Source organism: Lissotriton helveticus, chromosome 1_1 (genome assembly GCF_964261635.1).
Source record: "Lissotriton helveticus chromosome 1_1, aLisHel1.1, whole genome shotgun sequence".
NCBI lineage: Eukaryota > Metazoa > Chordata > Amphibia > Caudata > Salamandridae > Lissotriton > Lissotriton helveticus.
This window is the reverse complement of record NC_136057.1, coordinates 1,705,708,175-1,705,852,353: the sequence shown is the minus strand read 5'-3', so window position 1 is coordinate 1,705,852,353 and position 144,179 is coordinate 1,705,708,175. Positions and strand designations below refer to the sequence as shown.

Sequence of the window (144,179 nt, the reverse complement as noted above, 5' to 3'; positions counted from 1 at the left end):
CAGATGAGAATGGCTGGCTGTTATCAGAATATACGACTCTAGGGAGTCCATAACGGGGGAAGAACTCACGAACCAACTGCTTGGCAGTGGTCGCGGCTGTGTAATCTGGGACTGGATATGCTTCTGTCCACCTGGACAAAGCGCATACAACTACAAGGACATACTTGAAACCTCGACATCGCTCCATCTGAATATAATCCATCTGGAGGACTTCAAAAGGGTGGTCAGGGGGCTGGAAACCACCTTGTTCCACCGGGACACTTTTACCTGGATTAAACTGACAACATATCATACAGGTACGGACTTTCTGCTTAGCTCGTAAATGCTTGTTGAACCAAATGTTCTGGATACTGTCTAACATGGCTTTTTCCCCTAAATGTGCTGGACTATGTGCGGTATTAATAATGACTTGAACCATAGAGTCGGGGAGAAACCATGTGGCTTTACCCTTCGTTACCCATCCCTGATCTGTCTGGACCCCTCCTTGTTCGGACCATTTCTTGATTTCTTCGGGAGTAGCATGTAACTGGATATCTATGACATCTTGAGTAGGGTCCTTAACTGTCATGCATGTAGTCGGATCTGGAGTATGTGTCTGATTAACTTGAATGTCTGGAGTCTGTGCTGTAAGCTTGGCTGTGCGATCTGCTAGATCGTTACCCTGGGAAATAATGTCAGTGACCTTCGTATGTGCTTTGCACTTCATGATAGCGATAGATGTCGGTAAGTGTATGGCATCTAACAGAGCTTGAATAAGGAGACCATGCTGAATCTTGGTTCCATGAGAAGTCATGAAACCTCTCTCCTGCCAGAGCACTCCGAAGTCGTGTACAACTCCAAATGCGTAGCGTGAATCTGTGTAAACATTAACTTTCAGGTTCTTGGCGTGTATGCAGGCTTGTGTCAGAGCAACTAGCTCTGCTGCTTGAGCGGACAGAGTATCAATACGGTGTGTCTCAATAACTTTAGTGTCAGTAGTCACTGCATACGCGGCTACTAGTTCTCCTGTACTAGTTCTCATACATGAACCATCCACATAAAGTGTCAGGTCGGGGTCTGGTAACGGAGTATCTGTCAGATCTTGTCTTGGCTTTGTCGTAATGTTAACTACTTCCACACAGTCATGTGGGTCAGGATTCGAAGTAACTGATGGTAACAGTGTAGCAGGATTTAAAATGTTGCAGCGTCTGATTTCTATGTGTGGCTGGAACAGTGTCAATTCATAACCTGTTAAACGTGCAATTGTCAAGTGCTGAGTTTGTGTTCGGTTCAGAAGAACTTCCACAGAATGTGGAACTTGTACTGTCAGAGAGTGTCCTAAAACTATGGAATCACTTTGTCTGATAGCTAGTGCTGTGGCTGCAACTGACTTGAGGCACGCAGGCAAAGCCTGGGCGACTGGATCTAGTGTGCTAGAAAAATAAGCACAGGGCTTGTATTGTCCTGCTTGATCTTGTGTGAGAACAGATAATGCTGTACCTTCACGTTCAGTAACGAAAAGTGTAAAAGGCTTACTGTAGTTCGGTGTCGCTAGAACTGGAGCTTGGCATAAAGCTTTCTTTAACTCGTTGAAACTAAGTGTATGTTCAGATGTCCAAGGGAGAACAGTCGATACGGCTGCCTCCTGTGTCGTTAACTGTATCAGTGGTTTGGCTAGAAATGCATACTGGGGAATCCATTGTCTACAATAAGAAGTAAGGCAGATAAAGGCACGTACCTCCTTCTGGGTCTTGGGCTGAGGAAGACTCGCTATTAACTGGATACGGTCTGGTGTCAACTGCCTACCCCTCTTGGACAGTAAGTGTCCTAAGTAGACCACTTGCTGGACACAGAATTGAAGTTTAGAAGGGGACACCTTGTGCCCCATCTCGGCTAGGAAATACAAGACTGTAAGGGATGCTTGCTCGCAAGCACGTTCAGAACGGGCTGTGATCAGTAGATCATCGACATACTGGAGCAGGGCAGTGTCAGTTGGCATGTGAATGTTGTCTAGTTGTCTCTTAAGTGCTTGACTGTAAATACTAGGACTTTCTGTGAAACCTTGAGGAGCGCGTGTGAACATATAGCTCCTTCCATTTAAACAGAATCCGAAAAGGAACTGGCTGTCTGGATGAATAGGAACAATGAAAAATGCGTTCTTGAGGTCTATGACAGTGAAGAACGTGGCTTCGGAATCAATGGCTGTCAATAGGGAAGAGATGTCTGGGACAACTGGGTACTGCGGAATAATACATTTATTAAGCTCTCGTAGGTCGATCACTAATCGATATACTGGGGGTGCATTTGGATCAGTACGTTTCATAACTGGAATGATCGGAGAATTGCATACGTTGGAGTCAGTTTCTACAACCACTCCTTGAGCGATGAGCTCGTCAATAATTTTGGATAAGGCTGCTACAGCCTCGGGTGGCAATCTGTACTGTCTGATTCGTGGTAACACTACACCTGGTTTGAGAGTCACACGATAAGGTGTGATTTGCATATAACCTACATCAGTTGGACCTTGCGCCCATAAATGCTGTGGAACATTAGACAGTCTTGAATCAAAATCTCGTAATACATAGTGACCCTTAAAGTCACGTAGGAACAATCGTATTCCCTCTGGGGAACAGCATATAACTGCACCTAACTCTTTCAGTGTTTTAATGCCCAATAGGTTTTCTGGACATGACTTAGTAAGTAACAGATCAGTAGTACGGGACAATGGACCTACTTCTAGAGTAACTGGCTTTGAAATCTCATTTACGATAGGTTTTCCTGAAAATCCAAGGGAAACATTTCTTGAGCCTGAGAGCGGAGCCCCTGGAACTTCGGCATGACTAATTGTGGTCCTACTTGCCCCTGTATCAATCAAAAACTTTCTGTCTTTCCCTAATACTTGACTGTGAACATAGGGACCTTCTTGATCTACAGGTATCTCGATGAGAGGCAAGCCTACCTCCCTCTCTAGGCTGTTTCATGAATACTGCTGGTACTCTGGATACTCAGACTGTGCATACTGGTACATCTGTGATGTAACATGCTGTGTTGCAGCGATAGGCTGCGGTACTGTAACTATCTGTTGTGCATTCTGTGGCTGAGGAGTCTGTGAGACTTGCTCTTGTCTAGGCGGACGTGGTCTTTCCTTAGTCTTACCAGTAGCTATGTTGTGTTTCAGAACTGCACACTCATTTATAAAATGACCTGGCTGTTTACAATAATTGCAGTTCCCTTTAACGGGAGCTGCAGGATGACTGGCTTGATTCGGACCCCTCTTCTGACTGTCTTGAGGAACAGATTGTGCAACTAGTACTTTCATTTTCGTGTCTTTCATACGTTTTCTCTCGTGTTCTTGCTCTTCCCTGATTCTATTCTGGTGGTACTGGAGCATCTGGAGCATCTGGGACGGAGTATTAGCTTGCCAGGTGCTTTCGACTTTCAAAACTCGATTTTTAACTTGTGGGCTTGAATTCTCGACTAATTTAGTAACAAAAAGGTGAGGGTATGACTCACTACTTGTCTTGAGGCCACTATTGATGCTAAAACATTTTTCAAACCTAGAATAGAAATCACTAATATCTTCCTCTTGTTTCTGTTTACAGGCTGAGATTGCATCCCAGTCTTCTTTTCTAGTTGTCAATAATCTGGGTAAAACTTGAATCAATAATTCTGGTAATTCTTTACATTTCTCTCCTAGACCAGTACCTGGTACTCGTGCCTTGTCTTCAGCTTCTAGAACTGCCCAATCGATCTTTTTCTCTCCCACCTCCCATTCTTTTTCCTTTACCTTTTCATACACCCCTGCGGGCAACAGGACCTTTAACATTTTAATGATATCTGGGTAAGTGTATTCTCCCATACGGAGCATGTCTTTTAATTCTCTATGGAACCCTGCTGGATCTTTGTCATGACAGGGAATTAATTTCTTCATTTCGAGGAGTTCCATCTTTGTAATCGGGGTGTAAACAAACACTCGTTGCATTTCACCGTCCTCTGTCTTAACTGGATGCACTTCTCGTAACGGGTTCTGTCTTTCCATGTAAAATGGTTTACTTTCTGGGGGTGAGACATGAACAAAATGCGGGTTCAGAAACGTTCTATATTTGTGGCGCTGCTCTAGAATGACACTAATTAAGTCGGTACCTAGACCTTTCCATCTATACTGGAGTAACTCGTTCAGGATATCGTGTAACGGACCTGGATCAGAGTGCTGACCCTCATACAGAGTAATGAGGTGCTGGATCATATACATACCCACCAGTCGCTGCTCGGCTGGGGGCAATTTCAGAAACATTTGTGCCACTATTTCGTCTGGAAAAGTGGTAGAATCAGTAATCCATCGGACTGCTGATCGGGCTAGTTCCTGTTCATGCATGGTACTTAACTCACTGTAACCGATTCGTGATTTCAGAATGTGATCGGTAGCTTGGAATACTTGTTCTAGGGAACCTTGTTCTGGTGCTGAATGATGGAAAATTGACTTGTGTTCTAGGCGTAAATGGCGATCTGGAAATCTAGATTTTCCTACATACGCTATTCTGGCGGGATTCTCGTCCTCTACCTCTTCAGTATCAGAGTTACTTTCTTTCTCGCTTACTTGTGCTGCTTTACGTTGTTCGTGTATCTTTATTATTTCTCTACGGATTTTCTTGTACATACTCTCCATGGCACTAATGGTATTGTGCTTACCCTCGGCTATATTATCACTCCACTTTGTCAGGGTTTTCATTTCGGCCGGATCTTTAGACGGGTAATCTTGTTCTCTTATTAGACAGTTAATTAAAAACTTTAATATCATACGCTGGATCTCAGCTTTCCTTTGAGACATGGCATCACTAATACTTTCTGGATCATCCCCTGTACGGATGAAACGATATATTCTGTCTAGATCTTCTTTCATATTGGGTAGGGTGACTAGATACTCGGTCACCCTCCTTACGCGTACTGAATATAAAACCATATTATTCTCGCCTGGGACTGGGTCATAGGCACATTCGCCAAGGGCTTGCCTGATTTCTGCAACAGACTTATTACTCTTGGGAGTACGCTGTGATGCTTGAGCATGTAATTCGAGTGCTGATAAACGCTTGCGTGGCGGCAGGGTTTGAGGAGGACCTCCTCCTGCGGCCCCTAGACTAGAATCGTCGACTGATATTCTTCGTGGTGGAGCGGGAAATTGAAATGCTGGCTGGACCGGGGGTACCGTAGCAGGTACTGCATGGGGTGCCCCGGTGTCTGGAGGAGCAGGATGTGCCTGATTTACAGGGACTGGCGGAGCGCGAACAGGATCTGCATATTCAGGGACTGTGTCGTCCAGATAGGACGAAATAAAAATATCAGCTGCGGTCGGTTTGTGACGTAGCTTGGTCGGAACTAGTGGTGGCGGGAAATTACTGGATGCCTCCGGGGTCGCTTTTGGCAAGCCCTCGGCAAGAAGAGGATACATACCCTTAATAAGGGCATGCCTCTGTCTGTCTGACTGTTCGGCTTTGACTTGTTCACCTATCTCGATTAATTCTTTTTCTTGGGCTCGCTCTAAGGATTCTCTACTTAATTCTGACTTTCTGATTTCTTTTTCAGTTCTTTTATGAGCTTCTTTACGCCATAACTCGATGGCATCTTTCTGTGACTGTCTGGCTTTCTTTTTCCATAATGCTTCTTCTACTCGCATGATGCATTCGGCATCCCATGTACCCGATACGGGCCATCTATACTTTTCTTCTAACTGTTTGGTATACTCCACCCATAAGTCTAGATACAATATGGCACTTATGCCATGTTTCTGATACATAAAGTGACCTGGACTGTCCCTGGGCGGGACGGGAACTGCTGCTTCCAGCAGACCCTTTCTAGTTTTTAACTGACGTAACTTGGAAAATATGGGCATGACTGAACTGTAATCTAGACACAATACAATACACAATGAACACGATACTTATTCCCCATTCATACCACGACATTAAAATACATGAAAAACATTTAAAATAATCAGTTCGAACAGAATACTACCTGGAATACTGAGAACAGAAACACAAGAATTTCTCGAGAACGGAACAGACTAGAGTTTACTGGATGCACTGCTGAAACAGTACGGAACATACCGGTCCCATAAAGGGACGCATCAAGACCCGTATCCACCTAGGTGAACACTTCGTTTGTGAGTCTGTGTACCACCAACCCACGGACCAGAGTCAATTTAGATTGACCCTGTCTAGATACTACCCCAGTAATGGTACTCACCGGGCAGCAAGAACGGAAACCTTGGACTGGACTGGACTGCTACGACGACGGACGACGAACTTCAGACTTCGGACTTCAGTTACGGGTGGACCTCCGGATACCTCGGACCTTGGACTCTTGGCTTGGGCTCTGGTCGGGACTCGCCGCGTTCCTCCACCGTCTCGTCTGGATGCTGGACCGCCTCCTCCGTCTCCTCCGTGGGCCTGAGGGATACTTGAGCAGAAATATCTGCCACTGCGCAGAAGAGTTCCGTCACGACTGCAGAGGGTCAGGGGGTCGGCGTGGCTTCACCGACGCGTGGGGAAAGGGCAAGTCCCTGTTCGGGCGCCATTATGTGGTAAATAAATAAATAATACCCTATTTTTGACTAGACATATATCATAACAGATAGCTCAATAAATAAGAGTCAAGATTCGAGGTAGTAGGAGTTTTGCAGGTTTAATACAGCATAAGGACAGGAACAGGACAACCTGCATAGGAATAGGATGACAGGGTGACAGGGCCCAGCAGCTACTGGGGCTGGATCTGGGATGAGCGCGCTGGCTTTTAATAACAATACATGAGCATATATACATAACGCAAACACATAGCATTACATTGCAGTAGGCGTAGCAGTGGGTGGAGCAATAGGTGTGACGCGTAGCAGTCGCGAAAGATAAAGGCAAAAGTAGGTGTAACTGGGCGTATACATAGACATGTGGTGCAGACGTAACAGGATATGTCATGAATGGGGCGGAAACCATGGAGGGGGCTACCTGAGGAGCCGGGACCTCTAACCTGATGGTGCGCGCAAACTAGCAATGACGTATCACTAGGAGAAGCTGGGGGCTATGAACTCTGTGCTAGGAGCAGAGACTGAAGTCTGGAGGGTCGGAGCGACATGTACCTAAACCCTATCTAGTATCTGATGTTTAGGGAACATGTTGATATGAACTAGAAGTTAGGAGGGGAAAGGTTAACTTGATTCTAAGACTGGACCATGCATTATTCTACATGTAGTGCGTGATGAAGAATATGAAGAATATGAAATGACCATTAAATGCAGTATTTCTCTAACGTGGAGACGTGAAGGCTAGACAATGACGGAAACTATTGATGCAGTTCAGTAGCTTAGGAATGCAGAGAAGGAGGACTGAACTGATAACTGGAATCATAACATATTCTTGGCAGACTCAGAGACTGAGCCAGGCTGGGCCGGGCACTGCGAGGCAGGAAGTAAGTGAAGGGTCGAGGATACAGGTGGGGGCTGTATCCCTCCTCAGCGAGGCTTCAGGAGACAGGAGCTGAATCTGGTGTCCGGGCCCTTTTGAGGCCTAGAAACGGGGACTTTATAATGGAATAACGTGCACACTGAGAAACGTGGCAACGTAGCTTTACATAGGCCTGATATTCGTATTATTCACGAGGACTGGAAACTGGCATACTAGAGGGGGACACAACTGTAATTGCGTCATTAATCAGACATGGGGAATGCATATGCATATTTAATCATGCACACATAACATATGATGGATGACACGTAGGGACACAGAACATGACAAAATTTACTTTTCCACACTTCCACGCTTAGGGTGGACAAAATTATTTACAACAAGGGGTGGTGATGGACAGAGTCTCTGAATTAAGCAGAGTACTCTCACCCAGTCAAGAGATCAGGGCTAGATCCAACACCGTTTTTTAGCTCATTGCACCATCCCAGTTTCAGAACCTGGCTGTATGCAAATTAGTCTGTCCCTGGCCCAGTGCATCATGGGAACAGGGCAGACCAGACTACAAAAGCCAATTCTTACACTGGGAAGGAAACAAGCTTCCGGGGACCGGTTTCTGCCATTTCAGGCGTCTTCGGCCCGGCTTGCTTGAATCCTGATGGTGCAATGAGCAAGGGACTCACATCTGAGTATACCCTTCCACGCTTAGGGTGGACAAAATTATTTACAACAAGGGGTGGTGATGGACAGAGTCTCTGAATTAAGCAGAGTACTCTCACCCAGTCAAGAGATCAGGGCTAGATCCAACACCGTTTTTTAGCTCATTGCACCATCCCAGTTTCAGAACCTGGCTGTATGCAAATTAGTCTGTCCCTGGCCCAGTGCATCATGGGAACAGGGCAGACCAGACTACAAAAGCCAATTCTTACACTGGGAAGGAAACAAGCTTCCGGGGACCGGTTTCTGCCATTTCAGGCGTCTTCGGCCCGGCTTGCTTGAATCCTGATGGTGCAATGAGCAAGGGACTCACATCTGAGTATACCCTTCCACGCTTAGGGTGGACAAAATTATTTACAACAAGGGGTGGTGATGGACAGAGTCTCTGAATTAAGCAGAGTACTCTCACCCAGTCAAGAGATCAGGGCTAGATCCAACACCGTTTTTTAGCTCATTGCACCATCCCAGTTTCAGAACCTGGCTGTATGCAAATTAGTCTGTCCCTGGCCCAGTGCATCATGGGAACAGGGCAGACCAGACTACAAAAGCCAATTCTTACACTGGGAAGGAAACAAGCTTCCGGGGACCGGTTTCTGCCATTTCAGGCGTCTTCGGCCCGGCTTGCTTGAATCCTGATGGTGCAATGAGCAAGGGACTCACATCTGAGTATACCCTTCCACGCTTAGGGTGGACAAAATTATTTACAACAAGGGGTGGTGATGGACAGAGTCTCTGAATTAAGCAGAGTACTCTCACCCAGTCAAGAGATCAGGGCTAGATCCAACACCGTTTTTTAGCTCATTGCACCATCCCAGTTTCAGAACCTGGCTGTATGCAAATTAGTCTGTCCCTGGCCCAGTGCATCATGGGAACAGGGCAGACCAGACTACAAAAGCCAATTCTTACACTGGGAAGGAAACAAGCTTCCGGGGACCGGTTTCTGCCATTTCAGGCGTCTTCGGCCCGGCTTGCTTGAATCCTGATGGTGCAATGAGCAAGGGACTCACATCTGAGTATACCCTTCCACGCTTAGGGTGGACAAAATTATTTACAACAAGGGGTGGTGATGGACAGAGTCTCTGAATTAAGCAGAGTACTCTCACCCAGTCAAGAGATCAGGGCTAGATCCAACACCGTTTTTTAGCTCATTGCACCATCCCAGTTTCAGAACCTGGCTGTATGCAAATTAGTCTGTCCCTGGCCCAGTGCATCATGGGAACAGGGCAGACCAGACTACAAAAGCCAATTCTTACACTGGGAAGGAAACAAGCTTCCGGGGACCGGTTTCTGCCATTTCAGGCGTCTTCGGCCCGGCTTGCTTGAATCCTGATGGTGCAATGAGCAAGGGACTCACATCTGAGTATACCCTTCCACGCTTAGGGTGGACAAAATTATTTACAACAAGGGGTGGTGATGGACAGAGTCTCTGAATTAAGCAGAGTACTCTCACCCAGTCAAGAGATCAGGGCTAGATCCAACACCGTTTTTTAGCTCATTGCACCATCCCAGTTTCAGAACCTGGCTGTATGCAAATTAGTCTGTCCCTGGCCCAGTGCATCATGGGAACAGGGCAGACCAGACTACAAAAGCCAATTCTTACACTGGGAAGGAAACAAGCTTCCGGGGACCGGTTTCTGCCATTTCAGGCGTCTTCGGCCCGGCTTGCTTGAATCCTGATGGTGCAATGAGCAAGGGACTCACATCTGAGTATACCCTTCCACGCTTAGGGTGGACAAAATTATTTACAACAAGGGGTGGTGATGGACAGAGTCTCTGAATTAAGCAGAGTACTCTCACCCAGTCAAGAGATCAGGGCTAGATCCAACACCGTTTTTTAGCTCATTGCACCATCCCAGTTTCAGAACCTGGCTGTATGCAAATTAGTCTGTCCCTGGCCCAGTGCATCATGGGAACAGGGCAGACCAGACTACAAAAGCCAATTCTTACACTGGGAAGGAAACAAGCTTCCGGGGACCGGTTTCTGCCATTTCAGGCGTCTTCGGCCCGGCTTGCTTGAATCCTGATGGTGCAATGAGCAAGGGACTCACATCTGAGTATACCCTTCCACGCTTAGGGTGGACAAAATTATTTACAACAAGGGGTGGTGATGGACAGAGTCTCTGAATTAAGCAGAGTACTCTCACCCAGTCAAGAGATCAGGGCTAGATCCAACACCGTTTTTTAGCTCATTGCACCATCCCAGTTTCAGAACCTGGCTGTATGCAAATTAGTCTGTCCCTGGCCCAGTGCATCATGTGAACAGGGCAGACCAGACTACAAAAGCCAATTCTTACACTGGGAAGGAAACAAGCTTCCGGGGACCGGTTTCTGCCATTTCAGGCGTCTTCGGCCCGGCTTGCTTGAATCCTGATGGTGCAATGAGCAAGGGACTCACATCTGAGTATACCCTTCCACGCTTAGGGTGGACAAAATTATTTACAACAAGGGGTGGTGATGGACAGAGTCTCTGAATTAAGCAGAGTACTCTCACCCAGTCAAGAGATCAGGGCTAGATCCAACACCGTTTTTTAGCTCATTGCACCATCCCAGTTTCAGAACCTGGCTGTATGCAAATTAGTCTGTCCCTGGCCCAGTGCATCATGGGAACAGGGCAGACCAGACTACAAAAACCAATTCTTACACTGGGAAGGAAACAAGCTTCCGGGGACCGGTTTCTGCCATTTCAGGCGTCTTCGGCCCGGCTTGCTTGAATCCTGATGGTGCAATGAGCAAGGGACTCACATCTGAGTATACCCTTCCACGCTTAGGGTGGACAAAATTATTTACAACAAGGGGTGGTGATGGACAGAGTCTCTGAATTAAGCAGAGTACTCTCACCCAGTCAAGAGATCAGGGCTAGATCCAACACCGTTTTTTAGCTCATTGCACCATCCCAGTTTCAGAACCTGGCTGTATGCAAATTAGTCTGTCCCTGGCCCAGTGCATCATGGGAACAGGGCAGACCAGACTACAAAAGCCAATTCTTACACTGGGAAGGAAACAAGCTTCCGGGGACCGGTTTCTGCCATTTCAGGCGTCTTCGGCCCGGCTTGCTTGAATCCTGATGGTGCAATGAGCAAGGGACTCACATCTGAGTATACCCTTCCACGCTTAGGGTGGACAAAATTATTTACAACAAGGGGTGGTGATGGACAGAGTCTCTGAATTAAGCAGAGTACTCTCACCCAGTCAAGAGATCAGGGCTAGATCCAACACCGTTTTTTAGCTCATTGCACCATCCCAGTTTCAGAACCTGGCTGTATGCAAATTAGTCTGTCCCTGGCCCAGTGCATCATGGGAACAGGGCAGACCAGACTACAAAAGCCAATTCTTACACTGGGAAGGAAACAAGCTTCCGGGGACCGGTTTCTGCCATTTCAGGCGTCTTCGGCCCGGCTTGCTTGAATCCTGATGGTGCAATGAGCAAGGGACTCACATCTGAGTATACCCTTCCACGCTTAGGGTGGACAAAATTATTTACAACAAGGGGTGGTGATGGACAGAGTCTCTGAATTAAGCAGAGTACTCTCACCCAGTCAAGAGATCAGGGCTAGATCCAACACCGTTTTTTAGCTCATTGCACCATCCCAGTTTCAGAACCTGGCTGTATGCAAATTAGTCTGTCCCTGGCCCAGTGCATCATGGGAACAGGGCAGACCAGACTACAAAAGCCAATTCTTACACTGGGAAGGAAACAAGCTTCCGGGGACCGGTTTCTGCCATTTCAGGCGTCTTCGGCCCGGCTTGCTTGAATCCTGATGGTGCAATGAGCAAGGGACTCACATCTGAGTATACCCTTCCACGCTTAGGGTGGACAAAATTATTTACAACAAGGGGTGGTGATGGACAGAGTCTCTGAATTAAGCAGAGTACTCTCACCCAGTCAAGAGATCAGGGCTAGATCCAACACCGTTTTTTAGCTCATTGCACCATCCCAGTTTCAGAACCTGGCTGTATGCAAATTAGTCTGTCCCTGGCCCAGTGCATCATGGGAACAGGGCAGACCAGACTACAAAAGCCAATTCTTACACTGGGAAGGAAACAAGCTTCCGGGGACCGGTTTCTGCCATTTCAGGCGTCTTCGGCCCGGCTTGCTTGAATCCTGATGGTGCAATGAGCAAGGGACTCACATCTGAGTATACCCTTCCACGCTTAGGGTGGACAAAATTATTTACAACAAGGGGTGGTGATGGACAGAGTCTCTGAATTAAGCAGAGTACTCTCACCCAGTCAAGAGATCAGGGCTAGATCCAACACCGTTTTTTAGCTCATTGCACCATCCCAGTTTCAGAACCTGGCTGTATGCAAATTAGTCTGTCCCTGGCCCAGTGCATCATGGGAACAGGGCAGACCAGACTACAAAAGCCAATTCTTACACTGGGAAGGAAACAAGCTTCCGGGGACCGGTTTCTGCCATTTCAGGCGTCTTCGGCCCGGCTTGCTTGAATCCTGATGGTGCAATGAGCAAGGGACTCACATCTGAGTATACCCTTCCACGCTTAGGGTGGACAAAATTATTTACAACAAGGGGTGGTGATGGACAGAGTCTCTGAATTAAGCAGAGTACTCTCACCCAGTCAAGAGATCAGGGCTAGATCCAACACCGTTTTTTAGCTCATTGCACCATCCCAGTTTCAGAACCTGGCTGTATGCAAATTAGTCTGTCCCTGGCCCAGTGCATCATGGGAACAGGGCAGACCAGACTACAAAAGCCAATTCTTACACTGGGAAGGAAACAAGCTTCCGGGGACCGGTTTCTGCCATTTCAGGCGTCTTCGGCCCGGCTTGCTTGAATCCTGATGGTGCAATGAGCAAGGGACTCACATCTGAGTATACCCTTCCACGCTTAGGGTGGACAAAATTATTTACAACAAGGGGTGGTGATGGACAGAGTCTCTGAATTAAGCAGAGTACTCTCACCCAGTCAAGAGATCAGGGCTAGATCCAACACCGTTTTTTAGCTCATTGCACCATCCCAGTTTCAGAACCTGGCTGTATGCAAATTAGTCTGTCCCTGGCCCAGTGCATCATGGGAACAGGGCAGACCAGACTACAAAAGCCAATTCTTACACTGGGAAGGAAACAAGCTTCCGGGGACCGGTTTCTGCCATTTCAGGCGTCTTCGGCCCGGCTTGCTTGAATCCTGATGGTGCAATGAGCAAGGGACTCACATCTGAGTATACCCTTCCACGCTTAGGGTGGACAAAATTATTTACAACAAGGGGTGGTGATGGACAGAGTCTCTGAATTAAGCAGAGTACTCTCACCCAGTCAAGAGATCAGGGCTAGATCCAACACCGTTTTTTAGCTCATTGCACCATCCCAGTTTCAGAACCTGGCTGTATGCAAATTAGTCTGTCCCTGGCCCAGTGCATCATGGGAACAGGGCAGACCAGACTACAAAAGCCAATTCTTACACTGGGAAGGAAACAAGCTTCCGGGGACCGGTTTCTGCCATTTCAGGCGTCTTCGGCCAGGCTTGCTTGAATCCTGATGGTGCAATGAGCAAGGGACTCACATCTGAGTATACCCTTCCACGCTTAGGGGTGGACAAAATTATTTACAACAAGGGGTGGTGATGGACAGAGTCTCTGAATTAAGCAGAGTACTCTCACCCAGTCAAGAGATCAGGGCTAGATCCAACACCGTTTTTTAGCTCATTGCACCATCCCAGTTTCAGAACCTGGCTGTATGCAAATTAGTCTGTCCCTGGCCCAGTGCATCATGGGAACAGGGCAGACCAGACTACAAAAGCCAATTCTTACACTGGGAAGGAAACAAGCTTCCGGGGACCGGTTTCTGCCATTTCAGGCGTCTTCGGCCCGGCTTGCTTGAATCCTGATGGTGCAATGAGCAAGGGACTCACATCTGAGTATACCCTTCCACGCTTAGGGTGGACAAAATTATTTACAACAAGGGGTGGTGATGGACAGAGTCTCTGAATTAAGCAGAGTACTCTCACCCAGTCAAGAGATCAGGGCTAGATCCAACACCGTTTTTTAGCTCATTGCACCATCCCAGTTTCAGAACCTGGCTGTATGCAAATTAGTCTGTCCCTGGCCCAGTGCATCATGGGAACAGGGCAGACCAGACTACAAAAGCCAATTCTTACACTGGGAAGGAAACAAGCTTCCGGGGACCGGTTTCTGCCATTTCAGGCGTCTTCGGCCCGGCTTGCTTGAATCCTGATGGTGCAATGAGCAAGGGACTCACATCTGAGTATACCCTTCCACGCTTAGGGTGGACAAAATTATTTACAACAAGGGGTGGTGATGGACAGAGTCTCTGAATTAAGCAGAGTACTCTCACCCAGTCAAGAGATCAGGGCTAGATCCAACACCGTTTTTTAGCTCATTGCACCATCCCAGTTTCAGAACCTGGCTGTATGCAAATTAGTCTGTCCCTGGCCCAGTGCATCATGGGAACAGGGCAGACCAGACTACAAAAGCCAATTCTTACACTGGGAAGGAAACAAGCTTCCGGGGACCGGTTTCTGCCATTTCAGGCGTCTTCGGCCCGGCTTGCTTGAATCCTGATGGTGCAATGAGCAAGGGACTCACATCTGAGTATACCCTTCCACGCTTAGGGTGGACAAAATTATTTACAACAAGGGGTGGTGATGGACAGAGTCTCTGAATTAAGCAGAGTACTCTCACCCAGTCAAGAGATCAGGGCTAGATCCAACACCGTTTTTTAGCTCATTGCACCATCCCAGTTTCAGAACCTGGCTGTATGCAAATTAGTCTGTCCTGGCCCAGTGCATCATGGGAACAGGGCAGACCAGACTACAAAAGCCAATTCTTACACTGGGAAGGAAACAAGCTTCCGGGGACCGGTTTCTGCCATTTCAGGCGTCTTCGGCCCGGCTTGCTTGAATCCTGATGGTGCAATGAGCAAGGGACTCACATCTGAGTATACCCTTCCACGCTTAGGGTGGACAAAATTATTTACAACAAGGGGTGGTGATGGACAGAGTCTCTGAATTAAGCAGAGTACTCTCACCCAGTCAAGAGATCAGGGCTAGATCCAACACCGTTTTTAGCTCATTGCACCATCCCAGTTTCAGAACCTGGCTGTATGCAAATTAGTCTGTCCCTGGCCCAGTGCATCATGGGAACAGGGCAGACCAGACTACAAAAGCCAATTCTTACACTGGGAAGGAAACAAGCTTCCGGGGACCGGTTTCTGCCATTTCAGGCGTCTTCGGCCCGGCTTGCTTGAATCCTGATGGTGCAATGAGCAAGGGACTCACATCTGAGTATACCCTTCCACGCTTAGGGTGGACAAAATTATTTACAACAAGGGGTGGTGATGGACAGAGTCTCTGAATTAAGCAGAGTACTCTCACCCAGTCAAGAGATCAGGGCTAGATCCAACACCGTTTTTTAGCTCATTGCACCATCCCAGTTTCAGAACCTGGCTGTATGCAAATTAGTCTGTCCCTGGCCCAGTGCATCATGGGAACAGGGCAGACCAGACTACAAAAGCCAATTCTTACACTGGGAAGGAAACAAGCTTCCGGGGACCGGTTTCTGCCATTTCAGGCGTCTTCGGCCCGGCTTGCTTGAATCCTGATGGTGCAATGAGCAAGGGACTCACATCTGAGTATACCCTTCCACGCTTAGGGTGGACAAAATTATTTACAACAAGGGTGGTGATGGACAGAGTCTCTGAATTAAGCAGAGTACTCTCACCCAGTCAAGAGATCAGGGCTAGATCCAACACCGTTTTTTAGCTCATTGCACCATCCCAGTTTCAGAACCTGGCTGTATGCAAATTAGTCTGTCCCTGGCCCAGTGCATCATGGGAACAGGGCAGACCAGACTACAAAAGCCAATTCTTACACTGGGAAGGAAACAAGCTTCCGGGGACCGGTTTCTGCCATTTCAGGCGTCTTCGGCCCGGCTTGCTTGAATCCTGATGGTGCAATGAGCAAGGGACTCACATCTGAGTATACCCTTCCACGCTTAGGGTGGACAAAATTATTTACAACAAGGGGTGGTGATGGACAGAGTCTCTGAATTAAGCAGAGTACTCTCACCCAGTCAAGAGATCAGGGCTAGATCCAACACCGTTTTTTAGCTCATTGCACCATCCCAGTTTCAGAACCTGGCTGTATGCAAATTAGTCTGTCCCTGGCCCAGTGCATCATGGGAACAGGGCAGACCAGACTACAAAAGCCAATTCTTACACTGGGAAGGAAACAAGCTTCCGGGGACCGGTTTCTGCCATTTCAGGCGTCTTCGGCCCGGCTTGCTTGAATCCTGATGGTGCAATGAGCAAGGGACTCACATCTGAGTATACCCTTCCACGCTTAGGGTGGACAAAATTATTTACAACAAGGGGGTGGTGATGGACAGAGTCTCTGAATTAAGCAGAGTACTCTCACCCAGTCAAGAGATCAGGGCTAGATCCAACACCGTTTTTTAGCTCATTGCACCATCCCAGTTTCAGAACCTGGCTGTATGCAAATTAGTCTGTCCCTGGCCCAGTGCATCATGGGAACAGGGCAGACCAGACTACAAAAGCCAATTCTTACACTGGGAAGGAAACAAGCTTCCGGGGACCGGTTTCTGCCATTTCAGGCGTCTTCGGCCCGGCTTGCTTGAATCCTGATGGTGCAATGAGCAAGGGACTCACATCTGAGTATACCCTTCCACGCTTAGGGTGGACAAAATTATTTACAACAAGGGGTGGTGATGGACAGAGTCTCTGAATTAAGCAGAGTACTCTCACCCAGTCAAGAGATCAGGGCTAGATCCAACACCGTTTTTTAGCTCATTGCACCATCCCAGTTTCAGAACCTGGCTGTATGCAAATTAGTCTGTCCCTGGCCCAGTGCATCATGGGAACAGGGCAGACCAGACTACAAAAGCCAATTCTTACACTGGGAAGGAAACAAGCTTCCGGGGACCGGTTTCTGCCATTTCAGGCGTCTTCGGCCCGGCTTGCTTGAATCCTGATGGTGCAATGAGCAAGGGACTCACATCTGAGTATAACCTTCCACGCTTAGGGTGGACAAAATTATTTACAACAAGGGTGGTGATGGACAGAGTCTCTGAATTAAGCAGAGTACTCTCACCCAGTCAAGAGATCAGGGCTAGATCCAACACCGTTTTTTAGCTCATTGCACCATCCCAGTTTCAGAACCTGGCTGTATGCAAATTAGTCTGTCCCTGGTCCAGTGCATCATGGGAACAGGGCAGACCAGACTACAAAAGCCAATTCTTACACTGGGAAGGAAACAAGCTTCCGGGGACCGGTTTCTGCCATTTCAGGCGTCTTCGGCCCGGCTTGCTTGAATCCTGATGGTGCAATGAGCAAGGGACTCACATCTGAGTATACCCTTCCACGCTTAGGGTGGACAAAATTATTTACAACAAGGGGTGGTGATGGACAGAGTCTCTGAATTAAGCAGAGTACTCTCACCCAGTCAAGAGATCAGGGCTAGATCCAACACCGTTTTTTAGCTCATTGCACCATCCCAGTTTCAGAACCTGGCTGTATGCAAATTAGTCTGTCCCTGGCCCAGTGCATCATGGGAACAGGGCAGACCAGACTACAAAAGCCAATTCTTACACTGGGAAGGAAACAAGCTTCCGGGGACCGGTTTCTGCCATTTCAGGCGTCTTCGGCCCGGCTTGCTTGAATCCTGATGGTGCAATGAGCAAGGGACTCACATCTGAGTATACCCTTCCACGCTTAGGGTGGACAAAATTATTTACAACAAGGGGTGGTGATGGACAGAGTCTCTGAATTAAGCAGAGTACTCTCACCCAGTCAAGAGATCAGGGCTAGATCCAACACCGTTTTTTAGCTCATTGCACCATCCCAGTTTCAGAACCTGGCTGTATGCAAATTAGTCTGTCCCTGGCCCAGTGCATCATGGGAACAGGGCAGACCAGACTACAAAAGCCAATTCTTACACTGGGAAGGAAACAAGCTTCCGGGGACCGGTTTCTGCCATTTCAGGCGTCTTCGGCCCGGCTTGCTTGAATCCTGATGGTGCAATGAGCAAGGGACTCACATCTGAGTATACCCTTCCACGCTTAGGGTGGACAAAATTATTTACAACAAGGGTGGTGATGGACAGAGTCTCTGAATTAAGCAGAGTACTCTCACCCAGTCAAGAGATCAGGGCTAGATCCAACACCGTTTTTAGCTCATTGCACCATCCCAGTTTCAGAACCTGGCTGTATGCAAATTAGTCTGTCCCTGGCCCAGTGCATCATGGGAACAGGGCAGACCAGACTACAAAAGCCAATTCTTACACTGGGAAGGAAACAAGCTTCCGGGGACCGGTTTCTGCCATTTCAGGCGTCTTCGGCCCGGCTTGCTTGAATCCTGATGGTGCAATGAGCAAGGGACTCACATCTGAGTATACCCTTCCACGCTTAGGGTGGACAAAATTATTTACAACAAGGGGTGGTGATGGACAGAGTCTCTGAATTAAGCAGAGTACTCTCACCCAGTCAAGAGATCAGGGCTAGATCCAACACCGTTTTTTAGCTCATTGCACCATCCCAGTTTCAGAACCTGGCTGTATGCAAATTAGTCTGTCCCTGGCCCAGTGCATCATGGGAACAGGGCAGACCAGACTACAAAAGCCAATTCTTACACTGGGAAGGAAACAAGCTTCCGGGGACCGGTTTCTGCCATTTCAGGCGTCTTCGGCCCGGCTTGCTTGAATCCTGATGGTGCAATGAGCAAGGGACTCACATCTGAGTATACCCTTCCACGCTTAGGGTGGACAAAATTATTTACAACAAGGGGTGGTGATGGACAGAGTCTCTGAATTAAGCAGAGTACTCTCACCCAGTCAAGAGATCAGGGCTAGATCCAACACCGTTTTTTAGCTCATTGCACCATCCCAGTTTCAGAACCTGGCTGTATGCAAATTAGTCTGTCCCTGGCCCAGTGCATCATGGGAACAGGGCAGACCAGACTACAAAAGCCAATTCTTACACTGGGAAGGAACAAGCTTCCGGGGACCGGTTTCTGCCATTTCAGGCGTCTTCGGCCCGGCTTGCTTGAATCCTGATGGTGCAATGAGCAAGGGACTCACATCTGAGTATACCCTTCCACGCTTAGGGGTGGACAAAATTATTTACAACAAGGGGTGGTGATGGACAGAGTCTCTGAATTAAGCAGAGTACTCTCACCCAGTCAAGAGATCAGGGCTAGATCCAACACCGTTTTTTAGCTCATTGCACCATCCCAGTTTCAGAACCTGGCTGTATGCAAATTAGTCTGTCCCTGGCCCAGTGCATCATGGGAACAGGGCAGACCAGACTACAAAAGCCAATTCTTACACTGGGAAGGAAACAAACAAGCTTCCGGGGACCGGTTTCTGCCATTTCAGGCGTCTTCGGCCCGGCTTGCTTGAATCCTGATGGTGCAATGAGCAAGGGACTCACATCTGAGTATACCCTTCCACGCTTAGGGTGGACAAAATTATTTACAACAAGGGGTGGTGATGGACAGAGTCTCTGAATTAAGCAGAGTACTCTCACCCAGTCAAGAGATCAGGGCTAGATCCAACACCGTTTTTTAGCTCATTGCACCATCCCAGTTTCAGAACCTGGCTGTATGCAAATTAGTCTGTCCCTGGCCCAGTGCATCATGGGAACAGGGCAGACCAGACTACAAAAGCCAATTCTTACACTGGGAAGGAAACAAGCTTCCGGGGACCGGTTTCTGCCATTTCAGGCGTCTTCGGCCCGGCTTGCTTGAATCCTGATGGTGCAATGAGCAAGGGACTCACATCTGAGTATAACCTTCCACGCTTAGGGTGGACAAAATTATTTACAACAAGGGGTGGTGATGGACAGAGTCTCTGAATTAAGCAGAGTACTCTCACCCAGTCAAGAGATCAGGGCTAGATCCAACACCGTTTTTTAGCTCATTGCACCATCCCAGTTTCAGAACCTGGCTGTATGCAAATTAGTCTGTCCCTGGCCCAGTGCATCATGGGAACAGGGCAGACCAGACTACAAAAGCCAATTCTTACACTGGGAAGGAAACAAGCTTCCGGGGACCGGTTTCTGCCATTTCAGGCGTCTTCGGCCCGGCTTGCTTGAATCCTGATGGTGCAATGAGCAAGGGACTCACATCTGAGTATACCCTTCCACGCTTAGGGTGGACAAAATTATTTACAACAAGGGGTGGTGATGGACAGAGTCTCTGAATTAAGCAGAGTACTCTCACCCAGTCAAGAGATCAGGGCTAGATCCAACACCGTTTTTTAGCTCATTGCACCATCCCAGTTTCAGAACCTGGCTGTATGCAAATTAGTCTGTCCCTGGCCCAGTGCATCATGGGAACAGGGCAGACCAGACTACAAAAGCCAATTCTTACACTGGGAAGGAAACAAGCTTCCGGGGACCGGTTTCTGCCATTTCAGGCGTCTTCGGCCCGGCTTGCTTGAATCCTGATGGTGCAATGAGCAAGGGACTCACATCTGAGTATACCCTTCCACGCTTAGGGTGGACAAAATTATTTACAACAAGGGGTGGTGATGGACAGAGTCTCTGAATTAAGCAGAGTACTCTCACCCAGTCAAGAGATCAGGGCTAGATCCAACACCGTTTTTTAGCTCATTGCACCATCCCAGTTTCAGAACCTGGCTGTATGCAAATTAGTCTGTCCCTGGCCCAGTGCATCATGGGAACAGGGCAGACCAGACTACAAAAGCCAATTCTTACACTGGGAAGGAAACAAGCTTCCGGGGACCGGTTTCTGCCATTTCAGGCGTCTTCGGCCCGGCTTGCTTGAATCCTGATGGTGCAATGAGCAAGGGACTCACATCTGAGTATACCCTTCCACGCTTAGGGTGGACAAAATTATTTACAACAAGGGCTGGTGAAGAATTGGCTTGGTAGTTTGGTCTGCCCTGTTCCCATGATGCACTGGGCCAGGGACAGACTAATTTGCATATAGCCAGGTTCTGAGCTGGGATGGGGCAGTGAGATAAATAACGGTGATGGATCAAGCCCTGATCTTTGGACTGGGTAAGAGTGGTCTGCTTAATTCAGACACTCTGTTCATCACCACCCCCTTTTCTGTATCGTTTTTGGCCACTATAGGTGTGGCAGGGTATACTCAGACATGAGTCCCTTTCTCACTGCTCCATCAGGATTCAAGCAAGCCGGGCCGAAGAGGCTGAAATGCCAGAAACCGGTCCCCGGTAGCTTGTCTCCTTTCTGGTGAAGAATTGGCTTGGTAGTTTGGTCTGCCCTGTTCCCATGATGCACTGGGCCAGGGACAGACTAATTTGCATATAGCCAGGTTCTGAGCTGGGATGGGGCAGTGAGATAAATAACGGTGATGGATCAAGCCCTGATCTTTGGACTGGGTAAGAGTGGTCTGCTTAATTCAGACACTCTGTTCATCACCACCCCCTTTTCTGTATCGTTTTTGGCCACTATAGGTGTGGCAGGGTATACTCAGACATGAGTCCCTTTCTCACTGCTCCATCAGGATTCAAGCAAGCCGGGCCGAAGAGGCTGAAATGCCAGAAACCGGTCCCCGGTAGCTTGTCTCCTTTCTGGTGAAGAATTGGCTTGGTAGTTTGGTCTGCCCTGTTCCCATGATGCACTGGGCCAGGGACAGACTAATTTGCATATAGCCAGGTTCTGAGCTGGGATGGGGCAGTGAGATAAATAACGGTGATGGATCAAGCCCTGATCTTTGGACTGGGTAAGAGTGGTCTGCTTAATTCAGACACTCTGTTCATCACCACCCCCTTTTCTGTATCGTTTTTGGCCACTATAGGTGTGGCAGGGTATACTCAGACATGAGTCCCTTTCTCACTGCTCCATCAGGATTCAAGCAAGCCGGGCCGAAGAGGCTGAAATGCCAGAAACCGGTCCCCGGTAGCTTGTCTCCTTTCTGGTGAAGAATTGGCTTGGTAGTTTGGTCTGCCCTGTTCCCATGATGCACTGGGCCAGGGACAGACTAATTTGCATATAGCCAGGTTCTGAGCTGGGATGGGGCAGTGAGATAAATAACGGTGATGGATCAAGCCCTGATCTTTGGACTGGGTAAGAGTGGTCTGCTTAATTCAGACACTCTGTTCATCACCACCCCCTTTTCTGTATCGTTTTTGGCCACTATAGGTGTGGCAGGGTATACTCAGACATGAGTCCCTTTCTCACTGCTCCATCAGGATTCAAGCAAGCCGGGCCGAAGAGGCTGAAATGCCAGAAACCGGTCCCCGGTAGCTTGTCTCCTTTCTGGTGAAGAATTGGCTTGGTAGTTTGGTCTGCCCTGTTCCCATGATGCACTGGGCCAGGGACAGACTAATTTGCATATAGCCAGGTTCTGAGCTGGGATGGGGCAGTGAGATAAATAACGGTGATGGATCAAGCCCTGATCTTTGGACTGGGTAAGAGTGGTCTGCTTAATTCAGACACTCTGTTCATCACCACCCCCTTTTCTGTATCGTTTTTGGCCACTATAGGTGTGGCAGGGTATACTCAGACATGAGTCCCTTTCTCACTGCTCCATCAGGATTCAAGCAAGCCGGGCCGAAGAGGCTGAAATGCCAGAAACCGGTCCCCGGTAGCTTGTCTCCTTTCTGGTGAAGAATTGGCTTGGTAGTTTGGTCTGCCCTGTTCCCATGATGCACTGGGCCAGGGACAGACTAATTTGCATATAGCCAGGTTCTGAGCTGGGATGGGGCAGTGAGATAAATAACGGTGATGGATCAAGCCCTGATCTTTGGACTGGGTAAGAGTGGTCTGCTTAATTCAGACACTCTGTTCATCACCACCCCCTTTTCTGTATCGTTTTTGGCCACTATAGGTGTGGCAGGGTATACTCAGACATGAGTCCCTTTCTCACTGCTCCATCAGGATTCAAGCAAGCCGGGCCGAAGAGGCTGAAATGCCAGAAACCGGTCCCCGGTAGCTTGTCTCCTTTCTGGTGAAAAATTGGCTTGGTAGTTTGGTCTGCCCTGTTCCCATGATGCACTGGGCCAGGGACAGACTAATTTGCATATAGCCAGGTTCTGAGCTGGGATGGGGCAGTGAGATAAATAACGGTGATGGATCAAGCCCTGATCTTTGGACTGGGTAAGAGTGGTCTGCTTAATTCAGACACTCTGTTCATCACCACCCCCTTTTCTGTATCCTCCTTCTACCTGAGACGCACACAACAGTTCCGGGTGGATGACCAGGTCTTTGTTGGCTACGCGGGCACCAAAAACGGTTGGGCCGTGCACAAGCGGACCATCTCTCGATGGGTCGTTCTATGCATCAAGGCCTGTTACTCGTTGGCTAAGAAGGAACCTCCTGTGGGGCTGCGTTCCATTCCACCAGGGCAACTGCAGCCACTACTGCCTTGGGATGCGGCGTTCCCTTGTAGGACATTTGTCAGGCAGCTACGTGGGCCTCGCTGCACACGTTTATCAAGCATTACTGCTTGAGAGTCAAGTCCAGAGAGATGGCTTCTTTGGCCATTCTGTTCTCCGTTACTTTCTGGTGTAATCTTTTTCGCAGACCCACCACCGGTGTTGGTATTGCTGGGGTATCTATTCTAAGGTAAGGAATCTATCACTAACGTGTCTCTTTCAGATGCACAAGTTACTACTTGTGTAACAATATCTGTAAGAGACATTAGTTAGTGATAGATTCCTTACCGCCCCACCCATCCTTCCCGTTTTGCGAACTGATTACTAGGGTTAAGGACATCCCTTTCAGGGCCCTAGTTTCATGGCACCAGTAGTCAGTTTCTTGCATGGCTCTGCGTTCCTGGCGCGGAAAGTCGTGTACTAAACTGACATCAGCACGCATGGGTGGCGCCTAAGTAGTCTCCGTGGCGTTCTCTCGGGGCATATGACGCCAGCGGGGGACGCGGAGCCGAACAACGCCACCTACTGACACGCAGGGGTACTGCAAGCAGAACTTTCCGGATCCAGTCTGATGTCTGGAGATATTCTAAGGTAAGTAATCTACCACTAACTAATGTCTCTTACAGATATATCGTTACACAAGTAGTAACTTGTGCATCAAGTGCCTTGGGGGCTTGTGGATGAACAGAGACAACCACGCAGGCATCGCACAGGACCCTGCCATGGGCCCAAGGCACCAGACTCATCTCTCCTGTCCCATGGTGGCGAGGAGCCTCCTATCCGGATGGCTTCTGATCTGGCATCCTCCCCAGATGGATGCGGCTGCATTGAAGCCTGCCTCCGCCAAACTGGACAAGAGATTGTGGAGAAGTGTGGCTCACTGGTTAGAGGAGGCAGACCCTGATGCAGAGGTCAACCCGGGACCAGGGTTCAATTCCCAACGCGGCAGGGTCTTGAGCCCAAAATGTCCACGGACTCGATAATTCTCGCCTCGGTGCCTAATCAAATCATGGGTTCACACTCTGCAGCTCTGGGCAATAGCTTGCTTAATCTCCACCACAGCCCCCCGCGGCGGGATGCCTGTCTTCACCTTGGGGATGCCCAGTAGGGATAATCTCACAGGGAAAGCCAGGACGGGTTCCCAAAGCAAGCGCTAAGAGACCTGTCGGTGATTTGGCGCTATATAAATCAAAATTAACATAACATAACATACTGGCTGCCATTGCTGAGTGTCTGGTTGTGTTTGAGGCCAAATTTGACTCTTTTACCAATGATCTGAAGATCATTTGCAAAAACCAACACAAGATGTCTGAAAAGATCGCCGTCAATACGCAAGCCTTGGAGGTGGCCGGATTTTGAGAAACAGACAAGGAATGTCGAGGAGAGGGCGTGTATTGTTGAAGATAAATTTGAGGATGCCGAGGGCCACTCGTGCCATAATAACATTTGTCTTATTGACCCTCCCCAAGTCTGGGGTAGGTGCAGACCTGATACTGTTTCTGGAACGTTGGATAAAGCAGGATGTTGCCACCACTACGCTTTCCCCTTATTTTGTGATCATGCATGCACACAGAATCCCCGCCTGGCGTCCCCTTCCAGGGGCACTCCCTAGGCCTACGGTGGTAAGGCTCTTGCATTATCGGGACCAGGACGCTGTGCTGCCAGCGGCTCGGGATAAAGGTACTGTGTGGTACAAGAATGTCAAAGTGATATTTTTCTCGGACTATAAACGGCGTTAGTGGGCTTCCTTCTATCAGGTCAAACAGGGGCTGCATGAGGTGGCCTCAGTTGCTCTCCTTTTCCCTGCTAAGCTGCGGGTATCAGATGCTCAACTTACCCACTTCTTTTCACAGCTGGAGGAGACCTGGGTCTGGGTGGAGTCTTTCACCAGGCACTCTCACGGCTGCTCGCCCTTCCCTCCCTCCTCAGAGCCAAGGATGATTCAAGTTACTGACACTGTTTGCCTACAGCACCAAAAGCAACCCAAGAGAGGGACACCCACTCCTGCCCAATGCCAGCAGTAGCAGCACAGTGCTTTCTTTAACATCACACCTACTCACATTTGACTCTGCAGCCTCTGGGGACAAACTATCTTGCGGCTCTGGCTCCGATGCCCCCCAACCCGGTCTTCACAGCTCTGTCTATTGAAGACCTGGTGTTGACTCATGCCCTGTGATGCCTCAGCTGTGTCAGTGCTGCAGTGGCCTTCCTTCTTCAACTTAGAGCCTGTTGTACGACTGACTTTGTATTGGTACTCAGTGTTATGCTCCTTGTTGAACTGTCGACCTGGGATCCCCGACCTTCTACAGTTTTCTGCTCTGTCTTTGTCCACATCCCTGTACTTACTGCAACAGCCTCTGCTGTTGGAGTTTTGATGGTTCTAGTGCTTTTCTCCCTCCTGTGCCCCCCCCTGTTGGGGTGCTTTTGTTTTTCTTTCCTTCGATAGGGTGTTTCTCGTTCGTGGATGGTTGCACAGTTGGCTGTCCTATGGGTGCCTTTCACGCCCATTCAGGGTTTAGTTGGTGTCCTTCTGATCATGTACATTTCCGCGAGTAAGGTTCTCCCTACCCATTGCATGTGGTGCCTGTATCCTGGCAGGTGCCACCATTTTTCTTTTTTTTTTACCACGGTATGGTGGTTAACACTTATAGCTTCCTCACTTGGAAGTCTGGGGAATGAACTCTGTGCATAAGTTCCATGCTGCCTTGGTTCCGCTTGGGGGGTCCATGTCGCACTTCTACAGGGGACATATTTATTGTATACAGTAGTGGTTAAACTGCAATCCAAATGGTGGGGTTGGGTGATCGGTACAGGTTACTCGGCCTATTCCCAGGGAGTGGCACTCTGTATCAAGGAGGGAATACCCCTCTGGGTTGACCGGACATACGTGGCCGCAGACAGCCGCTTCCTATTAGTTGGAGGGACCATTAATGGATGCCCGTTGAACATCGGGGTGGTTTACATGCCTCACTCGGTCCATTTGTCTTTTTGGTCCTTGGTTACTTCTGCTATGGCCGATTGTGCCTTGGGTCATTGCTGGAGATTCTAATACAGTCCTTTATGACTCTGGATCATTGTACACCACTGCTGCCTCAATCTCCCATGCTGTTGAATGCTGTTCCATTTCCTTAGATAGTTAACCCATTGGACCCTCGCCGACACTTGGTGCATTAAATACGCAACGTGCTGTGACTGTTCTTTCTACTCTGCAGTTCACAAATTGCATTCCCGCCTAGATTGTTTTGTTTGTCCAGCATCTATTCATACAGCGGTGCCCACCATTGGTTACCTTCCCCAGCTGTTCTCAGACCCTAATTCCAGGTCATGAAGTTGGCTTTGGGGAGGGGGGCCCTACCTCCCCGGTTCCTATTTGGTGGCTTCTGATCATGATGTTGGAGGACGCGGGTATCTGTCAGATGCTGCTCAGGCACATTAATTCCTTCTTCAAGGTTAATATGTGGTCAGCTTCCTCGCTGTTGGTGGAACAGGAAGCATTTATAGTAATTACTAGAGGGATTTGTATTAAAACAATGGTCAAAGTGTGCAGGGTTCTGGTGAGGGTGGTTTCAGAAGCAGAGACTGACCTAGGGGGGGGGGGGGGGGGGGGGTGGAGCGGGCAGTGGTGACTGACATGGGGGCATTGGACGCCCTAAAGGAGGCACGTACCGATCACTATGACAAACTTGAACTGCTCCGCTGTCATGACCATGTTGTGAGAATACATAACTAGGGCGACAAATCCGGTTGCATATTGACATGGTTGCTCTTGCCCCGTTGCTGTGACCCCAACCAGCTACTTACCGGCCTTCAATAAGGGGAGGTTGCACACACCCAATATTCTATTAATGTTGCTTTCCATGATTACTATGAATCACTTTATGTGCCACCGCCTCTGGTCCCCTGATGACTTTCAGGCCTTTTCTGAGATTACATTTATTTGTATTTTGCCAGAAGCTCGGCCAGCCTTGGATGAGCCCCTTACAAGCCAAGAGATTGGTTTTGCTTGATGGACCTGGCTGTTGCAAAGTGCTGAGCTCCGACAGCTTGCCTGCCCAATTTTATATTCATTTTGGTCCGACACTGGCGCCCAGGTTGCAATTGTTGTTTCACACATTATGATACTGTTTCTCTTCCCCCAACACTTAATGCCACACTCATTACCACCCTGTTAAAGTGTCATAAGAACTCAATGGAACTTGGCTCCTACTGGTCACTTTCCATCCTCAATACAGATTATAAGATACTTGCCAAGACTATTGCTGTTAGGTTGCTAACATTGTTATCTGATCTCGTGCACCAGAACCAGGCGGGCATTGTTCTCAGCCGTAACACCTTGCATAATCTTCGAAGTTTGTGGCATGTCAAGGGGGAGTCTGCCTCTTTGGGCATTGTTCTCAGCCGTAACACCTTGCATAATCTTCGAAGTTTGTGGCATGTCAAGGGGGAGTCTGCCTCTTTCTTCCCCTACGCGTAATGTCTTGCTTTGGACTTGGAGAAGGCTTTTGACTCTCTTCATGGACTATATGCATGATGTGTTGCAACATCGTGGGATAAGACCATAATGGCATCGGTGGATACACTGCACTGACAGCTTCAGTTAAGACAGATCTATGTATCCCTGGGGCATGGCTGTTCCACAGGTACACCAAGAAGGGCTGCCCACTGTTTCCTCTGTTATTTGCCCTGGCTATAGACCTGTTGGCAGGTTGTATGCACCAGTGCAGAAGGGTTGGGATATCTTGGTAAATGGCCGGACACACACAATCTCATTGTATGCAGATGATTTACGGTTGTATGTCCGAGATGTCACTATGGACCTGTCCTCCATAGCTCAGTCACTTTTAGATTTTGCCGGTGTTTCAGGACTTTGGGTTAACTGGGCTAAATCCTGATTTTTCTCGCTTCAGTCTTCTTGCCCTCATCCTTTGCTGCCTCCCCTTGACTCCCAATTGTCATTCAAGACTACAGCATTTTGCTATCTGGGGCTCAGATTCATTATTCACTGGTGGATCTTCTAGATGGTAGCTTGGGTAAAGCTACTCATGCTCTCCAGTCCTAGATGTCTTTCTGGGAATCTCTCCCACGGTTAGTGATTGGGAGGGTTGCTTTGGCAAAGATGGTGGTTCTCCCTTGACTCCTGTATTATTTTGTTAGCCTACCTCCTTTTATACCCAGTTCTTTTTTTCGGCAACTTGATACTTGGTGACTCTGCTCTAGGGTACTGGTTTCCACCATGTTGCGCTTGCTATGTTGAGGACGCCTGTGGAGGCTTGAGGTCTTGCTCTTCTGGATTTCGAATGCTATTACATCGCAGCTCAATTGCAATGGGTGGCCCGCTGGTTGTCAGGCTTCTCCCTTCATGAAACAGGGCCTGGCTGGGTTTGATTTCCGGAACGGGCTGCTGCATTATGCGTGCTATCCTTCCACGTGCAGTACCGTTCAAACCACAGGCCTGTTTTGGGTCGCTAAGCTGACGGTGGGACACACCCCTTTCAACCCCTTTATCCCTTTGGTGGACCTCCAAACCGCTACGGGCCGGTAATGGATAAGACAGTTCCTGGCTTGGCATACAGTGGGTGATCTCTTCCAGAATGGGGAGCTGCAGCCCTTCCCTATCTTAGCGGCTGAGTATGACCTCCCCCCATAGACGATTCTTGATGTATGAATGTATTAGACAATCCTTACGTCAGATGTTACGCATCTGGGATGTGATGGCGTCCACGCACAAATGTTTTCCACATTCTCCACATGGTGGGTTTATGGGGAAAACACATTAGATGGCTCTACAGAGCCTTTCTGCAGCAGAGTGATCAGTCAAGCACAGCACTCTGGCCAGACTCGAAGGGAGATCTCTCCTATGCCCTGCGAGACTTAGACTGCCGTAGGGTACTTGAATACCGCTGCAGTGTCCTGAGTGGCCCAGTTCCAATATATTCAGTTCTATGTCCATAACAGGGCTTATCTTAGCCAGAATCAATAGGATTTTCCTGAATGCAACCCTGGTCTGCCCTCGCTGTGCACTGCTCAGAGCTGATCTCCTTCATGTTATGGACTTGCCCCTCCCTGCAGTAGTACTAGGCTCAGATCATACACATTCTGTTGACCACTATGGGAGTTGCCCCCCTGGACTACCCAGCAGGCTTGCTTCTTGGCCTTTTCCCGTGTCCCTCCCTGGAACGGCCTGCTTCTAATTTCTTGGACGTAGCCCTTATCTTGACCAAGCGGGAGGTCACTATGTGGTGGAATCATCCGACCGCCCCCTCTTTTGCTGCTTGATCCCAGGCGTTGCTTATGCCGCGAGGAGAGTACACTGTTGCACAGGGAGGAGTGGACAGGTTTATGGAAACATCTTATCTCACCGACCCGAGACCTGCTTCTTGAGCAAATTAAAACCATTATCAAAGACGACTCCCGCTTGCCTTTACGGTTCTCCGTTGTTGTTTATACCACTTATTTATTTTTTATTTATTATTTTATTTAATGGTTTTATAAAGCGCGTAGTAACTCAATGAGCATCCCAGCGCTGAGCTGTTTCTCCTGAGGCTTCCAGCCATCTGACTGAAGTTATGTTTGCGGGAAAAGGAGGGTCTTTAAGGATTTCCTGAACCGAAGATGGTTTGATTCTGTCCTCAGACTTCGTGGTAAACAGTTCCAGTGTTTGGCCGTATGGACCGAGAAGCGGCGGCCACCGGTTTTGGCTTTTTTAACTCTGGGAACTGAAATAAGATTTTCTCCATTGGACCGGAGGTCTCTTTTCACTTTATAGGGGATTAAGATTTCTTTGAGAAGGGGGGGGCCGTTATTGTTGAGGGTCTTATGGGCCAGGCAGAGGGCCTTAAAGATGACTCTTTCTCTGATTGGCAGCCAGTGCAGAGACCTGAGAGCTGGCTTGGCGGAGGATCTTGCAGGTGTGCCCGTGAGAAGGCGGGCGGCGGCGTTTTGGACTTTCTGCAGCGCATTAAGGGTGGCTTCAGGAGCTCCCAGGTAGATGGCGTTACAGTAGTCTAATCTCGCTAGGATTAGGCCCTGTATAAGGAGCTTCCTTGCGGTGGCTGGGAGCAGAGGGAGGATCTTCCTGCAGGCCCGGAGGAGACCAAAGCATGTCCCTGCTGTTTTATTTGCCTGGGTTTTGAAGGTCGTGTCCTTGTCAATCCACACACCTAGGCTTTTAACCTCGTCCTTAGGTGCGGGGGGGTCGCCCAGGCAGCTGGGCCAGAGATGAGGTGGAAGGGCAGGGCCCGTGTGACCTAACAGTAGTATCTCGGTCTTTGATCCGTTCAGTTTTAACGATGAAAGATTCATCCATCGATGGACTTCCGAGAGACAGCTGTGAAGGTCAGAAGGGGCCTGATGGGGATGGGTGAGGGTGACAACCAACTGGGTGTCGTCGGCGTAGTTGATTAAGGACACGCCGAACGGGGTGATCCTCTTCTCCAATGGAGCCATGTATACGTTGAATAACGTAGGGCTCAAGGATGAGCCCTGCGGTACTCCACATCGGAGGGGGATGATAGGTGAGTGGCTGTCGTTCTCCCAAATCTGGAAGGATCGTCCTGCTAAGAAGGATTTTAGCCATTTCAGGGCCATACCCTTTATTCCAATTTCTCCCAGTCGTTGGACTAGGGTGGGATGGTCTACAGTGTCGAAGGCCGCACTGAGGTCCAGGAGGATCACTGCCACTGATCCTCCCGTGTCCAGAATGCTTCTGGCCTTCTCTACTGCCGCCAGGAGGGCGATGTCAGTGCCCTGACCTGGACGGAACCCTGTCTGGGAGACCCCCAATAGGTTGTTGTTTTCTAGGAAGAGTGACAGTTGTTTGTTCACCAACTTCTCTGTGATCTTGCTGTTTCCTGGGAGAAGGGAAATGGGCCTGTAGTTGGAAAGGTCCTTCGGGTCTAAGGAGGGTTTTTTTAGGAGGCCTTTAACAGCTGCCGCTTTCCAGCCGGGGGGGACTATACCTTCCGAAAAGGAGGAGTTAATTAGAGCCGTGAGGGGAGGGATGATGGTCCTGGACACTTTTTTCAGGAAGCGAAGGGGTGCGGGGTCGAGGGGAGAGCCACTTTTGATTGAGGCCATCGTTGCCTCTACCTCCTCCATTGTCACTGGGCCGAAGGCGTTTAGAGAGGGTTGAGGGTTATTGGCCGGAGGGATGGGATTGGTGATAGTGATGGTGAGATTCCGATCCGTGTGGGCCGGTTCAGGAGGGGGTATGTCCAGAAGGATTTTTTGGATCTTCTCGTCAAAGAATGTGGCTAAGTTACTGCATTTACTTTCTGCCTCCTTGCTGCATGATAGTTGGGCATGAAAGGATCTCATTGTGTTGGTGCCCCTCGGAGTGGGCATTGGCATGGTCGTAGCACAGTTTTCCCCAAGGTCTATGGGCTCTTGGGGGTGGTCCTTTTCCTCCCTGTTCATTTCCAGGATGCAGTTTTATGGCTATGGGATGAAGTTCGAGGGCACCGGGTTGGTGAAGGGATTGCGGGTAGGTAGGGGTATTCTGGTTAGTTTGTGGTTTCTCTATACCTAAAAAGTATGGGTGCATACTCATAGCCCGCACTGGCCAAGGACTGGCCCGTTACCTGCACTGTATCCTCTTTTCTTGGTTCATTCTGTAATACTTTGTAAACTGTTTTGCACATGCCACATGTACCTGTAAACTGATAAAAATGTGTTTTAATAAAAAAAAAAAAGATTATTTTGAAACAGTAAATGAGATCCATGCAGTGCCTAGAATCGGACTGATCTGGGACCAAACCATTGGTAATAAAGCACTACACAAATGCAGAGAACCGACCTTTTGAGTCTGTGCAGTGTGAAGTGCCTTATTCACAACAGGAAAACCGAGCCTGGATGCATAAACTCACATTTCACAAGGTTCTCCAAAACTGGGGTTCTTTGAAACGGGAATTTCCAAATTCTTAAACCTAGAAGTGGTCCCACATAATGTGAAAGTGTGTAATGATCATGTTCCTCGCCACAGACTCTGCGGTGTTATTTTTGGGTGTTGGAGCTGGTTCCAGAAGCCCTCCTTAGTTTGTGGAATGTACTGGGTTTACTGTGCTGCAATCTCTTTGACTGTACAAATGGCCATGCACTAAAGTTCCCTGCTGGGCCTATGTTGACACTACGTGAAATAGGGTGACCATCCTTCCGTAAATTTCACGGATCGTCCATAATTTGGATTTCACGTCAGTTGTCCGTGAGGATCCCTTTTACAGATGCCTTTTGCCTGTAATTTTGGGCATTGGGGAACATCCCTGTTCCCCTGCCAGAAGCCTCAGCTCCCTGATGAGGCCACCTTGCACTCCTCTAAACATAAGAGGAGCCCCACCCTGCCCATTGTCATACTGATTGCCGCATACAGATTGACCTGTCCTCTTACTGCATGTGGTGGGCCGCCTCCTGCCTTGGTCTAGGGCAGGACATTCAGGCAGGGGGAAGAAATGAACAAAAACGCCCAGGCTGCTAGGTGAGAATCCACTTTATGAAAAGGTGGTGAAACCAGTTTAAAAAAGGGTTTATGGGACTTTCACGGTCTCATCATTTTAAAGCTGACACATTTTCAATGTTACATTCAACAAAGCCATGGTTGCTGCTTTTTTATTTTATGCAACAGGCAAACATTGACAAAGCCAATAGTTCTGGCTTGTATGTGTAACACTACTTGTTGTGTTATATATCTGGATGCAATGACAGAAGCAGTAAATTACCAGTGGGGCAGCACACTATGCTAAGCACAGATTTTTAGCTTAGGTGTTTTAAGCCATGCCCTTAATTACATTGAACACCCCTTTTGGAGTGACCACACAGTTTTTTCATCCCACTTAAAGCCCCGGAAACAACACCATGTCACAGTGGCACTGTGCATCATGCATGACTTCTACTTTTTCGGATTGTTTATGTACTCCCCCCGCCCCACCCCTTGCTTTTGGAACTACCTCAAGGGTGAAGACATTGATGGGCCTTTTCTGTCTGCAACTCAGCAAAGGCTCAGCTCATAATTAATGTGAAATGCTGTGTAAGTGAAGGGATGGGTGGATGGCTGGATGGATGGATTAGTGAAAGGTTGGATGGATTAGTGAAAGGCTGGATGGATTAATGAAAGGGTGAATGGATGGATAATAAGAGAAAGGATGGACCCAAGCTGTAAAACACCCTAAAAGCTTTAAATTGAACAATGATATTATGCAACTAGTCATGTATAACATGAATACTGGCTGTCATGTAATGATCTTAAAATTATAATAATACTAATAAAAACAAATTGGAAAAAAATTAAAGCATGGACGGATGAGTGAGTGGAAGGATAGATGAGAGCAAAGGTAAATAGATGGATGTATGAGTGGAAGGGTAGATGGACAGGTGAAAGGATTGCTGGATGAGTGAAAGGGTGGATGGATGAGGGAAAGGGTGGATGGATGAGGGAAAGGGTGGATGACAGGTGAGTGAATGGGTGGATGGTTGAGTGAACTGATGGATGGATTGATGAATTGATACGTGAAAGGGTGAATGGATGGATGGGTGAGTGTGTGAAACGGTGGCTGTAAGGCTGGATGAGTGAAAGGGAGGGTGGATGGACAGAAGGGTGGATAGATGAGAAGAAGTGAAAGGGTGGATGGATGAGAAAAAGGATGGATGGGTGAGTGAAAGAGTGAACGGTGGATTGATGAAAGGATGGATGAATGAAGGAGTGAAAGGGTGGATGGATCAGAGAAAGGATGGATGAGTGATTGGGTCAAGTGATGGATTCATGAATGCATGAGTAGATGGAAGGATGGATGGCTAAATGAAGAGGGATGGAGAGAGAAAGGGCGGATGGATGACTGAAAGGGTGAATGGGTGGACGGATGAATGACTGGGTGGATGAATGAGTAAGTAAATGGATGGCTGGTTGAGTGAAAGGGTAGATGGCTGGATGGGTGAGTGGAAGAGTGTACGGATGGATAAGGTGAAAGGATGAATGGAGGGATGGATAAGTGAAAGGGTGTATGGAGGGATGTATGAATGGAATGATGGATGGAAGGATAGATGATGGATAGGTTTACAAATGGTTGAATATTGATATGGATGGGCACACAGATGGAAGTACAGAATGAATGGTGAACGACTTGATGATGGATGAAATAATGATTACACCTTGTAACCCCCATTATCTTAAGTACATTTCCTATAGATTGACTTTCCCATTTATATGAGTCATTGTCTCTATATAATATGTGTGTGATGTAACGCACTCCCATACCGTCCTACTTACTTGGGATGAGTAGCACTATAATAGAAATGAAATACACATGAGAGAGTCTATGTGAAGAGGAGGGCCACCATTGGAGCGTGGCACCAAGGCCGTACCGAGCATCGGGCGTTTATCTGGGAGGCTGGAAAGGTAGGTGGGGTGGGTGTGGAGGGCGTGAGAGGAGGGCGATTTTGTTACCACAAAAAGACCTGCACATTTGCTCAAAGCTTTGCGCATACTGAAAAAGCATGAAGTGCACAATTGTCTCAATCTAATATAATCTTCATTTCACTTGTACTTGAGTGGTTGTCTATATACTTACTCATATAGTACTGCGCGACCTCTTCTGATGTGTCTGTAAAACCTACCTTTTGTCCTGAATTTTGACCTCCTGTCCTGAATTTTTGTCCCGCATTTTGACCCTTTGCCCTGAATTTTTACACTCACCATCCTGAATTTGCACCCATGCCAGTTGGTCACCCTAATGTGAAACCTTTTTAAAATAACAAAACATTTTTAATTACTGTACTCTTCTAGCATGCATGATGAATTAACGTAGTCTGATAAAATGTTTTATTTTGTTAACAAACAAAACACGTGAAGGATAGCTCAGCTTCCCAGTGCAACTGGGCGGAGTCAACGTCCTTTGCTCCGATAGGAATAATAACATATAACACTGTTTAGTACCAGCTGCCGGACCTCCCCCACTCCATGCGAGAGAAGAGAGGTAATGTAATTGTGCCAGGGACACACACTGGTCATTGCTCAGCGATAGCACCAAAGGGAATGGGGTCGTGACGGCCATTCTGTAAAGCTGTCAATGCCTCATGAAAGAAAATGTCCAGACGTAGACGGATCAGTTGTGGATGGCATCACTGGCCTCGTAGGTCTCCCTAGAGTCTCGTTTATTCCCAGGTCACTAGTCTCATACACTTCACAGTACTCTCATGCATTCCCTATCGCAGCCACTTGCACTTCAATGGAGTTTCGCTCACTATCACTGGCCTCACATGCGCAAGTTGAGTCTTACTCATACCCCATGGCTAGACTCGGACACATTAATGGAGTCTCATTCCGGGATCACCAGCCTCACACAATTCAGGGGATTCTCACTCATTCTCTAAGTGGGACTTTGCTGTGCCCCCAAACACAGCAGACTCCTCCATCGCCATCAATGCCGGGGCGCCCCTCCAAATGCCTGGCATCCTTGAGGTCCATTAGCTTCTTTCTAGATGGCCTATAGGTCATCATAATTTAATTCACAGTCAGCAGTAAGGAAATAATAGTTTTCTTGAATCAAACCCCTTCCGCCATCTTGTGTTTGGGCTTGGAAAAGCATCTTGTGTTTCTTCATCAGAGTTTAGATATCAAACATAGGAAGAGTCAGTATCACCCTTGATGTTTTGGGCTGTCCATAGTGACCCAGAATGTATCCACCTTCTACAGGCTGTATCTTCCCTCACAGTTTGTTATATGCGAGTTGTACGGTTCGAGAAACCATGATAATTTGCTGTGGAGGCAGGAAGGAGGAGATCCGGTAAAATTAGAATGGTCTTGCGCTGCAAAACTACTGTTACAGGTAAGTAATTTTTAGCTTTCGTTGTATGAACCTATATTAGATTTGCATGCAGTGTATGTGTTACAAAGCAGGTTTCCCACCTTTTGCCAGTGGATGTGTAGAGCTACTAAAAGTAAACACCTTATTTAAGATTTTAGCCGTTTGGCGTGCATGAATAACTCCACAGTAGATCATGCTCAATGTGCTTACTGGCTCCTATGTTGCCACCTGATAGATGTCTGCTGAAAAAACATTACCAAGGAAAGATAAGGAGGTTGCTTTGTTCCTTTTGGAATGTGCCCTCTGCCTAATTTACAAAGCATTGTACGCTGACGAGTAACATACGTGAATGCACTGCACGAACCAACTCCAGCTGAGCCTCTTATAACAGATTTCATTGAAGTTTGTGGAGCATGTGACGGAAGTACCAAGTCAGACCTTCTTAGGAGTTTTGCCTTCATATACATAACAGCATGTATGACATCCAACCTACATAAAGCTCTTTGTATCACTAGTTCTGGGTCCGTAAACAAAAGACGGTAACTCAATGGTCTGATTAATGTGGAAAAGAGATACAACTTTAGAAATGAACTTTGGATGAGGATTCAACACTATTCGATCTATTTAATTGCAGATTCTCTACCTAACTCTACATAGTGTAGTGTCAACCACATATTCTCTGGAAAACATGAGGCTTGCAAGATAGCTAAAGCTGTCTTTAGGTCACACCTAAAAAGGAACCTTTATTTTAAGATGTTTCACCAAAAACATAGGTATTAGCTTAAATAGAGGTTTCATTAGGAGGGCCAACACTATTTTCAAGTTGTACGTTGTTGGTATATATAGACCCTTTTTAGGTCTCGCCTGTCGATGCGCATGCGCATCGAGCAAGCGAGACTATAGGGGCTCATCGACTCTTTATCTAACTTGCAAGGAATCGTGGCGATTCCTTGCAGTGCCCGTGACTTTTAAGCTCAATGCGCATGTGCATTGAGCTTAAAAGCGCGTGCACAGCCGCCCGCATTCCTCCGACACCTTTGAAGTGAAGCTTAGCTTTACTTCAAAGGCCCGGCTTCTTCACACCCACATGCCGCTCTGCCCCGCTCCGCCCCCTCCCCTGAGTCATCCTGCCTGCCCCTTCCCGCCGTGTCGCATTTCTCCTCCCCCCTCCCCTCTCTTCCCTCCGTCTTGTCTCTATTTATATAAAGAAATGGTATGTATAACGGTTTTGCCTTGACTTTTTATTAGCAGAGTCAGCTTTGTATGGCATTAACTGTATAATAAAAAAACGTTCGACTTTCACATCTGTGTGTGACTCTGTATAAACCTTCTGCCTGGAGGTTTAGGATGCTTTCATGTAAATAGCGCGAGCATGGCGCACACTTTCATTTAATTTAAGTTTAGTGGCTTTCACATCTGTGTAGGACTCTGTATAAACTGGAGCCACCCTCTGCCTGTCAGTCAGTACTGCTCTGTCCCCTGGTTCTAAGTGACAAGCAGCCCCCCACCCGCCATTGCTGCGGAGCCGTTACTTAGCCTGGCGCTAAGTGCTAACTTCTAAGCACTTCACGGCCTGCATTGCTCTGCGGAGCTGAGTTGTTTTGGGACCGGGACCCAGTGCCTGCCCGTTCACAGCCCGTGGTCAGGGGCTGGTGCACAGCATTTAGCTCTGAACTGTTCTCCACCCCGGGGTGCTCAGCAGCAAAGGTATACAGCTCTTCTCTTAAGGCTGAGAGGTGAACGTTACCCCAGTGCACTCTGAGCTCCGCAGTGCTCTGGTGGAGGGCTAGCTCCTAACTCAGCAGCAAAGTGTTACCGGCTCAGTGCTCTGAGGTGGCGAGGCCACCCCCCCCCCCCCCCTTCCCCTCCCTCCTCGTCTCACACCCCAACGCAAGTATAAACAGCCGGCTTCAACACATGCCCTCCAGTCCTTTTCGGCTGCTTCAAACACTGTTTTCTAAATCTTATCTTTTGTAACCATCTGGTAGCGCCTTGTTATCCTTTCTTCTGCCCTGCATACCCTAGAACAACCTCTTCTAAGATAACTACCCTCCATCTGTGCTACACAGTCGCTCCTTAGATGCTCTGTCCACTCTCCTCTCTCACTGCCCTCGGTCTTTTTAGATATAGCGACCCCCCCTTAGGATTTATTAAAAGGCGCTTCGAGGTGGCCGCAGAGCGCTAGGGATATTAACGGGGGTTTTACTCGAGGCATTCGAAAGCATTAATTAGCCGGATTTCCTTTATAATCGTGCCCGGCTGGTACAGAGGACGCGCTGCTTCCAGGCTAAAGAATTTATCATTTCCATTAATACCCGCAGGAGGGAGAGACAGGTAGAGAGCGAAACGTAAACCCAGATCTGCCCTTATTGTCGCTGTTAAACCCCTCTCTGCTGTCACTCGCGGGCGAGAGGCCGCCGAGGAGATATTTCATCCACGTAACTAACAATGCCCCGGTGCAGCTGCAAGTTGTCGGAGGCATCGCCCGGAGGTACATGAATTACTGGCGGGTTTTGTGTGTGTTTTTTGGACCCGTCGCCGGGCTCGGGGGAAGCAGAGAGGCTGTTTTAAAGGAACTCTTGCGCAGTTAACTTCAGTCCCCACATACATAATAAATTCCATTTTCTGAGGAGAATGGGACGCGGCACCACAAGTAAATTGTTGTTTATTCACTTGACCAAATCACGCTTTTTTCATAGACGGTTCTACATCTCATCGACTCTCTCAGAACAAACATTTTCAGGTGTTTTTATCGGCATTGTTTAAATTTTTCTATAAATGTTTCGCACCCGAGATATATTCCAATTGCAACCCGTTGTTACTCTGCTGTTTTCAGAAGTGCTGATGGAATATAAACAGCCGGTGGGCGGTAAATAAAGGCGCCCACCCTTGTATCGGTGCACCGGCCATTGTGCGCGAGTTTATTTATTTTAACCGCACGCTTCCGGGTTGCTAAATATAAACATACGACATATATGTAAAAGTGCACCCTTTCTCTGGCTTCTGATTTGTAAGGTGTACAGGAGAGGTGTTTAGACCTTGCTCCGTTGTGGCACTGAAAGATGTGCTGTCAGTCCGGCCCTGCCAGGACGCTTGTACCCTTCACCGGCCGGCCTCACTTAACGTGTCCTGAGTGAATGCCCGGCAGCGGGCCCGGCCTGTCTCGGAGATGCATGAAATGCATGGCCTTTCCAGATGCTGCCGCCCTTGGTTAACCTAGTATCCTGTTACTAATTGATTTCCGCCCGGCTTTTCTTTGAAATGCTTGTTGTAATTGAAAGCAGTCCCCAAATAACCTTTTTCGTCACTGTTTTTGGCCAAGTTTATTAAATAATAATACACAGTAGAGTCGTGTACCGCATTTTAGAACAGCAGTCATAAAAATGTTGTCCTGAGCACAAAAATGAACTCGAAGAATGCCTCAAACTTCCCTCTCAAAGTTGTTTTAACAGAAGGTGCTCGCGGTATGCTATATGGCAGTTGTGTGGTGAGAGAGTCTCTTCATTCAGGGGCTTAATTTCACCCGGTGTTTGCCGGTACGCTCATGACCAAAACATATTAAAATATAAAATAATACGGCTAATATGTATGATATGCTATAGAGCATTTATGCAGCGCGCCACTCTCTCCGTACAGGGGCTTAATAGCTGCATTCCTCCTTGTCACGTGGTTTCGCTTCGCTTTTGGTTTCTCAACTTTGGTATTGTAAATGACACATTTTGTATTTATGTGGCATTGCCTACAGGAAACAAAAATGCTAAAGATTTAAAAAAAAAAACCATAAACAATTCTAAAAGCACAAACTCTAATGCTGCGAGACCTATTGCATTTCCAATGCTTGTTTAATCCTTCCACACACAGGGCCTCATTTATGAGAAGTGATGCATCGCTGCGTGAAAACAGTGATGCATCACTTATCAGTGCGCCCTCCTTGCGGCATGATGGATGTGTCATATTTACTGTATTTACTGTGTTTTCCGATTTGGGTGGTATTTACCACGCCCAGTAATTACCTGGTGCTTTAAATACCTCCCCTTCATTAAACTGCGGCAGGTTAAACCTGCTGGAATTTAATAGGGGAAAACAGTACAGTATGTACAGTAACAAGCGGCTTTTGGTACGTTGAGCACCAAAATCTTAATTTTGTTCCCTGAAAACTCGAAATAGGTGTTATTTATCACACCCAATAAATTCCAAACCCCAAGGCACCTACTACTCCGACCAATTCACAATCAGGATCATAGAGATCGGGGGCATATTATCAACAACTAGCGATATTTATAGCTAAATAAGCTTAGCGACATTTTTTTTTATCGCTGCGCATCGCCAGATTTTATTGCAGAGATAATGTGCTATTAGCAACGTTTATCTCCAAAGTGATAAAATATCCGGCGATAGCGGCGAAATGCGTGAATATCGCTGGAAATCCAGCGATATTCAGGCATTATCGCTAATAGGGACTTAGCCTGAATATCCATCTTCCATTGGATAAACACGCTAAGAACTGATCTGAGCAGGCATTAGTTTTTAGCGATATTCGCGCTTAGCGTGAATTTTCTTGTTGCTACGCCAGCATTGATAATAGGCGATAGCGATGTTAGCGACTGCTTTCAGTCACTAACAGGTTGGGTACGCCCACTTTGCATGTCATTAGCGATAAATATCGCTGACATGCAAAGCGGGCCCCAAACCGCTCGCTATCGCCTACAAGCTGTCGCTAACTGCTGTTAGTGACAGCTTGCTAATAGGGCGATAAAATTATCGCCGCTTTGCAAAAGCGGCGATAATCTCATATCGCCTGCCTTGATAATATGCCCCCTAGCTCCTAGCGAAGGGTGTTCCTGACACCTTGATTGTGTTTCCCTGACACATACTGGGCTACGTAGTGTTCGTTCTTTAGAGACCAGTGTCAAATGGTCGCTTTGCTAGGACACGGTTATTGGCTTCGTTCTTACTTGCTTATTAAACTGTGGCTGTGGGGATATACAATTTGTACTCATTTATTTATTTATAAAGTTTTATATAGCGCGAACATGATCCCGAGGGATATCAGAATTCTGCTCCTGGTGTACCACGATAGTGCACCGAGGTACAGGATCAACTTTAATATCCTATAATTTTTGGGTGTGATGCAGTACACTTTGCGTCCAGTCTTGTGCGTGGCCACTTCTATGGTTTATGAGCTTGATGTATGTAAGTTTGTCATGGCTTGTGGTTTTGAGTTTTCAGATGAACTCAATAGAATAATCCTTTCACACCACCTTCATAAGCCTCTGGCCCGAGGTCATATTTCGCCATGAGTGACAAAATAATGCTAGACTTCACCCAATGGCAGTGGTAAAATGGAGGGAGTAAAATGATGTCACTAGCTAGAGGACCAGAGACTCCGGAACTTTGACGGGTTCTGTGGCCCTCGCCACAAAAGGACTGACGTGGTCCCATGGGTTGTTGTTGCCATCATGTGGCATGCTGTTGGTTGTATTACGACAGCAACATCCACTGATAGCATTTGTTGCCCTTTGCTGCCTTTTGGTTGTTGCTGCCCCTGCCCATCTATAAAAGGGCGAGTGTCACTGGAGTTGTCATACCTTTTGCAGTGTCTGTATCTTTTGTAATGCTTTCTAAAGTGCCATCATTAGTGACGAAGAGGCGTTTATCATCAAACAGCATAGTGATGACGTAACTCTGCACATGGGAGAAATCATGAGATGTGAAGCTAGGAATGAGACAAATCCTGTAGCAGTATGAACGAGGCTCGCCCTCCTGAGTTACTGCAGTCGCATGTTTCTTGTGCTCTTCTGGAAAATGCAACAAATATCAACGTGATGGAAGGAATACCTAAAATGAATCTCAACCATCGGAATTTATTAGGGACCGCGTTCCTGGTTGTAAATGCAACATGAACTCCTCAATTATGCCACCGCGGTAGCATCTGCAATAAAAGTTGTATGGCTGCAGTGGATTCTGCCTTTGCTACTGGTTCCAATTGTTACACTTTCTGTCTGGATGTTGTCCACCTGTGGGTGTACAAACTCTTTGCTGCAGCCATTGTATGTGAATCTGGAACCATATGTGACTGAATGTAGCTAGGGTTTTGGGTGCTGAGAAACTTGCTCTCCGTTCTTGGTGTGACCAACTGAAGGGAGCCAATGTATAAAACACTTCAACGCCCTGCAGAAGCCATTGGTGCAATACCGGCAAAAACAGCTGTTGTGTTGCAATGGAGCCAATTTTTCAGTACAAAAAATATTATCCTCATCTAACTTAACCCCATCTGTTTGTGGTGATGCAAAACTGCCTGGTATGCACCCTTCTGCATCTGGCGGGAGGTCTGTGAAGGATAGGACTCATAATCTCTGCTTGCTAATCTTAAATTCTTTCTTACTTGTCCTAGGATACCTAATTGCATTTTTATTTGACCTTCTCTGGTCTGGGGGTTATTGTGGAGTGACTATATCCTCTCCATCAGCATGAATACCTTGTTGTTCTTGGACTGGATTGGGGTGTTAGTCCTCAATGAGGTTTGACTCCTCTCTTAGGGGGGCCATCAAGAGTTTGGTGGTCCACGGACAGCCAGACTCGCGGAGGCGAGGGCGAACTCCTTACTGCCCTATTATCACAGGGTAGTCGGACTGCCATTGCCCCACCACAGCCGCCAGGGAACCGCTGCAGTGGCTGCGGTGTTACTGCAGTCCCGCCAAGCATATTACGAGTTTCCTCTCAGCCACGGTTTTCATGGCGGTTCCTCCTCAATGAAAACCATGGCGAAGAGGGAACAAACAGGCCCCCTTGTGCCTCTGTGCCCCCCTATATGCATGCTCCCCAGTTACTGCACGGCATGGACTTATTAGTCCATGCAGTGCACCAATCTTTTTGATGTTCCCATTGCGGTGCTCATTTTCAGGGCACTGCCATGGGCATGTAAAAAAAAAAAAAGAAAAACACCCACCAGATACGAGAATTACTCGTAATCTGGCGGGCGGCCTGACCATGGGTTTGGCGGTGGAGCAGCAGGGCAGACCCGGAACTGTACCACCAAACTCGTAATCAGGCCCTTAGTCTTTAATGAAGCCATTTTCATTGCATACCATAAGGAGCTAAAGTTTCCTCAAAACTTTTCTTGTATTTGGGCACCAAAGTTTTTTGACATTGAAAGATTTCAACACCTTTTCGGCATTAGTCACATTTGGTGAACACTGATGACTTATCGATGTTGAGATTAGTGGAGTTTTTGGGGGTTAAAGTTGATCACCTTTTGAAAGACGTTTTTTGGGGGATTCTCCAGGTCACCGTTTTTGACATTATGAGTCTATATATTTTTTTCTTGTGGCAGAAGCCACAGATTGCTGAGCTTGCATTGAAACTGCTTGCTACAATATGGCCGCAGTGTTGTTGCAAAACAAAAATGTGTATTATATTTTCCTCAATAGCCCTTCTTTTAGGGTTTTTGCTCCATTGATTCTTTTCCTACAGTTAGAATAATTTTAAGAACAGACATCTTTGTGCTACAACCTGGAACTCCTGGTGCTGTTTCCTCTTCTCGTTCCACTATTCATTGGCTCAGTGTTGATTCAGCTTCTTCAATGTCAAATGTTTTGTTAGCAGTGCAGAAACCCATTCCCTGCGGTGCAGGTACTGAAAGCACACTTGTCCCCTGAGCACAGGTTCTGCAGGGGACAAGTGAATACATGGTCCTTATTCATGACACAGTAAACACTTGTATAAAAATATTTTTGGGACAACATATGATTAGATGGTGTTACAGCTCGCATTTTGAACAGAATTGTCTCACTTTAATAAAAATACTTTCTGAGGTGACGGTGTGGGTCTCAATTTGTTGACCTCCCATGTAGACATCAGAAGGTGTTTGTGTGTTTAAATGGAGTTTACCAATTGACACAGAGACACTGTGGCTTCCCCTTCCATGAGGTCCTATTAGAGTCCAATCACGGTAAGATTCCCTCATGCCTTTTGCCTTCAATGGACCACCTCTTCACTTTTTTTCAAGTGTGCAGTGAAACAGCATGTTTTGAAGTGAGCATTTTCACAGGTGTTATGTAAGAGAAGTTTCTTCAAATGTTATTACTACATGTATTTCAGTCTTGTTTGAGAGGAGGCAGAAGACTAAAAATGTTATATGATAGGTCCTTCCATGTCGGACATTTTTCTACATGAGCAACCACCTTCATAGTCTGAGCCAACATTGGTTAGCGTAGTAGGAGTTTAGGTTCTGAAAAGAGATCTTCAATTCGGTCCTTATGAATTATGCTGTCGCGTTTTGGGCATGTGTTTCGAATGGAAACATTTTGACCACAACAGGACTACTGAGGAAACAGACCCATAGTGGCCAATTGTTTTTTTTTTTTTTTTCCAGTAGGAAATAGGTTTGTTGTTCACCTTCGGTAACTGTATACGGTTTTTGGCAGATCCATAGTTGAAGCATTTTTCCATATATTCTGGGAGCAATTTCAAAAATATCTCTATCAAGAATTTCCCTATATTGGAACTCGTGGAGACAAGTGGAGTTTTTTGTTCCCCCCAACAAGGTGCAAACCCTGATGATGAAGCATGCTACACAGGGTGGGTGAGGGTTTTGCGTCCTTAAAATAGTAACGCCGTAGACTTCTCAGTCTCTTTGTGGAATGTCATACATTGTAATGTTGAGTATCGTAGTGAGAGGAGTATGTATGGCAGACCATCTATTATAAAATCCCTCTCAATTCCTCCTTGTTGATTTGTACCCGGTTCCGACACTACCATATAAAAAATTTGTTTTTTGTGACATGTTATGATAAAAATCTTGAATGCGTAATCAAGAGAGAGAGAGAGAGAGGACCAGGTAGCTAGTCCTTATCCCCGGGGTTATATATGATTTAATCAAAAGGAGACTATTACCAGGTAGCTAGTTAAGTAGTAGATAAAAATCTTGGCACAAAAATACTAAGATTACAACTGGGGGGGGAAGCTTCGGAAAGGGGGTAGGGTTAGAAACGTAGGCAAATAAAGTCAGAGCTAGGCAATAGTTTTAAAAAAAGTATGGAAGTCTCTTTTGTAAAATAAGTTATGTTTTAAATATATATAATGAAAAAATGGAGAAGGATAAAAGTAGTAAATCTTAAAGGGATAAATTATGCAAGCCATATGGGCGTGTGACCCCATACAATATGTAAATATAATACTTAAGAATTAACATATTACTCACAAGCGTATTTAGTGAAAAATTTGTAGATGCAGCAACACTGTCATCTACCTTTCAAAAAAAGAGGAAAATCCGAGAGTATAAAATGGAATTTCCTAAAAGTAATGAATGCGATAGAGGAAACATTAATCGGAAACACAGGTCTGTGACATTCATCTCACCAAAATGAATATGCCTAAATTAATTTAAGAGTAATTAATGCACCCAAGTTGCCACATGAAACCATGATTTTCTCTTCCGGTTTATCAAGCTCTTGGTTGCGAAGCACACCACAAAATATGCCGAGTGCAAATCTCCCCGCAAACATAGATTCTGAAATTTCAGGACTATCTATAACCAGCCTGGAAGACCCTTAGAGAAACAAAAACAAAATGTCGTACCTATTGCCTACAACTTGTTTACACCACAAACCAATATTAGGGTTCAGAAGATTTGCACAGGTCATAGACAGTGGTTTTTGTTCCCTTTTTCTTCGGTGTTGAGCTAACCTCCAGTTCACTGGAGCGTTTTCTGTGTTTCAATCCCAGTAGTCTACAAGCTTCTGAATTTAATGGCAGAAGATACAATCTGAAGATGGCTGCCTTATTACCAGGCATTGTATGCTTCCCATCCGCGTCAGGAGTCGTATTCACTCTGACAATTGTGACAAAATAACCTTCCAAAAACTTGCATTTAGAAACAGAGGATGCTTTTCTGAGCCCAGCCACAATGTGTAAATCTAGCCTTGGTTCACGCCACAAAAGAACTCATTCAGACTCTGCATATTATAACCTTGTAAACCTGGGCTACTTCGCGATACTTCCGTTAAATCGATCGAAGGTCAGCAATGCATCACCCCTCCACCCCGGGACAAATCAATGAGTCTGCAATGCATGATTAAGGCACATGTGAAGTGCTAGTGGTAAGGCGGTTCCTCCTCGTTAGTGGTAAAGGCTGGCATGGACTCCCAAAATATTACAGCAGCCTAGAGCCGCTGGTGAGACTGCCAATGCTTACTGTGAGCTCTGTGGTTGGGTTTGTTCACTGTAGAGTGGCTGCAACTTCCTCACGTTACTGTTGTGGTGCCAGCCAGGGGCACGCATCTTTTCTATTCCGACACTTACCCCAACACCAGGAGGGCAGCGCACCAGCGGCAAGGGATACATGTGTTCTTCTCCCTCACCACAAGTGCGGCTGAGGTCAGTGCAAGTGCCTGGCCCATTCTATTACACAAGCAACAAGGATGTGACAGCAATCTGGGGTCCACAACTCTCCTGCTCCATCACACTTGCACCACAGGTGTGGTGGCAGTCAGGGGCACAGTGGATCCACACTCGTAGTCCATGTCCACCAAGGTTTGCATGTGCGTGCTCAGACTGCTCAGGGAGGTACCAGTCCCCGTCTGTCGATCTCGCAGACTCTGGAGGTAGCTCTAGAGGAAGAAGCAAAGAGTACAAGACACTTTAAAAAGAGGTGCAGTTTAACAAACTGTGACTTAAAACAAGGCTGCCCCTATGAAGCAGTCCTTTAACTCCTGCATTTCAAGTTTACTTTGGCTATCTCACTGTTCATCACTGCCCTGTGTCTCCTTTCCTCTGTCTTTTCTGAAGAGACCCCATCAGCATCCTACATGTTTTAGGTCTTGCCTACCTACAGCTTTTAGATATCTGTTTGCAAAAGACCTCTTTTAGACCATATCAAAAACTTACAGCCAGCCCCTTGCTTACCATTTTTGGAATTCTTGTCACTCATCTGCTTGCTTCTTATTTGAAGGCTTATCTTCCCCTTCTTGTGCTTGTCTCTCCCCAGGAGCGCAGCCTCTTTACCCTCCTTTTGATTGGATGAGTTGTATCCGTCCACTGCTCATGTTCAGGGAGCTACTTTTTTGTTTTTCTTTAAGCACTCAATAACAGAGCATGTGCGTCCTTGCTTTCTCCCTCGTGTGCTGCTCCCAAACTCAAATAATCTCCCCACATTCCACATATTCCTTCCACCTCCCCACAACTCCAGCTAGTCTGGTATTTCCACAGCCATTATTTTTTTTCCTCCCCTATGCCTCAAGCTCCTTCAATACTCCCCAACCCACTTTCCTTTGCTTCCAAATCCCTGTGTTAGCTTTCCCTGCCCACTCCATCCAGTAGCTCCTATGCTGCCCCCCACTCATGGATGCAACATTTCTGCAACTTTTTTATTGTGTTCATTTGTTGGGGCTCAGCAGTTGCTATTTGCTGACGGGCCATTCAGTTTTCTAAATTAAAAAGATAAAAAACGAATTACTTACCTTGGGTAATGCTCTTTCTGGTGGGCACTCTTCCTAACCGCAGATTCCTCACTTTTGAATATCTCCAGGGGCTAGACTGGATCCAGAGATTCTTCTCAGCACTTTCCCCGTGCCCAGGAGGTGGGGTCATGCAACTCAGCATCAGCTTTATCATGCCCCAGAAGTGACATCAGAGCCACGTATGAGCACCACTCCTACAAGCTGATATAAGTTTCTTTCTCGACTGCGCGGTGTCAGGCGTGAGCTTAACAAATGATCAGTTGTGGCAGTGTGCAGAGTCCTAGATTGGGATCTTTTTGAGATAGAAAATACAGCATTTCACAGATCGGAGAGATAGGAGGGGGAATATAGCACGTTAGTCCGCATGCATTTACAACGCATGCTGTTACGACGGGGTCATTACAACGACCGCGTTGTTACATTGCATACCTTTACAATTCAAGTCGGAATAACGACTTGCTGTAGGGGGGCGCTGGATGTTGGAATAGTATAATTTACTATTCCAACTACAGTCTATGCAACAGTAGGGAAGGTGTTGGATTTTAAATCCAACACCTTCTGCCCCCTAACGCAAGTCATTGTTCCGACTTGCGTTGTAAAGGTATGCGATGTAACAACGCAGTCGTTGTAATGACCGCATTGTAATGGCATGCGTTGTCTCGCATGCGTGGTAAACACGGTTTACCAGGAGGGGGTGAGGAATCTTAATTTAGACAGAGTATCCACCAGAAAGAGTGTTAAGAAAAGTAAGTAACTTGTTCTTCTGATGAAAGACAGTGTGCACCCCTTCCAGGTGAAGCTGCCAATCGTGATCTGCCGTTTTGCTGGCTGAGTTTGACCGCCCTGGTGTTCAAAACTCTGTCCACCTTCTTCACGATCAGGTGGATGCCCTGATGACTCAGTCAGTTCCAGAGGTACAGAGCCTCGTGGCACTGGGCCCAGGATCCCCTTGTGCCCTTCTTGTTGCAGTACCTCATGGCAGTGGTGTTTTCCGTGAGGAACAGAACCAGCCTCTTTTTAATCGATGGTAGAAAGGTATTCACTGTCAAGTGAAGGTCCCACTATCCCAACAGTCTGATGTGGAGGCAAAGTCCAGAGTCCTCTGATCTCCAACTGTCCCACGTAACCTCCCCAACCCAGCAATGACGTATCGGTCTCCACCGTCAGCTCTGAGAAGTGTAGGGATCGATTGCCACCACCACTGAAGATCTTATGCGGTTTCCTTCGAAACATGGATGGAATCTGACAGGTTCCCTTGGTGCTGAGCCCACAGACACTTCAAATCCCACTGCAGAGCCCTCGCGTGCCATCTGGCATAGTCCACAAGCAGGATACAAGAGGCCAAGAAGTCGCAAGAGCCACACTCACTAAGATCCAGGGCCAAGGCTAAAAATCAGGATCATAGCCCAAATGTCCTGGACTCTCTGAATGGAGCAATGGCTCGAAACTGCACCGTATCCACAACGACTCAGATGAATGGCATATGGTTTGAAGGAGTCAGATGTGACTTCAGCACGTTGGATAAGAACCCCAAACATGTTAAGAGGTCCATTTGGAGGTGGTCCACAACTGACTGCAGCAAGCCTGCCTTTAGCAGCCAATTGTCAAGGTACGGACGACTGGTATACCTGAGCTCTGACGGTGTGCTGCAACCACCGTCATCATTTTGATACACACCCAAGGGGCAATAGTGAGGCCGAAGGGGAACACAGAAAAATGAAAATGCTCTTGGCCCGCCTACAGGTAACGCCTGTGTGGCTGCAGAATGGAGATGGTCTTTTAGGTCTAGGGCCGAAAGAACTTGGGCCAACGTGAGCATCCTGAATTTGTCCTTTTTTGGGAAAAAATTGAGAGTGAAAAGTCCTCCCTCCTTCTCTGACACCAAGAAATAACAAGAGTAACAGCAAGTACCTATTTACGATGCCAGAACCCTCACTATGGGTCCTTTGTTCAAAACAACCTGGACTTTCTTTTGCAGAATGGACAAATGGAACCTTGAAAACTTGTCTGCTGTGGATGGGGTATGCAGTGGGTTATGAAAGGACCGGTAGTGAGTATATCTTTGTTAAATGAGTGGATTATCCATTTCTCTTTTAAGTGCTCCAGTGCAAACTCTGTCTTATCTTGAAATAGATACGTGCCGTCAGCTACAACACTTGGAGGTCAGCAGAGAAGCCCATGGATCTCATCCATGCATACCGCCAAAGCACCACGCTGATAACAACTGCGTAGCCTCAGTGGTGTCCAGGTCAGAACGGATCACATACTTTGCTGCATCCTGGCCCTCCTGGATAATCTGCACTAAATTGGTGCAAACCTCTTCAGGGATAGTCGGCAAAATCTGGCTGACCATATCCCACAATGCATGTTACTATCTTTCTAGGAAGCAGTTAGCATTGACAGAGCAGAGGGCTATGCTGGCAGAAGAAACACTAGTTTTCCGAATGCTTCAATACATTTAGATTTTACGTCAGAAGGTATTGTAGGAAATTCGATTGGATTGACCTCCGTGTGGAGGTTTGGACATATAGACTTTCAGGTGCAGACACTGGGTCAGGAAGTTACGGTCTTCTGGGGTCTGACTGTAGTTTCTGGCCACTTGCCTATTTACCAGTTTTGCTGAGGTGCCCATTAATATGGCAATGGACACTTAAATACACGGGGGAAGTGGCTTTGTAGATGCCATTCTGGGCTGCAGACCATCAGTTGGTGCATTGATCTTGACCTCAATGGATGGGAGCTGTAGGTCCAAAACTTCAAGCACACATCATCTCTAAGATATGTTGATTTTTGTGTCAGTCTGTGCTAAACACATTGTGGGGGGCTTGTGGGCGGTTTTGCAGTAGAGGCCGTGTTCTGTCTCAATCAGAATGAGGCTGGACTGGGAGTGGTATATGAAGCTGCTTTAGTCGAGGTCGAGTCAGGTTTGTTTAGGAGTCGTACATGATAATTCGGTCCTCCTCCGGTGTCAGGGCTAGCGTAGACACTGCAAAAACTGACCACTTTTCTTTTTCTTGGACTTACCTGAAGACTTTGAATGGTAAGAGGATCTGTTGTGAGAACAGCATCAAGAGCAGGAGCGGGTCCATGCCCTCAACTTCGAACGGGAGCCAGACTTGCGTGCCTTTTGCCGGTGTTAAGCAAAGTAGAGATTATCCTCACACTCCCAAATCACTTTGAAGGGTCATCCAAGTGCAGTCCTCACATGCCCTTGGATCTTGCAGTGACCTTAGACACCAGAGGTAGACCTCATGGGGATCCATCACAGACATCTACTTGTGACAGTCCCTATAAGGCTGTGGTTTCAGGTGGTGACATGTTCCCTTGCACACTGAAGAAGAATTTGAGAAAAAAAAGTTTGGGAGTGAGCCTCGGATCTGCATCCAAAGCCGCGGAAAGAAAATGACTTACGTCAGCACTTATGGATAGTGCTGATATGCAGCTCCAATGTCACTTCCGGGGTGAGACAAGGTTGATGCAGAGCTGCGCCAAGCCACCTGCGGGTGTGCAAGAGCAAAGCTGAGAAAAATATTCTGATCCAGTATGGCACCTGGGAGTATTCACACATGCGAGGATTTTGTGGTTAGAAGTATCCACAAGAATATTATTATTTTTATAGTACTGCTTTAAGTGGCAACCCCCATCTTGAAATGGTAAATAAAAAATATGTCAATCTGTAATGTGTGATGACCGATGCACGTGCATATGTGGTCATGCTTTCTTGGTGGGGGGGTTGCCGATGCTGTGCATCATTTTCAAAGCGCATTGACAAACCCAATAGGTCAGAAAGGTAAAACCTACGGGCTTTGCTAAGGCTTTTTTTATGTCTGTGTCTTTCATTGCACTTTTTGTTTGTCTCTCCTTAGATGCATGGCATTGATTCAGGCCTGCACGGCCTGCACTGCCTGCAGGGTCAGCGATTCCATTAGGTGAGGTAAGGCTAGGCTACTTTATTGTAATCCAATCACAAAAAGGGGTACACCAAGTCCGGAAACCTGGACTCGGTACCCAGAAAGGAAGGAAAAAGTTTCCCTGATCAGCACATGGGTGGTGGGGTGGCGGGCAGCCAATAGTACACTCTCCCTCAAAAAACTAAGACGCAAAATCAAAGAACTCCCATGCCTTGAGAAAACCAACTCCTGGTCTTCATCTTAACGCCCGGCCTAAGATGTAACTACAGAGAAAATAATTATTTTCTTTAATATGACCCTCACCCACTCTAATAGTGGCATGCTTCATCATCGGGTCCGCCCCAGCCCCTAAAACCTAGGGTGGGCTCAACCCACACTCCGGGAGCACTTGATAGATCCTACAGGGGGGGATTAAAGATTAAAAATACTTCCCTCTCACCAAGGTATCTCTTTATTAGTAGTGAAAGTGGGTATGGATTAAAAAGAAATGTATGGGGGGTACACTAGGATATCGTGGGCCTAAGACCCTCACATAAGCCTTTACAGGGGTCTCCAAACCGGTCCTGGAAGGCCGGATCCATGCCAGATTTTTGGGATATCCCCAATGAGATACATGTAGTTATTTTAAAAATCTGGCATGGATTTGGAAACCCCATGTTTCAACCTCTGCTGCCTTGCGATCTTTGCCCCCCCCCCCAGTTACCCCGGCCAGTCACTTCTTCCAGAATCCACCTTTTGTAGGACAGCACCCGGGAGGTAAGAAGTGTGGCGCCCCCGCCGCTGAATGCACTGAGAGGGAGGAGGGCCGCGTCTGTTCCCCGGTCAGACCTTGGCTGATGACGTCACAGCAGTGACTGGCTCACCTGAAGCACTCCCAGCTTAGCTCCGGCACGCTGGTGCCAAGGTGTGTGTGAAATGGAAGCACTAGGAATTAGGCTGAAGGGGTGGGGGATAAAAAAACACACACACATGCCGCATGTTAAAAAAACTGTAAAAACACTTTAAACTGGATCACTTGAGCCAAGTGATAGGCAAGCTACTGTTCGCATGCCCTTACTGCAGACAAGGGTGTGCGTCATGGGGCTGGGCCCGGCTTGCCCATGTCAAAAGCGGGCCCCAAGTCCTTCCCTGCCTCCGGTTCCCAACCTTTGTAGTGCCTCCTGCAAGTCCTCTCTCAGATCCATCCATCCTTTCCTTTCCTTTCCTTTCCTTCCCTTCCCTTCCTTCCCTTCCCTTCCCTTCCCTTCCTCCCTCCCTTGACCCCAGCCCCCACTTCTCCCAGGTCCTAGTCCCCGTTCCTGGCCGCTCCCGGGGGCCTCTCCTGCCCTCACTCACCGGCGCCAGTATATCCCCGGTGTATCTCTTCATCGGGTTCCCCTTTCGCCGGTAAGTCCCTTCCTGTGACGTGATGCTCTGCCGCTTCTTGGCCTCTTTCTGCCGGATACGCAGCAGCTGGAGCCGCTTCTGTCGTCGGCTGATGATTACTAGAAGGGGTAAAGAGCGGGAACAATTGTTAGTCATTGTAACCGGGCACAGTGAACACGTGACGTGTGAACTGTGAAAGAGCCCCACGAACGGCTGAGAGAGAAAGAGAGCGTGTGTGTGTGTGTGTGAGAGAGAGAGAGACTTGGGCACATTGAACCAATATGAACAGGCATGGATAACAGCTGTGAGTGGGTGAAACTCGTGAGTGCGGGCAGAGTGACCAGGCCTAACAGCAACTGTGAACAGGGGCGAGTGAGTACAAAGAACTTGTCTGCGTGGGCACACAGTGACAAGAAGTGAGCGGGCACAGTGACAAGAAGTGAGCGGGCACAGTGACAAGAAGTGAGCGGGCACAGGGAAAAGAAGTGAGCGGGCACAGTGACAAGAAGTGAGCGGGCACAGGGTAAAGAAGCAAGCGGGCACAGTGACAAGAAGTGAGCGAGCACAGTGACAAGAAGTGAGCGGGCACAGGGAAAAGAAGTGAGCGGGCACAGGGTAAAGAAGTGAGCGGGCACAGTGACAAGAAGTGAGCGGGCACAGTGACAAGAAGTGAGCGGGCACAGTGACAAGAAGTGAGCGGGCACAGTGACAAGAAGTGAGCGGGCACAGGGAAAAGAAGTGAGTGGGCACAGTGACAAGAAGTGAGCGGGCACAGTGACAAGAAGTGAGCGGGCACAGTGACAAGAAGTGAGCGGGCACAGGGAAAAGAAGTGAGCAGGTTGTTACAAAGAAGAGGCGTACAGGTAGATTATCAGGAGTCTTCTTTATTCAGTCTCAACACCATCACAGGTTCCAGTCAGCTGCAGCCAGCTGGGGGAGAAGGGCAGAGGGGTGGCGGGGTGTACCAAGTAGGATTACAAAACATCTCCTTACCAAGGGAAAGGGAAAATGGGAAGAGAGGAAAACAGGGGTGCAGGGCAGTACAATACTGCCTGAAGGTCATCAATGAACACAAAACCAAGGTCGGAGGAACCACAACATAACAAGGTCATAACATAAACATAGCATACCCAATGCAATCTCATTTGACACAGTAATCTTTTGTCCACCTGGGTGCAGATGTGGGCCTTAGTGACCTCCTCGGGCCACATTAGTCGTAGTGCAACCTTGCACCTCTGCTTGGGGGACAACCACTTCTCGATGGGGGACAATCCTGTCCATGCTCCATGTCTGTCCGTTGGCCAGCTGGACAACGTTTCTTCCCACCTTAGCTACCTTCTTGGGTTCAGAGAACCTTGTGGCCTCCCTCCTGCGTAGTTTGGGAAGGTCCAACCGGACCCAATCATCTTCTCTGACCATGCAAGATTTTATAGGTTTATTAGCGTCATATCTAGCTTTGTACTTGGCTTGGTGATCAGTTACTCGCCTACCGATCTCTTCACGATCTACCTTACACATGTTCTACCTTTTTACAGGAGGTGAGAGTCTGGTTTTGGGAACCCTCCCCTTTAATGAGCTAAAAGGGGATATCCCTGTGACTAGGTTGGGTGTAGTACGGTAAGCCCAGAGTGTCTCTTGCAATGTGTCCTCTGCCGAGATACCCAATATCTTTGCACGCTGTACGCATTCTTTTACCAGGCGATTCATGCGTTCCACCAAACCATTGGCACGGGCACAATAGAGGGCAGTTTCGTGGTGGGCAATGCCCATATCAGTTAGGAATTCTCTCATGTTATCTGAGGTGAACTGCACCCTGTTATCGGTGATTAGGATATCTGGGATGCCTTCCTCAAAGAACACATCTTTCAGGAATTTAATAAGTACTTTCGTGTCTATTTGGTGGACACATTTATATACCACCCACCTTGTATGGTAATCCACCATGACCAGTATGAACCGTTCCTTCAAGCTCTTGAGGTTGAGGGGACCGATTATATCAAGAGCTAGCTTAGACCATGGACTTTCAGGTAACAAGACCGGGGAAAGGGGGGATTTTCTTGTCTGCTCAGTTTTGTCGGATTTACCGCATTCGAGGCAGTCTCTCACCGTGTGTACCGCCATGGTATCCATCCCCGGCCACCAATAGTCCAGTCTTATCTTGTTCTTAGACAGGCTACGCCCCAAGTGACCAATGTGGACTAGGTCTACAATTTTCTGTATGAGAGATTCAGGTGGGACAATCTTCTCTCCTCTATTAATCATACCCTCTTGGATGTTTAGTCCCAATTTCACCTCCCAGAACCCACTTAACGGGGTGGCGACCTTACTCTTTTCGTTGGGCCACCCTTTGACAATGAAATTTTTCAGGGTTTGCATTTCCTGGTCATTGCGTAAGCACTCGTCCCATTCCTCTTTTCTTAGGCAGGACAATTTCAGGATCCTTTCCTCTTCTTCGGCTGAAGTGGCACAATCATTTGTGTCAGTGGGTGAGCGGGAAAGAAAATCTGCTACCACATTTTTAGAACCTGGCATGTATTTTACAATGAAGTTGTACCCCTCCAGCCCCAAAATCCATCTTGTAATACATTGTGTTGTTTTCTCAGACCCTTTTGTTGTGAAAGCATACATGAGGGGTTTGTGGTCGGTCCTCACAGTGAAGGGAATGCCCCACAGGAAGAAACAAAAGTGTTTGATGGCCCATGAGCATGCCAGCGCTTCCTTTTCCACCACAGAGTAGTGTACTTCTGCTCCTTTAAGGGTGCGAGAAGCAAAGGCCACCACTTGTTCCTTGTCATTAGCCACCTGGGTGAGGCTGGCCCCCAACCCCTTATTACTAGCATCAGTATACAGGACAGTAGGTTTAGTGGGCTCAAATCTGCCCAACGATGGAGTGGAGGCAATGATTTCCTTCACTGTGAAGAACGCCGCTTGACAGTTCTCATTTCACACATTCTGCACTGGGCTGTACCAAGGTGGGGAAGGGCAGAGGGGTGGCGGGGTGTACCAAGTAGGATTACAACACGGGCACAGTGAAAAGAAGTGAGTGGGCACAGTGACAAGAAGTGAGTGGGCACAGTGACAAGAAGTGAGCGCGCGCAGGGAAAAGAAGTGAGCGCGCGCAGGGAAAAGAAGTGAGCGCGCGCAGGGAAAAGAAGTGAGCGCGTGCAGGCAAAAGAAGTGAGCAGGCACGTGGACTAAGCATGAAAAAAATGGAGATGTGTGGGGGAGTAGAGAGAAAGAATTTGTGCAGGCACAGAGAACACGTGTAAAGGGCCCCAGACTATGCAGGGGTGGTCACCATAAATAGTCATGAACAACCCCAATGAACCAGTGTGCGTGGGAACAGAACAGGAGTGAGTAGGCGCACAGGCTTGTTCTGAACAGCCACAATGAGCAGGCGTGAGCGAGTACAGAGAGGACGGCTAAGTGGGCACAGTGAAAAGAAGCGAGCGAGCACAGTCAACGGGTGTGAGGGGTCACAGCGAAACAGCCTACGTGGGCACTTGTCAGGTGCTGGAGTGGTGCAGAGAGGAGGCGCGCGCAGTCACCGAGAACTGGCATGAAGGGACACAGGATAGCTGCGAGTGGGCACAGATGCCCTGCCTGGGGGGCACACAGACCAAATAGGAGCAGGCACGAGAACAAGTGTCAGTTGGCACTCAAACAGGTGTGAGCAGGCAAAGGTCATGGGTAAGACAGAACGGAAAACGAGTGACAGGGTTAAAAAGGTGCTAATAAAGAAAGAGAATGGGATCGATCCTTACAAACGTGTGTATGTGTCTTTAAGGGGGGGGGGGGGCACAATAAATGCCAGGCACTAAAAGTGTGCTAGCACGGAAGAAAAGGGACAGAGAACATGCACTGAAAATGGGCGCTGAGAGCAAGTGTGACAGCAGATAGACATGAACAGGCATAGCACACAGGAGTGAGCTGGTGCAGTCAACAGGTGCTTGGTCCAGGAAGGGAGGATGGTACAACCCTCACAAAGTGGCATCTCTCTCATTGTGACTAACATGTCTACTTCCTGCATCTGTGTCCTTCCTTTCTCTCGGACTGTTGTATCTTTCTTCTCGATATGTTGGGGGGGGGTGGGTCAAAAGTAGCCCAGGCAGGCTAAGGGAACAGTAGTGGGTACACACTTTTTCACACCAGATTCTGCACAGCAAGCCAGAGAAGTAAATGTGAGTTGCAAGTTCAAACTAAGATCAAAAGAAGTGGTAGTGAACAGGTGCTGTTTTGAATGTTTGGAACACATTAATGTATACAAAAAAGTGATGGATGGAATGCATGAATTAATGTCAGCCACCACGGCCAGACTGGAAATAGAAATCAGCCCTGGCAATTCACCTCGACCAGCCCGTCAAGCACTGCTGCCGCATTTGTTACAGGGGGCCGATGTTGTAGCATTGCTGCAAAACCAGCCCCCAGTAACAAAACCGGCTCCCACCCTTCCAACCCATGGGGAAAACACCTGGTGCCCAGTACGGCCAGTTTGGCCCTGTCAGCCAATTGTAATCGCTCTGGGTCGCATCCCAGACCACGGTTATTTTGTCCACCAGCCACCTCAGTTTGGACCCAGCCATATGCAAATCAGTCTTGACCCTGCTCCAATAGGAACAGTCCAGCCCGAACTGCCAGGCCGGGTGCTCCCTGAACTGGAAGACAAGCAACCCAGGACCGGTTTCACCTTGATGAGGGCTCATCAGCCGGGTATATCTTGGTTCCAGTGGCTGATGAGCTCTAACATTAGCAAAACCGGTCCTGGGTTGCTTGTGTTCTGGTTCAGGTATACTTTAATGAGTCACCCTAAGCGGGACGGGTATGCCCAGACATGGGTCCTGTGCACACTATGTCGCTGAGATTAATTCAAGCATTCCATCCATCACTTTTTTATACCATAAATGTTTGGAAGGCCTCGTCAGGGGTAGTAAGCGCTATATAAATGCAACTACAATATAATACAATGCAACAATCATGTTTACACCTTTACAGCTAAGTGGAAGTGAATAGGTATTTGAATTTTCTATGAAATGTAGCCGTGCTGTCAGCGGGGAACCCTTCAGTAAGTTTTCACTAGTCTATTTACATAAGAGCTTGTGCCAACTGACATTTAAGGCGGTCTTCTCTTTTAAGATAATAATATTACTAATTTAATCTAATTTGATTGTCATGCTTTGTGCGGACGAGGAAGTCCCTCTCCCTTGAGAGCTAGGCCTAGCTAACTTGGATGTACTTTCTTGGTTTGCATCTCTGAACTTTGCAGCTTGCGCGACGCATTTTAAAAGAGGAATCGCTGCCTCCGGCCAGAGATGGCCACTTTTTGAACTTTTCAATGTTCAGTGTCAGGATAGGGACAGCAGGGGGGAACACAAATATTAAAATGTTAAGCAGTTCCCAGGAATTCTTGCCCCAGAGATTAACTTTCATCTCCAGTCGAAAAATGAGGGCTTTGTGTATGGCAGAAAGAGAGCGGCGAGAGAGATTGGAGAGCTTTAAGTGAGAGGAAAAAGGGAGTGTATATAAATGGCAAAAGAAGCTTAACGAGAAATCCTTTACAAATGCCACTATGTAATGGGCGTGGCCTAAAACGGAGTTAGTGTCCCATCTGTGTTTTCTATTAGTACATGCAGACACAACAATGATCACATGCCCCTTTAACAAGGCAGACCTATTAATTGTAGCAATTCAGATATCTAAGTAATAACTCCCATTCTTCCCTTCATATTCACTTTCCTCAGCTAAATCTCTGTGTATTAGTCACTTACCCCAAACAACAACAAGAGAGAAAGGGTTCGAGTAGACACTCCTATACCCCGTAACTCATTTCATTAAACAACTAAGGAGTGGCTTTAGAGTAGATTGGTATGACCAAGCTAATTTCTAGCTACATAGAAATCATAACACCCCCATCAACCAACAGTGCCTTTTTTGTGAAAAAAGGGTATTCTTGTGTAAAAGGACCCTCACTCACCACTAGTTGGTGACATGCTTCATCATTGGGTCCCCGCTGGGGTGGCCGAATGCCTCCCCAGCGTGCTACAACGCCTGAATTACAGCGGAGCTGGATGTGTTGAGTGCAACAGTGCTCTAAGTGAGTTGTGATTTTAACTGTGAGTGCAAGTTAAAAAATACTGGCTTGGACCCAAAAAAACTTTAATGTAGGCCAACCCGTATTATTAAAAACAGTGAAAGCGGACCAACAAGGTTCTAATTTAGGAAAACCTGTGTCCTAATAGTTAATGGTCAACATGTTTCTGCTGTTCTGTATGCGTATTCGCTCAGCATTCGTCAGGACCTAAAAAGTGATTAATAAGGCCACCGGTGGTGTGTGCTCGCTAAGGCACACCCTCCCGTGAGGCTCTGTATGTGAAAAAGTTAGAACAATATTATGTTAAACTCACGGTTTTTATCCGTGGCGGCTCACTGAGTTCACAGGAGCGAAAAAAACGTAACGACCGGGAGTTAATTACCCCATGGGAAATGACGGCGCGGGAAACCTTCACGCGATGTCAGATTCAGATCACCGCGACTCCCCGCCTGGCACCTACACTCTCGGCTGCCGTCAGCCCGGCATTCGGCCACCCCAGCGGGGACCCAATGATGAAGCATGTCACCAACTAGTGGTGAGTGAGGGTCCTTTTACACAAGAATACCCTTTTTTCACAAAAAAGGCACTGTTGGTTGATGGGGGTGTTATGATTTCTATGTAGCTAGAAATTAGCCTGGTCATACCAATCTACTCTATTAGTCACTTACACCCATTCTCTCTGCACATCTGTCTGAAGCTGAAGAACATGCATGTCTCAGACGTCATCTACTTCCTCTCCATTGCTGTCTTTTCACTCTTCTTTACTTCCTTTCATCTCCTCCACCTCACTATTCCCCTCACACACACCAACACGCTGCATTTTCTTTTCCTTTGGTGCTACCAATATCTCCATAGCTATGTTCCTCCTTCATACATAATTGGTGCATACGTGACAGTCACTCTGTGTGCTGTGCAGAGAGGCCAAGAATTAAATGAGCATATAGTCCAAACTCCTTTATAACACGGTGACAGCTGCTGTTAGAAAGTCTCTCTGCCTTCTCTCCAGAGCTCTCAATCGTACCCTATCATGAACACCCAGACACATCCTGATCTCCCCCATACTGCTAAAAACTACTCAGTTTGCACAATACATGACAGACACGCATCTGGAAACAGCGAGACATGTACAATGCAGCAATAAGTAAAACAGGTGAAATGTAACAGGGACTGCATTTCTGTTGAGTTAGAAAAAATCTAAGAACATGAATAGAAGGCCTGATATGAACCCGTCTGTTTGAATACCCGCACTACTTAGCACTATGAGTGACTGCCACTAGGTGGAAACAGACCACAAGGAAAAGCTACGTCATAAATTGACACGAGCAGTGCCAAATGCCATAGCATCGCCAAACCCCTGATGCCCCTTGTAAAGGGAGCATAACGAAAGGAGGGGTCCAGCACACACACTGCGAACATTACACCCAAAGTTAGATCTACACAGCTGCCAATGTTTCAGATTGCATGTAATGTGACATTTTCATAATTCCAGTGTAAATACGAGTGACAGTTCAACGACTGTGAGTGACACTTTCTGGCGAGCCAAAGCAGGCACCATCACACCAGCCGCAGCCTGTCACTACAGGCTCTGCTGACTTAGTTCCCATGAGGCACAGGGTCAAGACTGATTTGCATATGGCCAGGTCTAAACTGGGGTGGCAGAGTGGGCTAAAGAATGATGGATTTAACCCAGATCTCTTGACTGGGGCTGAATGTTTTGATTTGTTCTGCATTCCGTCCATCACTTGTGTGTCTTCTGCTGACTTAGTGACACTTGTCACACTGAGAGGGTAATTTGGCAGGCACAAAAGTGGCTCTCACAGTTTACCGACCGAAAACGAGTTAGTGCAAGTGACTACTAACGCAGCTTAAAACTGTCAGTGAGCAGACTGACTGCTGTGTGATGCACAGTTCTCAGCTGTAACCGGGCAGGCAGGCGGCAGCTCGGAAGATGATCATGTCAGTCAACACGCGCTGCTAAAGCACATTTGTCTTAGCATCATTTAGCAATTTAGGCCAAGGAGATCACCTCAATGTCCCACTACTTGCGAGGCAAGCCCGAGCCGACAACAATTGGCAGACCCTGGCCAGAACGACTCGTGAACTCCTGCGGCAATGCCAGCCGTGGGTGCAGCCTCTCGGCTGCTGAGGAACCACTTGGGTCCGGTCATGGAATAATTTTACCGCGGTACGAGGACAGCAGCTGCGCTGCCATGATTGCCAGAAGAGCACCGCAAGTTCAAGTCAGCCGCCTGAGCCGGTGGGGTCGAATCTCATCACCATTTCCTCAGCGGCCCAAACTTCAATGAACAGATTGCAACTTCCGCTCGCTGAGCGCCTGCACCGCGAACGGCAAGATGAACCCACCTATTAAAGTCTCTCTCTCAAACTGATGTGTTGACCTCAGGGCTCGAGTCGGCGTACCACGCGTGTGGACGGCATCCCCCCACTTATTTTACCGGGTGGACGCCGTCCCCCTGCCCAAAAGCTGGATTTTCAATTATGGCGTTCCTTGCCTGCACGGCCGCTCCGTCGATCTCCCAAGCACAAATCAGTTCGATTTTACCACTAAAGATACTTGTGCGTTTGGTGTATGCGTGGGTGCGCTGAAGGCCTTTGCTGTGATACTGTGAAGCCGCCTCACCTCACCAGAGAGCTCAGGGGAGTCACTAAATGAAGAGCAGCGCTGTGTCTGATCCCTACCGATGTGTAGCGCGCCCTGTAATGAGAGGTGATTACCTTTCGTGATGTCACTTCTTGTCGTAACGTCACTTCCGGTGACACTACCTAACTTTGAGCGTCCCCCCACTTCTTTTTTTAGGACTTGTGCCCTGGTTGACCTCACCTGGCTGACACTATCTCATTGGGCAATGACTCCTGACATAATACCACGCCGACGGGTGTCATTATGTGTAACATTGTAGCAGAGCAGCAGCTAGAGCTGCAAGCAGCTGAGCCAGGCCAGAAGTGGCACACACTGCCACAGCTTTCACAGGCGGTATGGTGCATTACAGCACCCTCCAATTTGACAGCTGAGGAGGCGCTATAATGCATGACTTTGCATTTCAGTGCGGTGATGCAGTTCCCTACACAGAAATGCGTTACTCTAACACTTGATGCATGACACTTGGCAGGGCTGGATTTACTAAAGTCAAGCAAAGCAGTGCATCCTTGGTATGTGAGGAATTCCAGTTGCAAATGAAAACAGACAATGGGCGAGGAAGACACACCACAGCTTTCCTTTGGGCTCTTGTCTGCGGGTGGGGATTTGTATACTAGAGGGCATGTCTCAAGCACAAAACTTGCACAAGACAAAGCTCACTCGCCTATGAGCCATGGCCTAACAATAAATCACGTTTTTTGTACAGCACAGCAGTTTTAGCACAAGTTAACACACTTATCAGCTCCATGACTTGTCATAAATATGGCGCTGCTCAATGTTTTTCTTATTTGTGCTACCCAGTGCTGTAGCTTTTTATCCCGCGATGCGAGATATTTGGTAAATCTGGCTCTCGATGTGCTAAACGTGGACATACTGGATACAATTAGAACTCTTCTGTTTCTGTTAAAGTCAGAGGCTTAGTTCCGGGGAGTGTGTGGGGGAGATGTTTGGGGTTACATACAAGTGCTTTCAGTCTGGTAAGGCGAAGTGTCTGTCAGATTTTACCTGACATTTTTACATGCAAACACTGACAAAAAAACACACACTCTCTCGTCTATGTCTATAAGTCCTTAAATAATGTTGATTTGTTTGAAAAAGATTGCGTTTTCAGTGACCATAACAATCCGCACTGCTCTCTCCTTCCACCATCCCTTACATCCTCCTCAAGTCCTGCTTCTCATATAATGTATTTTAACAAGATGTCCCAGCATGATTATTGGGAAATCTGAAGCTCACATCCAATCCCCACCCCACCCCACCCCACCTATTCATACTGACCAAGCTACGCCCATGGTTAAAGTTGCTAAAATCACTAGTAGCCGGTTACTTCGCAGAGAAGATTTTCTCTAGCACCTCCCCTGGACGGCTTTGGTTTAGCTCCAGTCCTACATATTATCCAGCAAGACATTCCATTGTTAGATCAGGGAAGACACTCCTCAAAAATGCAAGTGCAAAACTATGGCAAAACATGCTTAAGTTTTACCGAGGTCTCACACTCCTGTGAAGTCACAAAATCACCCACGGACTTAAAAAATAAAAAAAACAATACTGATTGCTTCTCCAAATACAAATATCGGTCTATTTGTAATGGCAAGTTACATTAACCCCTTCTATGCTGATGACGGCCCCCGTCCGTCATGCATCACGGTGGGCGTGTGCTGATGACGGCTGGGGGCCGTCATGATCCAGCCCACTCTTCAAAACGGCCGCACAGGCGCAGAATCGCGGCCGCGCCCAAGGGGTTAATGGGAAAGCTGTTTTAGTGTCTTGTGGGAGATTTTATATGTAGTAAAAATCATGCAGTATTGCATTTCATAAGCAAGCAAACATAGGTATAGTCAATAGGTCTGGGTTTAATGCACTAACACACCCAGCATTAGCACATTAGAGAGAGAGAGAGAGACACATAGGAGAGTGCCACCATGATTGGACAGAGAGGGTTACTGATGTAAAGTAGCTCATCTGCGGTTTAATGCAAGCAATGCCGTGGAAGTAGGATACACTCAAACAGCCAGTACCATTAGGTGAGAGATTGACTTCTTCACTGGGCTGAGCCAAGACAAGATTGACCAAAGTCTCAAGCCAATGGTTAAAAGAGGCTGGTTGAAAAAAGCCAGTGTTTGAGGAGGGTGGATCCAAAGCCCACTCTATGTATATTGATAGGAATCATACTATTAGGTACCTCAGCTGTCAAAAACACCGAATTATAAATGAGCTGTCATCAGTGGCCTCTGCTTGTACTAAGCTGGCCAAAAAGTGATGGACTGGGATGCAGGCAGAGTAATTACCGATGGTCGAGATGAATGCAATCATCCCACGCATCACTTTCTTACATTCCTCAGTACGAAGTCGTAAGTACAGTGGGTATGCCAAGACGTGGGTCCCGTGCTCACTGTGCTACTGGATCAAAGATACATTCTGTTGGAGTGGCACAAATAGGCTAAAACCAGTCTGGGGTTGCTTGTGTTCCAGTTCAGAATGTCAGTTTGGGCTGGACTGTTCCTACTGGAGCAGAACCAAGACTGATTTTGATATGGCTGGGACCTGTCTGAAGTGGCACTGTGGGAAAAAAAACGATGGACTGGGATGACGCCAGATTACTTATCAGTCGCTGAGATTAATCCAAGCATTCCACCTACCACTTTTTTGTAATCCTCAGTGCTTTTACACAGAACAATAGAATTAGGTATTTTCATTTTTTTGGTACAAATTCTGATTTTATTTCCCACTAGCACGTGTACAGGTGATCTTGGGCTAGTTAACCATTCATCAAGTTATTGTCTTAAAAGCATAGTGAGTTTTGTTCACCTATTTTAAACTTCGAGAGTTAGCGGTGAATTATGACCGGTACGGTCCCCTCTTCAGTGCAAAGGATGTAGAATTTTTATGGAATCATTGAAAGTGATCTAAAAAGTTTGTCTATATGTTATGGCTCCTTCCTCTAAAAAGTAGAGCGTGGAAAAGACCACAGCCCCCAGAGACTGTCTGATCCCCCTGTGCCAAGCTTTGGCAGAATTGTAATAATGTACAGGGCGCAAGACCATGTTGACTCTTTCTGTATGAGTTTTCAATTTCCAATGCACTTATCAACGTTTTTATGTTTTGTTTAAACTAGTAAGCTTCGTTTTGTAGTATTTTAACAACTTAAATCAGGGCGATAGGCCACTAACACATTTGACGTTTAGTTAAGTGCATAAGAACTAACCTAACCGGTCTTAAGAATAAAAAGTCTGCTTGTAGCCTAGGGCTTTGAAATGGCTGACGTGCAGCATATCAAAAATGCAGGAAACACTACAAACACATAACAAGCATTGGCAAAGCCAATAGGCCTGGTTTACATGTTGATGATTAAAATATTTCAAATGAATTCTAATGCTCTGAGAAAGCGAAGCAAAAAAAGTATCGCTTTCTATCGATAATGCACTTGTGAGATAATGAATTGATTGTGTGATGAGTCAGTTCACTTTCGAAATGTAAAGTAGTCCCTCATACATTCCGATATAAGCACTCAATGGGCGTTGGAGTGATACACCTAACAGCCAGCGAGGTGAGGCAGTTATAATTCTCGGGGTGAAAGAAAAACCCACTCCTTGTACATTTTAAAGAATTGGTATAAAGTATAAGGATACAACCGTGCTGTCCTGCCAGGCATAAAAACACAAAGACATGGACACGTGACCTAAATCTTGAGACTACTCATGCTGATTGTTTCGGTCCCCAGGGACGTGACCTCTGTCCTTGCGTGAGGTCACGCTGCGGATTGCGTGCCCCCTGCAATGGCGGCAGTTCCCGCGCTATCCCCAGTTCTGGGTGCCCTGGGAGACTGTGCGGGGACTCCTGGGTGCAGCGATGTGCTTGGAGGTCTGCACGGCGATGAGGGGGACAACAGAGGAGGTGACCCCTGAAACGTCCCCGCCGTGGGGAGCCCTCAGACGGAGCACTTCCCAACCCGGCCTTTTCAGCCCCCGGCTCATAACTATTCCAGAGCCGTCGTCGGCTGAAAAGAGACCCGCCTCGTCCTTTCTTTCAGTGGCGAGGCCTGCCAGTGTTTTATCCGAGGTTCCTTACACTTGGCGCCCCCAAACCCCGCCCTGCTGCTGCCTGCCGGTTCATAATGCGTTCTTTATAGACAGGGCTGAGAGGGAGCAAGAGAGAGGGCAAGGAACTCAGAGGGAAAGGGGTCGAAGGAGCGGAGGTAGGGATACAGAGCGAGGGAAACCGAGTGAGGGAAGGAAAGCAAGGAGGAAGGAGGGGAACTGAGTGAGTGAGGGAAGAAAGCAAGGAGGAAGGAGGGGAACTGAGTGAGGGAAGGAAACAAGGAGGAAGAAGGGGAACTGAGTGAGGGAAGAAAACACGGAGGAAGGAGGGGAACTGAGTGAGGGAAGGAAACAAGGAGGAAGGAGGGGAATTGAGCGAGGGAAGAAAACAAGGAGGAAGGAGGGGAATTGAGCGAGGGAAGAAAACAAGGAGGAAGGAGGGGAACTGAGTGAGGGAAGGAAACAATGAGGAAGGAGGGGAACTGAGTGAGGGAAGGAAACGAGGAAGAAGGGGAACTGAGTGAGGGAAGAAAACACGGAGGAAGGAGGGGAACTGAGCGAGGGAAGAAAACAAGGAGGAAGGAGGGGAATTGAGCGAGGGAAGAAAACAAGGAGGAAGGAGGTGAACTGAGTGAGGGAAGGAAACATGAGGAAGGAGGGGAATTGAGCGAGGGAAGAAAACAAGGAGGAAGGAGGTGAACTGAGTGAGGGAAGGAAACAATGAGGAAGGAGGGGAACTGAGTGAGGGAAGGAAACGAGGAGGAAGGCAGAGGATCTGTGTGAGGGAAGAAAGCATCAGGGAAGGCAGGGGAACTGAGTGAGGGAAGGAAACAAGGAGAAAGAAGGGGAACTGAGTGAGGGAAGGAAACAAGGAGGAAGGAGTTGAACTGAGTGAGGGAAGAAAGAAAGGAGGAAGGCAGGGGAACTGAGTGGGGGAAGGAAACAAGGAGGGAGGCAGGGAACTGAGTGAGGGAAGAAAACAAGGAGGGAGGCAGGGGAACTGAGTGAGGGAAGGAAGCAAGGAGGGAGGCAGGGGAACTGAGTGAGGGAAGGAAGCAAGGAGGGAGGTGGGGAACACAAAGAAATATAGGGGAACCAACTGAGAGGCAGGGGAAACGAGAGAAGAGGACAGTGAGAGAGGCATAGGAAGATATAACAACAAAAGGACATTATAGAGGTGAGTGATATAGTAAAATGTGTCACACAAAAGTTTCTGAAATTCCACAAAAATTTCACAAAATGATGCTTTCATAGCAAAATGTGGTTCGCCATTATCTTGTGTGACTTTAAGTGAGTGCAACCCGCGTAAAAAAAGGCCTTCAACATACAGACAGGAGACTGGGTACAGCAGAAAATGTATATGTGTGCAAAATTTGAGTCTCTCACTAGTGTCTATCAAAACATTGTGAGATGCACACTCACTTAAAAAGTTAAGCAAAATTGCGTAATTTGAGATTTCGAGAAACTTCGAGTACTGACTCAGGCCTAATCATAAAGAGAAGAGGGGGCAGACAATGAGCAAACAGAAAGTAAGTGTGACAGACATGTAGGCCAAAGAAAGTGAGGGAAAGGACAAGTGTGAGTGTGGTGACAGTGTGAGAAACGTAAAGATTCAGGTAGAGGTAGATAGTGAAGAAGGACAACATTGTGAGAGGCAGTGGAACAGAGAGAGAGGCACAGTACAGATCCGGAAGGGCAAAAAGGATAGGAGGACCATAGTGAGGATTGAACCAGAGAGGGAGACAAGGATTGGCATATTTTCCAATAGAGAAGATTCTTCCAAATGAGGATTTAGGATTCCCTCCACAGTTCTGAGGATTTTATGGTACCCTAACCTCAATCAGGCTTTAGTCTCTAGTTTTGTTTCAAATCCAAAATATTAGCACCCAGAATTAAAACTGAAAGCCAATGTCAACATTATTGCCCCCTGGAAGCTGCAATCCATTAATCCAAAGCCTGTCTGCTGCCTTCCACCTTAACAAAAGCAACCTACAACAAGCTGATCATTGACAAAGCCTCCAACCGGAGCAGAGATCCCTTCAAATCCCTCAAGCACTGGATCAGCCTCTTCCATACCCTTTGATGCTTCGTTCAATTGCAAATTCTTCATTTTAAAAATAAACACCACAATGACAGCCATAACAGCCTTTGTTTGGGATCAGTCAGGTTTCATACTATTGTTGTTGTTATGACTTTAGAAATGGAATGTGTTTAGTATGTTTTTTCCCCAAAATGTTGTCATCTCGGTCTCCCTCTCTTGTGTGTAACGACCACTCTGACAGAACCAACAGTCGCAGAACTTGCTTATATCCCCACTACTCACAAGGCCACCACATATAAAAATATACTCTCATTCACGATCATACAGTTCATCTTCGGATAAACACCCACTTATGCATAGACAGTGATCCCTCGCTCAAGTCATCTTCCCTGAGGCATTCATCACAGGATAGACCATAATACTATAGAAGAAATCAATGCTGGTTCTCAACACCTCACCAGCTATTACTCATCACATCAACCTTTTCTATGGAAGACAATTGAAAGACTAAACAACCACCACCTCATACACGATTACCAATCTGGTTTCTCACCACGATGCAGCATGGAGATGGCAGGGTCAACACAATGCATCATAGATGCTGTTGACCTATGCCTCCTGTTTTGTCTTGATAGCTGAGTAGCCTTCGACTGCACCAATCATCAATAAAAGATCAATATTCATTCCACCTATATGCAGCTGAACGACACTGTATTACAGTGGGTTTTCACCCACTTTAACGAACATCAGAGGAAGTGCATAATCAACTTAAAGACTGACTGCCCTCTTTCAAGATCACCCTCTTCTAAGATTGGATGTCAAATGCCTACCTCTAGCGGAACTGGATGAACACAAAATACGGTCTTATCACCAAGAGCACCAGACAAGCTATAATCCAAGCGTCTGACGAGATGGTGAATGGAATGCCTGCATCTTTGAACAAATGCACAATCCCTCGGATTCATCAACCACAGGAATCTTTTCTTCACAATGACCTTGCCAGGAAATGTCATGCAACCTGGAACCTGTACTCCTTTTACTCAGAATCAAGCCTCACCTGTCTGACTCGAAATTCAAATTTATATCCAAATCTTCGTATTTTCAAAACTGGATGTTTGCAACACCTAACTTGCCAGAGTCCCTGACTCGACTTTAGCTTCTTTCATATGCTTACCACCGCCTGCTACTTGATTCAAAGTGATAAAGAGTAGATTCACTTTACTCCCACCTTCATGGGTTTCAGCAGATTGCCAATCCAGATCTGTCTCGCATGCAAGGCAATAATAAACAACACCCACCTTACCTGGCTGATTATTTAACCAACCCTGGATGTCCGTGCTACGCAGGAAGCCATGTCACAGCCAGACGTACATCAAAATGTGCTAAAATGAAAAGGCCAGAAGACCACCCTCCTCCTACTACACCCCGGGATCTGGAACCACATATCTCAATACGTCCGTTTCCCTCCCTGTCTCCTACACCCCCAGAAGCGACCTGAAAACACGTATTGTCAAAGAGCATCTTACCAGCTGCCAATAAAGAACACTCAACTGGTCTATCATCATGGGCCAAATTATAAAGAGTGACTCCCCCCCTACATAAGTGCACATCCTTGAACACCCCACCCAACCTGACAGCAATAAGAATCTATATTAAAGGCAATACAATGCTACATAAACCTTTGTCGTCATTACATAGAGATCTGTGAAATACATGCTCTTTCCTGTACATAAGCAAGGTGGGAAAGATTTAAAAATACGCTAAATCAACCAGAAATACACCTTAAGTACTATATATATATATATATATATATATATATATATATATCTCCCTGCATTGGCAAAATCAGTTGATTTTGACAGTGATTGTTTCAGCACAGTTTTTGTTAAACTTTATTGTTGGGAGAAGCTAATCGGCTCTGTCAATCAAAAAAATACACATTGGCTAAAGCAACAAAAAAAGTTTGTGTCTCAAAAACACACATTGCTGTAGTAGTCCTGCCACAAAAGGGAACTATTTTATGCAGATGTTCTCTTTTTGTGAAACAGCTTAATGCTGTCACTCACAATGTAGTTAGCCAATCGCTGAAGTGGGCTAACCCATTGCCGTATGCTGTCTACTACAGTAGATGGAATTCAAATGTGAATGATATGAAAGACCAATAGATGAAAAGGTCTGGTGTAAAACACTTATACAGACCTAAAATGAACCAAAATAACACACAATTCAAGACAAGAGACCTACATCTGCCTTTCTCAAGTATTTAAAATGCCACAATTCATGGGGAGTTGGGCAGAATACTTGTCGGATTGTTGTGTTAAATAAATGCATGTTTTTATGCCGTAACAGATATACAAGTCTATACAAGGATATTGTGTGTAAATATTTCTCATTTCATGTTTATATTCTTTATTTGTAACTAGAATAACATTTTACAATTGGGTGTGATTATGGTGTGAGCATTTCCAATGAAACTATATTTCATTTCGCTCACATGCATTTTATGTGTCATAAGTGTCTGGGGCAGTACGTGTCGTCATATTCAAGAAGTCATTATTCTGAACCAGTCAATCCTGAGGAAGTCAGAAGGCAGTGTACACAGAAAAGTGATCCAACCTTGAGAGGACAATTACTGTGATCAGTGGCAGGCATCCAGAGCCGAATATACACTTCAATAGGCGGTTTGGGCTGTGAGACTTTTTGTATGGAGGAGGAGGGATTTGACGGGAAAGGTAAGGGTTCATATGTGAAGGGCAGAGATAAGTGGTTGACGTCTGTGAGCCATGGAAGTGTTTGGCTGCATGGGGGGAGTAGCGGGAGGTGTAAGCAAGGAGTAAAAATCAGTTTTCAGTTCTGGGCGTGTGCACAAAGTAGCATGGTTAGATCAGGAAAAGTAACAGTTAGAGACCCCTTACCATCCGTGTGCGAGAAGCCTTCTGCTGTCAATTTCCACTGGACTACGATTCCCAGGATGCTCAGGGCCGGCCAGACTCCCAGGATCACACAAGTGTACCAGCAAAGTGGTGAGGAGCGTACAACACGAACCCGGTCGTATACATAGTACACAAGCAACAGCATCTCGATAAAGTAGTCCACGCACACCACTATAACAGCTGCCCCGAATGTGGCCGTGGACACAATGGTGAGGAGCTTCTGCCACTGCAATGTGAGCACGGCACAGAGCACTGCCATGCCCATGAGAAGGCCAACGGGTATCCAGACAGTGTGAGGGTGGTAGAAAGGTTCAAGTAAGACCAGAGTGGCAGTCGCCAGCAGTAGCCCCAACAGAAGGCCGCTCATGAAGAGCCCGACACTGTGCACTAGCATAGTAACCAGGCCACAGAGCAGACCGATGCCCAACGCAATGCCGGCGCTGACCTCCATGCTGAGCTGGGTGTCCAGTATACGCTCCTTGTAGCATAGCAGGAAAATGACTGTAGATCCGAAGAGGAGGCCCGACAGGAACATGATAGCTTTGAAGCAGCGGTATCCTAGGAGGAGAGGCAAGAGAGGAGTGTTAGGGGGCAGTACAAGGACCACAATTTCCATGCATCATGCAGAACTACCACTTTGATGGTGGCCTACCTCTGTGGAGACCACTGCCTGAAGGCCATTGCATGAAATATCTCTAAAGAGACCATCTCTGCCTGTTAGTACCACTGCCCAAGGGACATTATGCAGAATCAACACCTACCGACAACTATGGTGACTGTCTCACAACAGAACCACACCCTGAGGAGACCTCCATCTCAAGAAAGCAGCGACTGAGGACACAACTGCCCTCAGGGACCACCTAAAGAAAGGATAAACATCTAAAGGTTCCACCATCAAAGTACATCACTGTCTGACAGGTACACCTCTGCCCGTGGCGACCACCCCTTGGGAGCACTACTGTCCGAGAGAACCACTGCCTGAGGGGATCACCACCAGAGGGCACCATTCTCCGAGACAACTACCCCCTGATGGGACCCGTAACTAAGAGGGCCATGATGAGGCCACTGTCTTAGAGGAACTTGGAAGAGGAAACCACCACCTGAGAGGGGCATGATCTGAAGGGACCACTACAAGAGGGAAAGACCACCTGAGAGTCCAACTGCACAAGATGACAAAGGCATGAGGGCGGTCACTGCCTAGGAGGACCACCACCGCCCGATGGGACCACCTGAGGGGATCACATGGTGAGGGAAATGAGGCCAGTCACACAAATGTATGAACCCCTTTGAGGAGCACAAGACCAGCCATGGGAACCCATGATAGCCTAGCTTGTGTGACAGACTTGTAATGGACGCGTGAGACCACCCATAAATGCATGATGACATTCACATCAGTGTGGTATACCCCACTGAAGTGTATGAAGTGAACCAGGAAGATGACTGAGACACCCTGACAATCTCTTTGAGGAAACCAGAGGCCCAGCCCGGTCAGCTCAACACTCACCAAAGAAGCTGTAAATGATGCCGAAGAAGCAGCAGAGAGCACACACGACGGAGGGAACCACCTCATAGCTGCGCACAATCTCCAGGCTGCACGGGTTCGAGACCTCATCCTGTCCAGTGTCCACCGACTGGTGGTTAAAATGCCGGGGGTCCATGGTAAGCACCAGAGGTAGGAGTCCAGGATCCATGGTGACGGGGAGGCAGGACCTGGCTGTTCAGGATGCGTCATCCATCAGAGGGAGCTGGAGGGAAAGATGACAAACAGAGAGTCAGAGAATATGCTGGAGTACAGAAGGAAACCAGTGAGGCGCGTGAGTGCGCACTCTCAAGTAAGAAGGATCAGAGTGCTTCGACTGAACAGTGGAGGAGCTATGAGTGCTCATTCATTTTCAATAATCAATCCCCTGAATCTCAACAAAGAGAAATCACAGTCATTATGAACAATGATAAAATGCAACAGAGTGGTAACAATACTGAATAAGATGGGTTGGCTGTAGAGAGTGGACCAAGAGGAGGTGGTCACAGCTGTCTCCGTTGAGCAGGGTGGTACTCAGTACAGGTGAGAGCTTGAGTACCTTTACCCGCCAAGAAGTGTCGGTCCTTATTACTGAGGTGGCACCACCTCTCAGACTGGCACCCTACTGCCCAACATGTCAACCGTAGCCCATCTCAAGGATGTGCTTTGTCAGCTGCTTCCCCGTAGAGGATGGAATCCCTGTCTGCATGGATATTGAGAGGCAAGGACTGCAGTGCCCTGGTCTTTCAAGGGAACTTGTATGTTTAGTTCAGGAATCTCCCTGGTTGTCCCGTAAGATTTTGAACGCCGTTAGACCTCTTATTAGGCCTGGTGCCTTGAAACGAAGGTCCGCCCAGTGAAGTGTGACCCTATTAAATGGGATAAGTGGCTTGTTCCTCCCTCGCATTAAAGGTTTAAATGTCTGAACACATCATCTTACTCAATCACCTGAAATGAAAATATCTGATCAGTTAAGATCCAACATATAACACTACATTTCGAAAACATTTCCAGTACCAGGACTTTGGAGGAGAAGGAAATACAACTCATAACTATATTCCTTTTCTTTTAGGGAACTAAATCAGCATTAGACATGAGTGAAATTGCATAGTTTTTTTTCTTGCCTAGCCCACATTTATTATGAGAATCAATGGATTTATGCTTGCAATGGGAAGGTTGCCATCCACGTGAAATTTGGAACTTTTTGCAATGCTTTGCATCACAAGATCTCCAATCTCACCATCTGTTTAAGTGTGTAAATGATCTTACATATATTCCACCTCGCAACTGGTTCGTTTCTGTAAGTTGCGGCACGAACATTATCAACACAAGCAGTATACCTCTGGATTCAAGGTTCTGATACGAGGTTTCTGCACAAACCAACTCTTGTGAAATAAAACTAGGAGGGCTAGGTATAAGGAATACAGAAAATTACAAAGGCTACAGGTAGGCAGATAATTTGAATACGTAAGAGTTTATACCTGCGTAATCAAAATGTTGCACACACCTACTCAACATAACACCACCTCAGCGGCCATATGATTTACACTTTAGCACTGTGGAACATATTAACAAAAATTTTGCGTTGGGTTTGCGTGAACCTGCGTAAAATTTGTTTTTTTTGCACATTTACATTCAGTGCAAAACTTATTTTGCCCTGAGAAGTTGCCTGAAAGTAGAGCAAAGTGCTGGTTTGCATTACAGTGTGTCAAGGAGGCGTGCTACAGGTGGTTCATGGACGTTCCCCTACAACCCCTATAGTTTTAGATGCAAAACACGATTAACTAAGAATAGTAGACAGGGTTTTGCACCAAAAAATAATGTCACTTGAAAGCAGGCGTTAAAAAAGTAGATATGCTTTCTCCTAACTTTTCACACTTTCCTTGTGTGCTGCACCATATAACACATATCCAATGTGGGAAAAGTTTTAAAGTTAGTCTAGGCACATTATAGTGTACTAAAAGGGTACCCTTTTATTACAAAGCCTATGCTAGACTCACGCAGACTCCTCTTCACTATGGCGCAAAAGTGTGTGTGGGTGGCGCTCGGCAACCTGTGTGCCAGCGCAAGAGAGAGAGGAGGATAGCGCCATATCTCTGTATATATGGCTCTTTCCAACTCATGCCCTCCAACGCAACGCAGAGCAGCAACATATGGGTGCTGTAATGCATGAAAGTTTTGTTAATCTGGGCCTGTATTCCATAAATGCTAATGTTATTATGCAAATAAATTTGAAAGAATTTGTCTACACCCCTACTAAATTTATCATGCACCTTTATATTTAGATTATGATCCGTTAGGTGTGGGGGGGTTTGATCGCATTCCCTGACCAGCAGGGTTCTAGCCAGCGGATTCATCTCTCATCTGTCACACTATAGATAGGCAATACATTCCAGGAAATGGCCTCCTTTGGGATTTGCACGGTATAGGCAGAAACTGTGTTTACCAAATGCACTGTAGTGTCCTCTGGAGGGTTCAGTTTCTCAGATTTGAAACACACCAAGGGGCGCGAGTAAAGGGCGCCTCGCTCAGTATCCTTGTATATAATGTGTATTGACCCTGGCGCAGAGTCTCAGACAGGAGGCGAGGGTCCCTCCGGCTATTAATCAGCAAATGAATTTGGAGGTCAAACTTTACGCTGATTTGCTGAATTTACATTAGAACCCCGATTGATGTAGTACCTAAGCTTGCACTTTTGCATTTTTAGGGGTCTCTCTATGTACCAAGTTAACAAGCAGGCTGAAAGTCAAATGACCCGTGAGCACACTAGCACGCAGCCCACAGAGACAACCCGAAAAAGCCTTGCCCCTCACACTGGTTGGCCAGCAGGTTACAATGAAACCGCCCTCCTGCCACTCCCCCAGCCCGCCACCAATACCCCGGGATTGGAGTGCAGGAACACCACCACACTCACTCAATTGGGCACCCGACAGATGACCCTTTGTGGGAAAATCAAGAACTGCAGACACTTGTGTCTTCACAGAAAAGCACTAAAGGCCTAAAAATCAAATGAATGTCTGCTATGTAAGAAAAAAAACATCCTCTGAACAAGCAATACGTCGAGTCTCTAGGGGTCATTATAAGGAAGAGCTAACACAATTTTTCGGAAATAAATGTAGTCTTACTTGACTGAGAGGAAGAATCTGTTGAGGAAATTAGAGTGTCACCCCCTCACAGCTATCAGCAAGATAAATCAAATAAACATATCAATTTTGCTAAATGCACATTTGTTTCAGATCCGATATTGGTGCATTTCGTAAATTCTCTTATTGGTAAAGTTTCGTGAATCTTGTCTTTTTGAATTTATATAATAGTGATTTTTTAAAATCTGGACAATAAATGTTTGTCTTCTCTGCCAGCGGAATTTAGCACATTTCTTTGGGGTTTCAAAATTCCCAAGGATTTCCTTGCAAAAACATCCTGAATCTATAAGAAAGGCAATGTATGCCAGATCTAAGGTTACAATATTTAAGAGCTCAGTTAGAGAATGAGAACATTGCAGGGGGACAAATAGCCATACTGCGAGTATTAATCAGAGTGTATTATTGTGTCATAAACTGAAGGGACTGGTTTACAGATTATATGAAGAAAATAATATCAAGATGACCAGGCTAAAAGTCATAGACGGGTGGGAAAAGGGTATAGGGCTTTTCTTAGATTGGATTGGTGCGGGAGTCTCCTCCCTGTGCCCGTATTACAAATATGGTTCATTTTCTCTGTTTGCATGAGGCACACTTTTAAACAAGTGTGCCAGGTGCAAATAGGGATAGTGTGCCCTATTACAGCGAATGAACGAGCTGCCCCTAGGGCAGTCATGAACACGCGTTGCCCTGAGGGCAGCCGCGCATGCAGCGCAATCGGTGAAATATAAACTGCCTGCTTCAAAGCAACTCTGTGTTTCACAGTGCACGCTCCAAACTGCCTGCACTTGTGAAGAGGGGTTAGAGATCCCTCTGCAGACAGGTACAGTGAGTGACAACACCCACCTGCAGGGGAATGTAAAGGGAGTTCATGGGACCCCACAGAGGCTGCCTTCAGAAGTCGCACTGATAATACGCCACCATTTTGTGGGCTACTCTGAGTGCACCTCGTAATGGCCTGTTAGCGCCTGCGCCCACATCTATAATACAGTGCGGGCATGGAGACAACGAGATTTTCTCATTTGTATGATGCCGCGCTCCCATGCAAATGAGGGAACGCCCTCTCATGACTGCGCTTGCGCTACACGTGCACCAGTGCGACCCCTTCAGTAATACCATTGTGCCTCGGGTGCACAAAGCTGGCAGAAACGCTCTTTATGTTCCCAGGGCATAATGTAAAACACGCCCCTGGACTTCAGGCTCCAGCCTGCACCTGGGCAGGGTGAGGTGGTAGGAGGCCCCTCTCCCTGTTTCTGCCTATTTCAGCGTTTTGGGGATTGAGCTGTGTGGATGTGCATGGTTGAAAAAATGTAAATTGATACTTGTATAGCGCACTACTCACCCGCAAGGGTCTCAAGGCGCTTGTACGAATACCGCTGTGGAACCCATCCTGGCTTTCCCTGTGAGGTGTCCACTCCTGGGCACCCCCAAGGTGGAGGCCAGGCATCCTTAGCGTTGTGGGGGCCGTTGTGGAGATTAAGCAAGCTATTGCCCAGAGTTGCAGAGTGGGACTCCATGATTGGAATAGGCACCGAGGCTAGAATTAGCAGGTCCGTGGAATTTTTGAGCCCACGACCCGCCGAGGCGGGGAATTGAACCCTGGTCCCGGGCTAGACCTCTGCATCAGGGTCTGCCGCTCTAACCATTGAGCCACACTTCTCCGGTTGAAGACAGCGCCCATCAGAGTCTGGAGGAGGCAGAGCTGGGTCACCGCTGTTGGTTCTTTGTTCTCGTGTGTCAGCGGAGGCTGTATAGCAGTTTTATTACAGATAAAATAAATGTGTCTTTTATCCCCATGGAGAGCTCCTGTAACAAGAAACACTCAGTCCTCTCCTCCACAGATTCGTTTTTCGCTCATGCTGTGAGCACTACCAACGAAAAAGTTGCTGCAACTGAAAAATGCATTTTTCACTCATCTCATGGCCAAGTTACCACGGAAGTACTCTCTGCCGAAAGCTCCTCAGATGCCAATACTGTTCAGAAAAGTATTTTTGTGACCAATCCTTGTGCTCTTAATTCATCATCTTCAGTGGAGCTAGAGATGCACCATGCAGATAAGATTCCAACCTACCCACACCAAGATAGTAAATACAAATTATCTGATGAAAATGCCTAGTTCTTACTCTTTGCACCCCAATTCTGTTACGGGTGGTGTTTTTAACTTGTCTTTTTTGGTACACAAATCCCTGCCTAGTATTGAGTCCACTTTTCACAAGAATGTATACTAGACTTGTGACTGTTAAAGCAAGAGTAGAGGATATGTCAAAAGCTGTGGTCACTAAGGTTGTCTTTGGCTAGTTCTCGTTGCCCTGACCACCTCAAAATATCTAACATACATATTTTCCCCATCTAGCCAAGTGTTAGTCAGTACACTTTGGAAATTATGTTTTAATGTTCCAGCTACCCATTGAGTTTTTGTCCCCTTGCCTACAAACTAAACACTTGTGGATTCTGCGGTAAGCCTCCCTTATGTAGATAGTAACGTTAAATCGGATTTGGTTACTTTGAATCTTCCTCCCGCAACCATTCCCTTTTTTATGCATAAAATCTTGCACTGGCTACATAGACAGGTGAGGAGGTAGCCCTCGCTATTTGAATAAATAGTTTTTGCAAGGTGAGCGTTTTGGTTGGGGCATCCACTTATTACCGATTAGATGACTGTATCATTATTAATTCCACACATCTTATGTATGTGCTTTATTTAAGTTATAATTGACAAGGGCTCCTAGCTCATTCAAGATCAACGAAATACAATATAGAACACAATGGAATACTATATGCAAGAAATCCTTGCCCAGCCGGACAAGGGATTTATTTGTAGACAAATGTCAGATGAACATTATAATCCTACAGGAGTAGCATGACACAAGCCTGTGCCGTACTAGAGAAAAGGGAAACAAGATAGTAAAAGGTGAAAGGGTGTTTCAGGCAAGAGAGAAGAGCAAAAACAGGGCACTGTAAGTCGGTTTGCAGATAAATAACAGTGTCACCTTGAGTGAGGCATACATTCACATTTACAATAGGTTATGCGCATGTCCACTCATGGGTGTCGACGTTTCGATCCCTTAAGCTCCGTTAATTGGTAGGGATCATCATCAGGACTAAAAGTTAAATTTGCCTGAGTATAATGAAGCCTTTGTGTGTAGGCTGTGGTCACAGTATGAGGGGACCACCGTCAGAAAGGGATTCTGACTTAGGCGCACCGGGGGCGCAGGGAAATTCCACTTAGGGCGTGCTGCCGGGCCGGGGGTTGCTAGGGAATGTGCTCCTTAATTACATTCATACGATGCAGCAATGTTTCAGATGGAGGGGTCCTGGTCTATTGTGCTTCCGCCTCATACGGCGTGCTTGTTTGTAGAATCACAAACACCAAAAAGTTTGAGGATGTTGGAGTGGGGCTTGAATGCCGGACCCTCACTAACCCGTGATCGGGTAATGGACCGCAGGTCGCAGTGGGACTTGCGTGGACCAGGATACTCGGACTCGATTACTCCGGTCTCCTTGGGTAATTTTTATAGGCCCTCTTCGTTGTCCCGCTGCTTTATCATTCTGCAGCTCCTACAGCTATCTTTAATCAACATGGATAATTTTCTAATTCCTACTCAAAATCGTCACACCACTTTGGAAACTTTGACAATGACCGACTCTCTAATATGGTCGATGGTAAAGCAGTGTCCCATGGATTCATTAAACATTTTGCACACTTGGGATTTTGCACAACCACTGGCTAACTTCGCATAGGGCTATTTTGCACACCTGTGCAATTGGACAGTGTTTTGTTGACTTACCTCCTTTTATTAAAGGGGGTTTGAACATCATCTCTTAGAATATTGCAGGAATAGCTTCTAAGTTATCGAATGGTTCTTAATTTGATTTAATAAAATCTTTCATTTTATTTTATCCTAGGAGACTCGGTCTAATAAAGAACATCATCTCGATGAATATGGCAGTGCTTCCTTGTCAGCTACTCTATCACTCTCACAAAGAGCCAATGGGGGTCTTTTAATTTTGGTGGCTGCCGCTCTGAATTGCTAGGTTAATTTGCCCCCTCTAATTTTTCTAAACTTCCAGGATGTACCAGTGAAGTGGGGAAGAAGCTCTAGCATCCTAGTGATAAATATTTATGATGACAATCTTATCCAAAATAATTACTGCAACTTATTAATTTCTTTAACTATGTTGAACAATGTTGTAACTCTACTACCAACTCCTTCAGGCATTACTGTCTAATTGTTACTGCTGGTGATTTCAATGACATATTGGAGTTCACACACTTGAATGATGATTTTAGATTCCTTGTGAGCAATAAGATATGTGTACTTTATTGTGACACGACAGACTAGGTTGCGTGCTCCCAGATTTATTACAAGAAATGAACATGGTTAAAGCTCAAGATGCTCTCGGACAGACTGAAAGCTGTAATACTACTTTTAAAGGAATGGGCTGTACAAGTACCATAAATTATTATTTTTTTTATCTCCAATGTTTCGGCTAGCAATATTTTGTCAAACTTTTGTCAGACCCATGGGATATAGTTATCACAACATCTTACTGCTTTCTTTTTCTTACCCCTGGCTCCACAAGAAATCCTTTCTCTTGGTGAAACGTGATTTGGCCCTAACAGAGGGGGGACTGAGACTGAAATAGGAATGTGTTAATCCCCCTTTTCTTTTAAAACGGCTTTTGTATTTCAACTCTAGCGATGCTTTAAAAGTTTTTGAATAGGTCTTGTACTGTGGATACTATTGTTCTTGATTCTTTTAATAATATTTTTAAGTCTGATAACATATAATTAAGACCTAACTCAAACCCTGTTGTCAAAAGGCCTCACATATCGTTTGATAATTTGATCGTTCTTGCTCCCAAACTAATCAAAAACGTACAAATGGGCCCAGGGTCAATCTCCCAGATATAGGGACAAAATAGCATTAGGACACATTACACGGAAGTAATTAACAAGAGAAAGAATGAAATAAGGGACAAAGCTTAGGATGACTTATTTGTGGCCAGGTTAAACAAGGATAATGGTTGTGAGATTAGTATATTAGCTTCTGATCATCAGCCGTTGGTGTCCATTTAATCAAATCCCCATGCTATTTTAAATAGACATATTATTAAGGATTGTTAACACTGGATCATTGTTTTAATTCCAAATTGTTGGGTTATATAAAATGTTTATGTTTATAAATAGGTAGGCCAGATTTGTCTTTGCACATTCTGAGATTGCAACAAAAATGGATAACATTTGGTCCAAGTCTACATTTTGTCAGTTCAGAAGACAAAAAAGAGAAATTCAAGAACTATCTAAGCCTACTGTTAAATCTTACATTAAAAGACAGCAGAGTTTATGGAAACATAGCTTTTCCACTGTCCATAAAACCTGCAATTGTAATCAACTCACATGCTTTAGAACGGGCATAGCTCATTACTCACTGGCATTCAGTAAGGGCCGACTTGCACCAGAGAACTGAACTGTCTGTCCTTGTGAGAATGCTTCTCTTCAGACTGCGTTGCCTTTCTTTGCAGATTATATATCGCCTAAGCAATAGTGTATCATCCCTGTTGTTAAAAGTGTTAGCTTTGTTCAATGGAGACCTGCTTTTCTTTATTTGCAGATGCTTAATAGTTCTTTAGTAAGGTTCTCTGTAAGCCGCTTTTGTCAGCCGCTACCAAGATAAGGGCTAAGATGGTTTTTTAATTGTGTTTTATTATTTGTACTTATTTCATGATTATTTTTAACTGAATGAGGAACTGAAGATGATAATGTTGGTTTCCAAGGCTTTTGAGACATTTCAGCTAGTACTTAGCCAGCAGCCGTTGTGGCATAAGACATGTTGTTAAGGACCTTAATCTGGATGGCTTGGCCCCACAATCGCTGTCCCGTAAAAGAAAAATAAAGGACCTCTCAAGTTTTCCATCTGCATGTGTGAGTGCCTCGACCAATCCACGATTTTTAGTCTGGTCTAGAGACAGTTTAAACTGTCTTATCAACATCAGGGTTTAATAAAAAAATATATATCACACTACAAATACATTTATGTACCTTTCGGGACTTTTGGCCAGCCCTCTTAAGCCACTATTCTGTTCATGTGCCATTCATAATTTGCTTCCACCCACCACAATATACAGCAGGAGGCAGTGGTCAGCCCACATCAGAGCAAGGCTGTCTTCACTGCGAGTGATGGCCTTTTCCGCTTGCACATGATCATATCCACTCAAAAAGAAGCCCACCTCAGTGCCAGGGCTGGAAGGCCAATCTCTCATTTCATTGCATATTTGTATTTATTTCTTTTTTGCCATTGGTCATTTTTTATTTATTTATATTTTGCAAACATATGCACACCACTTTTTGACATTGGCATTTTTACTTTTTACACGTTTGTACTTTTAATATTTATCACATGCGTGCAAAAAAAATTCAATTATAAAAAAAAAATCACAGGCTTAGCAAGGCTAGCCTTATTGGCTTTGCCAATGCTCATTTTTCTTTCCATCTCATACTGTTTATCCTACTATAAATTCAAGACTACAAGTACAAATAAAAAGAAATAAACCCCATATTGGAATCGGGACACTTGAGATCTCTTAATCAATCAATCAATCAATCATCGGCGTTGGGAGAAAAGTCAGCAACAGATGCAAAAGCCAGTCTTCGGATAAGCCGATTGGAACAGGTTTTGAGATTGCGTCTAAAGCTAAATTCATCGTTTATTGCTCGTAAGTCCAAATGAAGGGCATTCCACGCACGGGCAGCAAGAAAACAGAAAGATGCAACACCCCATCTTTTCCTCTTATATCGAGGAACAACCGGCAGCACTGCGCCACAGGAGCTAAGGGTTCTTGCAGGATGATAAGGAGTGAGCCTATCGGCCAGGTACATAGAGCCAGACTTCTAGAATGCTCTATGAGCCAATGTGAGACATTTGATGGGGGCAAGATGTGGCTAGGCCAACAATCCCCATCCCAGGTGAGGTGTGATGAGCCAAATAACAGGATCAATGTTTTACCAGTGTTACACTGTAAATTACTGTACCACCTCCAATGGAAAACAGCTGTCAGGCAGGACTTGAACCTGCTAAAGGCATAGGGAGAGTACCTTTCGAGAGCGAGGAGGATCTGAGCGTTTTCGACATAAGATACAATCTGGACGCTGAAAGACTCCACCAAAGAGGCCATGGGAGTCATATAGATATTGAAACGAGTTGGACTCAGGGCAAAGCCCTGAGGGACTCCAAACTTTAACAGCTTAGGATCAGAGGCAAATGGTGGCATCCAAACACATTGGCTTTTATCAGCTAAACAAGAGCAGACCCAGGCCAGGGCGCATCCACAGATGCCTATATTTTCCAGATGTTGGAGGAGAATAGAGTGAGCCATCGTATCAAAGGCCACAGATAAGTCAAGTAATATCAACGCAACCTGTTTCTCTTATTCACAGCCAACGTGATGGAATCGGTGACCTCCACCAGGAACAACTCAGTGCTAAAGCGGGGACGGAAGCCTGATTGGGAAATGTGCAACAGTTGTCCTTGTTCTAGGAACTGAGTTAATCGACCATTAATAAACTTCGCTAACAACTTAGAAAGGCTGGCAACAAAGAGATAGGCCTGAAATTACTCCAAATAGATCGGTCCACTGATCTCTGCTAAAAAGGCCTAGTCTGGATTCGAAGCATTCAGCATAGCAGTCTCAGTTTCTGTCTCTGGCCATCTCTTCTCACCACTGAGATTTGGCTAGAGTCAGCTCCACAAGTCAACATTTTGAGCGTACGACAAAACGGCTGCACGTTCCTGATCATGCACACGGGTCATGTGCAGGACACGCCAGCCCCAATCCGCATTTGTCAAAACGTCTCTTACATAACTCTTACCTCACACAAATCCACTTGATGTGAAACATAGCACAGACATGACACCAATCATACACAAACCGCATCTGGTGCTCATATGCACAGAAATGCCATGTTTACAATAAAGTAAACAGGCACATGCAGTGCATGCAGAGCACATCTGCTCCTTCATTCAAGTCAACACACCCGCCCCCATAGATGTCAAATTTCCCAGATCCATGAGCAGCTCCAGTACAGGTTTTTAATTTTAATTCTTCTATTTGTAGTCATGTTTTAAAATGGAATAATTAAGACCAAAAGCCCCATAATTCAACAGGACTGGAGCAGCACATCACACATGGACCCGAGGACCTTGGAAATGCCAGAGCAGGCCCCTGATACAAAGATATTATCTTATTCTGCCTATGCTGTGAGTAACTCACCCACTACAATGATCTCCAGCTGTCTCTTGGTTGGAGTAGCTAGGGACACCGAGTGGCTCTATGTAACTAGGACGCCACTTTTCTATCCCTGGACTTGGCTTTTTACATATCAGTAGCGTTCTGGGAGGGGGGCGTGGCTAGATGCCGATGGAGTAGGAGGCTCGGAACCTCGCTCCCGGTGGCGAGCCCGAATCCGGCACCATCCTGATCATATACTAGTCACCCAAGGGCCAATATAGTAAGGACTCGCCCCCAGGAGTAAGGAGGGATCTGATTGTGGAACCGGCATGGCCCTAGCGGAGGTAGAGGAGGTGAAATTGGCGGACGGGGGCGCTGAGCCCCGAAAACAAAATGTCGACCGGGGCCGATGTCCGAGAACATCCCTGAATGGCCGCAGATGAGGAGCTCGAAGTGGGCGATAGCGAACCGAGAAATTGCCCCGGGGGACCCCTGCCACCACTGAGAAGTGAAAGGAGGCACTAGGTGGAACTACGGCCAGTGGTTGACAGAATCCAAGAGGTGTGGCGAGAGCGATCGCAGTAGAGATGTATGTGGAGTAGTGTGGCTCACTGGTTAGAGGCGGCAGACCCGGGAGCAGAAGTCGGCCCGGGACCAGGGTTCAATTCCCGACGCGGCAGGGTCGTGGACTTGGGTCAGCGGACTCGATAATTCTCGCTTCGGTGCTTACTCTAATCAGGGGTTCCACTCGGCAACTCTGGGCATTAGCTTGCTAATCTCCACAACGGCCCCATCAACTCCGGGGATGCCTGGCTCCACCTTGGGGAGTCCCAGCAGGGACCATCCCACAGGGAAAGCCAGGACGGGTTCCCCAGAGTTATACAGCGCCAGGAGACCTACGGACGGGTAGCAGTGCACTTTACAAGCTCAAATACATTTACATAGAGAGCGATCGCAGTAGACAGCGGAGGCCGTGGGAGGAGCCGCATCTGTGAGCCCCATCAAACCGGAGCCTGCGGCGAGTGCTGGCAGGCCTGGAACTTGGCCCTGAGATATCCCTACCGCCCCCAAACAGCGGCCTGAAGCAGGAGGGGGCCCGGGAAATCGGACCGGGATCGAAGGCTGGGTTCAGCCAAGGAGCTGGGGTGAGTGCTGTTGGTGAGGCTGACTGAGGCTGGGGTTTGTACCCCGACAGCGCTGAGAACGCCCTTTGAATAGCGGGCAAGGAACGAGTATTTGTTTGGCCTGACTGGTCCCCCTTTGGGGCAGAGGGAGTCCAAGCTCACCGAGGGAAGAGCGTGCATTGGCCTAAATACCGCCGCGTCCTCCATTCAAAAAGAGCCAGGAGAGGCAGGATGTGAAAGAGGGCCAGAAGTCTACAGGAACCAGACAACTCGAGGGGGCACCCCCTGGCACTGAGAACGTTTAGCAAAGTCCCCTCTGGGCACAGAAGAGCCCCCCCCCCCACCAGGGAGAACCAAAGTGGGTGAACTAAAAGTAGAGGAAATTCCTACAAAAGAAGTGGAGGGCCTGCATGGGAGAAAGGAGGCCCACACAAGAGGAGCTTGGGGTGATCGAACTGAGGACAGAGGGGCTAAAATAGGGGAGAGGAGGTCATAAAAATAAAGCAGCACCAAGAAAACACAGCCTCGCCTTGGGAAAGACCACCCGGAGGAAAGATTCGGACTCTCAAGCCAATGTTAAAAGCACAGGGCAGAGGAGGCCCGGATCAGCAGGAGCCTCCCGCCGGCCCAACGCTTCAGGACATACTCCTGGCGATTGAGACCTCCAGGATGGCTGTTGAAAACAAAATAGATACCCTGAAAGAGGACTTGGAACTCCTTAGAGAGGATTATAGACGCCTGGCAGAAAAGGTCACAACTAATGAGAGCGATATCAAAGACATTAGGCCGCTGGTCACTACAGCGTCAGATAAACTTCCAAAATGGAAAAGAGAGTGCACACCTTAGAACTAAGGGCGGAGGATGCTGAAAATAGGTCACGACGCAATAAGCTGAGGGTGGTGGGACTTTCGGAAAAAGTTGAAAGTAACAACATGGTTACATTCCTGGAAGAATGGATCCGGGACAATGTCGCAGTGGAAGGCCTTTCCCCTTACTTTGCTCTGGAACGCGCCCACAGGGTTCCAGCACGTCCACCCCGAACGGGTGGACCTCTGCGCCCAATGGTGGCACGTCTGTTGTTCTATAAGGATCGAAACTACGTGCTCCACCGGGCCAGACTGAAAGACCATATAGTGGTGGACAATAACACAGTTAGAATTTTTCCGGATTTCTCTCGAGAAGAACAAAAACAGCGGGCATCCTTCCTGGCAGCGAAACAAAAGTTACGCCAATTGGGGACTCAGTACTCAATGATATTCGCAGCGAACCTACATGTGGTGATAGCAGCAGGAGTACGGTTCTTTGCGACGCCTCTGGAAGCGTGGGATCGGATTGATCACCAGCCACCCACCAGGACAGATAGGATGCCAAGGGAGAACCGGGGGAAATCAATGGATCGCACACTGAGAAGGGGAGAGCGAACACGGAGGAACCCCACGGCGGTGGAAACTCAACAGGAAAGAGAGAGCGGTGGTGGCGGTTGCTTCAATAAGTGCATCGGAGGCTGGAGACTCACCCTCGCCGACAGATGGAGATGCACCCTCGCCGACAGGGGAGGAGTCCAGAGATTTGGACTCAGATCATAGCTCCGGCACAATAGGGGGAAGCAGCTTAGATCTCCCAGATGTGACTCCGGGGACGGCAGATGACATTATATGAACTGTATCCGGCAAGCAATTATAAGAGGAGGGTGGGCGGAGGGGAGAGAGGGTTTACTGAAGCAATGTTCATTGAATGGTGACTGGGAAGTTCACATAATATGTTTAACCGCATGCGTGCGGCATGATTTCCCCCCGTACGCTGGATTTTGCGGATTCGCACTTTACATGACGAGCTGGGCTCGTCATGAGCGTGCGAGGAGGCTACCTCATGACGAGCCCAGCTCGTCATGAGCGTCGAAGGGGTTAAGCACTATACCGGATGGGGGGATGGCCCTGGGACAGCGGGTGGCATTGGTTTTACCTTCCTCCTAAGCAGCTTCCACTACCCTTGGATCATTATTCTCTTTTGGTTTTAGACGCAAATTTGCATAGATTTGGATGGGGGAGGAACACTCACTTGTCCTGCGGTTTGGGAGTTTGGGGTTTAAGAAGTTGTTAATTGGGGTTGGTGCAGGATCCATAAGCCAATTGATATGTTGGTTTAAACTTCAGAGGCCTGCACTGACCCCCCATGGAAGGAATAGCTACAAATGGAGGGGCGGTCTGAGCTGGCTAAGAGCTATACTAATGGATAACACTACGACTTACAAGTTTTTGACCTGTAATGTCAGAGGAATACATACGATGAGGAAGCGACACAAAGTTTTCTCCTGTTTAAATAGAAGAGGGGTCCATATAGCTCTTTTGCAGGAAACGCATCTCCTAGCTCCTGAAGGGGCTGCACTGCAGCGCCGATGGCGGGGACAGGCCTACAACTCTTCATTCTCTGCATTTGCAAGGGGGGTGATGATCTGGATATGGCCAGGGGTCCCATTCCAATGTACAGGAGATTGGGTTGACCCGGAGGGTCGATATGCAGTGATCACTGGATGCTTGGACGGCCAGGACGTGATAATTATTAACCTGTATGGTCCTAACTCTGACCAAAGTGTGTTCCTGACTGCTATGTTTGGCACATTGACACCCCACCTCCTACACTTCACAATTTTGGGGGGAGACTTTAATTGTGTGGCTGACCCGATATTGAATGGCTCACACGCGCCGCTTAGAGATGCCCCAACTATTAGGGTAGCGAGAACCTTCACAGAGTGGCAAACTAGGTGGGGGTTGGTGAACACATGGAGGCACACGCTCCCGACGACTAGGGACTATTCCCATTTCTCGCATGTACATGATTTACATAGCCACCTGGACACCTTCCTGTGCTCCACTGACATCCATGCACTTGTGCAGGGGGTGGAATACCTTACATGCACTATTTCTGATCATAACCCATACACTTGTGCAGGGGGTGGAATACCTTACATGCACTATTTCTGATCATAACCCAGTCTCGATTAGATTACAATGGGGTCTGGGCCTTCAGCTCATTCCCACTTGGCGGCTCAAACCAGAAGCCCTGGAGGATCAAGTATTCCTCTCGAGGAAACAAGAGGCCATATAGCTCACTATTTCTATTTGAACACCGGCTCGTCCAGGTTGACGGAATGGGATGCCTTTAATGCGGTGATCCGGGGGAGATGTATGGCGACCTCCATAGAAGTGCATTGCACACTGGTGACAGACGTAGAAAAGACAGACCAGACACAACGGGACCTAGAAAAGTGCAGACCCGAGCACCCAAAGATTCGCTTGGATCTCCTAGATGCAAAGGAGATTGTAGCGGTGCTTGAGGAAAGTTTACGCTGCATTGATCATAAAAAATATATGGAGCAAACCCACGCAGAAAGGGACAAAACAGGTTCTCAATTGGCATGGCTGGCCAACCCGACTCGTAGGGGAACCCCCATAGTTGACATTGTTGATCAGAAGGGGCATTACCTATATAGGTAGGAGGAGATAAACACTAGGTTCATGAAATACTATAAGTCCCTTTACAAGAGCACAGGAAGATGGGAGGAGGCAACGCTGGCAGACTTCCTGGAACCACTTCCCCTTCCGAACCTGACAGAAGAAAATGCCACCGTTTTGAGGGGCAGCAATTACCGAGCCAGAGGTACGGGGGCCTATTAAAGAACCAGCTAGGGGTAAAGTCCTGGGAACAAATGGGCTACCTGCCGAATTTTACGCAGCCTATGTGGAGGAGTTGGCCCGAGACCGGTGGGGGTGTACGAAGTGGCGAGAGAGGAGGGAGTGCTTCCGAGTACAAGAGAGACACTTGTGATACCTCTGCTAAAACTGGGCACATCACCCGTAGACAGCATGGCCTATAGACCATTATCAATGCTTAATTGAGACTTTAAAATATTAAGCAAAATTCTGATAGCAAGACTTCTCCCTTTCATGACTACACTGGTCCACCCAGATCAGGCAGGGTTTATTCCGGGCAGAAACACAGCTCTTAACATCAGAAGGTTACTGTCTATTTTGGAGACAAGCAACCAGGGGGATGGAGATGGAGCGGTTTTTGCCATTGACATAGAAAAGGCTTTTGATAGCCTGGAATGGGGGTACTTATACAGGGTCTTGGAACGAATGCACCTGGGGCAAGATTTTATACGCTGGGTACAGGTGCTATATACAGAGCCAGTGGCAAGAGTACGAATGAGTCGAGTAATATCTGAGCAGTATGGGGTGAAAAGGGGGGCACGCCAGGGGTGTCCTCTCTCCCCACTGCTGTTCGCGCTAGCTATGGAGCCACTGGCTAGCCTAGCCCGGCTGGGAGAAAAATATCAAGTTCTAGAAATTGGAGGTTATGGACACAGCATTGCACTCTACGCAGATGACCTACTCCTTTTCTTGAGGGACTTGGGAGGGGAATTGCGAGGGGCTAGGGAAATGATGGCAGAGTTTGCTGGGTTGTCAGGGCTCAAAGTGAACTGGCAGAAGTCCAGACTTTTCCCACTAGCCAGGAACCAGGTACCGCTGGATGAGTTGGGAGATTTGATGTGGGAACCCCATTGTTTAAAGTATCTGGGCATCAAGATATATCACTCCCAAGGCGACCTCCAAGAAGGGAATGTAGGTGGGATGTTAAGGTCCTTAAATGAGCATGGCATTCTGGAGTGCCCTCCCTTTATTGGTAGCTGGCAGAGTGGCATTGCTAAAAGTGATAGCCTTCCCACGCCTAGTGTATCTGTTTACTGCACTACCTGTGCGGATACTGAGGGCCAGGTTCCTGGTTATCTGGGGGACAGGTCGACAAAGAGTGGCACTGGCAACCCTAAAACGACCAACGGAGGAAGGGGGACTGGTGGTCCCCGACTTTGAATCATACTATTTAGCAGGGCAACTGCAATGGTTTACCCAATGGATAACAGGGAGACTGGCACCGGAGAAAGAGTCGGAACCCTTCATACCAGAACGAAAGGTGCTCCTGCTGACACTTTTGAGGGTTGGGGGAGCACCATGAGCGGGCACCAATGAACTGCACGTGGTCTGACGTTGCTGGGGGAGATGCCTACCCTACTCACGAGACCTTCCAATGACAATGCTGCAGGCGCTGCCAAACGGGGGGACAGTGGGGAGGACTAGAGGACTGGACACTGGCGGGGGCCACTAAAATGGGAGAACTTTATAAGGAAGGAGAGCTCAGGTTGTTTGGGGACTTTACAACAGACTGGGACATTCCTCAGGGACATTTCCTGTTATATGGAGCAGTTACAACAGCAAATAGGCGACACCGGGGAATGGGCACTGCAGAACCCAAAAGCCACTCTACAAGTGGAAATATAGGAACAGCAGGGGGTAATGTCAAAGCGGTCACATGCCTATATAGAGTGATTGGCAGGGACTCTATTCAACCCCTGACGGCATTAAGTGGGAGGCGGACTTGGATAATCCGATGGAGGATGCGGACTGGATCAATACGTTAGTTAGAACATATACAGTTTCGAGAAATGCACGATTCAAACTAATTAACTACTATATAGTCCATAGGGCCTACCTCACCCCGGGACGTATTAATAGATACTTCCATAGAGACGATGCGTGCTACCCAAGCTGTGCAGAAAATGGAGCGGATATGATGCATATGTTCTGGAATTGCCCAGTGGTGCACAGATACTGGCAAGAGGTCACGGCTGCAGTATCTGCAATAATAGAGCATATAGTTCCAGGGAGGCCAGCACAATGCCTTCTCAGCTCATTCCCCCACACAGGTAAAACCAGGGTTACCGATAGGTTTCTGGACCTTGCCCTCATACTGATAAAGCGAGAAATCACAAAACACTGGAAGGCGCCAGGAGGTCCCCGTCTGGTCAGGTGGAGGCGGGAACTGAAAACATGGGCAGGATGCGAGAGCAGGGTGCTACTCAGAAATGCACGTAGAGGGATAGGAGCAATAGAACGGGCTAGAGCGTGGGAGCAGTGGAAGAGGGAATGAGAAACCCAGAGCCAGACTCGGGCCGATCCTCACCCTCAACACGCTCTCAGCAGGGGACCCCGCCACGTCATGAACAAGAAGGGAACATGGAAGGGGCCCAATGACACCTTTTGCCTTGAGCAGAAGATGGCTCCAATAGAGCTGATTGAGCATCAAAAGATGAACCACAACCAGTGGGGGAGCAGTGTTGTCCCTGGCGTGATCATCTAACATGTATACAAAAAGAGAACACAACAATAATGGTCCTGCAGTAAGGGGATGGGAGGGGGGGAGTTAGTTGGGGAATGTTTATCAAATGGATCGTAATAAGTAAGACATGAAGGTCATGACTAATGTAAACTGTATCAAATTCACAACACACTGAATGTAAGTGAGTACTTTAACCCGTTTGCTGCTTCGAGTGTTCAGCGCCAGTGCTGAACGTTCGAAGAAACGGGTGCGGCCGCGTCGGCCGTTGGACGTGCGCAGCACCAGGGAGGTAGCTCGCGCAACGGCCGACGGCAGCAGCGAACGGGTTAAATATGTCTATAGACGATGAAACTTGATGAAAAATAATATCTGTTTAAAAAAATCTGTAGCATTCTGGGGTCTGTAGTGTTACTTCATTTTAATTCAGCCAATTGGCCCAACACAACTGATGACAATAATTTTAAATCACTAAGTGCAAACATCTCAAGCAGCCCGGACAAGTTTCCTAGGTCCATAGCTGTTTCCAGTCAAGGTCTTTCTTTTAATTCTGGGACTTGTGATATGGTTACTCCATTCTAAAACCAGGACTACATGTCCCAGAATTCATAGAAAAAAGCCTGGACTGCAGCAACTTCTTACGCATGTACCTGGGTATGGCAGCTATGGACCTCAGACAATGTCGTGTCACTGACTTGAAGCATCTTCGCGCACGGCCCTTTGCATTCTAGTAATTGTAGTTTTACCTTTTGCGTCAAACTGTGAGGCAAGTACTACTTAACGATACTTATTATATCTCTGCGTGGCGTTGGCGGTACTGGGATGGTGCAGCACAGAGGAAACCGGGGGGGGGGGGGGGGCAGATTTACACGTCCCTTGCGCCACTTTTGCGTCATTTTTAGGGGAAAATTACGCAAAAGTGGCACAAGGGGCTTGTAAATGTGCCCCTGAATGTGCACGGAACACAATTGTACACGAGTTGTTGCCATTGGTTTAAAGCTTTAACCCGGAAGTGACTCCGGATAGCAGCGCCCACCTGCCTTGACCACCCACACCTGGGGCAGCAACCCAGGAAGTTCCCACACTCAGATCTGATGCAGCTGTTGCCGAGTTTGCTCTCGGAGTTTTAGAACAAGGGGACAATGTTCCCTATATCTCTGTTCCTAATCAGTATCACAAAAGGAAATGTTGTTCAGAGGCCCCGTCAAAAGCGGTATTTACCGATGTTTAATTAAAAACATGATGTGGGGAGGCGCGTCTACGGAACATGTAAATAAAAGCGTATTTATTTTTCAAACACCTCGAACAGAACCTCTACATATCTGTGTAGGCCCTGCCGGGACTCCTCCATTGTCTGTAAGTAACTTGGGACGGCAAATCCTTCTTATTCAAAACTGGAGACCCCCTTCCTCGTCCAATTAAAAGCTGGAGACCTCTTCTCTTGCAGTTGATGCTCCAACAGGTTTCATCTATGCCATATATTCACATCCTAAGGTTTGAAGGCCAAAATCACTGGTCATTTCTTAAAAACTTCACGGTAATCACCATGTCAGTGATGACGTCCATGTTTACATTTTACATATTTACTTCATATTGCATTCATTATTTCCATATGTTGTGTTTCTGTAGTTTTTTTTGTGTGCAATACTTAAGGCGCCTGTATGTGTATTGGTGATTTTCAGGAGTGAGTGGGGCTTCATGGCAGGAGTTACTGAGAGCTTCTAAGAAAGAGCTGGGGCTGAAGATAGTGAGAGGTTCTCACAGTGCCTGCCGATAGGGCTGGCTCCAAGCCCATCCGGTCACTGGCCTCTCTGCAGCGTGCACAGAGCGATGGTCACGCATGTGCTAACTATTTACTGTTTTATGTGAAAGTGTCCGAAGGCGGTTTATACAGCTGTTATGTTAAAGCTCCCTCGAGCAGTTGGCTGACGAGCCTGGGACCCCGCACCTACGCGCCTGAGTGGTACTAAACCTGGCAGATATTTGGCAGCCACCGGCAACCCCAGAACACGGCCTATCCCTGCTGACGAGGGGTGATACCCCGAAACACGTGTCATGGGATGGCGAAGACAGCGTAGATAGCAGAGAATCGAAAGAAGATGCATCGCGGAACACGTAACTACATTTACCATAGTCCTTAGGGGCGATACGGCTGGTGTGTGAGTAGTGTGCGACCCCACCCCCCAATTGTAATGTTAAAGCTCCCTCGAGCAGTTGGCTGACGAGCCTGGGACCCCGCACCTACAAGCCTGAGTGGTACTAAACCTGGCAGATATTTGGCAGCCACCGGCAACCCCAGAACACGGCCTATCCCTGCTGACGAGGGGTGATACCCCGAAACACGTGTCCAGGGATGGCGAAGACAGCGAAGATAGCATAGAATCGAAAGAAGATGCATCGCGGAACACGTAACTACATTTTCCATAGTCCTTAGGCCCGATACCGCTGGTGTGTGAGTAGTGTGCGACCTCACCCCCCAATTGTAATACATAACTAAAAAGCCATGTTATTTTAGCTGACTCCTCTTGTATTTCTTAACCTCATGGCAAGCCTCCATGGCAGGAGTTACTGAGAGATTCTAAGAGAGAGCTGGGGCTGAAGATAGTGAGAGGTTCTCACAGTGCCTGCCGGTAGGTCTGGCTACAAGCCCATCCGGTCACTGGCCTCTCTGCAGCGTGCACAGAGCGATGGTCACGCATGTGCTAACTATTTACTGTTTTATGTGAAAGTGTCCGAAGGCGGTGTATACAGCTGTTAAAATATTGACAGTGCCAAAGGAAAGAAAATGCTGTTTCCAGAGAGACAGTGACGAAGATAACGTGTTAGATGTTTAGAGGCAGGCCATGAATTGGTCCGGGTCCCTCCGGGTCTCAGACCCGGCAGTAATTAAAGACAGACGTTGACACGGGTCCATATGGAGCCCTATAATTATGTCCTTAACTTATAGGCAAAGTACCCTGATGCAGTGTCAGTTACTCTAAAAACCAATCCATGTCAGCGTTGTAGTTCCCGTTTACATTTGACATGTTTTAATCAACCTCGCCTTCCCAAAGAGTGGTTGCTGTTTCAAGAAGTTGTGTTTTTGTATATTAACGCCCTCTCTAGCTGTCTCTGTGAGTTCCGGCTGTGGGTAAGTAAGCATACATAGCAGGCCACAAATTAGAGCTCTGCATTTGAGTTTGAAGGCACCGATAGCGTCTCTCAGTGGACTACAAAGGGATTCAGAATACATGCTCATCCAATCCTTGGCCTCTCTGCAGATCTCATAGAGGAATGGTCCTGTTTGCCAATTGTGATTGGGGGTGTGAGATGCTCCTAAGACTACCACACCTTTCACGGATCTTTAAATGTTTAATTCACTCCTATTTTCAAAATTGAAACATTTTCAGTTCTAATTACCACAAAATCATTGTTGTCACTCCTGTATCTGTTACTGGTAACAAGCACTGGCTAAGGCAACAGGTTTGGCTTGGTTTAGGTGCATATCCATTACTGTGTGATCTGTATTTGAAGGAAGCTTAAAGTGAGGAACCAAAATACTGGTGGGGTGGTACTATGGAAAGCACAGGATTTTACTTTACATGTGTTAAGCCACACTGTTACACAGGCCACGCCGCTTGCAAGGGATTCCTAGTTACGCATCTTAGGCCACGCCCCTTTTGGGGACCATCTATTGTTTTCATCCTGTTCAGAGGGAGGATTTCAGAAAGATGAGGGGAGGAAAGGGGTGTACGTGTCTAACCGAGTGATAGACTTCAGAGTGCGTTGTTGTTAATGACAGCACGGGAGTGACTGACGCTCTACGAAGAAAACTATCCCTTCCACACACCTCAGTACTATTGAATTCATCGTTACTTATTGTCGGAATGTAAACCTTTTCAATTATGATTTTATGCAAGATCATCATTTTTCTAACTCATTTACCTGATACGGCCAAAAGTCATTGCCAATGCCAATGCATCTGATCTCTTTTAGGTTATGTTCTTTGTTGTGCGATTACTTTGAATTCAGTAACCGAAAGGTCGCAGGGAGCAACCTCAGTACTGAGTAGGTGCCATGCTGTGTGAAGCAAAGGACTCTAGTTCACATATTTCAAACCACACAACTAATTACAAAGACCTTGTCTCTCGGAAAGGATTCCTAGTTACACTTTTTTGGTAACGCCCCTTTTTTTAAATGTTATTTTACTCATAACACTGACCGAACCTCCACACCGCTTCCAGTCGAAGATTGGGGTGCAGCAGGAATTGACCCGGAAAGGCTTCTTTGCCAGGCTGATGACGCAGAAACACCCACTGCACAGGTGTGTGCCACCTCCGGGGGTCGCCGCCAGCAAGAGAACACACATCCCGTGCAGAAGAGCGTGAAAGTACCTCCATGTGTGCCCTCCGACCCCCACCCCTGAGTAACATGAAGGGGACAGCTGAGGGGTTTCCCTGCCCTTCCTGTACCCCCGCCCCACAACCGGACATGCAACAAACTCCGGGAGAAGCCACTCCTGGACATGGTGGCAACATCTGGGCCCCAGATGGGGACGGTGCCTGTCTGGGCCTCATCTGTTTCTTCACCCCCACCCCACGCGGTTTCCATCACAAGCCAGCTGCCCTGAAAGCTGAGAGCCAAACTTTCATGTGTAACACAATCCTAACCGGGAGGAGGGAGCGGTTATCCGGGGTGGGGAGGCGTCTTTTGTGCACTTTACTGCTTGGCGTTTGCCCCCCAAACCACAGGTAAATATGTTATATGTTACCTCCTGTAATGTATGAAAGCCTGATTTGGGGTTCTTAACTGTGATGGTCATGTTAAAAACAACACTGAGTGGACGCATTAACCCACTGAGCTACCCGTTTTTATTGTACTCTGTTACATATGTCAGTATATCAGTTATTAAATGTGCTGTTCTTCTTACAGCTACAAATTAACAAGCAATGGCAAAACCAATACATTTTGCCTAAGCAAAAGCTATTGGCGTTGCCAAAGTCTTTTAGCCATGTTGCATGAACATCAACGTAGTGGCTTGGAGTGCCATATAGTGGAGTAGCGTAGGAAAGAATGGCATAAGGAAGAATGGTTTGGAGTGGAGTGGACTGGCGTAAAGTACAGTGGCATGGGGGGGGGGAGACTAGAGTGGTGTGTAGTGGAGTGGCGTAGAGTGGGGTAGACTAGAGTGCTCTAGAGTAGAGTGGGGTAAAGTGGCACTGACAAGATTGAAGTGGTGTAGGGTTGACTGGCGTAGTGTGCAGTGGAGTAGAGTAGTGATGTATGGTGCACTGAGGTAGAGTGCAGTAGCGTGATGCAGAGTAGAGTGGCATAGAGAAGAGTGCAGTGGCAAAGAGTAGAGTAGTAGAAAGCAGATTGTGGTGGTGTAGAGTGGGGCAAAGTTGAGTGGTGAGGAGTGCAGTGGTACAGAATACAGTGGTGCACAGAGTGCAGTGGCAAAAAAGTGCAGTGGAGTAGAGTAGTGGCATAAAGTGCAGTGATGTCGTTTGCAGTGTCATAGAGTGCTGCAGAGAAGAACAGAGTGGCGCTGAGTGCAGAGGCATAGGGTGCAGTAGAGTAGAGTGCAGTGGCATAGAGTACAGGGTATGGGGTGGAAATGTAATTGCAGGAGAGTGGCACATTACCAGAAGGGCTGTGATTGTAGGAGAGGACGGGGTGAGCGCTGCAGGAGCTTCTTGTTAATGAGCACCTGGGAGTAGTGTGCTGCATAGAAGTGTGGAGCGAGTCCTGAGGCCTGGGCTAGTGACTCTTCTTCCGGTGTGGTGTATGCCTCACAAAGCAGGAGAGGTGAGATGTTGGGTTTGCACAGCCAGGGTAGGACGCACTAACTGCCAGAAATTTACAAGACTATGTGAAACATTGACCATATTGTGTTCTTGCACTGATCTTTATTTTCAAGGTCATATGACCTGCTCTGTATCCCTACCTCCAACGTATTCACAGGATATTGTGCATTTTTGATCTGATATTCATTTGGATTTATGTTCTCGTAAGCTGTTTATGTTCGTGAAATGTCTTTTACAACTAAGCCGGAATCACGCTGTGCCTTCACAGCGCCGGCAATAAAACGAATGCACCTATAGCATGCACTCGTTCAGCACGAAAGTCGTTACAATTGCTTGCTTTAGGGGGATGCATTGGTGGAATGGTATTGGATTTAAAGCCCAACACATTCCCTACTGTTGTGCAGACTGGAGTTCGAATGGTAAATTAAACTATTCCAAAATCCAGCGCCTCATGAGTCAAGTCGTTATAACGACTTGCATACTGAACGAAAGGCGCATTCAAATGACTGCGTTCAGTAGGCATGCATGCTAAACGCATGCGGAATACAGTCATACATTCTGATTTTCTCTTTGGCCTGTTTTTCCCTGCCTGTTTTGTTAATTTTTTTTGCTGCGTTGTGGGTATAGAAGGGAAGAGGATATTTTAGGCCTTTACTGCTTTAAGAATGCTATGATCCTTAAGTTTCTGGTTGTTGTCCATTGAATAGTAACATTCCGGGCCCAGGCTCTGGTTGTACTGCAACAGTGAAGTTCTTAGTCCTGCATGGACGTCTCGTGGGTTGCTTGGGCCCTTCTTGCCTCTGGTTCTTTCTCGTCGCTCCAGGTGGATTTGTGGTACATACATTCCCCGCATCCCTCTGCCTGGCTCCATGGATTGTGGTGCGGTAAGGTGTACCCTGCAGCTGCCTTTGCTGTGGTGCCTTGGCTTGTGGGCTTCATCAGGTGTGAGGGGTGTCTAGATCACCCAGGTGAGGTGGTAACTGGGGATAGTTTGTCAAGGCAGGTTTTGCGGAAGCGAGGTAGGAGGAATGTGAAGAAGTTGGGTGAAGACTTTTTGAGAGTGTTTTTGCATCTTGGGCCAGAGTTTTTGCTGATTTGTTTTGCTAGCAGCATTTTAATATAGAAGTGCGTGGGCTGCTCGGTAGCGTGGTGCTGGTTACGAGTGGGAGACAAGGGAAGGCCTTCTTGGGGTGTTTTTATGCCTGACTGGGCCTATATTTTGACGACTGTTTGGCGTGCAGCTTTGTAGTATGTTTCGCCTTATTTGGGAGAAGGTCAGACTGCACTGCGTAAATTTTAAAGTAACTCAGTGGTTTGAGCAGCATTTAAATATCAAGTGGTTTCCTTATCTGGTGTAGGTCTGACTGCTACACATTAATTCCCCAAGTAGCTTGCTGGTTCTGCGTTGTACCCAACTGTTTTTGCCACGGTTTTTGATAGGTCCAACGCAAATAATATTAATTACCTTTTCCCTAGGGCGGGTTGGCTACTGCTTCTGCTTGGATCATGGGTCAAAAGCGCCAGGATGCCCTTGGTGGTGACAGGTTGCGCTATATAAGTATACCACAATACAATAATAAGGCAGGCGGGGCAAGTTGGAAAAACTTTGATATTGCTAGGTAAATTGGGAGGTTTAATAGCACTAAGGAGTTTTTAGTCTCACTGAGGCTGCTATAAGGTACCCCAGCCCTGTCACCTCCGCCGCTATTCCCCGAGCCAGTCTGATGCTGGACTGCAGGCGAGCTTCCTTGTTGGTCTGGCGCGGCACCTGAGGCCGCCATTTTACCTGTACTGAAGTAAAGAGAAAATGAGGGAGAAAAGCATGCACACGAGCAGCCTTCTGCTATTCAAACTAATTCTTATGGGGTTCCCCTGGAAGCCACAGCTATTTCTAGCTGCTCCTCAAAGGGTCCCCCAGGACTCTGTTATTTTTACTAACGCCCCAGAGGGCGCCTTGGCACCAAGGGCTAATGACGTAGTGACGACTCTCGTTTCAGTCTATACTTCGAATCCCTCGGCCCATAATCCCGGTCAAAAAGCAACACATAGGGTAGTTTGGGGCGGGTTCTTCCTTGGTTGTCACAATTAAGCACTCCTGCGCCCACTGCCACCCATAATATCAACATACCCAATACCACTTGAGCTCCAGCCAGCCCTGGCCAATCCATCCCAGTGCGCAGTTGGAAGTGAGCCTTTAGTAGTACCAGATGCTCCTGGGAAAGAGCCCTTGTGCAGCCGTGGCCCACCCTACGACAGCAGCCCCCGGGGCGGCGGGGGAGTCGGGAAGCAGAAAGAAAGGCGAGCATACGCCCTGGGCTGTAGCAGTTCCAGTATCGGCCCTTTCACCTGGGGAAGAGATGGGGCTCCACCAGAGCAGGAATTGGTGGTATTGTGAGATGTTTCACCTAATCACGAGAAACCTATTGGAGGATAGAGGTAAAAGCCCCAAAGAATGTTCCCATGAGCAGTGTATACCCAAAGTAAAAGAAACACCAACAAACTGGGTGAAAGGCTTTACTGTTTGCGTGTTTCCTCATCTCCACTCTCTGATGGCTAAGTATCTAAATGATGCTGCCAGGGGGCAAGAGGAGTTTGGGGGCAGCTGCATGAAGGAGTATGCTTGGGCATTTCATCAGAAGAAAACCACAAATCCCAGTTTAAACTAGAATCAGACAGGTGTGAGGTCGTGACTGCAGTATATGATGCTTAGGGGGAGCCTGTCGGGGGCAGCCAGTGCTTTCAGACTGCTTATGGGACCACTGGAAAGAAGGGCACACGCTGGGCTCTCAAGAAACTTGCCGGCTGGCACATGCAAATTCAAGCTGAGCTGTTCTTTATACGGGGGAAAGGGAGGTCTAAAATGAAGGCAGGTTCTAACTAAGCAGTAAAGCTAATTCCCCATCCAGTCCGGCTTTTGTACCTCATTAGATACATTTTTCCTCAAAGGCAGCTCACCATTTCTTTCTTGGTGTTAAGTTATGTGTATTTGTAGAGCACGCTTCAGCTTTTATAGGGCTTAAAAAGTGAGGAGGCGGCTCTGATGTGTGGTGATGGGTCATTCCACGGTTTAGGAGCGATGTAGGAGAAGGCCCTACCTCGGGATCTGGCTCTGCGTGTGATGTGTGCAAGCAGGAGTGGAGCGGAGGTGTCTGAGTGGTTTGTGAAAGGAGATGCAACCACTCAGGTAGGCTTGGCCTGAGTTGTGTAGTGCTTTGAAGGTGTGAGTGGGGAGTTTGAACTCCACACGCGTGTGTACCGGGAGCCAGTAGAGCTCGTTGAGGTGCAGTGTGATGTGTGCGCTGCGTGGGAGGATGGTGTCCGTTATGACCGCCTAATTTACAACTCATGAGCACCTATGGGAACCTCAGTTGGTGATGGCATAGAGCCAAAGCTGTGCTGTGTTAAGTGCACATCCATGAACAAGGCTCTCAAGATCTTCAGGGCACTCTGGAAAGGAGCCCTCTGTGCCAAGGCAGACACTGAGGCTGTGTTTAGGCTGCTACCTGTATGTCCAGAGGATCTCCTATTATTGAGTTTCAGTTTTAGGGGATTTTCTTTTACAAGTTCATGCCCATGGGATGCTCGGAATCTTGTGCATATTTTGAACTGTTTAGTACCTTTATAGAATGGTTCTTCAAGGGGGGGGTGGGTATTAGCTGGATCATTCTTTACCTAGATGATTTCCTAGGCCTAGAAGGGTCAGTGGATGCACAGAGGCCTTCACAACTTTTACCACATGGACTAGCTGGATACGGGTCCTATTAGCCAGAGGAAAAAAAAACTACCGGCCCCACAACAAAACTGGGTTTCTTTGACACTTAGACAGACCTCATGGAGGGTGTGTGTTGATTTCCGCAGAACGAAGTGGCGGCCTTCAAAACCTCCATCAAACAGTGTTGCAGTGTGTGAAAGGTGACCCTACATCAGCTGCAAGTTCTAACTGGTTAACGCAATTTCGCTCTGTGCATCATTCCTATAGGCTGCCCTTTCTTGTAGCTCTATCTCCCAGGCAATCTCAAGTTCAAAGGTGGTTCATCATAGGACAATGCGCCCATGGAGAAGCAAAATTTGGCCCTCTGCTCTGATTTCCTGAATAAATTCAATAGTTCTATGCCTGGCCAGTTCCCAGGGTAACGAGCAAAGAAATAGGCCTCTGTATTGATGCAGTGGAGCGTGCTTGGTTCGGACTACTTCTGGGAACCTGGTAGTGATGTCAAAGTGGTCCAGACAAGTGTTTGAGTCAGATTTGATAAAAAATGTAACTGTTCTCCCAATCCTAGTGGCTTTGAAGATCAGGGTTGGTCGCTTTTGTGAATGGTCGGTGTATGTTGGTCTGATTCTAAGTCCGTGGTGGGATAAGTTAACCAACGGAGAGCCAGGTGTAAGGTGGATCTTAGGTCACTGAAGCAGCTGGTTCTCGTTTGCTTGAAAAACAACATATTGTTGAGAGCCATCCATGTGCGAGGCGCACTCAATGATGTTGTGCTTGCTTTGTCAAGTTGTAAGATAAACGATTTCAGAGGTTTCCACTGGGAAGCTGTAGCAGAAGCGTCACTATTTCTGGAAGCTTAGTGTTCAATTCTACTAGACCACCTCTCTCACAGCTCAGCCCCTAGGACCAGTAGAGCACATGAAGTGGCCTTTGGAGGGAGGGACAGGACTGGAATATTCACCTAATGGTCCTGGGTTGATTTTTTTCTTCTTCAGTGGTTAAAGGGTAACAGAAAGTCTGCAGCATATGTCTTCAAGCGTATTACAGCTATGGCTCGCTTTGCTAAGGTCTCAGTAGCCCATGATCTTTCAGGCACTTTCCATATCCTGAAGGCGTTCAAGGTTAGAGGATACTAACTCAGACAACCGTACTCCAGTTTACTTGGACAAGCTTAATAGTCCTTACTTGCCTTCCTTCTACATGCTCATCTCATTATGAGACTGTTTTATTGAAGGCAAAATTCAGTTTGGTCTTTAATGGGAACTTTAGACTGGGGGAAATCGGTCACAAAGTCCAAGACCAACTTTAGCGAAGGTATCCGCCTTACGATCGTTTGCAAGTCTATGATGTTTGCTATTGTTACTCCCTCTTTCTCGAAGACGATCAGATGGGGAAAAGACAACGCATAGGGCTAAAAATTGTGCAGGATCACGGGTGCTGCCAGGCCTTTGTTCTGAAAGACTTCACTTGGGCCCGCCCGGACTGACTGGTTCTTACTTTACTTGTGCACCGGGAGGATGGGCCCACTCTCACAGTTTCAATTAGTCAGGGTATTGCTGAGAGCCCCATCTTTGGCAGGTATTGATGCCACGCATTTTAGTTCGCATTAATTCCGGATAGGAGCGGCCATATGGGCAACTAGCTGGGGGTTTGGTATAAGGCCGGTCAAGGGTATTGGTAGTCGGAGATCACACTGATACAAGTGCGACATGCCCCTGGATCCAATATCAAGGAGATCTATGTCGAGGGAGTGTTGTGCCATTTTATTTCATATTCTCTTCTTTCCTTCCCTAATTTTTGTGTGTTGGTACCAGTGTGTGTCTGGGTCTTGGACACTGATTTGTGCAGTGGGCTAGTGGTTTCTCTTGTGCCGGTGATCTTCGACACAAAGCAATAAGTGGTGGCTTAAGCATGAAATAGTTTGGCGTTGGAAGTCTTAAGTGGGAAGCTGAAGCGCATCATGGAGAAGCTGGCGTATGCTGCCGGAGTTGTTAATCCTTCACACCGAGGGCAGCGGTCGAGCTGACTTTGACGGAGGATCTGTCGAACGGACAATGGGAGGCATTTCTTGGCTTGCACTAAGAATCTCAAAGGGAAGGTAGCCTCGTCCTGAATGGTCCAAGGACTATTTAGAGGTGTGGGAGATACCTGAAAGGACTGGATCATTGAGTAAAGCATCTTAATAGGTTCTTGTCTAAGGGCCAGATGTAAGAAGCCGTTTGCGATTCGCAAACGCCAGTATTCGCAGAAATCTGGCGTTTGCGAATCGCAAACTGTGTTTTGGTATGTATGAGCAAAATCGCAAAAATAAGGGGGCGTGGCTTGACGGGCGATGATGGCGGTCGCAGCTTTGTAGAGCTCCCGCCGGCCCGACCTTAATTCGTTCACTTATCCTGGTCCCCGAGCCCGATACTGCTTCCCGGCGACTGGCGCGGAGCTGGTGGAGTCCCCCGCCTGCTCCGGAGTACCGATCCTGCACTCTTCTCTCTCCTGTGCCCGTAGGGAGGCGACGGCGCCCTGCGGCCTGGTGACCGGCTGGAGACCGGGGTCCTCGAGTTTCGGGACGCCCGGCGGTGGTCGCGGGCTCGCGGGTGGTGGCGGCTTCAGCTGCGCCGCTACTGGCTCCGTCCTACTGCTGCAGCTGCCCGCGGACCGCGGCGGCGCCCCTCATCCTTGTGCCTTGGGTGGACACCTCTCTCCCCTGCAATCGGGGGGAGGCAACGACGGAGTGTGGCCTGGTGACCGGCTGGAGACCGGGGTCCTCGAGTTTCGGGTCGCCCGGCGGAGGTCGCGGGCTCACGGGTGGTGACGGCTTCAGCTGCATTGCTCCTGGCTCCATCCTATTGCTGCGGCTGCCCGTGGACCGCGGCGGCGCCCCTCATCCTTGTGCCTTGGGCGGACACCTCTCTCCCCTGCAGTCCGGGGGAGGCACCAGCGAGGAGCGGCCTGGTGACCGGCTGGAGACCGGGGCTCCCGAGTTTAGTGACGCCCGGCGGCGGCTGTGGGCCTGCGGGTGGCGGTGGGGTCCGCTGCACCGCTCCTGACTCAGTACCCCTACTGCTACGATTGCCCTCAGACCACGGCAGCGCCTCCCCTTTCCTGCACCTTGGGCGGACATTTGTGGAGATAAACGCCGGGACGGCCTGTCCCGCCTGGGTGAGACCGGTCCTCGGGTTTCGCGGCCTCGGGCCTGGGCTGGCCTCTTGGGACTCTTCCACTGCAGTTCTCTCCAGGGGCCTGGGGCCTCCAACGCTAGTGGCAGTACCTGGGGGGTCCTGAGCCTTGTTGGAAGGAGTGCCGGCCCTGCCCGGCGTGCGGTCCCGGCGAGCCCGTGTTGGGCCATGACCAGAACCGGAGGTGGCGGCCCGCCTAAACATGGCCCTATCGATAAATTCACGGGGCCTAGTGGTGGCTCCGGGGCGGCCGGTGGCAGCGGTGGCCCTGGGCCGGACAATGCGGCGATCCTGGCGGCCATCACCCAATCCCGGGATGCGCTTGATGCCAAAATCGGAGCGGTGGGAGCGGATGTCGCGCTGTTGCGCCAGGACCTCCGGAATGCGGTGGGTCGGATCACCGAGGCCGAGTCCCGGATAACGGTGACCGAAACAGACATTGGCGCCCTGAAGAAGCGGTTGGCGGAAGTGGAGGGAGTCCAGAAGACGTTGGCGGCCCGCGTGGAGGATGCCGAGGGGCGCGCACGGAGGAACAACCTCCGCTTTATTGGCTTCCCGGAGAGGTGCGAGAAGGACGACATGGAGGGGTTCTTGACCCGGTGGCTGGAGAGTTGGCTCCCCGAAGGGGGTGCTGTCCACGTGCTTCGTTATCGAGAGGGCGCATAGGGCCCTAACCCAGCGGCCACCGGAGGGTGAGCGTCCCAGGTCAGTCATAGCCCGGCTGTTGAATTATCACGACCGCGATGTCATCCTGCGGGAGGCGAGGACCAAAGGCTCGCTTACCTTTGAAAATCGTACCATCATGATCTTTCCCGACTACACGAAGTTGGTGCAGAAGCAGAGACAATCCTTTGTGGCCGCCAAGGCCAAGTTGAGGGGCTTGAAGCTCCAATACTCTCTCCTATACCCAGCCCGTCTACGAGTGGTGCACCAGTCCAGGACGCATTTCTTTGATTCGCCTGAGGAGGTTTTCCGTTGGACCGACGAGACGGTGCAGCTCCGGCCGCATCCCCAGCCAGGTCTGAATCCGGGCGGGTCCCAGAGGTCATCGCCGGAGCGGACGAACCACCAGAACCGGAAGGGTCGACACCGGAGGTCCCGGTCTCGGAGGCGGGCGGCCTCTGCTAGTGCATCGCAGACGAGTGGTGCAAGGGACTCGGAACACTCTGATGCCGGCAGTTGAACACTGGTGGGACTGGGCCTTGTTGCTGAGTGCTGAGTTGCCCTTCATAGGCTGGTGAGACTGTTCTCTTTTGACTTCCCTATGCCAGTCTGTTCCCGGTTGCTGACTCCTATCGCTTTTAGCGGGAGCACAGTAGGGCTCGGGAGGCACCTTTTGTGGGCCTCTGACCCTCACGGTTGTGAGTGTGGTGGGGGGGGTGGTGTGTGTGTGTGTTGATTGGGGTGTTGGGATCCATTGGTATGGCGGGCCCTGGGTTCTCTGTTCTGGACCCGGGTCTTTCCATGCCGCGACAGATGCTTCAATGTTCTCTGAGGTATTGGGGTGGGGGGAGTGGGGCGTGGGGGGATGTTCTTTGGTTGCTAATGGTTGGGGGGGCCTGGGTCTGGGGGGGTTGCTGAGTATTGGGGTGGGTAGGGGGGGACCACACGTGCCTATGATCGTTGATTTTGTTGTTTTGTGGGGTGCGCCGGGGTGGTGTGGAGGGCCGGGTGCTGGTCCCTGTATTGATTATGGCTGATGACGTGACTATGTCTCCTCCTAAGGCCCTGCGTGTTGTGACATGGAATGTGAGAGGAATTTTGGATAAAATCAAGCGTGGGGCTGTGCTACGATGGGGGAAGAGGGAGATGGTAGATGTGCTGCTGCTTCAGGAGACCCACATGCTGGGTTCCAAGGCCCTTAGCCTCCAGAGGTTTGGATTTCAACAAGTGTACCATGCCGGTTTTACAAGGGGCTCGCGGGGGGTGGCTATCTTGGTGCACCGCAGGGTGGCTTATGTGCATGAGAGGCAATGGATAGACCCTCAGGGCCGCTTTGTTTTCATCAAGGGCCAGCTGGGTACCGAACAGGTGGTGTTTGGTAGCGTGTATGCCCCCCCCCCCCCTCTCCAATGGGCCCTGTCTGAGCGGCTGTTCGCGCTGTGGGATGAGATTCCGGAGGTGCTGACCATGGTGGGAGGTGACTGGAATGAGGTTATGGATGTGGGCCTGGATCGTCGGAGGCGGGCGCCTGCTGTGGTGGATCCCCCCCCCGCTGCTGCTCCCACCAGATTGAGTGCGACTGCGAGTGGCCTGGGATGGGTTGATGTGTGGCGCCACTTTCATCCTGCTGCGCGTGAATTCACATTTGTGTCGGCGGTGCATGGGTCCTTTTCAAGGCTGGACTATCTGTTTGTGCCGGGTGCCTGTCTGAGTCGAGTCAGGGATGCAGTGATACTCCCCAGGGGCCTGTCTGATCACTCCCCGGTCCTGGCAACCATGACCCTCCCTTCCAAACGACAGCCGTTTAGATGGCGGATGTCGTCCTGGCAGCTGCAACAGCCCGAGTACGTGCATCACCTGCGCGAGGCGATTGATCATTATTGGCGTGAGAATCTTGTGGGTGATGTGGATGCAATGGTGGTGTGGGAGGCGCTGAAACCCACGTTGCGGGGTATTGATATTGCTTGGTGCGTGGCTGCTAGGCGGAGGCATCGGGAAGCCATTGTGACCGCTGCCGCCCGTGTAGAGGAGCTGGAACGGCGTGGTAGTCTCGGGAGCGACGAAGACATGGTGCGGCGGCTCCTACAGGCCCAACAATCGTATGCCTCCGTCTTACACGATGAAGCCCGGCAGGCGTGGCTCGACACGCGCAGCAGGGTATACCAGTGGGGCGACAAGTCCTGCACTATGCTACACAGGTTGTGTCAGGCGACTTTCCAGCCTCTTGTGTTGCCGGGTCTTACGGCTGAGGACGGCTCAGTTATGACTGACCCAGCCCTATTGGCGGCTAGCTTTGCCCGCTATTACGAGACGCAGTACGCCCCTTGTGACCACTTGGAGGAGGGTGGGATCTCCGCTTATCTTGACGACCTGCTACCGCGGGCCGTTCCTGATGAGACCAGGACTGCCCTGGACGCCCCGCTCACGGCTGAGGAACTCGGGGAGGCCCTTGGTCAACTGAATGCCGGGAAGGCGCCCGGCCCGAGCGGCTACCCGTGCGAATTCTATAAAAAGTTTCACGTCCAGCTGGGGCCCCACTATCGGCGTGCCCTGGAGGCGGCGCGGGCTCAGGGGGAGATGCCGCCGGACTGGCGCCACGCCGAGATCGTGGTCTTCTTAAAACCGGGCAGGGAGCCGGACAGATACGACTCTTACCGGCCTATTTCCTTGTTAAACGTGGAGGCTAAGATCCTGGCTAAGGCCTTAGCGAACCGCCTGCTACCCCACATCACTGACCTGGTCCACCCCGACCAGGCTGGATTCATGCCAGGGAGGGCCACCCGACATAACATCCGACGGGCGCAAGCGGCAGTGGATGCTATGGGTGCTAGCGATGAGCAGGCGGCACTCTTCTTGGCGGATATGGACAGGGCCTTTGATTCTGTGAGTTGGGATTATCTGTTTGCCCTCCTGGCCCGCCTCAACCTGGGGCCGGTTTTCCTGTCGTATGTCCGTCTCCTCTACACTAACGTGACGGCCTCGGTCCGTGTGGCCGGAGCTACCTCTGGGCGTTTCCATATAGGACGTGGCACTCGGCAGGGCTGCCCTCTGTCCCCGTATCTGTTTGCCCTTGCCATGGAGCCCCTGGCGTCGCGGGTACGAGTGGATGCCCGATTGTGTGGCTTTGTCTGGAATGGGGACCTGGCGGACAGAATTGCGCTGTATGCGGATGACGTCCTCTTCTTTCTCACCGACCTGCAACGCTCGGGCCCCCGGGTCCTAGAGATTATGCGTGCGTTCGGCGAGGCATCGGGCCTCCATCTCAACCTTAACAAATCGACCCTGTGGGTGCTGGGCGGCGGAGTGGTTGCCGACCCCTGGGCTGCGGAGTTGCGAGTGGCGACGGGAGGCCTAAAGTACTTGGGCGTTTTCCTATCGGAGTCGCGGGTTGTGGCCTGGGCGCGTGGAGTCCTGCCGGTGTGGGAACGGGTACAGGCTGATGTCAAAACTTGGTCCAGGATGCCGCTCACTATCTTTGGTAGATCGGCCATCTTCAAGATGGTGGCGCTTCCGCGTCTACTGTACCAGCTCCAGAATTTCCCATACCCCATCGGCCTGGAGTGGTTCCGTCAGGTTAACTCGGTGTTGGGTCGCTTCCTGTGGGATGGGGGTGCGGCCAGAGTAGCACTGAAGACGTGTTTTCTGTCCACATACTGTGGCGGCCTGGCCACCTCGGACCTCCTCTCCTACTACCAGGCTTCCCAGCTACTTGTTCTTAATGAGTGGTGGTATGGCGATAGAAGCGATCCGGCCTACGCCCTGGAACGGTCACTCATGGGTGATCATACGCTCCACACCATCCTGTATTCGGCTCGCCTGCGTCGTGGGTTACCCTCGGTCACAAGGGTGGTCTTTGCCGTGTGGCGACAATCCTTGCGCCGCATGGGATGGTGGGGCAAGTTGACGGCTGAGACGCCGCTTTGGCATAATGGTCTGCTCCCAGAGCTGGCGGCTCTGGCCGGCTTTGAGGGTTGGGAGGCCATAGGGGTTACACAACTGGGCCAGGTCGTGTCTGGCACCACCCTCAAATCCTTCGAGGAGCTCCGCACGGAATTCCAGATGCCTCAGTCCCAATTCTTCCGCTACCTTCAGCTGCGCCATGCCCTCGCCCCGAGCATCGCCGGTCTCGACTCCTTGCCAGAGTTTAGCCCGGTCGAGGCTAAGGTGTTTATGGGAGACTCGGGGGACAGAAAGGTCTCCAAGATATACCAGACACTTGTTGTCCACTGCTCCTCCACCCTGCACTCTCTTCGGGAGGCGTGGGAGGTGGACGTGGGTCCCCTCGATGAAGACGATTGGAGGGAGGCGCTGGAGTCCCCACGTGGAACTGCCATTGCTATCCGGCTCCGGCTCATTCAATTCAAATACCTGCATCGGGCATACTATACACGTGAACGATTGTGGAAAGCTGGTTTGATTGCATCCCCGGAATGCTTGCGCTGTGGGTCGGTGCCTGGGTCCTTAATGCATACTGTGTGGACGTGTGGCCGGCTGACTGGGTTCTGGAGGGGTGTGTGGAGTTGCCTGGCTGAGGTGCTGGGCTGGGACCTTCCTCGTACCCACCGGTTGGGCCTACTGCACATCATGGAAGGGATTGGGGGTAACATATATAAGCGCCATTTGCTGCTATTGGGGCTGGTTGTGGCCAAGCGAGACCTGGCCCGGGCATGGAAAGCGGTGAGGGCCCCCCCCCTTTCTGCTTGGAAGGCGGGGCTAGATTACTTCATGGGTCTGGAGAGGCCGGTCTTTGAAGCGCGGGGCTGTCCTCACAAGCACTTCAAAATTTGGAAGCGTTGGGCTGACTATCGTGGTCTATCCCTGGACCCCCCAGCGGAGCGAGAGGAGGACATTTGATCACAGTGACACTGTTGGCCCGAAGTAGCATTGCCCTGGTGGCGCTGCACCTACTTGCTTTTCTTTATTGTTTTCTATGCACGTGTGGTGGGGGGGGTTGGGGGGTGTCCGGGGTGGGGGGGGTGGAGTTGTGGGTTAGGGTGGGTCACTGGGGTGTTTCTATACTGAGCATATTTTATGAGTCTACTCTAGCATTTGCTGCCTATGTAATTGCTGTTTTGATACTGTCGTGGTGTTCTTCGGTTGTGGAGATGCCACATTCTCAATGCTCATTTGCTCAATAAAATTGGTTGTGAAAAAAAAAAAATCGCAAAATAAGGAATCGCAAAAATTGCGATTCCTTGTTTTGCTCAAGCATTTAAGGATCGCAATTTTGCGATTCCTTAAATGCTAAGCATCAAGCATTTTTTTTTGCGAATCCACATTAAGAAATCGCAAATTACCACCAACTTGTAGTTGGTGGTAATTTGCGATTTCTTTTACAAATGCACTTTTTTGCATTTGTAAAGGTGCCATGTGGCGTTCATACATGCCCTTAGGGCATTATGTGCGCCATATGCGCACACATGTAAATTTCAGGGGTGCAGCAGGATGTCCTTAAGACACCCTTGCACCCTTGAAATTATTCTCATTTTGCGATTAGCAAATTGTGAATCGCAAATTGAGAATAACTTTCCCTTTCCTTCCTATGGGCCTCCTGGCCCATAGAAATGAATGGGAAATTATTATTTAATTGAGATTAGCAATTTGCTAATCACAATTAAGGAATTTTAAGAAATTGCTAAAAAACAGCGAATTTCTACATACATCCCAAATTGCAATTCTCAAATAGCGATTTCTAAAAAAATCGCTATTTGGGAATCGCAAATGATCATCTGCCCCTAAGCTCCTCAACATTGTATTCCTTATGGAATTTTAAGCAGGGTTGGGTTCTTCCATAAGGATGGGGTGGATTTGTTTCCTTTATGCAACAAAGTTTTCATCACCGCCGTGGGATTGCTTGCATTGCAGTATTGTCTCCTTTTGAGGGCATCGAATGGCGGTAGGAGTTCATCGGCCAGTGGCAGAGTGGTCTCATGATTTGCACACAGGCAGGTGGGCGCCACTGTCATACCGTAAACACATTGCATACAGCATGGTTGGCTTCGTACTCTAGGTGTGGGCCTCAGAGGGTTCTTGGTGCCACGAGGCTTGGGTACTGATGCGACTGTGTAGGACATACATAATGTACTCCACTGGTGGCCCACAGGATGTAGGAAGATGGTGCATGTGCCAGGGGACAAAGATGGGGTCCAATTGTCCAAGATAATCTCTCGCAGGTTGGGGGCATTTCTAGTATGATGTAGGGGTTCGCTAATGAGCAGGACCCGCCCCTCAGTTTGGGGGCGATATTTTACATTAGGCACTGGTTTTGAGGTCTAACTACACCAAGATACCCTGGATTGGCGCCTCACAAACCTACTATCAAATGTTAAGTGGATTTTGATACGTAAATAAGTATTTGGGCAGAGTGTATAATGTTTAATAGAAATTTTAATAATTTTACTGTGGATACTGTGTATTAAATGCTAGGCAAAATGGTTTTCTCTTAACATATCTTTAGTTTTGCATCCACCGTTGGTTCTTGTTTTGGCACCATGGAAGCTCACTTGCCAAACGTCTCCACCCTCTAATTTTGCGCCTGGTGATCTTTTTCTACCCTTATTTATTCATTGCGTTTTATAAAGCCCAAACTAGACCCGAAGGTATAAGAGCGCTTTACAGATATCACAGCAGCATTTCCTGTCCTCGGACGCACTTTTGTATACTTCTTTAATGACTTCAAAGACTGACTTATTGGTACACACAGTCGTCCTCGGTGCTTGTTTTACCACAATAACAAACAACTGTGGTATTGACACTACAACAATATCTGTAAAAAAAAAATACAAGAAACACAAAGATCCCTGGAGATGTTAAATAGCTACAAAACCATATGTATGTTGCTTTGATTCTGGGCTGAAATCCTTCAATAATGGGGCTGTTTTGGAGCCCAGACTTTAGTTGAATTGTGCAGTGGATATTTTCCACATGGTTTTGTACACTGGAACTTCTTGTGCATCCAAATGTGCTGAAATAGAGGAAAATGCTGGGTATGAGTAATGCTTTCTGGACAGAGTCCATCCTATGACGGTGGACAGCACTCTTGTGTACCAGGGTCTCCCTGAATATTGCTTCTCCAGACATCTGCGAAGGGGGTGGCCATTCCTTTGCTGCCCCCCTCTCCCCGGCCATTCCTTTGCTGCCCCCCCCCCCCCCCGTCTGCTTACTGTAGGGTGTATCTCTGCTGTTCTCCCTCTGTGTCCTCTTGGGGTGTCTCGGAGCAGTGCTATGTGCTGAGTGTGTAGAAATAGCACAAAGGTAGGGGGGAGTGAATGGAAAACATTACAAGTACTTTGTCATCTTCTGCCAGAATCAGCACGGAAAGTACATGCTCCAAGGCTCTTACTCGCACCCTCCATCTCAGTACTGCTGCGTTTAGTGAGATATATCCTTGTGGCACACCATTACAAAAGTGCAATGTGCATGTATATTAAGTGTAGGTAGGCACCTCCTGTCACCATCATGCCATGTCTTATACATTAGTTTTGATCACACCTTCCTTCTGCAGTGATTCAGACATAAAGTCCATTTAACCCACCAAGTGGGACTAGTTTTTCCCCCCTTTCAGTGATTAGACTGAATAGACCAGTCACCCACAGTGTCTGGGCACTGCACCACAAACTGGAGCCGAAGCAGTTGTTGGGCTCCAGTGAGCCATTATCACTTAAGGAAGCTGTCAGTAGGCATGATCTCCACTCACATGCACTCCAGGGGCACACAATCTTTAAAATCTCTGACACCATGCCCATTAACCTTGATAAAATGCTGTCAAGTTGCGCGTTGTGCCAGGACTTTCCATCAAATGTTGCCAAAAGCCACAACACACCATTAACTTTGGTCAGTTGCTTTGGAGGTATGCAACGAGGCCATATCTTTTTATCCAATGCTGTTGAGGTGCACCATGCGCCAGTATCTTTCACTTCGAGGAGTACATATTGGGCATTACCTTCGATAGATTGCTTTAGAGGTGCATATTGTAGAGAGAAGGTCAGCGGCAGCAAAGAATCATCTAGAGAAGGCCTCAAGCCTGGACCCTAAACGTTTCGGGATTGGCTTCAATATACTCTTTATGTTGGCTTACTTTTTCTGAGCTTTGGTGCTTCGAAAAAGTTTGTGGGGACTAGCATATATATATATATATATATATATATATATATATATATATATATATATATATATATATATCAAAACAAGTACTCCGACCACTTCCACCAAAGCCTCGGCGGCGAACCTCTTATTTGCAGGCAAGATTTTCTTTATTCAACAGTGCATATCCACAACAGCAATCGACAGATGACGCGTTTCGGGCTCGAGAGCCCTTGATTGATATATATATATATATAATTTCGGAACATTAATCTGGCACCGTTTTAAGCTCCGCACTGAGGGTGTTTTCTGAAAGTGGCCCTTGCTGCGCCCAGCCATATTCCTGGCTGCCCATGTGCCCTCGCCAGCCTCTGAAAGCCGTGATGAAAGCCGCCCTTGTTTGCTTGGGGTGGGTGAGGACCCCGCTTTGCCCCCTCCTGACCCGCGTTGTGAATGCCACTCTTGTGCGTGGCGACCCCTCTGCGTGCCGTCACCCCCGCAGACAATGGCCGCCACACAGCCGGTGTCATGGCGCGCAGGAGGCGCGCGGGGAGAATGCCTAACAAGCCACAGTGCCGTCACGTGTCGGGAGGGGGCAGGGCCGGGGAATCCGTCACACGTCTGTCTGAGGTCTCTGCAGGGACGGTGGGACTAGGGGACGTGTCCTGCTTCTCTCCGTAGGGGCGGGAGGGCTGGGGCAGACGGCCACATTCCCGTAGGCCCTCTGTGCAGGCCCGGTAGCTGTGGGGAGCAGTGAGGCACGTCAGGATGTCCTCTGCGATGCCACTGCGGGTGTGGGCACTCAGTCTCCTCCACAGACTGCAGTCAGTAGAAAGCCGGACATGGGGCCTGGGCAGAGCAAGTCCCACACCAGGCCTGGACAGACATCTTGTGTCCGGCTGGCCCAGACCGTGCCAGTCATATTCGGCCTAGTGCTTCGAACCGACAGTGACTTGGATAGCGCCGTTCACAGGTCACAATATGGCGCTCGTGGAATGCCACTACAGCTTGGGTAGAGCTATCCCCCATGCCGGGCCATAGCTTCTCGAGTAGCAGGGGGGCTGGGTTAAAGCGAGTCACACCTCAGGCCTGTGCGTCTGACATGCCACTTTGACACAGCGCGTCACATGTCGAGCATACACTTCTGAAACAGGCAGTTGTCACAAGCAGGCATGAACTGCTTAAAGGCCAGCAGATGCCAGGGCACACCTTGGAAGGCCTGGATACAGCAGGCTACGTGACTCTCCGCTGCTTCTGAAGGGCACTGCGGCTTGGACATAGTAACCCGCAATCTGACTGGTGCGTTAGAAATCCGGATAGTAATGGGGCAGAGGAGCATTGAGCCCGACTCTGATCTCAATGGCCTGAAGGGATGAGACGGAGTCAGTCACATGTCAGGCAAGAACCATAGATAAACCCTAATCATTTATAGATGTCGCCCCTGAGGCTAATCCCACTTTCTTTAACAGGCCTAAAAAAAAAAAACTAAAAAAAAAAACGTGACTAGATATCTTATTTTTAAAGTGGTTAATCATTTTGTTTAAATAAACCCCAGGAAACGCAAGAATGCAGAGTCGCATTTAGCAACAAACGTTTTTTATATTAAGTTAATACAGAAGGTTTTGTTGAGCCAGGCAGCGCCGTAATCTCATTTTTACAAGCGAGTGGCAAGCAGCTAAATCTGCAGATCTGAGGTGGGAGTAATATTATACAGCGCGCAGAAGGGCTGCCCCCGTCCCACCATCTGCTCGTGGGCAAGAGTGAGCCTCTGCCGGTATCAAATGCACAAATAATACCATTTACACAGGGTGGTGCGACTGAGGTGCACTGACATCTGTGCTTGGGTCCTAGCGCCTCGATAATACGAAGCATTAAACGCACGACTGATGGGGTTTGACAGAGCTGTGTGGGTCCGATCACTTAAGTAATGTAGAGCGGTGCAGACAAGAGTGGGGTGCATTAACAGAGCTGTCTTCGGGTCCTGTCACTTACAGAAGGGCTGCTACAGGTCACGATTAAGGAGCATTGGCAAAGCAACTTGCGGATCCCAGTACTGGAATGGCAGAGGCATTGCAGGTCAGGATTGGGTGCCTCAGCAGAGCTGTGTGTCGGTCCCAGTACTGGAGCAGCAGTGGCGCTTGGGCTGGTCTGAGAGGCACTAGAGCTGTTTGGGACACATTACTTCGACAGCAAAGGGTGGTGCAGGCAGATAGAGGCGCAAAGACTCAACAGCGTGCAGGTCCTACCTTTTTGACAATCCAGGGGGTCATATGTCAGGACTGAGGTGCACTTGCAGAGCTGTGTGTGAGCCCCAGTACTGGAACATCAGGGAGCTCAGTGGGCCCGGACTCTAGTGCGTTGTCAGAGCTCCGGGCTCGCACAGTACAGGAGTGAGTGCTGTGCTGGCCAGCACGGCAGGCGCAGCGGGGGGGGCTGCATGCGAGTACCGGTACTGGGCCAGCATCCAGTGCCACAGGGAACACGGAGGTGCATCAGAAGAGCTGTATGCAGGGCCCACTGCCGGGGCAGCAGAGGGCGCTGCTGATCAGGGATGCAGTGCTTTGGCAGGGCAGTGTGTGGGTGTCAGTACTGGACAAGCGGGGTGCTGGACAACATCACCGTCCCGCAACACTACCCAACATTTCTGAAAATCCACAAAACTGGCTTACATCCAAACTACACAATTTACAGAAAGCTACCTAACCAGCATCACATTCATCAATTATAATGTGCGCGGTGTTATCGCGAGAGCTCCGAGGGACGCCCTCCAACCGCCCTAGAAGGCGGAAAAGCAAACATGCACTACATAGTGCAGCAACAGACTCTGGAGCAGGCTCTTCTGATTGGCTCTTGCCAGCTCCTCTGGGACTTCTGGAAAGATCTGGCCCGAGGCCCTGGCTATTTATGCGGCCCTGGTATTTTCCCCAGCGCTTTTAATATCTGCAGATGCCTTCGAAAGAATGAAAACATACAACGGTCGTTCCCACCCTCCCCAAGTGAGGAGGCCAAGGTAGAGGTAGGTAAACTAGGATAGGTAGTTAAGGGAACCTGCCTAATTAAGCAAGAACAAAGCACAAGTCCTGCACCTTGTGTACCACCACAGCACTCTGGAGTGTGAGCTCCCTAGGAATCTTTGTGTCTCCTCTCAGATCAACAAGGATAACTGGAGCCCTCTTACGCCTGCATAGGCATTTTCATAATGCACTACCTGTGGTGTAAAATATCCACTCACTTCATAATCCAAGGAGACTGTGGTTTATGGTACTACTTCTGAACGCCTTACTTCTTCCTTGCTTTACCAACTTTTGAACTCCTCCTTCACTGTTTTACGTCCTCTTAGCCCTTGTTTTTTGCGCTGGGGGACTCCAGAGGAAGCCCAAGGTCACAATGAAGTGGTGTCAGAAGTGGGATGCACGAGTGAGCAACACTGAACTTGAACAAGCTTCGGGCGCTACAAAGGACAACAAAGGAGGCCTAAAAAAAGGAAAATATGGGCAGATGGTACACCCCCTTAGGGAGTCGGAGGACTCAGGGAGACCGGCCCCTTCTCAGTAGCTCGGAGACAATGGCCCTCTCGGGCGCACGACCTTGGTATCTCAGCGTGCAGCTTGCACAGGCGTGATATTATGCTGTTGGGTGATGGATACAGGAGGTACCCTGAAGAGGTGGGTAAGGAAAGAAAGGATGGCGGCTGTACCACTCATCAGTGAGAAGCAGGTTTTTTTTTTTTATACCTAAGATATCCTTGACTGCCCGGGTGCAGGGGCAGCACTAGTTGTATTGCAGCAGCATTTAATATCATTTCTAAATGCCTCTTGCAAGGCCTAAAGGGAGTTGAGGGTTGCATTGTTTATGTATTGCCGCATACACCCACGAGGACGTGAAGTGCTCCACTTTGCTTCCGGTTCCTGGTCGTCCATCAAAGAGCATGGTTGAAATGGAGTTTAGTCTATATGTAACATGCTGTGGAGGTAGGCTAGAGTTACTGTTGTTTTGGAACATACCGGGTCGCACTACAGAAAGGGGTGACGCATGCCTCCCAGGAGGCACCTCATGAGGTTGTGGAGCCCCAGTGAGTGCACCAGGAGTGGCACGTCCCTAGAGTGCCAGTGGACGGAGCATCCTGTCCCTCCTCCGGCAGACCACCGACCTTCAGAGAAAGACTCTCGAGGTGTACTGGTTCTACCTCAATCGGCAGTCCAGGCAAGGTACATAGTAGCCCTCTGAGAATCACAAGGGTAGACAAGTACAGGCTCTTACAGCTGGCTTAATGGCCCAGTATTTAGATGAGTCAGAGATGCTACTGTTGAGGCAAGCTAGAGCAGAAACCGAGGTAGCCACATTTGTGGCGAGTACTACTTTTAACAAGCATTTGCAATGCAATAGGTCTCCTATTTACGAAACTCTAGCAATTGCGATACCTATTGCAAATGCTTGTTTGCAAAAGCGCCCATTCAGCGCTTTCACTTGAATGTCGGTCTGCGGCACCCCTTTCCTTAGACGAGCCATGTCTGAAAAAAGGGGCAACTGTATTAAAGTAAAAGTGCGGCATGGGGCAGTTTAAAAAAAAGAAGTTAATAAATACTCAAAAAAAATATATATGTATGCAGCTGCGTTCGCCGCCACAAATAAACCAAGGACATGGCTGCCACTGGATGAGCGTGCCTTACTATGAGAAAATAAATAAAATTAAAGCAATGGGAGAGAGCGTGTGTCAGGCAGGAAAAAAAAACATTTAAGCAAATAGAGCTCAGAGGCTGTAATTAAAGGCCACAGGGTAACGACACATGTAACAGGAGGTGTCCTGATGGGAGGTTACAAAATGAGACAAGGCGGTACTAAGGAGGAACTACTAAGCCTTTTGACCAATGAAAAGCCACAGTTTCCAAAGGACAATGACACAAACCAATGAAAAATATGGGCGGAGCTTCAAGTCCATACCTGAATACAGCATGCCGCGCAGAGCAGCGTATGCACTGCCCAGACTCGACCTAAAAAGTATGGCTGGATCTGGTTGGTACCTGCATACATCTAAGTGCCCAAGGTGGACAGTCACAGTGTATTATCTCACAAAGTGCCTAGAGGCTCCCACTGTACTTCATTACAGGCTGCAGGTTAGCCTAAGCTATGTTGGATCCGTGAACCAGGAGAAGTTTCAGGCAGATGTGGCCTCAGACAAAGGCTCTCAGTTTTAGACACCTTCTGCTCAGTTGTTTTTCGGAGCGTGGGCTAGTCGGTCTGTCCAGGTTCCAACTGTAGCGATTCAATTCTACATTGAAGAGCTATGGGGAAGCAATGGAAGCGGTATCATCCCACCTACAATTCTTCTCGTAAGAAGTGCCCCCAGAGACGTGCGTATGATTCACAGCATTCTTTCTGGGTTTGATCAGGGGGAGTATGGAGTGTGAGTACCCCAGCCAGCACATCGCCCCTTTGGTCCCTACATCTTGAGCTTTAGGTAGAGGATGGTTGTGTGTGTATGTCTGCCCATGGCTCCTCTTTGATAACGGATGACCCAGAACTCATAGGATTGGAATGCCAAGGCCTTTCACCTGCAGCAGGAGGTGCAGCTTTTCATATCAGGCTGAAGTAGCAAGATACAAACGCGAAGAAACCAACACGCCAAATAAAACATCTGCAGAAACAACGGGACAAGCCCAATCAACATTAGAAACAATAACAAACTCTTGAAACCACCCAAGTATGCTACTACATGGGTGCCGTCTTGGGTTTGGATGCAGTATCTAAACCTTGCTCTTTTAAGTCTTCGTGCTCCCCACCCACTCTGCAAACGCCCACTCTGTCTCTCATTCTCTGGACCAGGAAGTGGTGTCGGAGCCAGTGACATACACTCAACCCCCCTGTACTCTTTACTGCTACACGTTCACCCGATGCCATTTGGCTTTAAGGCGGCCCTTCCCGTGGCCTGGTGCGGATGGACGCATACCGCGTGACGCACGATGGGAACGCCGCGGTTCACCTCCCAGGCCGACCTCAATGGCAGGTGCTTGTTGCCCGGCAGCAACGCAGCCTCTCCTACAGGACAGCCTCCCCAGGACCATGGGGCGGCGGGGCTCTGCCACGGTACTCAGCATGCCCGTGCTGGGCGGTGCGAAGACCAGGCGCGAGGCGGGGCCATGCCAGCTTGATCCCACCCGTCATGTGACCCAGCCCTTCCAGCAGGTGCCCTCGCCACACCACTTCTGGCTGCCAAAGTTCATGGGAGATGGCAAGCTCTATGGGCCAATGTGCTGGGTGGTCCCTCATAGGCATGGAGGTCATTATACAAAGATCTGTTTTTTCAGTTGACCTCCTGGCAGGAGAGCGCCCCCTCCCCCCCCCCCAAATGGGAGTATATACGGCTGGCATTAGTACTCAGATTTGCACAGAACATAGAAAATACGCTGGAGTCTAAGGCAGAGGGGGTTGGCAGGCAAAAAACCCTTTCTTTTTTTACCCAAGTCAAAAATTGGTATTAATACTGTGGTCCAACAATTTATAATCCCTTAGGCCAATCACGGGGTTACAGAGCATTTGGTGGCTCAGTGAGCTGAAAACTAGAAGGTGACATTTATTGTGCTCTGAAGAGTACTAGTTCAAATTAAGGCGAGTCGACGTTCCACCCTACCGAGGTCAGTACATTGGGAGTGTTAGGTGCTTAGAAACAAAAGAAGAGTTTTTTTGAAGCGCTGTTGTGGAGATTGAAATGAGGAGAAAGAGCAACTCGCAACTCCAACAGCTGTATAAAAACGTTATTATTGGTGGTGTTATAATCTAGAATTACTCTTCGCCTGCTTCGTCCGGCGTCCGTGGTAACCAGTAGAATGCATTGTTCAAAATTAAACCACCCGCGTGGGCCATCTGGCCTCCGATTGGTCTATTTGAATCACAGCCTTCAAAGCCAAAGTCCTATTTTAAATTATGCATTCTCATTTGTTCTGCTCCAATTAACGAAGACGCTGGGATATTCTTGTGTTTACACATGAATCCAACACGAGAATCTGGATCCTGGCTAGGGATGGGAGCAAGCAAAAGGCTGTGTGGAGAGAGTCTAGGAAGGGAGAGCGCGTTACAGCAGAAGGAAGGCCCCGACCGTGGCAGTGGTACTCGGCTTCTGGTGACCGAGGACTGAAGCGGGGGCTGGGCCTCGGCAGTTGGTACCCCCAGGCGTTAGCCACACAGCAGACATTCTGAGCCCCCCTCCCTGCCATGGCAGATGCTATGGGGCCGTTGCAGCACATGGGTTATTACAGCACGCGCAGCCACCGTTCTAACATCTTTCCTACATAGAAAGGGTACATACATCACAGGCAGCGGGAGTGAGCAGCCCTCACACACACAGAGGCGCAGCACGGGCACCAGCAGTGAGCAGCCCTCACACAGAGGTGCAGCACAGGCACCGGAAGTGAGCAGCCCTCACACACAATGACACAGAGGTGAGGCACAGGCACCGGAAGTTAGCAGCCCTCACACACAGAGAGGCGCAGCACAGGCACCAGCAGTGAGCAGCCCTCACACACACAGAGGTGCAGCACAGGCACCAGCAGTGAGCAGCCCTCGCACAGCGGTGCAGCACAGGCACCGGAAGTGAGCAGCCCTCACACAGAGGTACAGCACAGGCACCGGAAGTGAGCAGCCCTCACACACACAGAGGTGCAGCACAGGCACCAGCAGTGAGCAGCCCTCGCACAGAGGCGCAGCACAGACAGCAGCAGTGTGAGCGCACATTTCTCACACTGAAGAGTCAGAGTAAAGATAGTGGCGTAGCACAGGCTTCCCTCACCCACAGAGCTGAGCAGATAACATACAAGCAAAGCCATGTAAGCTTCCCCTCCCCCACAAACAGGCGCAGCAGCATTGGTGTGAGAACCCCTCACAGCGAAAAGATGTACAGACGGCGCAGCAGCAGTGCAAACCACTCGCATATATAGTCCGCAACAATGCACGCTTCTCGTGCACGGACCAGTCCAGCACAGACAGCGGCAGAACAAGCGTCCCTCATACACAGTATTATTACATTCAGGTATGGTAACAGCCTGACATATGCTTCGTTACAAATCTTGCTTTGCACTGCTTTTGCGATGTTTCCAAACGAGACGATGAAAGGTTTATAAACCTAAAACGAGAAAAGGAATTAAAAAACCTCCATCCAATGTATTTAAAACAAGCTCTGGCAAAAACAATGGGTCTGGCATTGGCTGCTGGACATTTTGGATTTGCCAGTGCTTATTTGTGTGGATGGCTTGTTTCTGAAGGCCCGCATTGTATGAATATAAGCATTGTCTAAAAAGGCAAAGTATATTTATGTAAATGCACACATTGCTTCACTGGTACTTCACTGTAAAGGAAACTACTGCACAGACATACACAATGTGCCGGTACAGAAGGCCATCCCTCCCAGTCAGGTAAGCCATTGGCTGAAGTGGGCTGACCCCGTGCCCCATACTGCAGTGGACACAAACAAAGGGGTTAACTGAAAGCCTATACACACACATATATATCTATCTATCTATATATACATAAATATACGCATACATATACATACAAATAAGCATACATATATATATACACACACATATATCAATCAAATGATCTCTGCTCCTCACATCAGACCTAATAAAAATACGTTTTAGAATTAACCGTGCCATAACAATACAAAGCAAATTAGTAAAGGGTCAAAATAATGCCAAACTTTAAACTGCAAAGTCTACAGGCTCTTTGTAGTACAGGAAGCTGGGACAGTGCACCAGCTGCAGCAGGGGTGTCCAACACAGGGCCAGGATGGCCAGATACATGGATGATTTTCAGGAAATTCACACTGGGTAAATGTAATTATATTAACTGCAAATGGAAACCACTGAGCTAGTCAGGGATGTGGCCCATTTAGACTTACTAGGACAGCCCCCCTACTCTACAATAAATGAAGGCAGGTGATGAAATCTGAACATCCTGTACATCGCTCTCACTCCTGTCCTGGAACAGGCTGAGTGTTGTAGAGCTTACATTTAGCCTCCATCTTAGCTATTTTTTTTAACATGGCACATTTTTGTAGTGGTGGTTTGCACATGTTTTTCCCTAATAGGAAGAATGGCCATGCGCAGAGTTATTCCTGGTAGATATAGTCGCCATGTAGTCTGCACAATTAGTTCCAGGCACACATATTAGAACATGATGCCCTTGTTATATTTTTGTACTCGTAGGAGACAACTCGTTCTTTGCAGACTAACTAAAGACACCGTCTGCACCTCCGGCACAGTACGATAAGGATGGTGTTTTATTATTTAAATAGCGTCCATTGTGAATTTGGTGATATGCACTTCCCACCGAGGTTATCATGGAAACTACAGTGACTGAGATGCAGCACTGCAGGCCCCAACCATCATCCTGAGAAGGAAGATAGCCGTGCAAAAGAAGTGTGCAGGGCTGCACACTACGACAGGTGCATTAGTTAATGAAAGAGCTTTTATATAGCACAACGTTTACTCCAGGGAGTATCTTGGCGCTGTATGCGGAGGGGGAGGGCACCTACCAGGAGAAAGGAGCTGGCACAGTCTCAGATGGTAGCAATTCAGAGGAAGGAATGAATGAAAGAGCTTTTATACACTAATGCACTGAGCCAGGCTTCCTGACACATTATACCAAGGTATTGGGTTAGATCATTCCAACAGGTCTGGCAGAAGGGTACTCCCGATATGTTCTCACTAGTGTAGCGATATTCGTGTTAGAAAAGAGTAACATTAGGAACAATTAACACAATTGAATTGTTTGCGTTTTTCACCATTCTAATAATGCTTATAATAATGATTTTCTCTGCTAAATAATTCCAGCTCATGTTTTATTTACAAGAATTAAATCTTTTCAATAAATATTTGAATATGTATTCTCATATTTTTTCATTGTGGCACTTTTGGCATGCAATGCAAAAGTGACTAACAAAAGGGTTAGATCTGTTTCCACAAATTCCCTGGGAATCAGAGTGGTCATGTTCAAGGTTGCCAACAACATCTATAGCTCTGAAAGGTTAAGAGTTAGCATGCGGAGACTGCCGCTCCGCCCGCTGCCAAGCCGACTGACAGCACACATGACTGGCTCAGCTGCATCCTTCTCAACATGGGCTCCCTCCACAGACACGTCACAGAAACCTGGGAACTTCTTGACTCTGTCTCCCCTAACATCGCCTTCCTCAAGAAAACCTGGACATACCACGACTTGGGACGGGATATCGCCATTCCCAACAACTACAAGATCACCCGCAAAGATCGCACCGACCGACCCGGAGAAGTCATTGCCATCGTCCACAAGAACTCCCTCTGCCTGACCACCCACTCGGACGACCCTACAGTAACAATAAAACACCTCCACTTCCAGACCAACTGCAACTCCACCCTCTGTGGGACCTTCTTCTACAGATCTCTTGGCCCATCGCACCCCAGGATCTCGCATCCACCGATTACATCCTACTTAGAGACCTCAACTTCTATCTGGACAAACCCAATGACCAGAACACTGCATCCCTTCTGAAGAACCTCACCAACATCGGTTTCAAGCAGCTAGTCACCTCTCTGACCCACGCAGCAGGACCTGCGCTCAACCCTGTGTACTCCGCAAGTAAAAACTTCACTTACAGCCACACCTCCGACCTCCTCTGGAACGTCCACCACTGCGTTCACTTCACCTTCACCAAACCCACCGTACACCAATGCACCCACCCTCCTGCTGCAAGCGGAACAAGGTCACCAAAGAACATCTCACCGCCTCCCTCAGCACACCACACCACGCCATCCATAGACGCCATTACCTCAGCATGCAACCTCCACCAATGGATCTTCAATTGCTCCGATGCGCTGGGACCACTAAAGATGTCAATCAGCAAGCAACACTCGAAGAAGGCCAGCTGGTTCACTCCCGCCCTCCACGAGTCCCGACACACCTGTATACGGCTCGAAAATGGGACCACAAAACCCTGGACACCCATGCAGCCTTCAAAGCCACCGTCTCCGCACACCACACCATCCTCAAAACAGGAAAAAAAAAACTGCGCTTCAAGTCAGAATCAAAGCCAACCCACACAACAGGAAACAACTCTTCTCAATCATCAAGGAGTTTGCAAAAGCCCACAGCAAGACCACAGAAGTCTCAATCTCCCAAGACATCTGCAACAAACTCGGCACCTACTTCAAGCACATCTATTACAACTTCGACAACCAAGACCCACCCATCACTCCGCCACCACCTCACAAGATGACAACAATGCCCCATAACAAATCCAGCTCATCTGGAGCCCACTCACCATAGACGGCACCCTCAAGACTATGAAGAGCATTAAATTTGAATGCCCCCTCGGACCCCTGCCCGCCTCACATCTTCCACAAAGCTGCCACCACCATAGCCTCCGAACAATGCCACACCAACTGATCCATTGAGACTACCACCTTCCCCGATGACTGGAAACACGCTGAGATCAACCCCCTGCTGAAGAAACCATCAGCCTGCCTGACAGACCTCAAGAACCTCAGACCCATCTCCCTGCTCCACTTCCCAGCCAAGGTCATCGAGAGGGCCATCAATGCCCAACTCTCGAAGTTTATCAAAGCCAACCATGTCCTGGACTCCTCTCAATCTGGCTTCTGAAGCAACTACAGAACCGAGACTGCCCTCCTCTCCACCACCGACTACATCCGCTCCCTCCTTGACCAGAGAGGAAGAGCAGCCCTTATACTCCTCACCCTCTGGGCCGCCTTCAACACCATCTCTCACCGCATCCTAATCACAAGATTCCACAACGCCTGCATACACAGCAAAGCCCTGGACTGGATCCGTTCCTTCCTCACTGGTAGAACACAGCGAGTTGGACTTCTCATTCCTCTTGGAGCCCACAGAGATCAGCTGCAGAGTGCCTCAGGGCTCCTACTTGAGCCCCATGCTTTTCAACATCTATATGTCCCTGCTTAGAGCCATTGTCAGGAGCCACAGACTCAATATAGTTTCCTACGCCAATGACACCCAGCTGATTCTCTCTCTCGCCAACGAACCCACCATCGCCAGAAGCAACTTTCACAATGGGATGAAGCCCGTGGGCACCTTAATGAGAGACAGCTGCCTCAAGTTCAACTTGGACAATACCGAAGTCCTCATCCTGGGGCCCAAGACCTCTGCTTGGGAAGATTACTGACTACTGGTAGCCCGCTGACCTAGGACCCACCCACTGACCACACACAAATCCTTGGCATCATAATGGACTCTTCCCTCACCATGAACCACCCGATCAACGCCGTCACCAAATCATGCTTCACACTCTTCGCCTGCTTTGGAAGTCCTTCAGATGGATCCCCACTGAGGCCAGGAAGATGGTCACCCACGTACTCATCAGCAGCAGACTAGACTACGGCAACGCAGTCTACACAGGCGCCACCCAGAAACTCCTCAGGAAACTTCATAACGTGCAGAACGTCACAGCCAGACTGGTTCTCAACATCCCTCGCTACAGCAAGATCTCCTAACACCTACGAGAAATTCACTGGCTCCCAGTCAACAAAAGTCACCTTCAAGCTCCTCACACACGCCTACAAAGCCCTCCACAACACTGGACCAGCATATCTGAACCACCGCCTCTCATTCCACGTACCCACCAGACACCTTTGCTCCACTCAACTGGCCCTCACCACCGTCCCTCGGATCTGCAAGACCAGAGCCGAAGGAAGGTCCTTCTTCTACCTCGCTGCCAAATCCTGTAACGCCATGCTTCTCCACCTCAGGCTCTCCCCATCTCTGACACAATTCAGGAAGGATCTCAAGACCTGGCTGTTTGAATGAACCACAGCGCTCAGTCGGACCTGCAAACTCCCTCCCCCAAACCCAGCGCCTCGAGACCCTCACCGGTGAGTAGCCAAGTACGGATTAATTGATTGATTAGTACTGTGAGCTAGCCCAAACCAACTTTTACTGATGATATTAGTAGACTCAGTCTCTATATTGTGAAGTTTTGTTGACATAATACACATTCCTACTAAATTCGTAGGAACCCTATAACAATTGGATTATGACCACCCTGCTAAGCAACTTTCAGGAGTTGAAAAATAGCTCACTGCTTACGCATGAGGACTGCGAATCATATGGGCCTTGAGAAAGAACCTTCTGGTACGAAACATGTTGTGCACACTTTACATAGTTTTTATCAAAGCAATTTTTTAAACAATAAAATAAAAGGGAACATTTCAAGAAAAAACAAATGGAAAACAATTTGTTTTGGAAAAACAAGTCCCTGTGATTCAAGGTGTAACTAATTGGTCTCTATACAGGGTTATATACTTGGGTGGTGCATTTCCCTGTTGCCTCAATGCACATATTAAATACATCACTATAGCTTTGCCTGGCACTGCTCTTGTTGAGTCCATGCCTGTTGCCAATGGCATTTCTCTATGTTTTATTGTTTACTCCGGCATTAACCCCTTCCATGCTGATGACGGCCCCCAGCCGTCATGCATCACGGTGCTCGTGTGCGGATGACGGTTGGGGGCCGTCATGAACCCACCCACTCTCTAAATCGCCTGCACAGGCGCAGAATCTCGGCCGCGCCCAAGGGGTTAAATAAGCCTTTGCCATCCCCCTTTCATTGATAATATAGGGGTGTCCAACATCTATCCTGTTTCATGCCCAATGTTCAGGGTAAGTATGAACAATCTATAAATGGGTTCCATAACATTCCATTGCTGGTAAATGTATCTCACGTATATATCTTGAAATGTGAAAGGCATTCAGATAATATTTATCCAATATCTGTGAGATAGGTCTGATTAAAAAAAAGATGTTCCCCTACCGGTAGCTTCATGGTAAATTTACATAATGCCCTTCTGTAGGGTGCGCTGGGATGCCCATCTTCAAATCACTAATATAACGTTCACATTTGTTTTCAACGTGTTGGCGTATCAAAATCCTGCCTGTCTCTAGAACAGGTACGGCACAGGCAAGCAGAAGTGCAAGCTTCAGTCATACAGAGAACAGCTGTAGCATAACCAGCAGCAGTACAAGCTCCCATGACTTACAGAACAACATTCCAATACATACAGGACTGCAGAAGCACAGCCAGGAGCAATGGAAGCTTCTCTCTCACAGAGACCAGCTGTAGCATAACCAGCGACAGTACAAGCTTCTCTCGCACACAGAACAGCTAAAGCACAGCCAGCAGTAGTGCAAGCTTCAATCACATACAGAACAGTTAAAGCACAGCCAGCAGCAGTGCAAGCTTCAATCACATACAGAACAGCTAAAGCACAGCCAGCAGCAGTGCAAGCTTCAATCACATACAGAACAGTTAAAGCACAGCCAGCAGCAGTGCAAGCTTCAATCACATACAGAACAGCTAAAGCACAGCCAGCAGCAGTGCAAGCTTCAATCACATACAGAACAGTTAAAGCACAGCCAGCAGCAGTGCAAGCTTCAATCACATACAGAACAGCTAAAGCACAGCCAGCAGCAGTGCAAGCTTCAATCACATACAGAACAGTTAAAGCACAGCCAGCAGCAGTGCAAGCTTCAATCACATACAGAACAGCTAAAGCACAGCCAGCAGCAGTGCAAGCTTCAATCACATACAGAACAGTTAAAGCACAGCCAGCAGCAGTGCAAGCTTCAATCACATACAGAACAGCTAAAGCACAGCCAGTAGCAGTGCAAGCTTCAATCACATACAGAACAGTTAAAGCACAGCCAGCAGCAGTGCAAGCCTCAATCACATACAGAACAGCTAAAGCACAGCCAGCAGCAGTGCAAGCCTCAATCACATACAGAACAGCTAAAGCACAGCCAGCAGCAGTGCAAGCTTCAATCACATACAGAACAGCTAAAGCACAGCCAGCAGCACAACCTTCTATCACACACAGAACTACAGACCACAGCCAGCAGCAGTGAAAGCTTTTCCCACACATAGAACAGCTAAAGCACATCCAGCAGCAGTGCACGCTTCTGTCACACATAGAACAGCTAAAGCACAGCCAGCAGCAGTGCAAGCTTCAGTCATACAGAGAACAGCTGTAGCATAACCAGCAGCAGTACAAGCTTCTCTCACACACAGAACAGCTAAGGAACAGCAAGCAGCAGTGCAAGCTTCGATCACATACAGAACCGCTAAAGCACAGCCAGCAGAACAACCTTCTATCACACACAGAACTACAGACCACAGCCAGCAGCAGTGAAAGCTTTTCTCACACATAGAACAGCCAGGAGCAGTGGAAGCTTCAATCACATAAACAGCATTTGTAGCATAGACCGCAGCAGTAAAGATTCCCATCACATACAGAACTGCAGAAGCACAGCCAGGAATAATGCAAACTTCTCTCACACACAGAAATGCTAAAGCATACCCAGCAGCAGTGCAAGCTTTTCTCACACATAGAACAGCTAAAGCACAGCCAGCAGCAGTGCAAGCTTCAATCACAAAGAACTGCAGAAGCACATCCAAGAGCAGTGCAAGCTTCTCTCACACAGAAACGCTAAAGCATAACCAAAAGCAATGCACGATTCTATGACTGAGAGCAGTGGTAGCATTACCAGCAGCAGTACAAGAACCCATCACGTGCAGAACTGCAGAAGCACAGCGAGCAGCAGTGCAAGCTTTTCTCACACACAGAACAGCTAAAGCACAGCCAGCAGCAGAACAATTTTACATCACGTGCAGAACTGAAGAAGCACAGCCAGCAGCAGTGCAAGCTTCAATCACAAAGAACTGCAGAAGCACAGCCAGCAGCAGTGCAAGCGTCTCTCACACACCGAACAGCTAAAGCACAGCCAGCAGCAGTGCAAGCTACAATCATATAGAGAACTGCAGAAGCAGAACAATCTCCCATCACATACAGAACTGCAGAAGCACAGTGAGCAGCAGTGCACGCTTCTCTCATGCACAGAACTGCAGAAGCACAGCGAGCGGCAGTGTCGCTTCTCTCATGCACGGAACAGCTAAAGCACAGCCAGCAGCAGTGCAAACTTCAATCACATAGAGCACTGCAGACGCACAGCCAGCAGAACAAGCTCCCATCGTATACGTAGCTGCAGAAGTACAGTGAGCAGCCGTGCATGACGTCCTTATGCAGAAAATGCACAGAGTAGCAGTTCGGGCTTCCATAGCGCACACCTACAACAAGGCCAGCAGCAGTGAAAACCCTCTTCTCGGACACAGATGGGGTACAGCATGGCAAGCTTCAACGCAAGTTTCCTCGTTCCATTTATATAGCGCTACTCGCCCCTCACTAGGCGCTGAGTGGTCTACAAAGCATGGTCAACGGCATCAGTGCAGACTTCACCACACAGAAAGGGGCACAGCCAGCAACATGCAAGCACCTCAGGCACAACAAACAGGCAGAGCATACGTTACAGCAGTCAGTGAAAACTGTCTGAGGTACGTAGAAAAGTTACACTAAACTTTGCAGCGACTTAACACGGCTTAAAGAGGCTTAAGCTCTCACGGGACACACACTCCTATCCCAGTACGACGAGCTTAACTTTCTGAGTCCAATGATATCTGTATCGAGCCTGCAGGACAAGAATAGCGCATAGACGCTCCGCACGGGTGATGGTGAGCTAGTTCAGAAGAGTTATTGTTACTCAATGCATTATGGCAGCTCACAATAGTTGTAGTTGTTTTTTTAGAGCTCTCCTCTCCCCCTTCCTTGCTCGAACTCACCTTCAACCCTTGCCATTCCCGTAGAATAAAGAACCAGTTAACCCTTCCATCCCCACGCCTGGAGCCCCTCACATGAAGCTTGGGGTACAGAAGTTGGATAAAAGTTTAAAGCACTTACCGCAGCCTCCTACGTCCCTCGCCGTCCAGAGGGGGCCATCGGTTGCTCTCACCACAGCCGAGCCCTCCCTCTCCGGGCGAGCCTCGCCGCCACCACGTCTAAAGGGGTGAAAGCCCCCAGAGCCGTGCTTACAAAATAGACAATTTGTAATTGGATGTGTTGATAATGTCTGGGTTATACAGTTAAATGTGGTAATAAACAAAACATATAGAAAATCGGTTGAGTGTTGAGGATTCAGTTCAGGAAACCCGATGAAAAGACAGAGCAGCTCCTCTGCATGGCTGGGTGCTCCCTCGGCGCTATACTGAGATCCAGTCCCAGAAAGAGGCGCTTTCAGACCGAGCAGCCGCCTCTTGACCTCCCAAAGTCTGCACCCTACAGCGAGGAGTCGGCGGATCAGCCCCAGGGAACCCCCCGGCACCGAGCACCTCTTTCTTCTTCTGAATTCAAACTGTCCCAGGGAGATCTCCTCTTCTTCCAACAGCTGAAGAATGACATCAGCAGCCCTGCCACCCTCGGACCGTACCATTGCTTAAGGAGGGGGGTGCGCTGCAAGCCAGGGTGGGATCACCGTGGCTTCAGGGTCGTCTCTCACCGCAACATTTCGTTCAAGCCATAGCCTCCTCTAGCATATCTCACAGATTGCAGGCAGCTCTTAGTCGCCGTTTTTCAGTGGTAAATAAAGATTGCCGGAAGAAGTGCACCCCTTACTTTTTGTGAAGACTTGGTAGCTTCCAGAGAGGGATAATTACTTTATTGTCTGGAGCAAAAGAGGTAATTTTATACTGTGGCTGCCCAGGCTGGCTGTGTGGGCTGCCACAAAGTCCCACGGCTACTAGAGACGCCCCTTTCCTCAGAAGCAGCAGGAGGCTGACCCCTGACCTCAGAAGTTAGCACCAAAGCACACGATCTAGGCTTAGGTTCCTGTTGGCGGGACTGGGCTCGCGCCAGGGCCCTGCTGAGTTTTTTCCATCTGTTTAATTCGGAGAGAATTCTTGGCTGCGTGTCGAAGGCGATACATTTTAGGGTGGAACAAATTCACTTTAGGGTTGCTGTGACCTGCTAAACGCATGTTCTTGTCTAATCAATGTCACTGTTAATCTCCTTCCAAAGCTTTAGTGTCTACCTGTATATTTCAGAGCCTCTTTATGTACAGTCACCTTTACATCTTAGGGCAAGATGGGATTTCTTCGTTATTTTTACGAATCCAATTCAGGAAATTCTACAAAAACCTCACTACTAACCCCTAAACGTTGTAAGCCTACTAAGTCTGAACGGTGGTCAGTGACATCTAACTGGGATGCTGATTTGCGCAAACTCACCGATTCATTGTAGAATTTTGAGTCAGAAAGGCTGGGTTATGATCTTGGCTTCCTCACGTTATGATCATACGGTGTGATTTTGAACAGATTACTTTATCTTCTTTAGCCTCCACCCTCAACTAATAACATTGTGAGCTCTTAGAAAACAGCTACTTTCAGGCTTTAAGCACTGTCTGGAGAATTGGCTATAAAAGGGCACAGTAAAATGAAGATGATTGGTTCAAACAACGTACTCCAAGTCTGTTTTTGTACTTTTATTTATTTATGCGATTTTATATAGCGCGAACTTTACCCGAAGGTGTCAGAGCGCTTTACATAAGGACCAGTTGAAAAACATAAGGATTTAGGATTACATGCGTTACATAAAAGATACACAAGGAAAACAATTGCAAATGTACAAGATGTAAAGTCACACAAGGAGATACAAATACATATGACTGGATATACTCTAAGAGTCACATAGGAATGGTAGATGGTACAAAGGTCTACTGCATAAACTAGTGATTAGAATTATCTCTATATACATAGGGAAGGGATATGACTGGATATACTCTAAGAGTCACATAGGAATGGTAGATGGTACAAAGGTCTACTGCATATACTAGTGATTAGAGTTATCTCTATATACATAGGGAAGGGATATGACTGGATATACTCTAAGAGTCACATAGGAATGGTAGAGAGTACAAAGGTCTACTGCATATACTAGTGATTAGAGTTATCTCTATGTACAGAAAAGCAGAGTTCCATAAGTGGGGTCCTAGGGGGGATGCAGTCACAGGACAAAGGGAGGGTGGGAGGGATGCAAGGGTATGGAGAAAAGGCAAAGCAGAAAAGGGAAGAAACATTAGAGGATCATCAACGAGGAGAAGGGTTAAAGGACGAGGGAATGGATGGAGGGTCAGAGTCCATAGAAAAGTGTCCAAAATCAGCAGCAAAATGAAGGCGAGGACAAAACAAAAAGTAAAGAAGTCCAGGAGAGAAGGTGGTGGTGTGGTACGGCTGCCCGTCACCCACCAGTAGCATGTTGCCCAGGTGGGAGATGAAGGTGGAGGCCAGCCGCAGGCGCGTCTCGATCTTGGAGAGCTTGCGGTCTGTGGTTTCTGTAGACTAGATGGCACTCGAATGGTTTTAAAAAAACATTTATTTATAAGTTTTATATAGCGCTAGCTAGAACCGGTGGTAATAGAGCGCTTTACATACACAGGGGAACACAAGTTGCATTACATAGTAGGACATAGGGATGCATAAAATTATAAGCTAAACATTTTAATTATTTTTTGCAGGGATCGAGCGCGGCCGGACGACGAGCAAACATTTAGAGTGGACGCCGGTAACAACATTGGCAGCAGGTACGCTTTTAAAACAGGAAACGAGTAGTATGCAGATAGTGCGTTCAAAGCTCTCGCACTAAGTTAAATAACTTCAACCTCTTCTTCCTCCCCCTCTAATTATGCCAGTTCTGTCTCGGACTTTGTCCAGACATGACAATGAAGGTCTAATACATCAGAAATGACTAACAGCGCCCGTGGCAAGTACGAAGGAGGTACGTGGGTTGTGCTGTTTATATTATTGGCTAATGCTCTAAGTAGTGTGCGTCTAGGCCCTAATAGGTTCTTGTTTCCTGGCAGAACCATTAAATAAGCAGTGAGCAGCTTGACAATTACTTCCTAAAGAGAGATACCAGCAATCGAAACAGAGGTATGAGAAACTGATTTTGTATCATTCATGAAGTATGACGACCACTTCATTTTAAATATACAGCGTTCTGATGTATATGTTCTCCACTTTCAGGGAGTCATTAACTCTGAACAGGTTGATAAGTAGCAGCCACCACAATAAGGAGACTCGAAAGTGAACCTGAACCTTTACTTGAAGTTTAAGAGGTTCAGTGAATCAGATTGTTACAGGTACACATTCAATCTTTTTGGTGCAATAGGAGATATGAGTTAGGGGTGTAGGTTGTCAATAAAACTTTATTGTTTCTTTGCATCCTATACAGAAAAGTGACAAGGCCCTGATGAGAGTCCGGGAACTGGTTTCCCTGAACTCGAAACGCATCGGCACATCTGCAGGAGCAAGCAATAACATTGATAATGTATACTAGCGGTTGCTAGTGAAAATTGATCTCAAAAATTCTTTTTGCTCCTGTTTTTGACTTTGTCCTTGATTTTAGGATACAGATTGATTCCACATAATGAAAAACTGAAATGTTTGATGTTTGTTTTGCTTTGGATGTATGTCATTTGTTCCTTTGAAATGTCTTTTGAAATGTATATACATGTGTGTAAATATTATTGTATATTTATGTAATTGTATGTAGATGTATAGTTTCTCCTTGTCTGCTTGAGAGACAAAATACAAGATATAAAAATACTACAAAAGAGATGGGTATAAATAAAAATACAGGGTCAGATTAAACAATGGTGTGTTTGATCCTCATGTGAAGAATTCACAAGAGTAAAGTTGGGAGTAGGCACATTTCTATTTTTGTCAAACATTATAATTAGGCATTCATTACATACCAGGACATAAGGATGCATGAGGATATAAGCAACACATTATAATTAGGCATACAGTGAAGGGTAGGGAGGACGCTCAAGAGGTTGAAACAGTCCAATAACCACATATCCTTGACGGACAAGTGAGCAGGGAGTCAGCTGGTTATTGAAGTCTAGGTTCGTTGACTTGGACGGTAAAGTATTTCTTGATGAGAAGGAGTTTAAGGTCCCTTTTAAGCAGGGGAAGGAGGGGTTGCATCTGAGGTCAATCGGGAATGGGTTTCATATCCTGGGGTACGTTACCAGAAAAGGATCAGGACTGAGTGGTTTTCCTCTTCAATTTCGGAGGGATGAGAAAGAGTGAGTTGGAGCGTCTCTCAGGGATCTGGATCTTCCAACTTTAACCAGTTTGCGGTTTAGGTAGGTGGGGGAATGTGAGTGAGGGTTTTGCGTGTAGTGCAGGCCAACATTGAAAGTATTTGCTACAAAATTCAGTTTGAAATTTAAACATATATAAAGAGCTATAAGTTAACAAAAGCATTGGCATAGCCAATAGGTCTCGCCTTTGGGAACTTATAAGTGTTTAGCCAGAGATATTGACTTTACCTATGTCTTTAAGCTGTGCTGTACACAAGTCTGCAGCATGCTGAAAAGTTATAATAAAGAAGTGTCAGAAGCATTTTTGTTACCTTACATATGATCAAAAAAGCATTATGTACAACTGAACGACCATATTAAAAAGTATAAAAAATAATGTCTTGAGTTTTTTTTCGTCCTTTCAATGCTGGCAAATAGTATCTGCCTGTCCCAATGTTGCTTGCTGGGTTTGTTTTTGTTATGGGTGGCATAAATAACAGGAGGGTGATGGTCAATCAGTCAGTTAGAGAGAGTGAGTGAGAGAGTCAGTCAGTGAGAGAGAGTCAGTCAGTGAGAGTGAGTGAGTCATTCATTGAGCAACAGTGAGCCAGTCAGTCAGTGAGAGTCTGTCAGTCCGTGAGAGAGAGTGGGAGAGTCTGTCAGTGAGAGTCTGTCAGTCAGTGAGTGAAAGTCTGTCAGTCAGTGAGAGTTAGTCTGTCAGTCAGTGAGAGTGAGTCTGTCAGTCAGTGAAAGTGAGTCTGTCAGTTAGTGAGAGTGAGCGAGTCAGTCAGTGAGTGAGTGCATCAGTCAGTGAGAGTGAGTGAGTCAGTCAGTGAGAGAGACTGGGAGAGTCTTTCAGTGAGAGTCTGTCAGTGAGTGAGAGTGAGTCTGTCAGTCAGTGAGAATGAGTGAGTCAGTCAGTGAGAGTGGGTGAGTCAGTCAGTGAGAGTGAGTGAGTCAGTGGGAGTGAGTGAGCCAATGAGAGTGAGTGAGTCAGTCAGTGAGAGTGAGTGTCAGTCAGTGAGAGTCCGTCAGTCAGTGAGAGTCAGTCAGTCAGTGAGAGTGGGTCTATCAGTCAGTGAGAGAGAGTGGGAGAGTCTGTCAGTGAGAGTCTGTCAGTGGGAGTGAGTCTGTCAGTCAATGAGATCGAGTCAGTCAGTGAGAGAGTCTGTCAGTCTCAATCAATCAATCAGAACATTTGTAAAGCGCACTACTCACCCGTGGCGCTGGGTGAGAGTGAGTCTGTCAGTCAGTGAGAGCGAGTGAGTCAGTCAGTGAGAGAGAGTGGGAGAGTTTCTCAGTTAGAGTGAGTCTGTCAGTCAGTGAGAGTGAGTCTGTCAGTCAGTGAGAGTGAGTCTGTCAGTCAGTGAGAGAGAGTCTGTCAGTCAGTGAGAGAGCGTCTGTCAGTGAGAGTGAGTCAGTCAGTCAGTGAGAGAGTGGGAGAGTCTGTCAGTGAGAGTGAGTCAGTCAGTGAGAGTCTGTCAGTGATAGTGAGACAGTTGGTCACTGAGAGTGAGTCAGTCAGTGAGACTGTGAGAGTGAGTCAGTGAGAGTGAGTCAGTCAGTCAGTGAGACTGAGTCAGTCAGTCAGTGGGTGAGAGTGAGTGGGAGCATTAGTCAGTGAGAGTGAGTGGGAGAGTCAGTGAGTGAGTGAGAGAGAGAGAGAGTGGGAGAGTCTGTCAGTGAGAGTGAGTGAGTCAGTAAGTGAGAGAGTGGGAGAGTCAGTCAGTGAGAGAGGGAGAGAGTCAGTGAGAGTCTGTCAGTGAGAGTGAGTCAGTCAGTCAGTGAGAGTGAGTCAGTCAGTGAGAGTGAGTCAGTCAGTGAGAGTGAGTCAGTCAGTGAGAGTGAGTCAGTCAGAGAGTGGGAGAGTCAGTGAGTGAGAGAGACTGGGAGAGTCTGTCAGTGAGAGAGTCTGTCAGTGAGAGAGTCTGTCAGTGAGTCTGTCAGAGTGAGTCAGCGAGTGAGTGAGAGAAAGTGGGAGAGTCAGTGAGTGAGAGAGAGTGGGAGAGTCTGTCAGTGAGAGAGTCTGTCAGTGAGAGAGTGAGTCTGTCAGTGAGAGAGTTAGTCTGTCAGTCAGTGAGAGTGAGTGAGTCTGTCAGTCAGTGAGAGTGGGTGAGTCAGTCAGTGAGAGTGAGTGAGTGGGTCAGTCAGTGAGAGTGAGTGGGTCAGTCATTGAGCGAGAGTGAGCCAGTCAATCAGTGAGAGAGAGTCTATCAGTCTGTGAAAGAGAGAGAGTAGGAGAGTCTGTCGTGAGAGTCTGTCAGTGAGAGTGAGTCAGTCAGTGAGAGTGAGCGAGTCAGTCAGTGAGAGTGAGTTAGTCAGTCAGTGAGAGTGAATGAGTCAGTCAGTCAGTGAGAGTGAGTGAGTGAGTCTATCAGTGAGAGTCTGTCAGTGAGTCTGTCAGTGAGAGAGAATGAGTGAGCGAGAGTGGGGGAGTCTGTCAGTGAGAGTGAGAGGGTCAATCAGTGAGAGTGAGGAAGTCAGTGTGAGTTAGAATCAGTGAGAGTGTGATTGAGATTGTCAGTGAGATTGTGAGAGTGTGGGTGAGAGAGTGAGTCTGTGAGAGTGTCCGTGAGAGTGTTATAATCGGTGAGAGTGAGTCAGCCATTAATGTAAGGCATTTGCAGTTAGGGTGAGTACTCTAAAGCTCAATTTTCATTGTGACAATGGTTCGAATATAAAACCTGTACATGTTTGCAGAGTTTAACAATTTGTGGCTATTCGTAATGCTCTGAGGATACTACATTATTATATGCAAATGAATTCATGCAGAACAAATAAAAGAAACAATTATAGTGAAGACTTGAATCCGTATGTTCTGTAAACCTGTAATTTCATGTGTGCGTGCGCACGCAGTCTGCTCTTTTCCGAAGCACATACTCGTGCTTGTGGCGCGCTCCTGCTCGCTCCTGCATGGTGGATGCTGCCACAAGCACATGTATGTGCTTCGAAAAAGAACAGAACGACGGCTAAAGGTCTCCTATGCAGCACATGCGTGTGGGAGAGTCTGCCAGAGAGAGTTGAGACAGTCAGTCTGTGAGAAAGAGTCTGTCTGTGAGTGAGTGTGAGTCAGTCAGTGAGAGAGAGTGGGAGAGTCTGTCAGTGAGAGTCTGTCAGTGAGTGTGAATCAGTCAGAGTGAGTGAGTCAGTCAGTGAGAGAGAGTGGGTCAGTCAGTGAGAGAGAGTGTCAGTAAGAGTCTGTCAGTCAGTGATAGTGAGTCAGTGAGAGTGAGTCAGTCAATCAGTCAGTGAGAGAGAGTGGGAGAGTCTGTCAGTGAGAGTGAGCCAGTCAGTGAGAGAGTGGGAGAGTCTGTCAGTGAGAGAGTCTGCCAGTGAGAGTCTGTCAGTGAGAGTAAGTCAGTCAGTGAGAGAGTGAGAGTGAGTCAGTTTGAGTGAGTCAGTGAGAGTGAGTCAGTGAGTCAGTCAGTGGGCCAGTCAGTGAGACTGAATGCGTCAGTGAGAGTGAGTGAGTCAGTCTGTGAGTGAGTCAGTCTGTGAGTGAGAGTGAGTGAGTCAGTGGGTGGGAGAGTCAGTCAGTGAGAGAGGGGGAGAGTCAGTGAGTCAGTGAGTGAGAGAGAGTGGGAGAGTCTGTCTGTGAGAGTCTATCAGTGAGAGTCAGTCAGTCAGTGAGAGAGTGGGAGAGTCACTTAGTGAGAGTCTGTCAGTGAGAGTGAGTGAGTGAGGTTGTCAGTTAGAGTCTGTCAGTGAGTGAGAGTGAGTGAGAGAGTGGGAGAGTCAGTCAGTGAGAGAGTGAGAGTGGGAGAGTCTATCAGTGAGAGTGAGAGTCTGTGTGAGTGAGAGAGTCATTGAGAGTGAGAGTCAGTGTGAGTGAGAGTCAGTGAGAGTGAGAGTGTCAGTGAGAGTGAGAGTCTGTGAGAGTGTCTGTGAGAGTGTGAGGGTGTCAGTGAGAGTGTGATAGTCAGTGAGGGTGAGTCACCCATTAATGCAAGGCATTTCCATTTAGGGTGAGTACTCTAAAGCTCAACTTTCATTGTGACAATGGTTCGAATATTAAACCCGTACATGTTTGCAGATTTAAACGATTTGTGGCTATTCGTAATGCTCTGAGGATACTACATTATTATATGCAAATAAATACATGCAGAACAAATAAAAGAAACAATTTTAGTGAAGACTTGAATCTGTATGTTCTGTAATTTCGTGTGTGCGTGTGCACACAGTCTGCTCTTTTCAGAAGCACATACTCGTGCTTGTGGTACGCTCCTGCTCGCTCCCGCAATTTGGATGCCGCCACAAGCACGAGTATGTGCTTCGAAAAAGAGCAGGGCATCGGCTAAAGGTCTCCTACCAGGGCATGCGCGCTGCGTAGGCGAGACCTAAAAAACATTGGTGTGAAGAACAAAGATTCAGTGACGTAAATACATGGCCAGACTGGGAACACTAACCAGCCCTGGCAGATTGCTGCTCGACCGGCCCTGGGAGTGGGAGATGGGGTGGTGCTAGCAGAAAGCACCACTCCTGCTTTTGTTACAGGGTGCCGATTTTGCAGCACTGCTGCAAAACCAGCCCCCAGTTACAAAACCGCCCCCCACCCCTTTGGCCCACCTGGGAAATGCCCAGTGCCCGCTACGACAAGTCCAGCCCAGCGTAAATAAAAAGTGACCGTGTACAGATGTCAGTAGGTTAAAAAGATGGCTCTGACATACAGCTTTGATAATTTGACCCCAGCTTTAGAACCCAGGGAGCAACTGGGGACATCCATCACTCTGATTATGCCCTGATAATGCATAGGTGGAATAGTTCTTTGTGTTGTGTATGGAGCTTGGCTGTATTACATGTATTATATATAGTATTTGTATAGTATTTATTACTCCTCTGTGGGGTGCTGAAGCTGTTGTCCACCCAGGTAGCATGCGGCACCCTGTGGTATATGGTTGGAAGATTGTTGTCTTTTCTTTGAATCTTTTCAGGAGGTTTTTCCATGTCGAGTGTGATCCCCATTGAGGCGCATTTATTGTGTTAAGAATTAAAGCGCTTGGTTGGTTTGACGGATGAGGAAGTGTGAAAGGTAGATGCATATCTTTAAAATGCGATGTACTGCAGTTCTGATTAGCTGAATAGGTCACTGCATGTGTGTTGGTGATTTATGTTTTATGCTCTTCATCAGATTTCTAATGTTGGGTGTTGCTGGCAGTCCTTTACTGCGCGATCTCGTGGACCGGCGAGAGGTGACAGGTGTGTTGAGAAAGAGTAAAGGTAAATCAGAGATCTGCCTAGACAGACTGCATATAGTCTTATTTCTGTGACTGCTATTGTGAGATGTTTGTTGCAGAAATTTTGCAATATGGATTGCATTACTGTTGTCATTTTTGTCAGTCTAGGACAGGCTTCTCCAGCGACTAGCTCGTGAGTTACTGGTAGCGCTCCAGTTACCGGTAAGGAGCTCTCCTGTGTGCAACACAGCTTACTAAATTAGAACCTTTTGCTTGGTTGAATTTATATATGCTGGAATTGCGTATTCATGGCAAAAATTTGTATATTTGCAGAACTCATAAGCTGATGTTTGGAGAAAAAGGCCGGATCTCTAAAATATATTTAAAGCTGAATTTTGAGTGATAAATCGTGTGGGGGGACACATTGCTACTATTACTTCCGTGCCAGAGGCATTGCAACTTTGGCCATTATAGATTACCCATGTAGAAGAATTTCGAATTGCCAAAGCCTTTTGAACATTACTGCTGTAACCCGGTCTGATGAACTGAGCAAATCGCTGCAAGTAATCTTACATATGGTGGCACTAACGTAATCTTGTCTGATGTGGTCACTATCACAACACTAATAATATTAGTAGCTCACAATTTGTATTTGTATTTGTATTTGTGGTATACTTATAGAGCGCAAACCTGTCACCCAAAGGGTATCCTGGCGCTTTGAACCATAGACCAACAAATTACAGCAGCTTAGCCTGTCCTGGGGAAGAGATGAGTTTTTAGCGCCTTCCTAAAGGCTGGGAGATCCTCAAGATTCCTTAGAGATATCGGCAGGGAGTTCCAGAGCTTGGCCGCCGCTACTCTAAAGGATCGGCCGCCCATCCTCACTCTCTGGAAACGCGGAACTACAAGTAGCCTAGAAAAAGAGGAGCGTAAGGCTCGAGATGGAAGGTACCAAGCGAACATCTTCCGCAAAGAGACCGGGCCAAGGCCATGGATAGCCCTGAACACGATGCAAGCTGCTTTATAATGCACGCGTAGATGGACCGGCAACCAGTGAAGTTCCTGTAGCGCTGCCGTGGATGAACTGTAGTAGGGACGTGAGAGGGCGAGTTTGGCAGCTATGTTTTGCACCCTTTGTAGCTTACCCAGTAGTGTTATCGGGGCCTCCAGAAGTAGTCCGTTACAGTAGTCGAGTCGACTTAGGATGGTACTCCGTACTACTTCTGGTCTGGCTTGCTCAGGAAGAAGGGGCAAGACTTTGCGCAGCATGCGAATCAGCATCATGCACGTCGAGGTGACCTTGTTTACGTGCAGATCTAACTGCAAGTTGGGCCCGAAGCTAACGCCCAAGTTGCGTGCTGATGGTGGTTCATTGAACATAAGTAGCTCTTATTACACAAAGGGTTGGACTACCCCTGGTCTAGGATGAAATTGCTCAGATTTGCTAGGCTGTGTTGGCGTTTTCTGGTGATAAGCGATTGGTGGCAGGTGGCTTTGGTGTCAGCTGGCCTATTTGGCTAGTATTGAACTTTGTGTTAAGCGGGCTGGTATAGCCTATGTCTGTGCCAATGGTCCTTTAATGCATTCTATGCCTTTCACGTTGATGGTGAGGGATCAGTTAATGAATTGGTACATATCGTATGGTGATATTGCGTAGTCACAAATTGATACTGGAAGGACCATCATAAAGGCTAGAGAAACGGTCCTCCATCTTGTGATTAGAGATAGAAGGCAGGGTCTTGGAGGGGGTGCTGTTATGGTTGGGGTTCCATTTTTCTTTAGGCAGGTTGGTGTCTTCAGGTGCAAAGTGGCTACACATGCTCCCTGTGTTGATTGGAGAAGTGAAGTTATGACATTCCATTAATTTGTAATGTCATTGTGAGGTTATGTTGGTTTAAGCTCCCCAGTTTGGGTTGGATTCCCGTGTTTGACCTTTTGGTATGGTGTGCTGGTCCATACTGTTCCATAGCTCTCGATTGGTAAAAGGACAATCACTTTGGGTTCTGTCCCAGGGTCATCAGTTAATGTAATGATCTTGGGAAGAAGAATGTTTTAATTTATCCTCTGAACTTAAAATGTTCCTGGATACTTAGACCCTTTGCAGGCTATGCATTCCAGAGCTTAGCAGCATGGAGCAGCGTCCTATTATTTGTATTGTCCAAATTTAATTTGTCGGTATAGTGATCCTATTTCTTGGGAGGCTGCGTGGATGATGCAAAGTGCTTTGAACATCTAGCTGTAGGTTGCCAGGGAAGTATTTGTAGGGCTGGCGTTGTGTGTTCTCTGGGGTGAGAGGAGTTTTGCTGCAGCATTTTGACTTTGTTCAGTTTTGTATATTGTGAATCAGGGAGTGCCTAGCTATAAGCTATTGGCATAGCCGAGCTTGGAGATTGCAGAGTGATGATGGCTTGTAGTTTTTGTTTGTGTCCAAGGTAAGGAAGATTTGTTGCATATTTTCATTGTGTAAAAGTTGCTCCTTGTGACCTCATTGACATGTGGTATCTGGGACAGAGCAGAGTCCATGGTTTGTCGTAGGTTTGTCACTTCTCTTGACTTTGTTTGTTGGTGAAGGATCAAGTTACTTGGGTCATATGTATGTAGGCTGGTGTTTGTGGCGCTGCCCACAGGTCTTGATCTCGGCTTTAAGATTGTTGAAATTAAGATTGTTAGTCACCTAAGGCACAAAGGCAATCGTCAAGTCGTGACTTGTAGATGATTTCTGGGCCATCAATTTTAGAACCATCTGTCTATCATCTGCATGTAAGGTTGAATACCTGCTCCAGTCTGGAAAGGTGGTCGATAGATGTTGAATATTAGAGATGATTGACAGCTGAGGGACATCACGATGTTGGTTGCGAGAGACTAATACCCAAGGCTATCCATTTGTGGCCATTTCATATATTTCAAGATGATAGTAAACGTGTTAGAGGCATATGTTGGTCAGCAGTGTCAAATGCTGCTGATAAGTACAGAACCAGTAAGGCAGCCATTCTGGTCCTGTCCACAGTAAGATTTTTTTAAATAAAAAAATTATTTAATTTACCTGCTTGCCGAGTCCTCCTTACCGCTCCTCCTGGTCATGTCTCTCCTCCTCCCACCGGCAGGAACAGGAAGCAGCCTGGAGGCACCCAGGCTTCCCTGAGCCAATCACAACTCTGCAATGCAGCAATGTGATTGGTCTGAGCACCGTGACTCAGCGCTCAAACAGGGCATGGAGGCCTGGGCATGTTCTCCACCCAGGCTTTAAAGCAGTCTGGCTGGAGAAGAGGGAAAGTGCGCAAGACTGGTTTGGGCGGCCCAAGAGGGCCGGCCAAACAGTCATTGCGCACTTGGGAGTGGGGGCAAACCGGCTGCTCTGTCAGCCCCACCTCGCAAAGCACCAAAAAGGAAAAAATAAAATGCTAATAACTGAGTTATCATTTTATTTTTTTCTTATACTGGTGAAAAAAAATAGTGGGGCAACGCTCCTTCGCCTTAGCGGAGGAGCCACCATTGGTATTCGCTGCAGAAACCTAGCAACATGGCATTGTTTGATGCATGCTTTGATACAAGTGTATATTTGCCAAGCCTGAAACCTTAAAAATTCATGGCTCATCTATGCATATTTTATTTTAATAACTTGCCTTTCAGAACGGTGGAGAGTGGTAGTAACTTGTTCAGCTAATTGTTTGTGCCCAGTATTACCCCAGGCTACTCTGAATCCCATGATAAAAATGGTTCTTATTAGTAATACGCAAATTCAGCAGTGCAATATATGCTCTTCTGAATGAATAACAAGTTTAACAAAGACTTATGATTTTGAAACAAATTGTTGTCCTGGTTCGTTATTGTGAATACATACAAAATTATCTGTTTGAACAAAACTTTTACCTATCTGCTTTCCATGAGAGATGGTGCCTTACAAGTGACCATAAATCAAAATGCCTTAACAATGATAAGGGATAATTTAAAACAAGAAGTTTCTACTCAATATATGGTCCATGTTTATTCAGTAAGGCAGTCAGTCAATATTCTTTATTTGGCTAGTAAAGCCAACAAGCACTTGCAATGCAATAGGTCTCGCATTAGGAAAGTTTGAGCTATTGGTATTGTAAATGACAACTTTTTTAGGTCTCGCCTGTCGATGCGCATGCGCATCGAGCTTGCGAGACTATTGGGGCTTAAACAGTCTTTAACCAACTTGCAAGGAATCGTGGCGATTCCTTGCAGTGCCCGTGAAATTCAAGCTCAATGCGCATGCGCATTGACATTAAAAGCGCGTGCACATGCCCCCAGCCGCCTGCCTTGCATGTCTTTTCCCTCAGCCGCACTCCTCCCACACCCCCGCTCCGCCCCCTCCCCTGTCTGCCGTGTCGCATTTCTTCAAGGCACTTTCTCCACGGCCGCCAGGCCACATCAAAGGCTTCCCCAGCACTGCCGCACCCATCAATCACCATCCCACTGCCACCCCCCTCCCTCTCCATATGGTGCGCTCTGCCTCAGGCCTCTAAGCCGTCCCTACGCTCCCCACCCACCCCCATCCTTCACACCCTTTGTCATTACTTCGGCCCAAGCCTGAGCCATCCCTACGCTCCCCGCCCACCCCCCTCCTTCACACCCTTCGGCACCACTCCGGCCCCGATCCTGAGCCGTCACTTATTCACGGCCGCAGGCCATGACTCGCATGTACTTCCCCGGCTCTGCTCCCCGCCCCGCCTCCTCTCTATCCCTCGCTCTCCTTGTTTTGTTCTCATTCTCGCAAGCTTTTACCAAGTCTCAAGGCCGCACTTTCAAGGCCTGTCTCTTTCACGGCCAATGCTTGTTTACTTCGTCTCCCCCTAACCCCAACACTTCGAGATCGCTGTTATTTTTTATTTTTTATTTAATTAGTCGATTCCCGTGATTTGTGTATTTAAATTAGTAGTTTAGGAGATTAACGTTGAGCCAACGCCTAGGCTCGAACTCTGGTCTCCAAGTCTCTGGTTGGTGAAACTGTTTCAGCACAACAACAGCCACGTCACAACCCACCATTTGGAGCAATGCGCTCCCGCCATGCCCCCCACAGCAGTGCCAAGAGCTTGTTAATTCTTAACTAACTGCGCAAATTGCTCTGTACCACAAACTGCTACCCCCCACGCCTCAACTCTCCACGTCTGCACTTCTACTCTTCCCTACTCTCTAACACTACACCCTCTCACGCAGGCTCTCCACACTTTCACTCGCTTTCCCTGCTCCTTCACCTGTCGGACTCCTCTTCGTCCTCTCACATTTATACCTGTTTAGTCCCATCTTTCCGGCTTTCCCTTCCCATCTCCTCCCTCTGCCTCATCTCCCTGACTTGTCATTCGACGACCCCCTCACACACAGCCCAAGCCTTCCATCCATCGTACTTGCTTGCTTCCTCCCACCTTCCTCACCCTTTAACAATGTCCTACCCTCCAAGGTATCTCCCACATGCTTTACCTCTTACACTCCCCCTAACACACATGCTCTCCCATCTTCATCGGCTCGTCTCTCCCTGTTACTTCTTCCCTTCCAACACCTTCTCCTCCCTTACCCACTCCTTCTCTCGGCCCCATGCTCCCTTCACACTCTGCCCCCCCCATCTCTCTCTTTTTTTCTGCCTACGCTGCCTTTACTGCCCCGTCCTCGCCTTTACGAATTTACGCTGTTT

At 47.9% G+C, this 144,179-nt stretch overlaps 1 protein-coding gene across 1 annotated transcript; it reads right to left on the bottom strand.

Annotated features, from left to right (window-relative positions):
- Positions 1 to 44,058: 44,058 nt before the first annotated feature.
- TMEM198 (transmembrane protein 198) lies at positions 44,059 to 129,682 on the bottom strand. The gene is made up of 5 exons (XM_078689077.1): positions 129,173 to 129,682; positions 72,285 to 72,525; positions 70,763 to 71,338; positions 52,993 to 53,141; positions 44,059 to 46,897 (listed from the first exon to the last, which is right to left on the bottom strand). Exons 2-5 carry the CDS (start codon positions 72,469 to 72,471, stop codon positions 46,748 to 46,750), a joined length of 1,062 nt encoding a protein of 353 aa, XP_078545203.1. The 5' UTR covers positions 72,472 to 72,525; positions 129,173 to 129,682; the 3' UTR covers positions 44,059 to 46,747.
- Between the last annotated feature and the right edge of the window lie 14,497 nt (positions 129,683 to 144,179).

Excerpts from the sequence above, each read along its gene's own strand:
- TMEM198 (XM_078689077.1), bottom strand. The coding sequence starts at position 72,471 with ATGGATCCTGGACTCCTACCTCTGGTGCTTACCATGGACCCCCGGCAT. Across the intron at positions 71,339-72,284 it reads CATCATTTACAGCTTCTTTG|GATACCGCTGCTTCAAAGCT; the intron begins GTGAGTGTTGAG and ends CTCTCCTCCTAG. Across the intron at positions 46,898-52,992 it reads CCGGGGATATACTGGCGCCG|AGCTACCTCCAGAGTCTGCG; the intron begins GTGAGTGAGGGC and ends TTCTTCCTCTAG.